Source organism: Silurus aristotelis (assembly GCF_946808225.1).
Source record: "Silurus aristotelis genome assembly, chromosome: 10".
NCBI classification, from domain to species: Eukaryota; Metazoa; Chordata; class Actinopteri; order Siluriformes; family Siluridae; genus Silurus; species Silurus aristotelis.
This window is the reverse complement of record NC_139583.1, coordinates 17,509,958-17,654,136: the sequence shown is the minus strand read 5'-3', so window position 1 is coordinate 17,654,136 and position 144,179 is coordinate 17,509,958. Positions and strand designations below refer to the sequence as shown.

Here is a 144,179-nt window from a genome sequence, read left to right as displayed (position 1 = left end):
CCTTTCAAGCATTATGGTAAAATACTTGCAGTTATATCACTATTTACCTTAAATTTTATCTAAAAAACAAAGAAAAATAGGCTTAATTGACATATCTTAAGTTGCAGTATCCATGATGTTGGTGTTCACAACTTGACAGCCATTATGTCAAGGAACCACTTCTGCAAATGAGCTGAGCATTCCGTTAGACATTTGGTTAAAAATCTTTGATAATTATATGCTAGCAATACAAGCTACCGGAGATGCATGGCCAGATATATATATATATATATATATATATATATATATATATATATATATATATATATATATATATATTCTGCTCTAAATGAATTGCTTTCCTTTTCTTTTTTTCACTACAAGCAGGAGACATACTTGGGCACTTGGAAGACATGCTTTTATCACTAAAATTACTGTTTGAAACCGTTTAAAACTGAAAGAAAAAAAAACACACTGAGAGAACTTTACTCCGTCCTCCGCTAGCGAGAGCGGGGCATCTCACAGAGTGAGAGATATGCTCATCCCAGCTGCGAGTCCAACGTATCATACGTATCGTATTGACTTTCTGTGATGTAGCTTCCTGTGGTTAACTTGTTTGCCACAAGTTCTGTGTTTGTATCTCTTTTGGCATTTTCAAACTAAACATTACAAATAACCTATCTTTTTTCCTCCTTAAATAATCCTAATAATCCTTTGTCTTCCTGACTTGTGCCTGTAGCTCGTTAACAGAGGTGGGAACTTAAGTAGTACTGTACTTAAGAAGATTTTTTTGGTATCAGTATTTTACTTCACTATTTGTTTTTTAGACAACTTTTAACTTTTACTCATTACATTTTTACACAAATATCTGTACTTTTTACTTCTTACATTTTAAAAACCGGCTCTTTACTTTAGTTCAAATCCGTTAATTTGGTGAAATGTAAATTGTATTTTTTTTCACTGCGCCGATTTCAGCCTACCAACCGATTTCCTGTCATTGCGTGTCTTTTTCAATCCACTGGTGTATAATGTCCTGCTCTCACTCACCACAGACGTAGACTAGTTTACGGACCTAAGAATCAGCAGGCAGAAAGCAACAAGAAGTAAAGTTAACGTGGATGAGATAGAGGAAGTCAGCGATGTAAACATGACTGAGAACAGAATAATTCATCATCATCATCATCATCATCATCATCTTTTCTCTGCTTGTGTTCTATAAGTGGATGTTTAGCCTGGACACATTCATTAGGTAACAAAATGTTGTATTTGTTTTGTATTATATATATACAGTGAGGAAAATAAGTATTTGAACACCCTGCTATTTTGCAAGTTCCCCCACTTAGAAATCATGGAGGGGTCTGAAATTGTCATCGTAGGTGCATGTCCACTGTGAGAGACATAATCTAAAAAAAAAAATCCAGAAATCACAATTTATGATTTTTTTAACTATTTATTTGTATGATACAGCTGCAAATAAGTATTTAAACACCTGAGAAAGTCAATGTTAATATTGGTACAGTAGCCTTTGTTTGCAATTACAGAGGTCAAACATTTTCTGTAGTTTTTCACCAGGTTTGCACACACTGCAGGAGGGATTTTGGCCCACTCCTCCACACAGATATTCTCTAGATCAGTCAGGTTTCTGGCCTGTCGCTGAGAAACACGGAGTTTGAGCTCCCTCCAAAGATTATCTATTTGGTTTAGGTCTGGAGACTGGCTAGGCCACGCTAGAACCTTGATATGCTTCTTACAGAGCCACTCCTCGGTTATCCTGGCTGTGTGCTTCGGGTCATTGTCATGTTGGAAGACCCAGCCTCGACCCATCTTCAATGCTCCAACAGAGGGAAGGAGGTTGTTCCCCAAAATCTCGCAATACATGGCCCCGGTCATCCTCTCCTTAATACAGTGCAGTCGCCCTGTCCCATGTGCAGAAAAACACCCCCAAAGCATGATGCTACCACCCCCATGCTTCACAGTAGGGATGGTGTTCTTGGGATGGTACTCATCATTCTTCTTCCTCCAAACACGTTTAGTGGAATTATGACCCAAAAGTTCTATTTTGGTCTCATCTGACCACATGACTTTCTCCCATGACTCCTCTGGATCATCCAAATAGTCATTGCAAACTTAAGACGTGCCTGGACATGTGCTGGTTTAAGGAGGGGAACCTTCCGTGCCATGCATGATTTCAAACCATGACGTCTTAGTGTATTACCAACAGTAACCTTGAAAACGGTGGTCCCAGCTCTTTTCAGGTCATTGACCAGCTCCTCCCGTGTAGTTCTGGGCTAATTTCTCACCTTCCTTAGGATCATTGGGACCCCACGAGGTGAGATCTTGCATGGAGCCCCAGTCTGAGGTTGATTGACAGTCATGTTTAGCTTCTTCCATTTTCTAATGATTGCTCCAACAGTGGACCTTTTTTCACCAAGCTGCTTGGCAATTTCCCTGTAGCCCTTTCCAGCCTTGTGGAGGTGTACAATTTTGTCTCTAGTGTCTTTGGACAGCTCTTTGGTCTTGGCCATGTTAGTAGTTGGATTCTTACTGATTGTATGGGGTGGACAGGTGTCTTTATGCAGCTAACGACCTCAAACAGGTGCATCTAATTTAGGATAATAAATGTAGTGCAGGTGGACATTTTAAAGGCAGACTAACAGGTCTTTGAGGGTCAGAATTCTAGCTGATAGACAGGTGTTCAAATACTTATTTGCAGCTGTATCATACAAATAAATAGTTTAAAAATCATATATTGTGATTTCTGGATTTTTTTTTTTAGATTATGTCTCTCACAGTGGACATGCACCTACGATGACAATTTCAGACCCCTCCATGATTTCTAAGTGGGAGAACTTGCAAAATAGCAGGGTGTTCAAATACTTATTTTCATCACTGTATATATATATATATATATATATATATATATATATATATATATATATATATATATATATATATAAATAAAAGGCTGTAAAAATTCAAACGCAAATTCTTTTAAACGGCACTAAATCAATTCAGCACACATTTCCGTTTTTACCATTTTTATTACAAATATAAATACATAAATAAAAAACTACATATAAAAGAGGCGAAATTAAAACCTTCAGCACAACATAGATTTATTCACAACGTCCTTCCGTTATTTAGATATAAAATAAATAAATAAACTCTACAGAAAAATATTTTTAATTAGTAAACTTTTGTTTTATTTATGCGCCAAGTCTCAAATCAAACACCAAATCCGCCATGATTCACACAATTAACCCTCTGAGTGGCGTTTTGTGGGGTTTTCCCTCATAATGGCGAAACGAACTTAAATTACTGTCTTTATTGATCGTACAGATAAGAACAATACATCATTCTAATCTGTAAAATGTTAAATTTTATTTGTATTTATTGCCTTACACTTTATCTTAACTCTCCCACTTTATCTTAACTCTATTTGCTATTATAGGCACTATGTCAGTTTTTGTGTCTGCCTTTAAACACAGTTGAGGACTCGTTTCAGTTGGATCTGGAGGCTTTGGAGAAACAAATTCGCCACCTACATGCAAAGCATGCCCAGCTGCGACTCGGAAAGCATGCTGGAAACATCCCGGGTGGACGCTCACTCGTCCCAGGTAAATTCTCAGGTTGAACATAATGCATCACCTCAACTCCACATGTATCCCTGCCCAGGCCCAGCACACCTACGATGCGGCCCGCCCACAGACCCTGTATGCTGCAGCAGCAGAAGACGTAAGCCAAGCCCTGGTGGAGGACGTCTCCCCCGCCCCCTCCACCTACCTTTGAGGTCTCAACCGAGAACCGCTTCACCCCTCTCCACGAGACAGCATGCGATAACGTGATCTGGAAATTCCATTGTCCGGCATGTCCGTGCTATCGGAGCCAAAGGTAAGGTGCCCACTCACTGTGTTCCTGGTGCTTGTGTTCTTGATGTCCCTGCGCAGGTACCTGCGATCCTGAATGAGAATTTCGGAGCTGTTGTTCTCCCTGCCGGAGCGAGCGACACCAGGCTGAGGCAAACAGAGATCTTAAAGAGGGATTTCAGGATTTCTGGTGAAGATGGTACGCAGCACATCACCCACAACAAGGATCATAGTGTCAGGACCTCTTCCCACTTACCAGCAAGGGATTGAGTAGTTTAGTAGACTTTTGCACTAAATGAATGGTTACAGTCATGGTGTCGAGACCCCAAACTACTCTTTATTGATGATTGGAATTTTTTCTGGGAGCATCCTAGGTTCTTCTGTCCTGATGGCCTGCACCCCAGCAGAGTTGGAGCAGCAGTGCTATCAGACAACATTTCTAAAATACTGCACACCATCTGACTGAAAGTAAGACATCATACAATTTACAACTATGACAATATTTATACAACAAACAAAACGTACGTGTTTGATGTGTTCAGGAAGGTTTCGGGAGAAGATCAGAATGTCGTCGATGTATACAATGACGCTTCTGTGGAGGATGGGGCGGAGCACCTCGTTCATGAACCCCTGGAACACCGCCGGCGAGATGGATAGGCCATACAGCATGACCCTGTACTCATAGTGCCCAGACGGAGTGATAAAGGCGGTCTTCCATGGGCATGTGGCCGAGCACCGATTTGTGAACAAACACAGAGCTGAAGGAAACAAGCAGTAAGATTCACACAGAGCAGAGGATAAAGAGGGGAGAGAAAATTTTTTTGAGAAAGAACAAGATACTGTGCTGAGAGTGTGTGTATGTGTGTTTAGGTTCAAAATGTAAAAAAAAGTGAAAGTACTATCAGGGAAAGTGTTCATGTTCAGGATTGTTATATAAGAAGGCATAATCCATTTCATAAAACCTTTCAAACTTCCCTTTGGAATTTCTGGAGAAGCTCATTTAAAATAGCAAAACTTGCTTTGACATGTCACCCTCAGTAAATATTAGTAGTAAAAAAAAATCACATTCTTAGTAGAAACACAATGTAAAAATGGTACAATATTGTAAAGCATCCATGTCAAACATCACAATGAAGACATTTAATAGCTAAACTCCTCTGTCCTTTCATGTGCTAAATAATATTTTTAGTCATATTAATGTGAATAACCTTAAATGGCTCCACAATTACAATGCTTTACAAATATAGGACAGGAAAAACTTTGTAAGCTTATCACCACGGATAAAACATGTCTGTTAGATTCCATTCCAACTAAATTACTGAAAGAAGTGTTACATAAAGCTTGAGACCCTCTTGGCAATATAATCTACTCCTTAATATATTTATGTCACATCCCTAAAATTAACTTGGTGGTTATTAAGCCCTTTAAACCTAATTTAGATCCAAGCAAACTATCAAATTACAGACCCATTTCAAACCTTGCGTTTATGCATAAGATGTTAAAAAAAAACTGTCTGCTCAGATTTGCCCAGATATGCACCTTCTTACAATATCTTTGAAGAGTTTCAGGCACCATCAAAGCAAAGAATGTGTTAAAATCACAAATTACTTGTTTTTAGCTTTGGACCATGGCTGCATCTCTCTGTTAGTTTTACTAGATCTTACTGCTGCATTCAACTCTTACTTTCTCCTATATTTCTTACAGAATTACATCTGCATTCAGGGACAGGCATTTAGATGTTTTAGATCCCACCTGTCTGATTTATACCATATTGTAGATTTAAATGAAGAACTATCCAGGTTACTGCAAGTAAAATATGGGGTGCCATGAGGATCAGTTCTTGGACCTCTGCTTTTTACAATATACATGCTTCCCTTGGGGGAAAAAGGCATGGGGTTAGTTTCAATTGCTATACTGATAACACCCAGCTATGTATCTCGTCAGCATCTCAAGTGACTATTGTAACTGAGCTGAAGAAATAAAAGATTGGATGACTAATAACTTTCTATTATTAAATTCTGACAAGACAGATATATTGCTTATTTTCCAAAAACTAGTACACAGAAGCTCCAGCAATTCAACTTGCATTTAAAAATATTTACTGTAAATACTAGTTCAGTATATAACAGTGTAAGACCTGGTTGTTATATTAGATAACAATTTGTCTTTTGGAAATCATATTGCCCATATTACAAAAACAGCCTTCTTCTACCTTAAATCGTTAATTTGGAGTGGACGAATAGTGTTTAGAATTAGACCTGCCAGCAAAGAGTTGCAGTAGTCTCGTCTAGAAATGACAAGAGACTGAACAAGCACCTGAGCAGCCTGTGTGTATAGAAATGGTTGAATCCTCCTGATATTGTAGAGAAAACTCTTCATTGAGTAGTGAAGAGAAGACGTTGTGCAGCTTGTGAGGATTTAGTGAAGAGGCCTTAAGCTTAGAAAATATGAGGATTGTCAGGGTCTGGGTTTGTTTTTGCTTTGTCCACCAGATGGGCCACTGGGCCCTTAGCCCCTAACTGCTTAATGTCTCCCACCTGCTCCTTGTTAATGTGGTGTATTTAAGTTACCCCTTTTGCATTGGTTTTTGTCGGTTCATTATATTTGTCTTTACTTTTGTTGCGGTACAGTGGTATACCGGCTAAAATTGGTCTTTGTATTTGTCTGTCTCAATATTTGTGTTTGCATCTGGATATGTGTGGGTTTGTTTGTTGTTCTGTTTGGTGAGTGTCTTTCTATTTTGTTTGATTTCTTTGTCTGCTGCTTTTCTCGAGTTTTCCCTAGTCTCCTGTCTCCTAGCTTCCCGAGTCTCCTGGATTTTCTGTTCTCCTGAGTTCTCCCAAGCCTCCGGTCTTCCTGAATATCTTCGTCCTGTTTTGTCATTTACTTAATTTGAATTAGTCTTGTGTTTTTGTTTTGTTAATCCCACTCTGCATGTGTTCTTTTTTTTGTTTGTTTGTTTTTATATTTTTCGTGGCAGACTGCTAGTGTCTGCCACTCGCTCTAGCGACCCAAACCTGACAAGGATAAAACCTGTTTTATCATCCTTACACTACACCTGTTTTGAACAGTAATAGTTTTGACAAACAATTGCTACATACTTACAAGGCCCTAAATGGGTTAGCTCCCATGTAACTACAGTGCAATAGGAAAGTATTCACAGCGCTTTACTTTTTCCACATTTTGTTAAATTAAAGCCTTATTCTAAAATGGATTACATAAACAAACAATACCCTATAATGAGAGCATAAAATGAGTTTGTTTGAAATCTTTACAAATAAATTTGTGAAAAACAAAAATAAATCACATGTTCATAAATATTCAGGTGCATCCTGTTATCATTGATCATGCTTGAGATGTTTGGAGTCGACCTGTGGTAAATTCAGTTGATTGGACATCCTTTAGAAAGGAACACACTTGTCTATATAAGGTCCCACAGTTAACAGTGCATGTCAAAGCACAAACCAAGCCATGCAGTCCAAGAAATTGTCTGTAGACCTCTGAGACAGATTGTATCTAGGCACAGATCCTCAAAGGGAACATAAGTTCTGCAGCATTGAAGGTCCAAATGAGCACAATGGCCTCAATCATCTGTAACTGGAAGAAGTTTGGAACCACCATGACTTGACATGACATTGGCCAAACTGAGCCAATAATCACTTTGAAGGCACCTGAAGAACTCTCAGATCATGAGGAACATAGATTAAACTCTTTGGCCTAAATGCCAAGCATCATGTCTGGAGAAAACCAGGCACTGCTCATCACTTGGCCAATACCATCCCTACAGTGAAGCATGGTGGTTTGAACATCTATGGAGAGGTCTAAAAATGGCTGTGCATTGATGCTCGCCATCCAACCTTGATGGGTTCTGCCAAAAAGAATTGGAGAAACTACATCTGAACCAATGCAATTTATCATATTGTGCTTGTTAATATCATGAACAGCAGCTACACTAATTCCTCTCTCCTGCTTCTCTTTCTCTACCCATCCCAAGGCATCCAGAGATTCGACCAGCTCCAGATGTGACATGTCATGAAGTTAGAAAATGCTGAACTTGCAAGGATCCCGAGGCATCAAGAAGGTTGCGCTATGCTTCAGTTGTGTCCCACCTCATTAAGATTTCAGACTTTCAAAGAGAAGATAATGACTACCCTTTTAAGTCTAAGAGTCTCAGTGTTCAAGTCGAGGCTGTAAACATATCTACTGATAAAAGACTTGAAGTAAAGGAGCAGATCTGGAGGGATCATGGATATAGAGTGTTTGGTGAACTGGGATATTTGCATGCTGTCGTCCCCTCACTCTTACATGTTCACTCAGGTTTGTTGACGGTGGTGTGGTGGGTCATCTCTTATCCCAGAGATCCCTCATGTCTGTGTTACCTTCTGGTTCTCCCTTTTAGCTATGCTGCCATAGCGAGTCTTTGCAGAGTCCCAACTGCACAGTGACAGTAACTTTCATACAACAATAAGGACACACAAGTCCTTCTCTTCCTGTCACCCCTCCTCTCTCTCTCTCTCTCTCTCTCTCTCTCTCTCTCTCAGTCAAGATAAACATGCTCCTGAGGTTCCAGTGACCACCGTTCCTGCCCCTCCCCCCTCTTCGGATCTGCCCACTTCATCTTTCTGAAAGGTGTCCTCTTCGATTGAAGGACACTCTGAGCAGCTGGGGACGGTTTCTCATCAACACCTTGAAGTTTCATGAAATTCCAGATTAAGAACTGGAGATTTGAGGATGGATTTGGACTGTAGTTAATGTCAACGGTCTGCTACACTGACTCAGGACTACAGTTTGCTTCTGATCACCATGACTGCAACCCGCTACATTGTTTATACTACATTGTCTTTTTCTTCCTCATACCATCTAAGGGATTTTGTCCTTGCCACAGTCACCCCAGGCTTGCTCATCTGGGATAAATACACAATTTATATTAATACTTTTTTTTAATTTTCTATAATTCATTCTGTAAAGCTGCTTTGAGACAATTGTGAAAAGTGCTATAGAAATAAACCTGAACTGAAATGAATTCACTACTAGCAAACAATGCCTTCTGGATGTAAATTGCAACACTTTCTCTGTTGCTGCAACCCCCTTTTCAAGATTGGGCAAAACTAAAGTACAAAATGATTGTAGAGTTTCATGGAAGACCTTTGTTAATGTAAAGCAAAAATGTAATTCATGATCCAAGCAAAATTAGCTTTATGAATGAAGAGAAAGTTCATAGTGACAGTGGGCAAAGCCTTATTTTGTTTCAAAAGATCTAAAAATGGTAATGTCAAAAAGTAACATGAACAAGTATAAGCTGTTTTTATTAATTTCTTTATTAACTTTAATTCATTAGAAAAGTCTGAGCTGTAAAAACAGGGGACATGAACATATGATGAAAGCAAAAACAAAAAAACATTACCAGTGGTGTTATTTTAATTTTTAACAGCAATTTTTGATAGTTACAACTTTTTTCCATAAACCAATTTAACACACTTGCGAAAATGGCTTGGGAAGGATGGAACCGCTGTTCTTCATCATGTGCTCGTCGGTGGAGGATTATTCCCTATGTACCAAAACAAAGAGTCCCAGCATACACAGCACAGCATACTGTATAAGAACAAAATGCAAATTTAGAAAGTAATGTCAAATTAAAACATAGCAAAAAGCACCCTTAGATGCATCTAAGATATACCTTAAATTTTGGGTAGTCATTCATCAAAATGGTAACAATTCCTATGTAAGGAACAAACCTACGGAAGGAAAAGTATTAATAAAAGGTTGAATAAAACATATAAGAATTTTTTTAAATAAATACCAAGCTTACCCTCTTGCTCTGCCCACTACATCCTTTTTCTCTAACCAATGCTGTCCCCGCTTGTATAGACCTCGGTCATCTACAGAGTTATTATCACCTTTGGTTAGAAACTTGATGTCCCCATTTTCCCTAAAGAAAGCAAGATTTAATAAATAAATTACTTCCAACAATAAAAATATAGTATTGTACATTTTAATCTCATAGAAGCCAATTATAAATGTTTGCATAAAAAAATAGAAATTCATTAGAAAGTTACAAAATAAAGGGGGAAAAAAAACATACATATATACACACACACACACACACACACACACACACACACACACACACACACACACACACACACACACACACACACACACACACACAGGAGATCAAAATTAGAGAACAATTTATAAACAATTGAACAATTCTGAAATAATGTCATCTTCACTGCTCAACAGTTGAAGGAGTTTTTGTCCTGTCTATACCATGCTACCAGAACACCTTTTCCACAAAATAACTAAAGGCATTTCCAAAAAAACATTATTTTGCAGAAAACACACTGATCAAAATTTAAGAACAACAATGACTATAGCATGGAAAAAGATTACACACTGCTCTGGTGTGATTTTGGTCCACTCTTCTTCCAGTCTCCTCCACAGTTCGGTGACTGTAGTGCGTTTCTTGGCCATAACTTTGTTGCCAAGGATCTTCCAGAGGTTCTCTATTGGGTTGAGATCAGGACTCTGGGCAGGCCATGTCATTATTTTAATGTTTGCAGTTTCAAGGAACTGCTTTACCCATTTTGCTGTGTGACATGGAGCGTTGTCCTGCATGAACACTAAGGGCTGATTGGGTGATGAACGCAGGGGAGGAACCATATGTTGTTGAAGAAGGTTCTGATAAACATTTGCATTCACTCTGCCATGTAGCTGTATAAGAGGCCCAACACCTACTGCAGAAAACATGCCCCAAACGATGACATTTCCTCCTTCTTTACACACTTTGGGTTCAGTCTTTCTACATTTTGTCGCTAAACATAATGTTTCCCATCGGACCCAAATAAATTAAACTTGCTTTCATCACTAAAGTGAACTTTGGAACAGTTCTTCTCTGTTCACACAACATGCTCCTCAGCAAAGCTTAGTCTAGCCTTTTGATTTTTTCTGCTAATGAGAGGTTTGGTCACTGCAGAGTGGGCTTTCAGTGCAAATGCTCTTAAACGTCGAGACACTGTATTACGAGACAGATCATTACCCTGTTCAGCGCTGAACTGGTGAGCAATTCCAGCTGCAGTGTGGAAACGATTGCCCATTGAGATCCTCTGCAGTATCCTGTCATCTCTTGTATTTGTCTTCCGTGGACGACCAGCCTTCTTGGTCGCCCTGTCCCATGCGCAGAAAAACACCCCAAAAGCATGATGCTACCACTCCCATGCTTCACAGTAGGGATGGTGTTCTTGGGATGGTACTCATCATTCTTCTTACTTCAAACACGTTTAGTGAAATTATGACCCAAAAGTTATATTTTGGTCTCATCTGACCACATGACTTTCTCCCATGACTCCTCTGGATCATCCAAATGGTCATTGGCAAACTTAAGACGTGGCTGGACATGTGCTGGTTTAAGGAGGGGAACCTTCTGTGCCATGCATGATTTCAAACCATGACGTCTTACTGTATTACCAACAGTAACCTTGGAAACGGTGGTCCCAGCTCTTTTCAGGTCATTGACCAGCTCCTCACGCGTAGTTCTGGGCTGATTTCTCACCTTCCTTAGGATCATTGAGACCCCACGAGGTGAGATCTTGCATGGAGCCCTAGTCCGAGGGAGATTGACAGTCATGTTTAGCTTCTTCCATTTTCTAATAATTGCTCCAACAGTGGACCTTTTTTCACCAAGCTGCTTGGCCATTTCCCCGTAGCCCTTTCCAGCCTTGTGAAAGTGTACAATTTTGTCTCTAGTGTCTTTGGACAGCTCTTTGGTCTTGGCCATGTTAGTAGTTGGATTCTTACTTATTGTATGGGGTGGACAGGTGTCTTTATGCAGCTAACGACCTCAAACAGGTGCATCTAATTTAGGACAATAAATGTAGTGGAGGTGGGCATTTTAAAGGCAGACTAACAGGTCTTTGAGGGTCAGAATTCTAGCTGATAGACAGGTGGTCAAATACTTATTTGCAGCTGTATCATACAAATAAATAGTTTTGTATGTACTGGATTTTTTTTTTTTTTTTTTTTTAGATTATGTCTCTCACAGTGGACATGCACCTACGATGACAATTTCAGACCCCTCCATAATTTCTACGTGGGAGAACTTGCAAAATAGCAGGGTGTTCAAACACTTATTTTCCTCATTGTATGTATTAAATATATAAATATATAAATATATATATATAAATAAATAAATAAAATATGGGGTGTATTCGTGTATTCCTCTTAACCGTACAAAAATTTAATGGAATTGTGACTTAAAAACCGAGGTACATATCGAACCGTGAATTTTGTGTACTGTTACATCCCTAATATATAAAAATAGTTTTCCCCCCGGTACAGAGCTTATGCAATCTTTTCTATGTGTGGAACATAGTTAACCTCTTAGCCTTCAGCATCACGCCTGCACGACCGATATCGCAGTGTTCTCAGGTGTTAATGTTTAGCAATAGATTCAATAAAAAGGGACAAGAGTAACCATGACTAACTATACATCATTCTAAAGCTCTAAGCCTCGAACAGCGATTTCAGATCTCTGTTTTTCAATGGAAAACGTATAACAAATGTATTTGCTGAATTTGTGTAAGCACACAACAACAACATGCATAAAAAATACACTACTTACATTGTTATTGTAATAAGTCACAAACACATCCACTGCTGCTAATCCCGGTTTATTGGGAAAGATAAGGGGCCAGTGAACAACATGCTGTAAAGCATTTTTGCTCCAACCAAACAATACTGTTGTAATTTAGATGGTTATTTTTTTTGTTTTACCTAACTTCGGATGGTTTTTGTGTATATGTTTCCGAATAACTTTCGTATAAAAAAAAAACGACATCTTGCTGGTAAAAACAAATATGGCTGGTAGAATATAGTGTTACAAAAACCCAGCCATTATGGATGCACAAGCCAGTGCACTCTTAGTGCCGGTCCCAAGCCCGGGTAAATGGGGAGGGTCGCGTTAGGAAGGGCATCCAGCATAAAACGTGCCAAATCAAATATGCGGATCACAAATGAGAATTTCATACCGGATCGTTCGAGGCCCGGGTTAACAACGACCGCCACAGGTATCGTTAGTCGACAGGGTACCGGTGGAAATTGGGCTACTGTTGGCCGTAGGAGGAGAAGAAGACATCTACAGAGACGGCAAGGAAAGGAGCAGTGCAGGAGAGTGGAGGTTCGGGTTGGTACTTTAAATGTTGGTACTATGACGGGTAAAGGGATAGAGATAGCTGATATGATGGAGAGGAGAAAGGTAGATATGCTGTGTGTTCAGGAGACCAAGTGGAAAGGGAGTAAGGCCAGGAGCATTGGAGGTGGGTTTAAACTGTTTTATCATGGTGTGGATGGAAAGAGAAATGGCATAGGGGTGATTCTGAAGGAAGAATACAGTAAGAGTGTAGTGGAGGTGAAGAGAGTTTCTGATAGGGTGATGATTGTGAAGGTGGAAGTTGAAGGGATGATGATAAATGTCATCAGTGCCTATGCTCCACAAGTTGGCTGTGAGATGGAGGAGAAGGAAAGATTCTGGAGTGAATTAGATGAAGTGGTAGATGGTGTACCTAGGAAAGAACGATTGGTGATTGGGGCAGACTTTAATGGGCATGTAGGTGTAGGGAACAGAGGTGATGAGGAGGTGATGGGTAGGTATGGTTTTAAGGAGAGGAATGTGGAAGGGCAGATGGTGGTAGATTTTGCTAAAAGGATGGAAATGGCAGTGGTGAACACTTATTTTAAGAAGAAGGAGGATCATAGGGTGACGTATAAGAGTGGAGGAAGGTGCACACAGGTGGACTATGTGCTATGCAGGAGATGCAACCTGAAGGAGATTGGAGACTGTAAGGTGATGGCAGGGGACAGTGTAGCTAGACAGCATCGGATGGTGGTCTGTAGGATGGTTTTGGAGGAGAAGAAGAGGAGGAGAGTGAGGACTGAAAGAAGAATAAGATGGTGGAAACTGAAGGAGGAAGAGTATAGTGTGAGGTTCAGGGAAGAGGTCAGACAGAGGCTCAGTGGTGTTAAGAAGGTGTTGGATGATTGGGCAACTACTGCAGGAGTGTTGAGGGAGGCAGCTAGAAAAGTACTTGGTGTGACATCTGGAAATAGAAAGCAAGACAAGGAGACGTGGTGGTGGAATGAGGAAGTGCAGGAGAGCATAAGGAGAAAGAGGTTGGCAAAACAGAAGTGGGATAGACAGAGTGATGAGAAAAGTAGGCAGGAGTACAAGGAGATGCGGCAGCAGGTTAAGAGGGATGTGGCGAAAGCCAAGGAAAAGGCATATGAGGAGCTGTATGAGAGGTTGGACACTAAGGAAGGAGAAAAGGATTTATACTGATTGGCCAGGCAGAGGGACCTAGCTGGGAAAGATGTACTGCAAGTTAGAGCAGTAAAGGATGGAGAGGGAAATGTGTTGACTAGTGAGGAGAGTGTGTTGAGAAGGTGGAGGGAGTATTTTGAGCAGCTGATGAATGAGAAAAATCAGAGGGAGAGAAGGTTGGATGATGTGGAGTTGGTGAAGCAGGATGTAGATAGGATTATTAAGGAGGAAGTGAGAGCAGCGATTAAGAGGATGAAGAGTGGAAAGTCGGTTGGACCAGATGACATACCGGTAGAAGCATGGAGATGTTTAGGAGAGATGGCAGTGGAGTTTTTGACCAGATTGTTTAACAGGATTTTGGAAGGTGAGAAGATGCCTGAGGAATGGAGAAGAAGTGTGCTGGTACCGATCTTTAAGCATAAAGGACCTGCAGTAACTACAGGGGAATTAAGTTGATCAGTCACACCATGAAGTTATGGGAAAGAAGTGGAAGCCAGGCTGAGAGAAGAGGTGACCATCTGTGAGCAACAGTATGGTTTCATGCCAAGGAACAGCACCACAGATGCCTTATTTGCTTTGAGAATGTTGATGGAGAAGTATAGAGAAGGACAGAAGGAATTGCATTGTGTATTTGTGGATTTAGAGAAGGCGTACGACAGGGTACCAAGAGAGGAGTTGTGGTATTGTATGAGGAAGTCAGGTGTGTCAGAGAAGTATGTGAGGGTGGTGCAGGACATGTATGAGGACAGTGTGACGGCAGTGAAGTGTGCAGTAGGTACGACAGACTGGTTCAGGGTGAAGGTTGGACTGCATCAAAGATCGGCCCTGAGCCCTTTCCTGTTTGCAGTGGTGATGGACAGGGTGACGGACGAGGTCAGACAGGAGTCTCCATGGACTATGATGTTTGCGGATGATATTGTCATTTGTGGTGAGAGTAGGGAGCAGGTTGAGAAGAGCCTGGAGAGGTGGAGATATGCGTTGGAGAGAAGGGGAATGAGAGTCAGTAGGAGTAAGACAGAGTACATGTGTGTGAATGAGAGGGAGGGCAGTGGAGTGGTGCGGTTGCAGGGAGAAGAGCTGGAGAAGGTGGAGGAATTCAGGTACCTAGGGTAAACAGTGCAAAGTAATGGAGAGTGTGTTAGAGAAGTGAAGAAAAGAGTGCAGGCAGGGTGGAGTGGGTGGAGAAGAGTGACAGGAGTGATTTGTGATAGTAGGGTATCTGCAAAAATGAAAGGGAAAGTTAGGATAGCGATGTTGTATAGATTAGAGACAGTGGCATTAAGTAAAAGACAGGAGGTGGAGCTGGAGGTAGCAGAGCTGAAAATGTTGAGGTTTTCGTTGGGAGTGACGAGGATGGATAAGATTAGAAATTAGTTTATAAGAGGGACAGCGCATGTAGGATGTTTTGGTGACAAGGTGAGGGAGGCGAGATTGAGATGGTTTGGACATGTGCAGAGGAGGGACATGAATTATATTGGTAGGAGAATGCTGAGGATGGAGCCACCATGTAGGAGGAAAAGAGGAAGGCCAAGGAGGAGGTTCATGGATGTGGTGAGGGAAGACATGCTGGTAGTTGGTGTAAAAGAGGCAGATGTAGAGGACAGGGTGGTATGGAGACGGATGATCCGCTGTGGCGACCCCTAATGGGAGCAGCCGAAAGAAAAAGAAGAATATAGTGTTACAAAACAATTGAGACCACACACTTATAAATAAATAAATAAATAAATAAATAAATAAATAAATAAATAAATGAATGAATGAAAAGAAAAGAAATAGAAAAAGAAAAAGAAAAAAAGGTGGAATCTCAGGCTTGAGTCTACAATCCATAGGCCGGTGTCCAGGTGACGTTTATCATCACCACCCATTATTTCAAACCTTTTATTTCCAGCCAGCAGCGTTATGGAAACAAAATGATTGATGAAAAATGTAGCCAATAAGTGCAGGATTCTAACGATATATTGGAAGATTTTATTCACCACGTGTGCGAGTCTTAGTTTTATTACTCTTTACAAACTCTTACTGGTCAAAGCAGCACGTGCTGTGACATACCAGGAAGTGATGCAGCCTAATACGATGTTATATATACGTTTTTTGGCCCGTTTGTTTTTATAAGAGAAATGCTTGAAAAGTAAGTGTGTGTGTGTGTGTTGTTGGGATTGAGTGGTCATGACTGTAAAGCAGGGGTGTCAAACTCAGGCCCAAAAGATCATATCAAATGTGTTTTAGAGCTGGCCCCCCAGTGTATAGCGCATACACCGCTAATACTACAAATCCCAGAATGCTTTGTTAGTGCGTTGGCGTTGTCAGTCGAGACCGCTGAGAAAGTCAGCGTACTCAGCGCTGAGTTTACCTGGCGATTTGCTGACTTTGTAGCCCAGAAATGCAAATTTTAACTGCTCAGTAATCTGTTTGTGGTTGACGTGGAAAGCGCACCAACCAACCTTCAAATGGAGCTGATTGAACTCCAGTGTAATGAAACGCTCAAGTCAAAGTACGACTCTGTGTGTGCTGCACAGTTTCCTTGTTTCCTCCCCGACACACTGCTTAAATGCTCTCTATGTTTGGCAGCACATATCTATGTGAGCAACTGTTCTCTTTGATGAAGTTTTTCTGCCAAATGTGGCAAAAAAACAATTGTGCATTCTGAATCAAAAAGTGTATTGGAAAAGCTAAAGCTCCAGGATCAGTGGCTGACAGTTTTTCATTTGCTTTTACATGATTAGGAGAGACATGTCATGATATGCAAGTACTAGTACTAGAAGCACAGCCGACAATCCACTACATCTCTGTCAAGCTTCTGAACCTCAACAGAAGATTAGATACTGCAAGTCATCCAATCTTGCAATCCCACCACCTGTCCTCTGGATCCAATCCCTTCAACTATGCTTCAGACCATCACACAAGATCTCCTGCCCTTCATCTCCACATTAGTCAACGGGTCAGTAACATCTGGCTACGTACCAACTACCTTCAAGCAAGCAAGGGCCATTCCTATCTTTAAGAAACCTGCTCTGGATCCATCAGACATCAACAACTACAGACCGGTATCACTTCTCTCCTTTCTTTCTAAATCTCTGGAACGCACTGTTTTTAACCAACTGTCTGTCTATCTCTCACAGAACAACCTTCATGATCCGAAACAGTCTGGGTTCAAAGCGGCACATTCCACAGAGACGGCCCTTTTGGCTGTTTCTGAGAAACTGCATGCTGCTCGGTCAGCCAAGAGGTCATCTTCCTGGACCTTTCAGCAGAATTTGACACAGTCAACCACAAGACTCTTTAGTCAACCCTCAAGAGCCTCGGTATCCAGGGAACAGCATGGGAATGGTTTGCCTCCTACCTGGAAGGTCGCTCATACCAGATAACATGGAGGGGATCCACATCTGCCCCGTGCAGACTCACCACTGGTGTCCCACAAGGCTCGGTACTTGGTCCCCTCCTTTTCTCCATTTATACCCACTCCATTGGTGAAGTCATATCCTCACATGGGTTTTCTTATCACTGCTATGCAGATGACACTCAACTAATCTTTTATTTCCCTCCATCAGATACCACAGCTTCCACTCGGATCTCGGCATGTTTGACAGACATACCTTCATGGATGAGTGCTCACCAACTAAAACTCAACCCCAGCAAAACAGGACTGCTGGTCATCCCAGTTGATTCATCTCCAGGTCAAGATCTCCAAATAACACTTCATGACTCTCTGCTCTCCCCTTCAGCCACTGCTCGTAACCTTGGGGTATCTATGGACAATGAACGGTCCTTCTTCCCACATGTCGCTAATGTGGCTCGTTCTTGTTGATTTCTTCTCTACAACATCCGAAGGATTCGACCATTTCTGTCCACACAGGCTGCTCAGGTGCTTGTTCAGTCTCTTGTCATTTCAAGATGCGACTACTGCAACTCTCTGCTGGCAGGTCTTTTCCTGAACGCTATTCGTCCACTGCAAATGATTTAAAACGCTGCTGTATGACTTGTGTTCAATCTGCCCAAGTTCTTCCACACCACCCCACTGCTGCACTCCCTTCACTGGCTTCCAGTAGCTGCAGGTATCAGATTCAAAACACTGATGCTTGCCTACAAGGCCAAAAATGGACCAGCACCATCTTACCTCAGTGACCTCATTACATCTGTTTATATGTATATTTGTTTCATACATTATCCTTTTATATATCTTTATACCTTATATTATTTTATTTTATCTATTTATTTTATTTTATTTTAATAGTTTTTCTTATACCTTATACTTATTTATCTGCCTCCTTTTCTTTCCCCCATCCTATTCCCTCATGCCAGACCATCGTATAAAACATTTCACTACATGTCGTACCCTGTATGTATGTGTATGTGATGAATAAAATTTAATTTGATTTGATTTGACATCTCGCACTGCACCACGCTGTCTGAGATCCTCCAGCACTGCTCGACTGGTACCACCTTCTCTCAGAATGAGAGGTAAATACACGTCAAGGCTCTTCTCTGTTCTGGCACCAAGGTGGTGGAATAAACTTCCCCTAGATGTCCGTACAGCAGAGTGCCTGACTATTTTCAAGCGACGACTGAAGACCTACCTCTTCCTGAAATACTTAAATTAGCACTTTCCAAGTTTGTAGAATTCAAGGGTTATAATTATATTAAGTTTGTAATCTGATATACAAGTGTAGATATATTCATTACTAGAGACTCGAAGCTGGATAAGGGCGTCTGCTAAATGCCACAAATGTAATGTAAATGAATTTGAGTTTGACACCCCTGCTGTAAAACAATAGCTTGTCTGGCTACTTGGCCATCAATATGAATGCCAACTCAATATCAAGAGCCAAACATATATAACAAAAGCCTTTAATGATCAGTCATTCATTTCCATGCAGACTGTATGAAAAGAGTATGAATAGCTACCTGAGTTTAGCAGGTGGCTCTCAAACAGGGGGAGGGAGAAAATGATTAGACATAGTCTCCTATGAATGTTTGTAGGAATCTCATTTGTCATGAAAATCTTCATAAAATGTGAAATACAAACTAATGAGCCACATGACTTTCTCCTGATTTCATGTATTTATATATGAAATAAAAATAAAGTTAAATGCAGTAAATGTATATCCATGGCACTTATAACAATATCTTTTTGAGCAATATCGACTTTAAATAATAGACAGTAAAGCATTTTTCTCACAAACTTAACATTTAAAGTTAGGGAGGGCATTTCTGCTGCGAGTCCTAAAATTTGGGCTGGGTGAGATGGGGAGGGGCAAACCAGACATTGTACAGATAAATGTTTGAATGAAGATATCATGAAAAATGAGATTCCTACAATTTGAAATATAAACTCATGAGACATGTGGCTTTTACCTCATACTTTTCTGGATTGCTACATTACTGATTTAATTACTGACTACATTACTGATTTCAATATGCCCTCTATCCTGGTTTAGTTAAGGAGCTGCTACACTGTGATTTCTCCGCAACACTTAAATGTGTGCATACGTTTTCAGTGGGTTTAGGGGTCCCTCTGTTTCTTTGAGTGACAGGGGGTGGGGTTTACCTTAATCTTTTCTTGGTCACATTGGAAGGGGGACTATTGTTATACTGTCAGATTCTTAACTGTTTCGACTGGATCTTGGTTCTTCTTCTTCTGGCTGCTCCCATTAGGGGTTGCCACAGTGGATCATACTACTCTGTTCTCTACATCTGCCTCTTTCAAACCAACTACCTGCATGTCTTCCCTCACCACATCCACGAACCTCCTTTTTGGCCTTCCTCTTTCTCTCTAATAAACTTGTTTCTAATCTTGTCCATCCTCGTCACTCCCAAAGAAAATAACATTAACTCATAACATAACACACATCCTCTCCACTACTTTCAGCTCCACCTCCAGTTTTAGTCAATGCCACTGTCTCTAAACCATACAACATAGAAGGGTGTCTGCGAGAGTGAAAGGGAAAGTTTATAGGACTGTGGTGAGCCCTGCTACCACAAAATGACCTCGTCAGTCAACCTGTCCATCACTACAGCAAACAGGAAAGGGCTAAGAGCCGATCCTTGATGCAATCCCACCTCCACCTTAAACCAGTCTGTCGTTCCTACTGCACACTTCACTGCTGTCACACTGTCCTGATAAATGTCCTGCACCACACTCACATACTTCTCTGACACACCAGACTTCCTCATACAACACCACAACTCCTCTCTCCACCCTGTTGTACGCGTTCTCTAAATCCACAAACATACAATGCAACTCCTTCTGACCTTCTCTATACTTCTTCAACATTCTCAAAGCAAATAATGCACCAGTGCTGCTCTTCCTCGGCTTGAAACCATATTGTTTCTCACAGATGGTCACCTTTATCCTTAGCCTGGCTTCCACTACTCTTTCATATAACTTCATGGTGTGTCTGATCAACTTTATTCAACCGTAGTTACTGCAGGTCTGCAGATCTTGATTATTCTTAAAAATTGGCACAGCACACTTATTTTCCATTCCTCAAGCATCCTCTCACCTTCTAAAATCTAACAATCTTGTTAAAAACTCCACTGCATCTCCCCTAAACATCTCCATGCTTCTACTGGTATGTCATCTGGTCCTACCAACTTTCCACTCTAACCCTATAGGTTTAATGTAGATTAAATTGTGAAATGTAGGATACATGTAGGTTAAATGGTCAAAGGAATACTGCGGAATAACAGTGGTTAATTAGAACCAACTTTACCATACATCAAAACAATGACCCCAAGTATGTGTCAAAAGTCTCTAAGCATTATTTAGTGTGCAAACAGTTCAGTTAGACTGTTATCTATTATGGAATGGCCTTCCCAGTCACCAGACCTAAATCCTATTTAACTTCTCTGGGATGAACTGGATCCCAAGATCATAAAGAAATATCCAACTCGCAAAGAACTCTTTGGGAAGATTAGCAAGAGGCATGGCAAAGTGTTCCAGCTGAATGAAAGTATATTTTTAATTGAATTAATTATCATAAAAAATTTACTTACTTTTCGTGAATTTTGAGCACTCTGTGCACAATGGGGATCTCTCTTCCCTCGATCCTAAACACCACAATTTCTCCAACCCGGATTGGATCTTCAACTCTATTTGTAAGAAATAGGAGGTCTCCTCTGTAAAATGCAGGCTCCATACTGCCACTGAATAACAAAAAGAATACAGCATTTTTTCCATAGCAATATTAAATTTGGTCCATTTTTTGTCATCCTATTACAGCCTTTATAGGAATTTTATTAGTTATGCTAATTCCCTACTGTACTGTACATTTAAGTATTTATCAAATTTTAATGCGTAATATCTTTTAACTAACTACATATCAGGAAAAAAAACTGCAGTTCAATGGTACTTTGAAGTGAATATTAAACTGTAGAAAAGCATACCCCATGACATCACAACCATAACCCCAAAGTTCTCAAAAGAATTTCTATAAAATAAAGGTAATGGTATTGTTTGCCTGTACAGTGGAGAACTAAATAGTATAATATACAGGAGAATGACATTGAATAAATAATTTTTTGGTACTTAAAAACCTTCAAAATCAAGTTGTTTTTTTTTATACCCAAGTATGAGTATAAACAGAGCATCCTTAATTTTACTGTAGAAATTATTTAAGCATGGTGTTCATACAGGTGTGGCTAAAAGTTTTGAGAATGACACAAATGTTAATGTTAAAAGTCTGCTGCTTCAGTGTTTTTAGACCTTTTTGTCAAATGTTACTATACTGGTACACTGAAGTATAATTGCAAGCATTTTATAAGTGTCAAAGCCTTTAATTGACAATTACATAAATTTAATGCAAAAAAAACCAACTTTTGGGCCACATCCTGACTAATGGCAAATTTTGCATAACCAATTTGAAATATGTCAGAATTTGTACACCTCCAAACAAAAACGATTGATCAAAAGTTCTCAATGGGATCAAAGTCTGCAATGTTTTGTTCCCCAAGCCACTTGGTTATCGCTTTTGCCTTATGGCAAAGTGCTCCATCATGCTGGAAAAGGCATTGTTTTTTTTCACCAAATGGTTCTCATATGGGAGAACTCTTGGAGGGTGTTTTTGTACCATTCCTCATTCATGTCTGTGTGGCTGGGCAAAATTTTGAGTGAGTTCACTTCCTTGTCTGAGAAACAAGCCAACACATGAATGGCCTCAGGATGCTTTACTGTTGGCATGACACAGGACTAATGGTAGCGCACACCTTTTCTTCTCTGGACAAGCTTTTTTTTTTTTTTGGCTCACCCAAACATTCAGTAAAGGGGATTAATTAGAGAAAATGATGTTACCCCAGTCCTCAGCAGTCCTATCCCTGAACCTTTTACAGAATATCAGTCTTTCTCCTGGAGAGAAGTGGCTTCTTTTCTGCAGTTCTTGACATCAGGCCATCCTCCAAAAAGATTCTTCAACTTACTTAGATGCACTCACACCTGCCTGCTGCCATTCCTAAGCAAACTCTGCACTGGGGGTGCCCTTATCCTGCAGCTGAATTAACTTTAGGAGACAGTCCAGGTGATTGTTCAACTTTTTTGGGCACCCTGAATGTTTTCTTTTGGGATTAAGTTCATTTTCATAGCAAAGATGGACTTTTCAATTAATCTGAACACTCTTTATAACATTCTGGAGTATATTTAAATTACCATTATAAAAACAGACAGCAGACTTGGTGAAAATTTTTTTTTTTTTTTTAAAGGTTTTTTGGCAACAGATATACAATATATACCATAAGCATATAAATGTATAGGAATGGTGTACTTCATCTGCAATTGATTTTTAAACCGTTACATTATTTGTGTTATCGTGGGGCTTGCAATTTGAAAGAATTCTTCAGATCAAGTATTCTAAAATTAAACTAAACAAAATTATAAACACAACACTTTTTGTTTTTGCCCCCATTTTTCATGAGCTAAACTCAAAGATCTAAGGCTTTTTCTATGTACATAAAAAGGGCTATTTCTCTCGAATATTGTTCACAAATCGGTCTAAATCTGTATTAGTGAGCACACCAAAATAATCATTCACCTCACAGGTGTGGCAGATCAAGATGCTGATTAGACAGCATGATTACTGCCTTTGGCTGACCACAATAAAGGTCCACTCTAAAATGTGCAGTTTTATTACACAGCACAATGCCACAGATCGCAAGTTTTGAGAAAGTGTGCAATTAGCATGCTGACTGCAGGAATTTCCACCAAAGCTGTTGCCCGTGAATTGAATGTTCATTGAATTGAGTACCATAAGCCGTCTCCAAAGGTGTTTTAAAGAATTTGGCAGTACATCCAACCACACCAGCCCAGGACCTCCACATCCAGCATCTTCACCTCCAAGATTGTCTGAGACCAGCCACAATCAGGTTGCATAACCAAAGAATTTTTGCCCAAAATGTCAGAAACCGTCTCATGAAAGCTCATCTGCATGCTCGTCGTCCTCATCAGGGTCTTGGCCTGACTGCAGTTCGTCGTTGTAACCGACTTGAGTGGGCAAATTCTCACATTCGATGGCATCTGGCACTTTGGAGAGGTCTTCTCTTCATAGATGAATCCCGGTTTTCATGGTACAGGGCAAAATGTGTGAGGCAAATGGTGGTCACACCAGATACTGACTCCTTTTTGGACCCCTGGCCCACCCAATACAGTAAAATTGCACATTTTAGAGTGGCCTTTTATTGTGGTCAACCTAAGGCACACCTGTGCAATATTCATGCTGTCTAATCAGCATCTTGATAAGACACACCTGTGAGGTTGGATGGATTATCTCAGCAAAGGAGAAGTGCTCACTAACACAGATTTAGACAGATTTGTGAACAATATTTGAGAGAAATAGGCTTTTGTGTACACAGAAAAAGTCTTAGATCTTTGAGCTCAGCTCATGAAAAAAGGGGGCAAAAACAAAAGTGTTGCGTTTATAATTTTGTTCAGTAAATGTATACAATAAGGTACATAAGCATTTCGACAATGACAATTCTTCTAATTTTGCCACTGTACACACCACAATGATGTGACTGGTATAGACTGGAAGTACAACTGAATGGTCTTATGAAGAAAAACAACATCTAGGTCAAGTCGGGACACTATAATAAATGTGGACGTCTACTGTCAAACTCTACAACCAAAAGGAGACAGTTAATGTAATATGTTTGTTATACCTTCAATCAAGGCTAAAAGTCTACAATTAAACCAGTACTTCATTGCTTTATTACACATCCATTTTATTTGTACACAGAAGCAAAATAGTAAAATAATAATAATTTGAACAAGTACTTGTACAAATGGATCTCAATCTTTTTTGTTTCACTTGTCGATTTTAAGACATTTTCATAATGAAGAGATAATGGTATAGGAAATTTTACTTTAGCTGGTGAAATAGAAACCAGCTTTAGCATTTAGAAATGTGTGTGAATGCATCTACAAATAATTCAGTAGGTACCCATAGGTTTTGTCAGCTTTTTAACTACAACAGCCTGCTGAGAACTCTAAGGTATGTAAGTCTTAACTGTAAGGTTAACATCTTTAAAAAGTAGTTTGAAATGATGAATGATTTCAAAATTCAAAATGAGTATCAAGCTTAAGTAAAGTTTTCTGGAAAGTTTATTTAGATTTTTTTAAATTTTTTGTACATTTTATTTGGATGTGGATTTATGACAAAATTCAATCGTATGTGGTCAAGCCAGTGGTGAAGTGTGATGCTCTGGAAATTGTTTTTCCAGTTATAATTCTGCTCAGCCCTTGCATGTGCCTGTTGTTGACGACACTTACCAAAATACTGTGGAAAACTATAGTCCTTCATGGCAACACTATTCCTTAATTACAGTGGCTTCTTTCAGTAGAATATCATATCATATACTTTTATTTAACGCCATGCCAGCTACTGAGGCTATCTTCATGGCAAGAACAGTTTATAAGAACAAAATACCATAAAATCACAAATTACAGCACAAGACAGTTTAAAAAAAAACTGTTTACGTTAATATATGATATAAATTCTAAAACTTTTCCTGATGGAACTTTGTTAAACAGCTCATCAAATGAATTGACTTCATAAAACAACCTTCTGTGGTCATTATAAGCAGGGCAGTCCAACAAAATATGTTTGACAGTGAGAGGAATGCTGCAGTACAAACACTGAATGGGGTCTTCACCTTTTAGCAAGTAATCATGTGTCAGTCTTGTATGCCCGATTCGACATCTGGTTAAGATCACTTGATCAAATCTTGTCTTCAAGGGTATTAAAAACCTGTTAGTAATTTCAGGATGTATTTCATACAGTTTGTTATTCGTCCATGTATTCCATTCTTCTTGCCACTTATTTAGTATATAACACAAAAAAAACTTTCTTTTGGCGTCTCCCATTAGGGGTCGCCACAGCGGATCATCCGTATTCATGATCCGCATGTTTGATTTGGCACGTTTTTACGCTGGATGCCCTTCCTAACGCAACCCTCCCCATTTATCTGGGCTTGGGACCGGCACTAAGAGTGCACTGGCTTGTGCAACCCTAATGGCTGGGGTTGGTTCCCTGACCGGGGATCGAACCCGGGCTGCAGTGGTGAGAGCGCCGCATCCTAACCACTAGACCACCAAGGAACCCCACTTATTTAGTATATAACCATTGATAATAGGTCCACACTTTAAGGGACGAATTTGGCATCTAGCTCCAGCCTGCTCAACCTTAACCGAAGTTGAGATACTGCAAGTCATCCAATCTTGCAATCCCACCACCTGTCCTCTGGATCCAATCCCTTCAACTATGCTTCAGACCATCACACAAGATCTCCGGCAACTTCATCTCCACAATCATCAATGGGTCATTTACATCTGGCTACCTTCAAGCAAGCAAGCGTCATTCCCATCTTGAAGAAACCTGCCCTGGATCCATCAGACATCAACAACTACAAACCGGTATCACCTCTCTCCTTTCTTTCTAAATCTCTAACACACTGTTTTTAACCAACTGTCTGTCTCTCTCTCACAGAACAACCCCCATGATCCGAACCAGCCTGGGTTCAAAGCGGCACATTCCACAGAGATGGCCCTTTTGGCTGTTTCTGAGAAACCGCATGCTGCTTGGTCAGCCAAGCTGTAATCTTTACTTATCTTCCTGGACCTTTCAGCAGCATTTGACACAGTCAACCACAAGACACTTTTGTCAATCCTCAGGAGCCTCGGTATCCGCTGGACAGCATGGGAATGGTTTGCTTTCTACCTGGAAGGTCGCTCATACCAGGTAACATGGAGGGGAGCCACACTAGCCCCGTGCAGACTCACCAGTGGTGTCCCACAAGGCTTGGTACTCTGTCACCTCCTTTTCTTCCTCTATACCCACTCCATTGGTAAAGTCATATCCTCACATTGGTTTTCTTATCACTGCTATGCAGACGACACTCAACTAATCTTTTCTTTCCCTCCATCAGATACCACAGCTTCCGTTTAGATCTAGTCATGCTTGAAAGACATATCTTCATGGATGAGTGCTCACCAACTAAAACTCAACCCCAGCAAAACAGAACTGCTGGTCATCCCAGTTGACTCATCTCCAGGTCAAGATCTCCAAATAACACTTCATGACTCTCTGCTCTCCCCTTTAGCCACTGCTCGTAACCTTGGGGTAACTATGGACTAATGAACTGTCCTTTCCACATGTCTCTAATGTGGCTCGTTCTTCTTTTTTCGATTTCTTCTCTACAACATCCGAAGGATTCGACCAATTCTGTCCACACAGGCTGTCCAGGTGCTTGTTCAGTCTCTTGTCATTTCAAGACTCGACTACTGCAACTCTCTGCTGGCAGGTCTTCCCCTGAACGCTATTTGTCCACTGCAAAAGATCCAAAATGCAGCTACACGGCTTGTGTTCAATCAGCCCAAGTTCTCCCACACCACCCCATTGCTGCGCTCCCTTCACTGGCTTCCAGTAGCTGCACGTATCAGATTCAAAACACTGATGCTTGCCTACAAGGCCAAAAATGGACCAGCGCCATCTTACCTCAGTGACCTCATCACATCTCGCACTGCACCACGCTGTCTGAGATCCTCCAGCACTACTCGACTGGTACCACCTTCTCTCAAAATGAGAGTAAGTATACTTCAAGGCTCTTCTCTGTTCTGGCACCAAGGTGGTGAAATTAACTTTTCCTAGATGTCCGTACAGCGGATTCCCTGACTATATTTAAGCGACGACTGAAGACCTACCTCTTCCTGAAACACTTAAATTAGCACTTTCCAAGTTTGTAGATTTCAAAAGTTATTTTTATATTAAGTTTGTAATCTGACGTACCAGTGTAGATCTAATCATTACTAGAGACTCAAAGTACTTTTGTACGTCACTCTGGATAAGGGCGTCTGCTAAATGCCGCAAATGTAATGTAAATGTAGTAGTAAAAAACTTAGCCATTAAAATGGACTATATATAGGGGTCGCGCAGTTTTAAAACGTAAAAAAATCTCACAGCGCAATCAAACATTTAACAACATTTATTTTGTCATTACGGTGTGATAGCTTCAAGCCAAGACCCTGAGGAAACTGGGATCACGAAGGTGTCTCAAACTCCATATAAAAATGATATTATCGCAAAGAAGAAATTAAATCATTAAGTTTTACTCAGATTAAGCCAGATTAGGCACAAAATCGTACCACTTCTATTCAAACACTAGTGATATGAATTAATTACTATTTTATGTACAGTGTCAATCACAGGGTCAATCGTTTCTCTTAAAAGTAGAAAATTCTGACAATTCCGCATATCGAAGAAGTGAATGAATAAAGAGTGAAAGGAATGAAGACATTTTTTTAAAGCATGCTGAAATAAGTAGAACAGTTAAGTAGAACTAGGGCTGCACTATTTTGAAAAATGGCATGTTGCTAATATTGTGGGCAATATTGCGATATAATAAATAGTATCATGAGTCCAATTAATTGGATATCAAGGAAATTGCAAACAAATTAGTGACAAGGCTGAAATGTGTATTTGTAAAAAGGTTTTCAAAATGAATAATTTTTCACAAAATGAAAACATTTGCATTAATGTAAAAAAAAAAATTCTCCAAGGTACAGCTGAATAAATAAAACAATAAATAAAAACAAAAAGAAGATATTTAAAACTCGACATTATTTACCTGTTTTTCTGCTGAAGTTTAAGATACGGTATGTTTACATACTTGAATTCAGACAATTTTAAAATCATTATTATTAAATGTGTAGCCTTTTATTATTATTATTATTATAGTAGATTGCTAATGATTTGAATTATGTGGGAGTGGAGCTTTGCGGTGGGAGGGCAGAGTCATGGTGGGTTCCAAAAGCCTATAAACAGCCTTGTTTACACAGGATGTAACAGACACCTGGGGGGGTGGAAGAAAGAGAGGGGGGGGGGGGGGGTACCAGGCAGAGCTGACAGCATGTATGGGGATGTGTGTGGACTTTTTTCAGGAAGTGTGTGTCTCCCCACACACACACACACACACACACACACACACACACACACACACACACACACACACACACACACACACACACACACACACACACACTTATTTCATTAAATCGCAACGTTTGCCATCATATAATAGCACATGTGGACATCGCGATTGTGATACAATTGATCAAGCATGCAATTTATTTAAAATTATGTAAATATAAACTGTTGTTCACAACTGTGTTATATGTTTTACAAAAAACTGCAAAAACTATTTGCATACCAAAATTGAACCGGACCGTAAAAAATTTGTTACATACTGAACTGTGAATTTTGTGTACTGTTACACCCCTAAGTGCTATACAAATACATTTGGAATAAACTGCATATTTCATGTCCAGCTGTGGCTTGGACATTAAGAAGGAAATATGCACAAAATAGTTCAAAAAATATAGCTATATAACATGGTGAACACTTCAATTATTTTTTCAATGAACTGTTTGCATTCATTTGAACATAATACCATTGTACCAGCCATTCACAGCATTGCTGACCACTGCCTAAAACAAAAAAACAAAAACTTAAACTACCTGGAGACTGCAGTGATAAAACTACCTGTCTAAAAACACCTCCTTATTCAATGTTTTCTTTATTTGTATTGTTTTTAATATTATATATTAATACTGAAGACATTAAAATGATGACAGAACAAATCTGTAGTCAACATGTTAAATAACCCAGAATATGTTTTATATTTTCGATTCTTCAAAATTGATTAGTTGACAGCTTTGCAAAAACTTGGCTTTCTCACAGTCACTGCAAAATGCTGTGGTAGCCATGCTAGTTTAGTGTGCCCCCAATTTTGACCAAGTCACTAACAGAGTCATCAGCAAAGGGTCCCCCCCACACACACACACCATCACACCTCCTCCTGCATGCTTCACAGTGGGAACCACACAAGAAGAACCCAGAGGTAGAAAGTAACAAATTACTTACTTCTCAAGCCCTTTGCTGCCTCTATCACAACTGTTTGAGATGTGTTAAAGCCATTACATTTAGATTACTTTTTTCCGTTAAAATGGTACATTACATTTTTTTTTATTGTTTATTTTCTACCATGAATAAAATACAGCTTTATGAGATTTGCAAAATACTGCATTGTGTGTATCTGTCTGTCTGTGTGTGTATATTGTATATATATATATATATATATATATATATATATATATATATATATATACACACACACACACACACACACACACACACACACATACACAATTATTATTGTTAATATATATATATATATATATATATATATATATATAGTTTTAAATAAATCAAGTTAGTTACAAATGAATGTATGACCCACCCCCGGGTGTATTAAAAAAAAAATAATTATTATTTCAGTTATTAACTGCTATTTTAAGGGTGTCTTGACTCTTTAACGTCATTATCATTTTTTTTTTATAAAAGCATTCGGTTATAATCAAGGCTACTTTCGTTGAGGGACAGATATGGTCAATAGTCATCAATGTACTCAAAGAAGTTCAAATGCCCTCACCTGAGAACAACTACAATTGGGCTTTCGCTTCCAGTCACAACCATCAGGCCTTTCCAAATCATCAAGGCCGAAGACACGATCATGCCAAAATTCAGCACCTGGTAGTACAACTGAAAGGCACATACATTTGTTATACCACTCGAACATTAAGGTGGCGGCTGACGAAAAAGCATTGGCTAACAAATAGATGCTCCACATATGGCACATGACTACATGTTAAGCTCCGTATATTATTATTAATAATATTATTATTATATATTTTTTAATCAGGCATAATTATCCACTGGTAAAGTAACTGGTCAGTGGGCGAAAAAAAGACTACGAGCGAGATTTGCGGTAGTCATATTTTTTTCAACCTTAACCACCAATCGATTAACTAAATTCAAATAGTCGACTAACAATATTTCTTTAAAAACAAACAAAAAAAACAAACGCGTCCATTATACAAAGCAGTTTAGATGTAGGCGCCGATCTGTAGAGATGACGTGTTCCAAGTCATTCAGTGTATAAATAAACTGCTCTGCTAGTGAATGCTTTAAGAACCTACCTGGCGCTTATTCATTCGTCGAACATCGTCGAGAAAATCTAAAGACATCATTTTGTCAAACAAATATATTAAACAAAGCTTACTAATTAAAACGAGTAACGGTCTCTCCAGAAAATAGCACAATTATACTGCTATTGTCGCTGCTTTCGAATCGCAGGCGTGTGTAATTCCACTTAACTACTTGTAATTCTCAACCTTTAACCAGTAAGAGCAAGAGAAACGCCCCATTAACTTGAAATTCCCACTTGTCGACTCGGGGTAGTCAGTTCCTGTTGTTGTTTCCCTACTTCGTACGTCGAATTCGCTGAGGTCGAAAATTACGTCATTCCAAGTAGCGAATTACCAGCTGCAAGGCAGCGTAGTTCCTAGAAACGGATGACAACTTCCTGTTTTGCAGCGCCTAGAAAAGATAGTTGAAAAAAAGAATCCGAAATTTATTTTACGTAAATCTTCTAAATTAATAACGCGAAACCTCAGGAGCAATACGACAATGCCGTGTTTGTATTAATGTCGTGTTCATGATAGTCCTAGCTGTATCGTATACTAGGCAGGAAATGGGCGTGGTCTTGATGGGTGTGGGGTGCCAGCGGATTTCTCGCTCACTTATTACAAAAATAAAAATAATGTGTATTTAATTCCTGGGTTTCTACGGTACTCAGCCGGTTCCTCTCGAAGACTTGACAACTGCCTTTCCTAAATGTTATTTATAGCAATTTTGTAAATATTTAATTAGCTTTTATTAAGTTGCTCTATGATTTTAAACACCAAAAATGTTTGTGGCTGCAATTTGTTGTATTTAGAACTTTAGAACGTGTTTTTAGAGTTTTTTTTTTTTTTTTTTTTTAAACTACGAAATAAATCGTATGAGTTGGTATCTGCTGCCTTATATTCAGGTGCATTTCTGCCATCTTACCTTGCAGTGTAGCAATGATATATTGTGTAAATCTTAATGAGATCTGACCAGTTTTGTTTCTAACTTTAAGCCTACAACACTACATATTATGGCACAGTTTCCTGGACAAAGATTAAGTCTAGTCCTAGACTAAAATGACCCTTTAAACAAGACTAACAGAGATCAGCTTTTTTCTGTCATGGTTTTAAATCATCTTAGACTAACTTCAGATTTATTTCATTTGGAAGACACACTGATTACTTGGACTATGTCAATGAAGATCAACGTTTACTAGAGAAACTGGGGATTGATATGGCTTCAGTGAACCAACAGCATGTAAAGTTATTCCCAATGTATGCAGGGCATTTGTGAATTAAAAGCACATTATCGTATATAAACTTCCCTGATGCTACAACACATGCTAACTATATTGTGCAATTCTATGAAAATGGAAATTTCCTAGGAGTCATAGATTGGTTATATGATATTTATATTCCTTTAAAAGCTTCTTTCTAATTCAGATGCTGAGGAATACAAGAACCAGAAGAATTGGCTTTCTGTAAATCTCCAAGGTGCAACTCAAATTTCCTGAATTTTCTAATCTCTGTATATTCATTTTGAAAGAGGAGATCATAATGGAATATTGTTCGGTGTCCGTGGGTATGCACAGAATTTTTTTTTAAATACACCATACTTAAGGAACCAGACTCAACAGAGGAGCTCAGCTATGGAAAAAAAAATACAAAACACCAGCGAGTGAGAACTACAATGAGCAGAGTGTGTGATTATGAGTAATGTCCTTTCTACAGTTTTATACAGTCAGTTGACATTGTGGAACCGGGAACTACTTAAAAAAATAACATCAGAAATCATCATAGATCCAACATCTACTCCTGTATGCTAGAGCCTTTAAATCAGGGGTCATCAACATGGTGCCCGCAAGGACCACATGAGTTGCCCGTGGGCCTTTTCTTTCCACTTACCAGTGAGCTGCATAAAAAATGTTTGTTGTTATTCTTTTATAAAAATGTCACAACATCAGAGATCATCATAGATCCAACATCAACTCCTCTATGCTAGAGCCTTTAAATCAGGGATCACCAACATGGTGCCCGTGGGCACCAGGTCGCCTGCAAGGACCACATGAGTCGCTTTTTTCTATAAATAGCTCACCATAGCACCACTTACCAGTGAGCTGAATCTAATTTTTTTTGTTGCCAATTTTTTTTTAAATCTGTCACGGATAGACCAAGAGTCGGAAACCGGAGAATGGTTAAACAACTTGTCTTCATTTAGTCTGAACATATACAAGGCAGAGGCTTGAGGAGAAGAACGAACTCTCATGGCAACAAGTAGATCCGACCTTGAATAAGGTGGAATCGGGACCTTATAAAGGGGAAAGGTAATGGGGAACAGGTGTAGGTGATTAGAGCAGGGAGCAGCTGAGTGAGAGTTAGAGCCTTAGAGAAAGGCGTGGCTGGTGGTTACCTAAAAAAATCACTGTGGGGCATCCCAGCAGGTTGTTGCTGGGATCCCAGCAACAACCTGTGCAGCTCTGGTGAATTCCATGCCCAGGAGGACTCACAAAGCTGCTGGATGTTAGACAGATGGCGCTTCTCCACTTTCCACTTGAGGATGCCCCACAGTTGCTTAATGGAGACATACTTAGCCACTCAATCACCTTCAGTTTCCTCAACATTTACATTTGTGGCATTTAGCAGACGCCCTTATACAGAGCGACGTACAAAAGTGCTTTGAGTCTCTAGCAATGAATAAATCTACACTGGTATGCAAGATTACAAACTTAATATAAATATACCTCTTGAATTCTACAAAGCAAACTTGGAAAGTGCTAATTTAAGTGTTTCAGGAAGATGAAGGTCTTCAACCTTCGCTTGAAGATAGCCATGGACTCCGCTGTACGAACATCTAGGGAAAGTTCATTCCACCACCTCGGTGCCAGAACAGAGAAGAGCCTTGAAGTATACTTACCTCTCATTCTGAGAGAAGGTGGTACCAGTCGAGCAGTGCTAGAGGATCTCAGACAGCGTGGTGCAGTGCGAGATGTGATGAGGTCTCTGAGGTGAGATGGTGCTGGTCCATGTTTGGCCTTGTAGGCAAGCATCAGTGTTTTGAATCTGATACGTGCAGCTACTGGAAGCCAGTGAAGGGAGCGCAGCAGTGGGGTGGTGTGGGAGAACTTGGGCAGATTGAACACAAGCCGTGCAGCTGCGTTTTGGATCATTGGCAGTGGACGAATAGCTTTCTCAGCAAAGTCAGTTGTCATCTTGGCGGTGTGTTTGGGGTCGTTATTATGTTGGAAAACTGTCATTCGGTCCAGTTTGGACAGGTTGCATTCAACAAATTGTTTATGGGCTTTCTCGTGAGTCATCTTCAGAAGCCTCCTTCTGGAATGACAGCCATGCAAACCAATGTGTTGCAGTGTGTGGCATACACACTGACTGAGTCTGAATCTGAGCACTGACAAGCGGACTATCCGTTTCTGAAACCTCTAAAGCAGTGGTCGGGAACCTGTGGCTCTTTGACAAAAATTGTCTCTCCAGCTGTTTCACTTCACTAACATTTTATAGTTAGAAATATATATAACCGTCACTAGAAATCATATCCATACAGAAAATACAATTACAATTCCTTTGTTTTACAGCGAACCAAAATTAATGAAAAGTCAGTTTACAATTTAAAAAATTAAGTTGTTCTGACCAATGCGCGTATGTGGCACTGTGTTTAAGCTTCACAACACCAATAAACGGCAAACCACTTACATTAATTTTGTAACCTTCATGTGCCATGAGTGGTGATGGCGAAAAGAAAAAAATCAGATGAACATCGAATGTTTCGAAATGAGTGGACATGTGCTTTTATTGAAAGCAATGGTGCTCTGCTCTGTCTGGTTTGCACAGAACGTATTTCCTCTTTTTAAAAAATCTAACGTTAAGAGACATTTTCAAACCCACCATGCAGCTTTTGCAGCGAAGTACCCAGTGGGCGAAAGCCGAAAGAAGGCGTATGCAGAGCTCCAACGTAAACTGCAAACCAGACGGCAACAGCTGCAAGACTGGACAGGAGCATTCGGAAGCTTGAATGCTGTCAGCTTTGTTTGCTCACTGGAGATCGCAAGGCAAGGGAAACCTTTTACTGATGGCAAATATGTAAAGTCATGCATGCTGCGTACAACAGTGCGTACCAGCTTCCGGCATCATTTCACAGTACTGTATGTAGCAGCCCGGTTAAAACAAAGTTGACTCTTGCACTGATGTTGGCGTTTGACTCTTTTTCCTGTTTTATTTCCCTTATAATGCACCGTATTAGACTTCAAAACACCTTATTTGCATCCACAATTCCCTTTTTTTTTTTTGAGTCCACAACACCGTAAGAGCTTTGTGCCTCCTTCAACCAGGTACTAAAATAAAAGAAGGCCAAAAAACACCAAATATCAGCCGTATGCTACACTAATCAGGCAAATATAACTACTCTAAATTACTTTTTGCTGCTTTAACTTTATATTTAAACGTTTTGACTGAGCATGAGCGATCCCCACATGTGCCCGATTTCCGTGTATGCGCGATCTTTGCGGCAGTCCGTCTAGCCGTCATTTCAAAATAAAAGTCTCTATAGGCTTAATAACTTTAATTGCCAATATAAAATTTTCAAAACAGAATAAACGCATAAGTAATATTTAGAAAACTTAAACTTATGTTCAGTATAGTGCATGTAGAGAATATAGAGCGTATTTAAAACTACTCAAATAACTGTGGGTTATTTACACTGTACATATAGAGGTCCCCTGGTGGTCTAGTGGTTAAGATGCAGCGCTTCCACCGCTGCGACCCGGGTTCGATTCCCGGTCAGGGAACCATCCCCAGCCACTCTTAGTGCCGGTCCCAAGCCCGGATAAATTGGGGAGGGTTGCGTTAGGAAGGGCATCCAGCGTAAAACATGTGCCAAATCAAACGTGCGGAGGATCCGCTGTGGCGACCCCTAACGGGAGAAGCCGAAAAGAAAGTTTATTTACACTGTACATATAGCCTTTTAGGGTTACTGATCTTTTAATAGCCCAAGCCATCTTTGTGAAATTTAACAATTTAAATTCTCAAATTGTACTTAAAGCACCACATTTTAACTGCTCTAAACCAAGATAGACAAATTTGTATGGTCCTGTGAAGCAGACAAAAACATGAACATGATGAATATAACGTGGCTTTGCATGGTTAAGTGACATACAGCTGTTGTCAATTAGCGTGTACTCACTTTTGTTGCCAGCTATGTTGACAATAATGGTTGTATGTGTTCAAGATCCACCTATTGGAGATATAGACAACTCCCCGGTTGCCCAATACACTCACAGCGAGGCCCTGTAAGTCGAAGGACAGCCCTTAAGGTGGTGTTCAGCATGTCACAGAGTTGTAGACCTCACACACTGTGAGGGTGAAAAACCCAGCCATGAAAAACATGACATGTGGTATCATGCATGCTAAAACTCTGATGACACCCAACATGCAGGCCGCATGAAGAAAAATACATGTTGATATACATGTAATTGGACCAATCCGGGTGTCAGGAAAGAGTACAAACTAACATGCTTGAAAACATGCATAAACCGGGCTGAGCAGTCAGGGTTAAAAGGAGTGCGGGCCTAGTAGCACAAAGCTATAAAGAGCCCACACCTAAGACCGCATGAGCCACAGAGGTCTGGGTAACATTAAGCTGGTAGTACCTGACAAAGGTATGTGAAAAGGACCAGCTTCCAGCAGCACAAATGTCCTGCAAGGGAACCCCTCTAAACAGAGCCCAAGAAGCAGCCAAGCCTCAAGTAGAGTAAGCTCTGAGGCCACCTGGAGGCTGCACTCCTTTAAATTCATATGCCAAGGAGATAGCTTCCAAAAGCTAATGAGAAAGGCGTTGCTTAGAGATGGGTTTCCCCGTGTCAGGGGGTGCCCGAAAAACTAAGAGCTGGTCGCTCCTTCTAAAGGGGCTAGTCCTGTCAATGTAACCCAGCAGACCACGCACAGGGCATACAGCATTTCCCCTCTGGTCCTCCACAAAAGAAAAAAGAGGAGGGTGAAAAGCAGAGAGCTCGGTCACACCACCAGTGAAAGCTGGGAAGCCTTTAGGCATCAAGGCCGGGTTAGGCCTGAGCAAAAACTTATCCCTATTGAGCGGAAGTTTGGTGCATGAGGAATTTCTTCCATAGCAGGTTCTTCCGAACCTCTTCCATAGCAGCCACTCCGTATGGAGAGTGGAGGCACCACTCTCCGTAAAGTGGGTTCCCCCTCGAAAAAAGGTCTGTGGCCCTGTTCAGAATGCCCGGAACGTGAGTCGCTCGTAACGACAGGAAATGCCATCTGCTCCATACCAACAGCATGTGAGCTAGAGCATGAAGCTTGGAGAAGCGCATCTTCCCTTGATGGTTGATGTGTGCTACAGCTGTCGTATTGTCGCAGTGCACCAGCACATGATGCCCCTGCAAGCGCTCAGAGCCTTCCACACAGTAAGAAGCTCCAAATAGTTTATATGGGCTGAGTGAAGTGTGTTTGGCCACACACCATTCACTGATCTCCCTTCCTGTGTGGCTTCCCACCCTGTTAAGGAGGCATCTGTCGTTACCACTTTCCGCAGCATGATCGCCCCGAGAGGGGTCCCATGAGCGTTACACTGTTTGCGCACTTTTTCTCACATCCTTCCCCTCTGGAACGTGGAAACGCACCCTGGACGACACGTGGAACAGTGAAGCCTCTGTAAAATAGAGATCGGCACTCACTGGCAGGGGTTCCCACTGAAAGAGAGCCTCCGTCTTTTGAATGGGTAAACATGAAGGGCAGAACAGGTGTCAAGCACCAGGCCGGCCGTTTATGTTTAGGATTAAAAGGAGCAGGGTAAGGGGGCTTCTTAGCCACGGCAAAGGACATTTTACCCCAGGGCCTAGCAGGGGTGCGGCTACTCTGCTAAACCAGTGGTTTCCCGTGGGGTTTGTTGGTTCTGCCAGTATGTTGGGAATGGCATCCCACAGCAGGTGCGTTAGGCGGCCGCACAGAAGGCGTCCAGCGCGGCGTCGGCTTCATCGGAAGACACCGCTTGAAAGCCTAGTCCTTCTTCTTCTTATCTTTGCAACGCTGCTGCATTAGCATGACTTCTCCAGTTGTTGTCTTACATCGAGCAGGACTTCGGCCTGATATGCGGACAACAATCAGAGTCGCCTTTTCCCCCTCTGAGTCGGAAAACTCGAAGTCGCTGCACTGCAAAGCAGCTACCTTGAGCCTGTGACGCAGGAGCTTTTCGGGAGCGCTAAACAATGCAGTTCACAGGAAGGTTGATAGCTTCTTGAGCATGTTTAAGAGCCAGGCAGACAACGCAGAAGGGATGGAAATCCCTAGCGGCAATGAGAGCGGCACACACAGCCGTGCAGGCTCACGACAGGTTGTCCACTGGTGTAGCCGGTGCCGACTTAGAAAGCGCCATGAGTAAAGTTATGAAGAAGATGGGCAGCCTATAGAAAAGGTGCGAGCATGGGCGGCTTGCGAAAGCTAACATGGCTAAGGATTAGCACGTCTAGCAGAGGCTGATCTGAAGATATGTCCTTCTGAAGACAAAAAGTGCAGTCTCCTAACCAGGGAGCTGTAAGGTAGGATTTACAGAAGTCGCATGAAGCGAATGTCAACTGAGGAAAGGTAATGCGTGCACTCGGGTAAGGGGCGTTGCCTTACCTGCCATTGTCTGTCTGTCAAGCCAGATTTGGTGCAATTGGATGCATCTGCAGAGGTCAGGTATGGATGCCTTTCCCATAGGTGAATCTTGAACACAAGATGATGAAAGAGAACTATCTTAGGGAACCTATGCTTTTCTAGAAACCTAAGCTGACCTGCTATGTCCAGCACCTTGACTCCCGGTATGCACCTAACCTGTGCTGTTGGTGCCCGTAAAGGCCTAGCTAATTTCACGTGCCTCAAAATAGAGACTTCTAACCAGAGCTCTTTCAGGTTTCTCAGTGGGTGCTTCACTTGTGTAAAGTTCTTTGAATTCACTCACTTTTTGGCTGCCATTGCTATTTGCTTCTCAGTTCATACAATATTAAATACTTATTGATTATATCCATGTTTTATAGGCAACCTCTAAACAGCTATTTCAGATTTGCACAGGCGGTTTTCATTGAATCTAGTTTATTTTAGTTCAGGACTCCATAGTCCAGGTGTTATCAATCTGTACCTAATCTGCCATGATTAAATATTTTTAATTCAGCTCACCCCTTGCTTAATTATATTTTAATTTAAATTAAATGTACAATTAATTAAATTACAATTTAGTTCAATTAAAATGTAATTTAATTTAATTTAAACCCTGTCTAAGAAACCACCCTTACAGGGTGGTATCAGAAAGGCTTGAGACAAGTTTTCTAACACTCCAACAGATGGGTCATTGAGCTCTCCTCATGTGAGTTTCTCTGCGGTAACAACGTCACTCTCACCAGATTTAAGTCCTGCAGGCTTTGTCCTCTTCATAAAGATAAAGATCCAACTCAAAGTTGTCATTTTGTCACCATTGCTAAGATCCAGCATGAACCGCAGAAGGTGCTTGACACGCTTCAAAAAGACTTTCAGGATATATTTCCAAAGTGGCAAGAACCCCAAAAATGCTGTATTGCTGTGCAAGGTGATTATTTTAAAGGTTAGTGTGTAAATGTAGATCAAAAAAGTACTTTCTTGTAAACAAAGCTAGTTTCAAAACTTTTGATACCACCTCACATATGTATTACCTTCTTTCCTTTCCTCAATCAACTACTTTTGTTACTATTTGTTTTTTGGAATTATTATTATTTTTTTTTTACTCAGGTTTTACAAATTGTATATAAAAATATAGCCTGTGTTTTAGAAGTATAATTGTTTTTTAAGCTTCATTTTCAAGCTGTTAGTTTGCACTCTTCTGTCAACCAAAATACTGCTTTGCTTTAGAAGCAGGTTGGCAAAAGTCCAAACATGAAAGGGACTGAACAAGCACCTGAGTGCTCCTATGTGGATAGAAGTTGATAAATGCTTTTGATACTGTAAAGTAGAATGGAAAAAAAGACATTTGATGGTCCATGGTTATTCCATCCAGAAGGTGAGTTCTGAGAGAGATGTCGAAGGAGATTACAATATCCTAAAGTGTGGATAAATCACCTGGGATAAACAGCAGTTCAGTTTTAAAAAGTCACGGGGAATGAGAACTTATCTAGTGACATGGAGTGTCCCTCTGATACCCACAAGGGCAGTTTCTGTGGAATTTGTTACCTGAAATGTATACTGAAGGCTGTTCTTTGAGAGTTGGAGAAACAATTAATTGTAGACAGTGTATTAAATTACAGATAGTGCCCGAGTTACAATGGTTAGAGTTACAAAATTTAAATTAAAATTTAATTGTGCTTAGTGCCGGTGTTCAGTGAATTTAGTGTAACATTTTAAAGATTTTTTTAAACTAATTTTTTAAAGATTTTGATTTAAAAGCATGTCTGCTAAATACCCCATGATGTCTGCTGCTGGTAGTGAGAAGAAGAAGAAGAAGAGGAAGGCCATCACCTTGCTGCAAAAACTGAAAATTATTTCTCAGAATGAGGCAGGCAAGGCCGTGACTGTGATAGCATGCGAGATGCAGCTATCTTAGTCTACAATATCTACAATCCTTAAGGACAAGACCAGGATATTAGACGCTGTGAAATCTTCTGCTTCTGTCCATTCGACGATTATTTCTAAGAAGACAGGGCCTTTGGAAGAGATGGAAGCGTTACTAGTTATGTGGATGGAGGACCAGATAAAAAAGTGTGTTCCACTCAACCTTCTTAGCATCCAGGCAAAAGTGTGCACACTTTTCAATGAGCTGAAGAAGCGCAGTGATGATGCTTCCTACAATCAGGAGTTTGTAGCAAGCCACAGCTGGTTTCTGTGTTTCAAAAACCGGCATAATTTTTTATAGCATGCAGATTAGCGGTGAAGCAGCAAGCACTGATGCAGAAGGAGCTGCAATTTAGGGAACAGCTGCATAAGATCATATTTGACGAGCATTACTTGGCGGAGCAAATTTTTAATGTTTACGAGACAGGGCTGTATTGAAAGTGTATGCCTTAATGCTCTTACATACACAAAGAAGCCAAGTCAATACCCGAATTTAAGGCATTTAAAGATTTCCTGACTCTTCTGCTTGGGGGAAATGTGGCTGGCTATAAGCTAAATCTATTCATGATTTATCACTCTGCTAATCCGAGGGCATTGGCAAGAATTAGTAAATGTATGCTGCCTGTTCTCTACTGGCCTTTTTAAAGACTGCTTCATCCCAGAAGTCAAGGTACTGTATTAAGTATTGTGCCGAAAATAATATACTATTAAAATTTAGCTTATCCTTGACAATGCTCCTGGCCACCCTCAGTCCATTAGTGATTTCGATCCCAATGTGAAGGCTGTGTTTATGCCCTCCCAACACAACTTCCCTGATATAGCCTATGGATCAGGGCACCGTGGCTACGTTGAAGGCGTATTATCTGCGCAACACTTTTGCTCAGGCTGTTGAAAGATGTCAGAACTTTCTGGAAGGAATCCTAAAGAAGGGTGAAACATCTATGACACTCTGGCATGTTACAGGCTGATATATGAAGAAAGGAAGAAACAAACTGTCCAATCTACAATGGATATTTTCCTAAAGAACGCGGCTCCCACCAGTAGTACAGAACATTGCCACCTCCTTTGCCTTCCAGCAATACTGAGCCTCAACCCTCTACATCTCATGATGATGGCTCTGTCATGGAAGAGACAGTTGAAGAGGAGCGAATTGATAACCCTGCTGCCATGTCATCGGCTTTGCCACCCTCCTTTTCCAATAATTAACTCCAAGTATGCAGACGATGGACTGAATCTTGGTGAGTACCCTCAGTAAAAATGTACATTTACATTTAACTTTGCAAATTAGTCTTCTTCTTCTTTTGGCTGCTCCCATTAGGGGTCGCCACAGCGGATAATCCGTCTCTATACCACTCTGTCCTCTACATCTGCCTCTTTCACACCACATACATGAACCTCCTCCTTGGTTTTCCTCTTTTCCTCCTTCCTGGTGGATCCATCCTTAGCATTCTCCTACCAATATAACTCATGTCCCTCATCTGCACATGTCTAAACCATCTCAATCTCGCCTTCCTCACCTTGTCACCAAAACGTCCAACATGCGCTGTCCCTCTAATAAACTCATTTCTAATCCTGTCCATCCTCGTCACTCCCAACGAAAACGTCAACATCTTCAGCTCTGCTACCTCCAGCTCCGCCTCCTGCCTTTTACTCAATGCCACTGTCTCTAATCCATACAACATTGCAGGTCTCACCACAGTCCTATAAACCTTCGCTTTCATTCTTGCAGATACCCTACTATCACAAATCACTCCTGTCACTCTTCTCCACCCACTCCACACTGCCTGCACTCTTTTCTTCACTTCCCTAACACACTCTCCATTACTTTGCACTGTTGACCCCAGGTACCTGAACTCCTCCACCTTCTCCACCTCTTCTCCCTGCAACCGCACCACTCCACTGGCCTCCCTTTCATTTACACACATGTACTCTGTCTTACTCCTACTGACTTTCATTCGACTTCTCTTCAGCGTGTACCTCCACCTCTCCAGGCTCTTCTCAACCTGCTCACTACTCTCACCACAAATCACAATATCATCCGCAAACATCATAGTCCAGGGAGACTCCTGTCTGACCTCGTCAGTCAACCTGTCCATCACCACTGCAAACAGAAAAGGGCTCAGGGCCAATCCTTGATTCCTGTTATTGACCCTAGTCTTTCCTTTGAGGCTCACATGAATAATATTATCAGGATAGCCTTCTTTCACCTTGGAAATATTGCAAAAATTGGAAATATGATGTCGTTACAGAATGCAGAAAAACTAGTTCATGCTTTTGTAACATCTAGATTAGACTACTGTAATGCTTTACTGTCTGGGTGTTCGAGTAAGTGCATAAATAAGCTTCAGTTAGTTTAGAATGCAGCAGCAAGAGTCCTCACTAGATCTAGAAAATATGACCACATCACCCCTGTTTTAATCAGTCTACACTGCTCCCAATTAAATCTCGCATTGATTATAAAATACTACTACTGACGTATAAAGCACTTAACGGTCTCGCACCACAGTATCTAAGTAAACTTCTGTATCAATATGATCCCCCACGCCTACTCAGATCAAAAGGTGCAGGCAGTTAAGGAATCAGTGTTCGGGACTTAGACAGAGTCTCAGTGTTAAAGTCAAGGCTGAAAACATTTATTAAGTCAAGCTTTTTATCAGTAGGTTTTTCTTAGATAAAGGAGCAGATGTGGAAAGATCATGGATATAGTGTTCAGTGAACTGGGATATTTGTATGCTGTCAGTCAATTCAAGAAGCTTTTATTGTCATTTCAACCATATATAGCTGATGCAGTACACAGTGAAATGAAACAACGTTCCTCCTAAACACTGTTGCTACATTTAACAACAATCACAGACAACACAGGGCTAAGGACTATTAAGTGTCCTCGCCACATAAAGTGCATCGTGTGCAACCTGGTGCAAACAGTGCAAAGACAACACAAGACAGTGCAAGACAATACAGGATAGTGCAAGACAAAACACAAAATAGCTCCACCAGTAAACCAGTTGTATATTACACACTGTGGTGTGTGAAAGAGTACAGGAGTGAACATTCTAATTTAACAAAAATGTAAAACAAAATGTTGTGCAAAAGAGCAATAGCAACAGTCAAGTAAACAGTTTGTAGTAATAAGTTGATGTAATATGGGTGGAGCTGAAGACATGAATGTTTGAAGTGAGTGTGTGTTTGAGTCCGGGTTGTACAGATCAGTCACACAATTGTGTGTGTGTGTGTGTGTGTGTGTGTGTGTGTGTGTGTGTGTGTGCATGAGTTTCAGTTCAGTTCTTTGTTGAGAAGCATGATGGCTTGAGGAAAGAAAGCTGTTACACAGTCTGGATGTGGCGGCCCGAATGCATCTGAACAGCTTCCCTGATGGCAGGAGGGTGAAGAGTGTGTGTGACGGGTGTGTGTGGTCGTCCACAATGCAGTTGGCTTTGCAGATGCAGCATGTGGTGTAAATGGCCGCTTTGTGCTCTCCTGAATCAACAACCATATCTTTCATTTTGTCGACATTTAGAGACTGGTTGTTCACTCCACACTAGGCTGTTAACCATTGCACCTCTCTGTTTGCTGACTCATCGTTCTTGCTGATGAGACCCACCACGGTTGTGTCATCTGCGAACTTGATGATGCTATTTGATCTGTGCATTGCTACACAGTCGTAAGTCAGCAGAGTGAACAGTAGTGGACTGAGTACACAGCTGTGAGGTGCCCCAGTGCTCAGTGTGGAAGTCAGGAAATCCAGGATCCAGTTACAGAGAGAGGTGTTCAGGCTCCGTAGGCTCAGTTTATCGATCAGATGCTGAGGGATGATTGTGTTGAATGCTGAGCTGAAGTCTATGAACAGCATTTGTACATACACTGTATAAAATCTAACTTGCAAAAAGTTGTAACAACTATCAATTAGTTAACTGGACAATTAAACCAAAAAATGTTGACTTAATAAGTGGAAATAAGTTGGTTCAAAAATTGTCTGACCAACTTGATTTGAATTGTTGACTGGATATGGACATGCAAGTTTACAAGCACACGTTCTTTTGGTGGTTGGAGCATGCGCGCTGTATATTTACACATGGAATAATAGCACCATTTTGATTGTCAGTCAAACATGCAGCATGATATCATGACGAACTTCATAATTTAAAGTAAGTATCTTTTATTGTGTTACCTGGTTTTGGAACTGAAATCATACTTAAGTAATGTAATGTCACTGGGCAAGCTTATTTTAAAGCAAGTTTGCATGAAAGATCTAATCAAGGAGAAAATATGTCGCAATCCCGGTTTTATATCTTGCAAATCTAACTTAACATTTTTAAATCCTGGTTATATTCAACACAGTTATTGAAGATATTGTGCGATTTGTCATATAGACTTAACTCAAAATATAAGCGTGTTATTACATCATAGAAAATGCCATTGGAGCTCACATGGAATGATGGGCACAAGATCCCAACAAAATTAATCTTCTTAAACTTCATCATTTAAAGTAAGTATCTTTATGAATCCATTATAATGAGTGAATATAGCGCAAAATTCCAATGTCTTGTTCTTAATGGTTTTAATGGTTTTTGTCGTGTCCAGTGTAGACATGGTGTTAGTTCACTCAAAAATGAAATTTCTGTCATTAATTACTCACCCTCACGTCGTCCTAAACCTGTAAGACCTTCGTTTGTTCTCCAAACACAAATTAAGATTTTTTTTTTATGAAATCGAAGGGTATCTGATCCACAAATAAGCAGCAATGACACTGCATTTTTTGAGGTCCAGAAGGGTATTAAAAGATATTGATGAAATGGTCAGCGTGACTACAGTGGTTCAACATTATTATAAAATGATGAGAATAGTTTTTGAGCACAAAAATGAAACAAAATAAAGACTTTATTTAACAATATCTAGTTATGGGTGATTTCAGAATAACTGATTTATGAAGCTTCGATGCTTTATAAATCTTTTTTTTCGGATTAGCGGTCTTCACTAGATATTGTGGAAAAAGTCAGGAATTTTGGACACAGTAAAGTAGTAAATATTTTCATTGTGAGCAAATAGATTTTTATTTGATTTTAGGATGATTGAATGTGGCATTAATTCAATACACAGTTCTTTATAATTATTATGATTAATGACAGCCTCACTGATAGTCATCTGTTTAGAGCACAGTTCGCTTTGGTTTAATGAAACACAGAGGGTTAAACACAAAAGCACATACACTCTCACGGCAGTCCTTGAAAACCCGGAGAGAGAGATATCCGTGGTACGCCCTGGAGGGGCAAAGGCCACAAAGTCCAGGAGCGCACAAACGGGAGGAAAAAGGATAATCCGGGGTGCGCTTAGGGAGAAAGCCATTGAGAGAGAGTGGAGTCCGGCACGGAAGGAACGCATAGGAACTACGCAAAACAACAAACATACCAACATGCACCAACAATAACGGACGGTAGGAATGTGGAAGTGAGGGGTTTATATAGGAGCTGGGGATGAGTGCCAAACGAGTCCCAGGTGTGCACAATTGAAGCCGGGCGCTTCAGGGAGAGCGGGGCTTTGACAGCCGCCGAAGGGGGCGTGGCAGGTGGATTTCTGACAGTCATCATTCCCTTGCATTCTGTAAATTATAAATTATGCAATTAAATGTAACTAGCATTATTAAAAGAATATGCAAACTTTTATTGTATATATTTCTAAAACTAAATGTTACAGTCCAACCACTATAGAATATAAATATATGAAGTATGTTAGGTGTTTTTTTTTCCTACAATGTAGGTCAATTGGATTTGTTAAATGGATATATATATTATATAATTATATATATATTTATTTAATTAGTAGTTTTTTCTCAGAAAAAAAAAGGTACAAAACTGAGATGAGCTGATAATAAGGTATTCGTTTATTCATTGTTTCATTAGGACACATCTCCAGCAGACAGACAGACCAGAGGGGTAAAAATGGGTATTCTTGCTATAACTGAGGATGATGTCACCCCCTAGTGCACTGCCTATCTTTACAAACTTGTTTTGGAGGAGGCAATTGTTCTGTTTTTCCTTGTATTTGCCTTGGAATTTAAATACCCCAAAGAACTCAAATACTTTTGAGGTGATTGAGAAGGTGTTTATAATGTTTATGGAAATGAGCACTCGCTGCTCTGCGAGAGTACAGTCCCTGAAAACTAAACTCTTGCTGTGAAAGTTGAAATCGTGTGAGCATCTTTATAGTTGAACAGATATTAACATCTTAATGTTAAAATCTAAAACAGAATGTTGAACTGTGAATTGTTAAACTTTGTTTGGAGATGTTTTAAGACTGTCATTATTTTTATAAAATGTATAAAAAAACGTCTCAGTGAACACAAAGACGCAGCAGTGTCTGTACTCACGCCGAGTAGCTTGTTGAAAGCTGATGTAATCCAATTTATTGTCCAGGAAACAGACATTTGCCAGCAGGAGAGATGGTAGAGCAGGCCGGCTAGGTTTAGCTTTTAGCTAAAATCTAGCCCCCTCGCGAACTAGCCCCCGCTCGCTTTCCGCGCTTGCGCTTCAGTTTCCTTGCACAGTGCTTTCGATTCCCCCTTCTCTATCCATCCGCCGCAGGCAACGCCAAAGTCTGTAGGCCTGGTTCTCGAAGCACGCCGAGGTTGCGTAGCTTCTGCCACAGATCATCGTTTATTGTGTTGTTGGGGCTGTTTCTGAGTTCCTAGAGAGATCAGCAGTGGTACACAGGGACACTGGTTGCTCCGATGTCCATATGTTGCATAAGGCAGGCTACAAAGTCAAAGTAGCAGCATTTTGGGTCCGGAGCGCCCGCTGCGAGCTACTGCCGTGTCGCCGGCATTCGCTCGGGTTTGTTGATGGTCGTGTGATCTCTTATCCCAGAGATCCCTCATGTCTGTGTTACCTTCTGGCTCTCCCTTTTAGTTATGCAGCAATAGCGAATCTTGCCTAAATGCACATTGTCCTTAACTTTCATACAACAATAAGGATACTTAATAATCCATATCTTTCTCTCCCTGTCACCCCTCTTCTCTCTCTCTCTCTCTCAGTTGAGTTAAACATGCTCCTGAGGTTCCAGTGACCACTGTTCCTGCCCCTTTCCTCTCCTCGGATCTGCCCACATTGTCCTGGCCTGCCTCTGGATGGTGTTCTCTTCAATCAGACGCCACTCTGTGCAGCAGGGAATAGTTTCTCATTAACGCCCTGGGGATCCATGAAATTTTGGAGTAAGAACAGGAACTATGAGGGTTTGGATTTTGACTGGATTGGACAGTTTACTTCAAATCATAAGCAATCCTTAACCAAATCTGTAATATTTGATGATTACAATGAAATGTCATCAGGGTAGAGTGAAACTTTATGAAAAGTAGTCATACAACTTATTTGAGCTATTGCAGGGCATAATCTGATTGCTTGGGCCAAAGGCTCTAATGAAACATTAAAAAGCAAGAGTGATAGATGACAACCTTGACGAGTCAGGGAATCCAGAGCAGATTTAAATCCCTCGATTGTCAAAGGGCTATCCAGTATATCGTGCATAAAGTCATTTAATTTGAGAAGATTTAGATGTCTAAGGAACAAATCAAAATTTGTTGGGTCAGAGTTGGATACTGAAGTATATAAATGTTGATAGTAGTTTTCAAATACTCTATTTGCATCCTTGGGTTGAGTATATACCATGCCCTTATGTCTATTAGTCGATATACTGGCCTTAGATTTACCATCTTTCAAACTTAAAGCCAACAGCTTGGAAGAGAGTTCTTCATTTAAGTAATATCAATGTACAGTGTCTAGCACAGTGTTTGATAAATTCTAACTAAATATATAGATTTTTAATTCTGATTCAAGAACATTTACTATTTTGTCTTTGGTCTCACAAAATTTTATATTTGAATTCCTTCTCTAACTGTCAGGGATCCACCTGCTACGCCCCCTTTGGTGGCTGTCTATGCTTTTCTCCCTAGAGCTCCAGGTTTAATCACGCACACCTGGAGCTCATCATCACTCCACCCCGCTCCTACATAAACCCCTCACTCACATTCACTTCCCGATTGTTTATGTTGGACTTCCCTTACTGCATGTTTTTGCGGTCCGGTTTTTATACAGGACTCCTCTCATCTGTTCCATTCGGACTCCAGAATCCCGTACCGGCTGCGCTTCCCCTCCCTGTACATCTCGGGTCAGCTACGCTTCTCCCAATGCGCAACTCGGACACTCTCTCTCTCTCTCTCTCTCTCTCTCTCAACTGAAGGACTGCCGTGTGCGTATGTGCGCGCGTGTGTGTATCTCTCTCTCACGCATGCCATTAAAACCCAAGTGAGCTGTACTCCGGCTTCTGCCTTTTGTTTGGCTCACACCCTGACACTAACAGATCAATTTGTTTTTCTAATTAAAATTTACAGCTCTCCATATGCTTTTTATTAAAGGTTGAAAAGCTTATACATTTACCCCCTTATCTCCAAGACGGAGCTGCTACAAAATATAATGAGGGAGGGGCTCTTAATACATGTACCTTAAACAATATTGAAACTTTGAAGGAATATGCACAAAGTCCACATAAACAAAGATGCAGTCCATAACATTAAACATTTTAAAAATGGCATGTACAATTAACAGCAAGTAATCCAGCAGGTTAAGGAACTTGTATGAATGTAAGTATAACAGCAGGCAAAATTCTCATTGTCCAATAAAAACCCCCACAAAATGTCCTTTAATTAATGTCTAATATACTTATCGCTAATGATGACACTGATGAATAAGATGATACACAATCCACCAAACACTATATGGTTGGCCCAACCAACACCCTCCACTGTGTGCTCCCAAAACGATTCAATTCTCAAGTGTTCATTCCCAAAGTGTTCACAATAGGATGTGTAACTAAAGTCTCTTAGTAAAGCATACTGTTGATACAGTGGGTGTATTAGTAGCAAGAAACTAGTAATATAAAGTCTTTCTAAAATAAAATATACAAACTCAATGTTAGCATGCTAACAAACACATACAAGAAAGCCAACATATGAAACTAAATAAAATTTTTGCATAAAGTCAATTGAAACAAAAACAAACTAAACAGTGAAAATGATTTACATTAATTGAGTAAGAAACAAATGTTTCTCAATCCAGACTCTAAAGTGTTGGAGGAGATAAAAGAAGAAGTCTATTACCTGGCTTAAATTAGAGAAAGTTTACAATTTAGAGCCTAGAGGATGGAGGTGGAACTATGCCCTAGCAAAATCATAGTATCAGAGCTATGGGCTGTTACAAAGTGGTAGAATATTAAATTTAATGGGAATGAGAGAAGGGCACATAAGTAAATAATCAATGATTGAATAACACTTATGACGAGCTGAAAAGAATGTTTAATCTCTAGCATAGTCAATTTGTAAATGACAGATATTGCATATATTTGAGTTTTGCAAAACTGAATTAAAATATCTAGAAATAATTAAATCAGCCATAGAGGCATGAGATCTATCTAACTAAGGATCCAACACAACATTAAAAATGCTCCCTACCACCATAAGACAGTCCTCTTGTCAGGGATCCACCTGCCATGCCCCTTTTGTGGCTCTCATGCCTCCGCTCTCTCTGGAGCTCCAGGCTTAACTATGCACACCTGGGACTCATCATCACTCCACCCCGCTCCTACATAAGCTCCTCACTCTCACTCACTTCCTTGTTCGTTATTGAAAGTTTTGGACGCTACGTACTGTATGAATGGGTTCTTTGTTTCATGCAGGATTCTATGTTTCCCATTCTGTTCAGACTCCACTATCCGGTACCGGCTGCGGTTCTCCTCCCCGTGCATCTCGGATCAGCTACACTTCTCCCCAAGCGCACATCGGACTCTCTCTCAAGGACTGGTCGAGTGTGCGTGTGTGTGTGTGCGCGCTTGTGTATATCTCGCTCCCTCACTTTTGTCAATAAAACCTGAGCGAGCTGTACTCCGGCTTCCGCCTCCCGTTTCACTCGCACCCTGACACTTCTAAACTCACAACTAAAGATAATCATTAATTAAAAAATAAGGAGTCACCCACATTGGGTGCATATACAGATAGTCCCCAAGTTACGATGGTTAGAGTAAAGATATTTTGACGAGACTGATACGTAAAGAAATTTCAAATCGTGTGCAAGAGGAACAGGAAGCAGCGTACAGCAGCATACAGTACTGTGTACAATACATTAGTATATTGTTTTTGGCACAATATACCTTGACTTTTGGGATGACTGCAGTTATTTTTGAGTACTGGTTCATCCAGAAATAAATAAAACAATATACCATTTATAATTTTGTCCTTGAAAATTCTCCTGACCACACTCAGTCCATTGGTGATTTCGATCCTAATGTGAAAGTTATGTTTATGCCCCCTACACAACTTCCCTGATACAGCCTATGGATTAGAGAGCCGTGGCTACGTTGAAGGCATATTATCTGCGCAACATGTTTGATGAGACTGTTGATGCTACAGAGCAGAAAGATGTCAGAACATTCTGGAAGGAATTCAACATGCTGCATGACATATTAAACATTGGAAGGGCATGGAAGGAGAGTGCATAAACGGGATTTGGAATAATCTATTGAAAATACATTTCAACTCATTTAAAGGGTTTAAGAAAAAAGATGCACTTGGGGACATCAGTAAGAAGATTGTGTCACTTGGCAAAAGTTTGGAATTTGAAGTCGAAGAGGAAGACATACAAGAACTGATAGATATGGAAGATGAAGAGCTATCAGTGGAAGATTAACTTGCAGAAGAGAGAAAAATCAGCAGAAGAAGCAGTATAAATTAAAGTGCAGAGTGAAAAAGTTTACCAACAAAAATATGACAGATGCATTTCCGTTAATTGAGAAAGAATTTAAAATGTTTGAGGAGATGGATGTAAAATACGAGCGTTACACTAATGTAGAGTGAAACATCTATGACACTCTGGCATGTTACAGGCTAATATACAAAGAAAGGAAGAAACAAACTGTCCAATCTACAATGGATATTTTCCTAAAGAATGCGCCTTCCACCAGCAGTACATTGCCACCCCTTTGCCTTCCAGCAATACTGAGCCTCAACCCTCTACATCTCATGATGACGACTCTGTCATGAAAGAGACAGTTAAAGAGGAGCAAATTGATGATGAAGATACCGGACCTTATGATTTGAAAAAGCTATTTTACACTTTCAGCACTATCAGCAACCCTTAAGTTTTGTTGACATCCGAAGATAAAGAGATCACTTTAATGTATCTATTTTGGATGCAAAGCATGTCAGCTGATTTCAAATGAGACTCTTGTATAAGGGCGATAGAGACCTTTTTGCATCTTAGGTAATCTAAACATTTAGTTTACTTAATAAGGCTATTTAACTCATTGACTTTTCATGATAGAACATTTATAGCCATATATTAATGATATGAAAATTAACCAGACCAACCAGAACTAAGGCAAGAGTTCCACAGTAATCTTCTGGAACGATAACAATGTCATATGCATATACACAAGCATCTAGGCATACAAATATGCATAAAAATATATAGGTCTACATTAGATAGATTAAACTTAGTTGGGCAGTCCTGGGCATAGAACATAAAAAACAAAAACAAGAACAGTAACAAAATGGACAGTAAGCAAAAAGATAGAACACACTACCGGCCTTCAAAGTAAAAGGCTTTGGATATACAGCCAACCTTGCAGACCGGCTTGTCCATCAACACCTGACCTGTTAAATTTTTGGATGAAGTCAGGGTACAATCAAACAACACCACCACTGCCATCGGTGGGTCACGCGGTCTCTCAATCCATTTTCAGGTTGATGTGTTATATTTGTTTGTTCTCTTACCCAGCTGTTGCAGGTGGTAGTTCACTGGCAGATTTTCTCCAGGACTGTGAATGGGCCTTGTCGGCAGGCTAGGAATTTGCAGGTTGTACTTGGCTGTGCTGGGCGGTTATATGTATGCTGCTGTTCAACTTCTGCTTCTTCCATGTTTTGTTTCACGATCTGTGCTACTTCATCTATTCAGTCCTGCATCTCCTGTACATATTTAATCAAAGACCAATGTAGGTATGGCTGTTCCTCCCACACTTCTTTGGCCATATCGAGTCAAGTCAAGGATCTTTTATTGTCATTTCAACCATGTATAGCTGACGCAGTACACAGTGAAATATGACAACGTTCCTCCAGAACCCTGGTGCTACATTAAACAACATAAAGCTACATAACAGAAAACACAGAGCTAAGGACTAGTAAGTGTCCTTGCCACGTAAAGTGCATTGTGTGCAACCTGGTGCAAACAGACAACACAAGACAATGTAGGACAAATACACAAAACATAAAATTTTGCCAGTAAACCTACTACTGCCAGTAAACCTAGTGTATATTATAGAGTGCAGTGTGCGGAGAGAACTGAGTACAAGCGTGTACTTGTAATTAAACAAAATGTAAACAAAAGGGTTTGTGCAAAACAGCAATAGCAGCAGTCAAAAGGATGTGCAAAAACAGTTTGTAATAATTAAGTAATATTATATGGGTGGTGCTGAGACATGGATGTGTGAAGTGAGTATGAGTGTGTGTGCGTGAGTTTCAGTTCAGTTCTGTGTTGAAAAGCCTGATGGCTTAAGGAAAAAGACTGTTGCAGTCTGGATGTGGCAGCCTGAATGCTTCTGAACCGCGTCCCTGATGGCAGGAGGGCGAAGAGTGTGTGTGACGGGTGTGTGGGGCCGTCCGCAATGCTGTTGGCTTTGCAGATGCAGCGTGTGGTGTAAATGTCCATTAATGAGGAGAGAGAGATTCCGATGATCTTCTCAGCTGTCCTCACTATCCTCTGTAGGGTCTTGCGATCTGAGACAGTGCAGTTCCCAAACCAGGCAGTGATGCAGCTGCTCAGGATGCTCTTAATAGTACCTCTGTAGAACGTGGTCAGGATGGGGGGAGGGAGATGGGCTTTCCTCAGCCTTCTCAGGAAGTAGAGATGCTGCTGGGCTTTGTTGGTGATGGAGCTTGTGTTGAGCATCCAAGTGAAGATTTCCGCCAGATGAACACCAAGGAATTTGGTGCTCTTGACAATCTCCACGGAGGTTCCATCGATGATCAGTGGAAAATGGTCGCTCTATGTTCCCCTGAAGTAAACAACCATCTCTTTAGTTTTGTCAATGTTCAGAGACAGGTTGTTGGCTCCTCACCAGGCTATTAACTGTTTCACCTCCTATGTATGCTGACTTATCGTTCTTGCTGATGAGACCCACCACAGTCGTGTCTTCAGCGAACTTAATAATGTGATTTGAGCTGAGCTTTGCTACACAGTCGTAAGTCAGCAGAGTGAGCAGTAGTGGACTGAGCACACAGCCATGAGGGGCCCCAGTGTTCAGTGTGGTGGTGCTGGAGATGCTGTTCCCGATCCGGACTGACTGAGGTCTTCCAGTGAGGAAGTCCAGGATCCAGTTACAGAGGGAGGAGTTCAGGACCAGTAGGCTTAAACAGGTGCTGGGGGACGATCGTGTTAAATGCTGAGCTGAAGTCTATGAACAGCATTCGTAGGTTCATGAAGATGGCATCGTTTTTGAGACAATGTCCAATGGTAAAAGTGATATACAATTCAATTATTTTTTATTTGTATTAATGCTGGTCGGATCTATCTAGGACTCCAGCAGAGTTGCTTTCATTGTCCCCTTTTCCTGGTGCTCTTCTGAGTGGTGGATGGGTGGCAGAGGTGGCAAATACTTTGTTAGTAGATTTTTCTGATATCAAGTAGATTTTTCTGATATCCGTAATTTACTTCAAAGAGACGTGGTGGTTGAATGAGGAAGTGCAGGAGAGCATAAGGAGAAAGAGGCCAAACAGAATTGGGATCGACAAAGTGATAAGAATAGTAGGCAGGAGAACAAGGAGATGCGGCAGCAGGTGAAGAGGAAGGAAAAGGCATATGAGGAGTTGTAGGAGAAGTTAGACACTAAGGAAGGAGAAAATTATTTATACCAATTGGCCAGGCAGAGGGACCGAGCTGGAAAGGATGGAGATGGAAATGTGTTGACTAGTAAGAAGAGTGTGTTTAGAAGATGGAGGGAGTATTTTGAGCAGCTGATGAATGAGGAAAATTAGCGAGAGAGAGAGAGAGAGAGAGAGAGAAGGTTGGATGGTGTGGAGATGGTGAAGCAGGAAGTGGATAGGAATAGTAAGGAGGAAGTGAGAGCAGCGATTAAGATGATGAAGAGTGGAAAGTCGGATGGACCAAATGACATACGTGCATGAATCATGGAGAAGTTTAGGAGAGATCGCAGTGGAGTTTTTAACAAGATTCTTTAACAATATCTTGTAAGGTGAGGCCTGAGGAATATAGAAGGAGTGTGCTGGCACCAATTTTTGATTTGCAGATGTGTCCCCTAATAGAAAAAGCCGAAAGAAGAAAAAGAATTATCTGAAAATTAGTGTAGAACTTTAGTTTGGTTTGATTAAACCATTTTAGCCCATGACATAATCAAACATTTACTCAAAGTAAAATTAAACTTATACTAACACCAAGTAGAATAGGGCTTGACTGAGGTTATGAGTGTGCGGATAAAAGTAAAACAACCATGCAGGAGATATATTTAGGCATGTTTATTGGGATAAAAGAGCATGTAGACCTTGGAAGTTAGAAAGGATATGAAAGAATAATTAGAGTTAGAATCAGGTGAAGGCATGGGAGAAAAATAATGGTTGGAAGAAAGAACAGGGAAGGTAGGAGAGTACTTATTAGGAGACCAGTAGGAAGGATAAGGGGAGGATGAAAGAACTGGTGCAGGTGGGCAAGTGTGTAGATCGCCATAGTCTTCATTGTCAGTCTGCGTCTCCTGATGAGAAATAACAGGGAGGTCAGGTAATGTCTGTGTGCTCATGTCATGCCAAAGATTACCTTGCACAATGCTAGGGGGCGGAAAGAGAGTTTCTGAAACAGCTGAGGAAGAGAGATGCTCAATAAATTGTGCAAGCTCGTTTTCGGAGAATGCTCCTAACAGCTGTCCCGAAACATCTGCAAGATGAAGCTAAATAAAGAAGAACCAACAAAGAGAAGTTAGTAGAGGTCAATATTAAAAGGATTAGACATAAGACGTGACTGAACACATAACAACATGACATAAGATTACTGTGTGCACCTGGCAGAACCAAAGAAGAAACAAGACAATAAGTGTTATGCTGAGAGAAACGGAGGTGGAAGCCAAAGTGCAATAATGGTTTAATAAAATGACAGTAATCTAAGAGCTTAGAGAGCTAGAGCTAGAAGGACACAATATACACATAATGGACCTCTGGAATGTGGGGGGGGGGGGGGGTAGTTATTACAATCCCAGTTAATTACAATCCTTTCTACTAATTTGTCATTCTTTATGATATGTGTCCAATAAACATTCATTTATCCCTTATACTTTGCAGTGTTCCTATTCTACTCTGTTGTTACTTTATCATCTGTTATGTTCTTATTTTTGACATATTTGTTTCCTGCATAGCCTATGCTTAATTTTGCCAAATTTTTGGCAATTGAAGCTTCATGAGGACAGTACCACATACTGCATGTTTGGCATAATTTCAGCCTCAGAAATCTTTCACCATGCCATGGATCATATCATAGATGGACTGGAGGGAGTATGTGCCGATGACATAGTGGTTTGGGGATCATCAACACAAGGGTGCAATCAGATACTTTTCCAGCTACTTCAAAGAATTCAGAAGTATGGACTCAAGTTAAAAAGAGCTAAATGTCTATTTAGTCTCATTTAAATTACCTTTCAAGATAAGTTGTCTGGGCGTTGTGCTAAACCTAACAAAAGCAAAATTTAGGCAATTCTGGATATTCTGGAGTTCAGTGGACAAAAAAATGTGAACAATAATGGAAAATGCTCAGGTCAACACGCAACAGAACCAGTTCCTCACCTAGTTTGATACCTTTAAAAGGTTTAAAATCTCCACAGATGAATCAAGGTATAGATTAAATTGACCATAAGCCGTTTAGTCTAATGATGAGGTTACAGTGGCATGGCTTTGATTTAGTCTACACTCCAGGCACAATTCTACAATTTTAGAGCTGAGCTTAGATAGTAGATGGTATTCTTTCAAAGATGAGATAGAATAGTCATTCTACAGTTGCTGAGAAATTAGAAATTAGAAAATGGTCAGTACTTCTGAAGTCTTTTTAAAAGATCAAAACAAGCAAACAAGAAAAACTATGATCACAAGAGACCTATTTCATTTCCATGGAATAAAAGTACTTGCTGGTAGTGGATTACTTTTCTAGTTTTCCAGAATTTTTTTCTGCTGTCTATCTCTACAAGAGCATCTATGATTAAGAAGATATAGTAAATTTTTGCCAAGCATGGCGTTCCACTGGTTGTGGTGAGTGACAACGGCCCATGCTACAATTGAAAAGAATTTCAGTATTTTGCTGTTACTATGATTTCACACATTTCACACTTGTCCAACAAGAAAGCAGAAAAAGAGTGCATATTGAGAAGCAATTGCCCAAAAATGCATCAAAAGGTAAGTCAGGTCCATATCTTGCACTTCTGAGCTATTGAACAACACCTTTTGAACATGGTGCCTCTCCTACACTCTTAATGAATTGTAAAATAAGAAGAATGCTTCCCTTCAGGATTAATGCAAAAAAAATGAAAACATGATGAGTGGTGCAACTGTAACAGAAACAGAAAGCTCTCCAAAAGAGACCAAAGATAAACTATGACAAAGAAACTAAATGCCAAAAGTGTTTTCAAAGAATGTTGTTGTGAAAATGGAAGATGCCCACTGCTGGGACAAGAAAGATGTTCTAAACAAATGCATTGTTTATCATTGTTTATGCATTACAGTTTATATTTTATTTCTAAGGAAAGGGGATCCAAGTGATTAGGTGTTGTTTCAGTTATTGTCCTCTAGATGGCAGTGGTATTTATTTTGTCACTGGGGAAGCTTTTAGAGTTCGCCTGTCCCTGTCAATGTTCGCCCTGAGCTTATAGAATAACTACGGATCACATGAGGCGAAACGTGCGTCCTTCAGTGTGAAACAAGGGGAGGGGGGAGAAGACTGCAAATTAGACTGTAGGGACTTTCAAAGATGTGCACTATGATAATATCTCCAGTGACAAAATAAGTTCGAAACCATAGTCACGATAAAAGAATAACGCAACGGAGGTGATACATTTCATTGAGCTTACTGACTGAATGACCAGTCACAGAGTGAGATCAGAGAGACCTCTTTCCAATGCACACACATTCATTCTGTTATGTATATTTCCTTATTTAGAATGAGCTTCATAGTAAATAGACAGTTTTTTTTTTTTTTTTTATGTAGTCCAATAAATGCTATATAACTGAACAATTTTTTTGTTGTCTTTGTGGTTGTATTGCAAGAAGCAAGAAGTATTCAAAACTATTCCACATATCAATCATCCCACATAGCAAATTGGTTCTGGGCCAGATCTGGCTGAGTTTCGGCAATGAGTTTGGCCCACATACCGCGTGGAATTACGGCCTAATATTGTCTCTAATGTTGTTTGCTGAGCGTTAACCAGACAAGAGGCCAACTGCCACCACCTTTACCCCAGAACAACTTGTAAAGAAGCACCTTCTTCTTCTTCTTCTTCTTCTTTCGGCTGCTCCCATTAGGGGTCGCCACAGTGGATCATCCGTCTCCATACCACCCTGTCCTCTACATCTGCCTCTTTCACACCAACTACCTGCATGTCTTTCCTCACGACATCTATGAACCTCCTCCTTGGCCTTCCTCTTTTCCTCCTACCTGGTGGCTCCATCCTCAGCATTCTTCTACCAATATAATTCATGTCCCTCCTTTGCACATCTCCAAACCATCTCAATCTCGCCTCCCTCACCTTGTCACCAAAACATCCTACATGCGCTGTCCCTCTAATAAACTCATTTGTAATCTTGTCCATCCTCGTCACTCCCAACGAAAACCTTAACATCTTTAGCTCTGCTACCTCCAGCTCCATCTCCTGTCTTTTACTCAATGCCACTGTCTCTAATCCATACAACATCTCAGGTCTCACCACAGTCTTATAAACTTTCCTTTTCATTCTTGCAGATACCCTACTATCACAAATCACTCCTGTCATTCTTCTCCACCCACTCCACCCTGCCTGCACTCTTTTCTTTACTTCTCTAACACACTCTCCATTACTTTGCACTGTTGACCCCAGGTACCTGAACTCCTCCACCTTTTCCAGCTCTTCTCCCTGCAACTGCATCACTCCACTGCCCTCCCTCTTATTCACACACATGTACTCTGTCTTACTCCTACTGACTCTCATTCCCCTTCTCTCCAACGCATATCTCCACCTCTCCAGGCTCTTCTCAACCTGCTCCCTACTCTCACCACAAATGACAATATCATCCGCAAACATCATAGTCCAGGGAGACTCCTGTCTGACCTCGTCCGTCAACCTGTCCATCACCACTGCAAACAGGAAAGGGCTCAGGGCCGATCCTTGATGCAGTCCAACCTTCACCCTGAACCAGTCTGTCGTACCTACTGCACACTTCACTGCCGTCACACTGTCCTCATACATGTCCTGCACCACCCTCACATACTTCTCTGACACACCTGACTTCCTCATACAATACCACAACTCCTCTCTTGGCACTCTGTCGTATGCTTTCTCTAAATCCACAAATACACAATGCAATTCCTTCTGTCCTTCTCTATACTTCTCCATCAACATCCTCAAAGCAAATAAGGCATCTGTGGTGCTCTTCCTTGGCATGAAACCATACTGTTGCTCACAGATTGTCACCTCTTCTCTCAGCCTGGCTTCCACTACTCTTTCCCATAACTTCATGGTGTGACTGATCAACTTAATTCCCCTGTAGTTACTGCAAGACTGCACATCTCCTTTATGCTTAAAGATCGGTACCAGCACACTTCTTCTTCATTCCTCAGGCATCTTCTCACCTTCCAAAATGCTGTTAAACAACCTGGTCAAAAACTTCACTGCCATCTCTCCTAAACATCTCCACGCTTCTACCGGTATGTCATCTGGTCCAACCGACTTTCCACTCTTCATCCTCTTAATCGCTTCTCTCACTTCCTCCTTACTAATCCTATCTACATCCTGCTTCACCAACTCCACATCGTCCAACCTTCTCTCTCTCTGATTTTCCTCATTCATCAGCTGCTCAAAATACTCCCTCCACCTTCTCAACACACTCTCCTCACTAGTCAAAACATTTCCCTCTCCATCCTTTACTGCTCTAACTTGCAGTACATCCTTCCCAGCTCGGTCCCTCTGCCTGGCCAATCGGTATAAATCCTTTTCTCCTTCCTTAGTGTCCAACCTCTCATACAGCTCCTCATATGCCTTTTCCTTGGCTTTCGCCACATCCCTCTTTACCTGCTGCCGCATCTCCTTGTACTCCTGCCTACTTTGCTCATCACTCTGTCTATCCCACTTCTGTTTTGCCAACCTCTTCTCCTTATGCTCTCCTGCACTTCCTCATTCCACCACCACGTCTCCTTGTCTTGCTTTTTATTTCCAGATGTCACACCAAGTACTTTTCTAGCTGCCTCCCTCATCACTCCTGCAGTAGTTGCCCAATCATCCAACACCTCTTCAACACCACCGAGCCTCTGTCTGACCTCTTCCCTGAACCTCACACTACACTCTTCCTCCTTAAGTTTCCACCATCTTATTCTTCTTTCAGTCCTCACTCTCCTCCTCTTCTTCTCCGCCTCCAAAACCATCCTACAGACCACCATCTGATGCTGTCTAGCTACACTGTCCCCTGCCAACACCTTACAGTCTCCAATCTCCTTCAGGTTGCATCTCCTGCATAGCACATAGTCCACCTGTGTGCACCTTCCTCCACTCTTATACGTCACCCTATGATCCTCCTTCTTCTTAAAATAAGTGTTCACCACTGCCATTTCCATCCTTTTAGCAAAATCTACCACCATTTGCCCTTCTATATTCCTCTCCTTAAAAACAATACCTACCCATCACCTCCTCATCACCTCTGTTCCCTTCACCTACATGCCCATTAAAGTCTGCCCCAATCACCAATCGTTCTTTTCTAGGTACACCATCTACCACTTCATCTAACTTACTCCAGAATCTTTCCTTCTCCTCCATCTCACAGCCCACTTGTGAAGCATAGGCACTGATGACATTTATCATCATTCCTTCAACTTCCACCTTTACGATCATCACCCTATCAGAAACTCTCTTCACCTCCACTACACTCTTACTGTACTCTTCCTTCAGAATCACCCCTACACCATTTCTCTTTCCATCCACACCATGATAAAACAGTTTAAACCCACCTCCAATGTTCCTGGCCTTACTCCCTTTCCACTTGGTCTCCTGAACACACAACATATCTACCTTTCTCCTCTCCATCATGTCAGCTACCTCTCTCCCTTTACCCAACATTTAAAGTACCAACCTGAACCTCCACTCTCCTACACTGCTCCTTTCCCTGCCGTCTCCGTAGATGTCTTCCTCCTCTCCTTCTCCTCCTTCGGCCAACAGTAGCCCAATTTCCACCGGTACCCTGTTGGCTAACGATACCTGTGGCGGTCGTTGTTAACCCGGGCCTCGACCGATCCGGTATGAAATTCTCATTTGTGATCCGCATATTTGATTTGGCACGTTTTACGCTGGATGCCCTTCCTAACGCAACCCTCCCCATTTACCTGGGCTTGGGACTGGCACTAAGAGTGCACTGGCTTGTGCATCCATAATGGCGGGGTTTTGTAAAGAAGCACCAAAAAAAAAAAAAAAAAAAAAAACTATTTTAACCAGAAATTCCCCTAATATTATATTGGGTAATTTATATACTGTTCAATTCACATTTATATACCGTAATTTCCGGACTATAAAGCGCACCCATATATAAGCCGCATCCATTGAATTTTACAAATATTTTTATTTTTAACATAAATAAGCCGCACCTGTCTATAAACCGTGTCTACACTAATGTACTTTACACAGGCTTTAACAAAAGACACGTTACACATGGTGTAACGGGTGAAATATGTTGCGCTTCTATTAGGAGCATAGCGGTATTTTGGGAAAAGACTGGCACAGCATTTTTCCGGTATTACTGCATGTGTTCAGGACGAGGATTATGTCCTTATTATTTTCTGATGCTCATTTCTAAGTTGCTTTGACTAACCCTTAACGCTGTTGCCAAAAAAAATAAAAAAAGCACGAGTTTTGGAAACCTGTATGTGCTTATATGATTTCTGTTGCAACTGGAGTTAGCGCGCTATCCCTTCACCCTGACTCAACGCGCTACAACGGCTTGTATCTAAACAGCAGCCTACCAAGAAAGTCATTGTTCACTGTCTTCCTCCTTCCTTTCACAACTATTTCTCTCGGGAGTTTATCTTTTGTCATCGTCGTGCGTTTAAAAAAGAAGTTTTTTCTCCCGATGCCGTGCAGCTCAGAACACAGGTGAGGTGCGTTTTTTCGTTTCCGTTCGGAAATTTCATTGGTCTAATGTTATGTCGCTCAGTTTTTTGGCTTGAAGTTTGTTTAAGCCGTGGGGTTCAAAACTTAGGAAAAAAGCGGAACTAGGAACTATAGTGGATTATAGTCCGAAAAATACGGTAGTTATATTTATATATTGTTTAAAATTTTTCTCAAATGCTAAAACACATTTCACAAACGTTTCCTCCATGTTCCCCAATGTCTAAACACAACACCCTTTTCTAAAGCTACTTAAACACAACCACACCTTCTCACTTCAAAACTCAAACTTTCACACCAAAAGAGCAGCTCGAAGCTTTCAAAAATGTAAACACTATACACATCATTACACACTACAGCAAAACAATTGAAAACACAATGCACAATTTGTAAAAAGGTTCTTTGTTTCATAACTGCCAATGCATATTTTTAAACTTTACAGTAATGGATGTTCTTAGATCTCTGCAGAGGATTAGGCATTTAGATTTGAGAGTTTCATATGAAGAATATAAATCTATAGTAAATTCTGCATGTACACTACTGTAACACAACTAAATGCAAAAACAGAATCTATTGCACACAACAGCACTCTTAAAAACATGATCAGGTTGTGAAGTTTTTTAATTTAATATATTCACACCACACACACACCACAATCACTGTGCGGCATCATGTCGCTGAGCTGCATCGGGCCACATCACCTCATCCACATCGCAGGCTATATTGTCTCTTGCCAGGCACCGCGGGAAAAACGCCCTGGAATGGCAAATCCATCCTTGGAAGGCCTCCACTGGGATGTCAACACAGGCCAGCTCCATTGCCCTTAGGAGGTTCTCTTTAGTGTATGGTTGTCTGTCATAACCTTCCATCTCCATGATGAGAAGAACTCCTCTATAGGGTTCAGGAAAGGGGAGTAGGGTGGCAAACAGACGTTTAAAAAGTGGTTACTGTTGGTGGTGAACCACTCTCTGATTTGGTTTGTTTTGTGGAAGCGTACATTGTCCCAAATGATCACATAAATTTGATGTGCGGGCCCAGGATGGCAGGTTGAAGCCAGCCTCATCCAGTAAGAGGTACTCATGAGGTCTGGCCATCATGTCCAACTGTAATATTCTCTGTGAAAATGTGAAAGTGCACAGGTGTTCAGAAACAACAGTCAATCAGGTAGCACAGTATTGTCCAGAAGTAATGTAGGCCACTGAGCAACACAGTATGTCCACTAACTGTACTGTAAACATGGATGTATACTTACTTGCACATACTCGTAACGTAGGTCTTTGTGTTGCGCAGAGTTGCGCTCAAAGGGAAACCTATAGACCTGTTTCATCCGCATCTTTTGGCGCCGGAGAACTCGGTCTATTGTGGCCAAGCTGACATCATCAATGCTCTCAAAGTTGACATTATTGGCAATGACTTTGTCTCTGATCTCCCGGAGTCTGATGAGGTTGTTCTCACGAACCATATCCACAATGAGGGTTTCTTGTGCCGCTGTAAATATGGCAACCCTCCCACCTCTATGTGGCATTCTTTCAACTCTAAAGAAAGAAACATGTGTTGTCAGTTTTACAATACAGTAACAACTGATTTGAAACCAATAGACTACTTTCACAAGCTTGTAAAATTGTATTGTGACAAAGAAAGCAATAGAATACAATACCTGTTGTGTTGTCTGAATGCCCTGATAATGGTGGCCACGGTGAACCTACTCAGGTTTGGATGGACTCGTAGTCCTGCTTCAGCCATTGTCATGCCATGGACAATGACATGGTCAATGACTGTTGCTCGCATCTCGTCCATAATGATGGTGCGAGGTTGTCTTGCTCTCCCTCCTGGTCCTTCTCCTCTCCCTTGTTGGCCTGCTCCTCTTCCTCCTCTGATTTGAACTCCTCTTCCTCGTTGGCCTGCTCCTCTTCCTCCTCTGATTTGAACTCCTCTTCCTCGTTGGCCTGCTCCTCTTCCTCCTCTGATTTGAACTCCTCTTCCTCCTTGGCCTGCTCCTCTTCCTCCACTGATTTGAACTCCTCTTCCTCGTTGGCCTGCTCCTCTTCTTCCCTGGCCAGCTCTTCTCCCTCCTCTGACTTCAATTCCTCTTCCCCTGACTCTGCCTTCATCCAAGTCAAGTCAAGTCAAGTCAAGTTTATTTGTATAGGGCTTTTCACAACAGACATTGTCTCAAAGCAGCTTTACAGAAAACAACAGTGAAGGTGAATGGTGTGTGTTTGTCCCTGATGAGCAAGGGAGAAATATCATCTAAGGGAGTGGCAAGGAAAAACTCCCTTAGATGATATGAGGAAGAAACCTTGAGAGGAACCAGACTCAAAGGGGAACCCATCCTCATATGGGTATCCATTGTGTTTGTTTGGAATCTTCAGCAAACTGTGCACTCTGAACTTGCTTTTGTACATCACAGCATTAGCAACAAGTGTCTTCAATTTCGAGTCGTTGTGTGTAATGAATGACACCAGGTGTGTTCATTGGGTTCAAATATTGCTGACTGTGGCAAGCATTTTGCATCACATGAGCTTTCATTTGAGAATATGAGCAGAGTTCTTTTGCAACTTGTGTTTTAGCAAAAAAAAAATGTGTTAAGATTTATGAGAACAAAGGATTGTGTTTTGTAAATTGTGTCTTCATGTGAAATGTGTTAATGATATTGGAAAATGATGGCTAGATTTAGTAAATGTCTTTAGACAACTGGTCATTTGGTTTAGAGGATTGGCTTTTGTGTTTTATCATTTGAGAAAAACTGTAATAAAAGAATGAAACTATGTAAATGCAATGTACAGAAAAAATCTCAGCCAGAAAACATAAGGGCCATAAAAGATAAACGAGTAATATGAGCAAGTCAAAACAAAAGCAATAAATGGTTACAATAAAAAAAACAAATTACAAGTAAAATATTAATACAGAAACAAAGTTACAAAAGCTGGTTATGAAACATACATTTGAAATAGTGTTGTACAAGAATACACTACAGTAAAGAAAACAAAAGCAAACAATACAATGTTAAAAAAACAATAGAAACAAATCAACAAATTAAATTACAAACAATAAAGATTTTTATAAAAATAAACTAAATTCTATCTACAGATGTGCCAAAAAAGTGTTGCAAAATTTAAAAACAAACTTAAAATGTTTGAATTACATTAACATTAACATCTTCATCTGGTCACTGGCCAGATGAAACCACCATTTAATAGCTTTTTCTATATCTAGATTTGGTGGTCTGTGCAACAACAGGATTTACAAAGGAGCAGAATAAATACAGAGATAAAAATACATATAAATAGAATGAACAATCAATCAAGAAATAAATAAATAAACCAAATTATATAAATGCGTATAGTATTTGCTATTTAGTTATGTAAAAGCAATTTCCTGTAAATGATACAAGTAAACACACTGTTACCTACCACTTTTCATATTGTTTCTGAACAGGATCCATGATCACTTTCCAGGGAAGTTAGCAGCCAGTGTAGCGAATGGGAGAGAAGAGGAAAAAACCATTGACAAAGATAAAATGAGTATATAGTTTGAATAACAGTTTGCCTGCATTCTCCACCTTTATATGTAGCGAATTACGCCACAAAGAAAAGGAAATATTTATAAGTAATTATAACAGGATATATTTACTCCTAAATATTTAAATAAAGTTGAATTGACGTTAATGGAATTAACGTTACACTTTTTTGGTCTGTTCATACGCCGAACAGACAGTATAATCTTTTATTAATTCTATAAAAGAGGTATCTCCCCGGCCGAGAAAGACGCAACCCCCCTTTACTTTATACCATACAATTAATAGAGCATGTAGTTCAGATCGAATGTTGCAGGAACCTAAAAATGTGAGCGGCACTCAGAGACAATCACTTATGAAAAATACGCCGTTTATAAATGAGACAAACACAACATAAAACTAGCTACACAAACAAACAAAAAGAAAGAAAGAAAATAAAAATGAAAAATAAAAACAAAAAAAACTTAAAAATAGGAAAAGGAGAGAAAGAAAGGAAAGGAATAGCAAGCCTAATCTTCAAAATTTAAATACGGCCTAAAACAAGACTCATCAAGTATTCAAATTCACCTTAAATCAAGGGGCTCAAACTTAAACACGCATCTAAATTGGTTGGTAAAACGGTTACTTGCATTGGCTTGTTGCACAAGAGTCCGGATGCGACAAAGAGATCTTTAAAGAGTCAGTTAGGATGGAGTCAGATGTTCTTCCAGGTTCTCCTGAAGATCAGAGCAGTTGTCGTTCTTGAAGATAAAGCTTGCTGGAAGATCTCAAAAAGGATTTGAGATCTCGCCCCGAAGAGTCACTGCTGGGCTGTTGTAAGCGTCCGACTCTCCGGGCCTTCGGGCCCCCCAGGCCTTTGGGCCCCAGGCGTCCGAACCTTTCCGGTTGAGCCGAGTGAGCGAGCTTGCTTTACTTGACTGACTGCTAGTTGGGTTCAAGATGTTTTAAAGGTCCTGAAGCCCACCCATCTTTTGGGGGAATGGCCAATGCTATGGCCTGAAATTTTGGAGGGAGAAACTCCCTTTGTTCGTGTGTTTGTGGGCATGGTTTCCGGGTTATACCTGCTTTGGAGAACTTAAAGTTTTATCCAAAGTGTATTAAGACAGTATGGTACATTCATGATAAAATAAAATGCACCATTGTTTGCAAAATAAGGAACAGATAATTTTGGTGATCATTTTGATATTAGACATGGAAAGCAAAGACAGCATTAAAACAGAGGTACATTACATACTAGTTAACATTTAACATACTATTAACATACCAGTATTTAAGGTATAACTTTGTTAATACAATGTTATATTCAGGTATATAAAATGCACCCTTGTTAGGAAAATAAAGAATAAAGAGAAGATCATTTTAAATCAACTTTGAAATCAAAAAGAAGAAACAACATTAAAACAGAGGTATATTACTAAACCTTTTAGTGTGTAACTATTATTGACGTAGAGTTAAACACTTGCTTTATTTATAGGAGAAGATTTAAACAAAATGTATGTTTATGTCATGTGAAGTGGGACATTCTATTTATTATTCAATTAATAAAAGAATGCTCCCTTTTGGTGTGTGTGTCTGTATATGTGTGTGTGTCACAAACAGACGTACTGGGGACAAGTTCCGAGAGTAAATTGTTTTATGGTTTGAGGGTCCCTGTGAATTCAACCAGAGAGGCCAGGGGGTTATCTGGCTTTCTGTGTCTTCCGGAGGGGGGGTGTACGACACTGTGGTATACAAGCTCTCAATAAAAGTGTAAGCCGTGGTGCGCATCCTTTGATTGAAAAGCAGATGTCAAGGGTTAAAAGGAAACTCCTAAAACATGAAGTGTAAATGACACGTGTCAGACGCTACACCAGAGCTGTCACAAGAGCTGTCACAAGCTGTCGAGAAAATATCACCATTTAACCCAAATCTTCTCATTACTACTATAATTTTCGAATCGACTACAAACTACTGCTACTGACCTACAAAACACTAAATGGTTTATCTCCCATATATCTTTCCAGTCTTCTAACACGCTACAATCTGTCATGCTTCTTGGAATTTTAGAACTCCGGACTTCTAGTAGGTGCTAGAATAGCAAAGTCCACCAAAGGTGGTAGGTCCACCAGTGTTCTGTATTGTTTAAAGAATATAATCACACTCTTGATGTTACCCAAATGTGGATGTGTTCCCCTTTTGAGTCTGGTTTCTTCCTTATATCATCTTAAGGTGTTTTTCTTTGCCACAGTCGCCATGGCTGCTCATCAGGGATAGATACACATTGTTTACCTTAACTGTTAAATTCGGTAATGCTGCTTTAAATCAATGTCTATTGTGAAAAGCGCTATAGAAATAAACTTAAAAAAGCAGACCTTCTACTTTTTTGCCTGATACACAGCACAACTACCCAACTTCTTAGATCAACCCTTGTGAGGCCTGTTCCAAGTGGAACCTATCTTGGAAAACCTCTGTATGGCCCTGGCCACAATACCATAACTCTGTTTCAGGGTACTACTGATCTTATCGGTAAAAGAAATATCTTTGCCATAAGGGTGCCATGTTAATCATCCAGTGGTCAGTATGAGAGAATTGTACTCAAAGCGCCAAATTTTAACTGCTCTAATACAAGATACACAAATTGATATAATACTGTCAAGCAAACGAAAACATAAACATGATGAATAGGATATGTGGCTTTGCATGGTTAAGTGACATACAGCTGTTCACTGCATGTATGTGTATTAATAAGGGTGTATTACTTTTGTTGCAAGCTATTTTGACAATAATGGCTGTATGTTTAGTTATTTTCAGAGGACAGTAATCTAAACTGCTATACAAGCTGCAAATTGACTACTCTGCAATTTAAAAGTTTTATTATATTTTCTCTTCAGAATATATCCTAAAACACTGAAATGTGAGGGGTCTCTCTCTCTCTCTCTCTCTCTCTCTCTCTCTCTCTCTCTCTCATATATATATATATATATATATATATATATATATATATATATATATATATATATATATATATATATATATATATATATATATATATACATTTGTTGGGGTTTTTTTTTTTGGGCATTTATTAATTGGTCATTTTAAGATCATTGTATTTTATCCAGATTAGTTTTATATATAGTATTATATATATTTCATTTACTATAGTAGTATATTGTATATTAATATATAGTATATACGTTTTTTAAGTGGGCATGAATCCTATTATAGTTGTTACACTGATACAATAAAAAAACTAAACTGCACTGACTAAAGAATACAAGATGTTGCTCAGTGAATGGGTAGTTGAGTCAAGCAGAAAATACAATACAGAACAGAGGTCTGAATATAATCAGTGTGTTAAAGTTTAAATATTGTGAAACTAAATGTAAAATGGACACACCTTAATTGGTTTATGTTGGTTTTATCTGTTATATAAAATGTTAATTTTGTGTAATCCATGGTTGACTAGGCTTGCTGCAATTTTACATTGTATATTTGCACTGGTTTTACATATTATTTTCAATCATAGTAAATAATCATGGAATTTCACTGTCAATCAGAACGATTGTGTGTGTGTGTGTGTGTGTGTGTGTGTGTGTGTGTGTGTGTGTGTGTGTGTGTGTGTGTGTGTGTGTGTGTGTGTGTGTGTGTGTGAGTTAAGGGAGAAATGAGCGACATGTTCCTTGGCAAAACTGTGTTTCTGAGGGAGTCTGTAACCAGAGCCATTTTATGTTTGGAAAATGAAGCAACAGGACTAGAGCAGTAGCCAAGTATGTTGACACTGGAAAGGAGCTGAGGGTAGTGAGTGGCAGTATCATCTGAAAGAGGCTGCCCTAATTAAGGTTGAATGCTGCTTTTAGACAGTCCAATCCCCTGGTGAAACAGATCCCTTCCACCACCAATGTATGAACTTTTTAATTCACCTAGTAGGTACTATCTAAAGCAGTTTATCCAACTGTGCCTCAGTCATAAAAACAATATTTTGACCTGCATCTTTATGACAGTGATCAATGGCTGTGTATGATATTGATTTTAACTCTTCCTTGCAGTGTCCTAGCATGTGGCTTTGGGGTGGTGCCCAGTTTAGAAAATGTGATGTGCTCTTGAACCTATTTGTAGGCCTGCTATAAATAGTGCCCGTCTGGCACCACATGCTCAGGCATGATTGACAGTTGCAGAGCTTTGGTCCAGCAAAAGCAACCTCTAAACAACGAGAAAAACACACAAATGGTGAGTATTAATAGTTAAGAATTGGCAAGAAATGTAAAGTTAGAGTGAGCATTTCCTTTTCACACATCTATAACTGCACACATTCTTAAAATGTAGCTTTACAACTAACTGCTTCTATTTATAAATTTTCAAAAGGCTCTGTCTAAGTAGATGCCTATATTGTTTTATAACCAGTTATATCTGTTGTATTCATCATCTTATGTTCATGTAATCACCATAATAATGTTTAAAGGTTAGCATCAAGTCTAAATTTGATTCAGTTTGTTAAAACTTTGTTCATTGTTGTTAAACTTTTTAAAAATTCTATGAAGTGCTCTTTCCCTGTCAGCAGCACCAGACTCAGTAGAGTGGAGTATTTTTTTACAAGGAATTGGGGTTCAATTCCAAAAAACAAAGATACAGCAAGCCACCATTTTTATTTGGATTATATAAACCAGAGTATTTTCTGGAAAATGACATCACGGAGGACAATGACCCATTCATATTCTGGCAATGGGAGATATGGCAGTCAAAATGGGGATGATGTCCCTTCACCACGTTTAGACAGCCGCAACTACATCTCCAGTGTCCGGCCTGAAAACAGGTAGGAGAGCATTTTTCTTCCCAAGTGTGGTAGAACATTTACTTGATTAGTTGCTGTTTAGGAGCCAATTACTATTCTATCCTCTAATTATCATTTGATCATATCATCACATCGGTTTGTGTGGTGAGTTATCACTGATTACCAGTAGAAAGCTATGTATAATAATTACTGCAACCTACTTGTACTAATTATTAAGCATTTTCTAATATTTTCCTACACACAGAACGGCATTAGTTAATATTTTAAAATGAAAATATGTTGATTTTGTTTTAGTCATTGCCCCCTTAAATAAGTTATTGTTTTAACAATAAAAAGCAGGATAAATATATTTAATAATATGATACTGCTGCTGTTATACTGATATGCTGAAAAAATATTATAAGAGGAATATCAATGTAAAATATGTAAAATAAATACAAACAGCTGACATTTCAAAATGATATGTCAAAAGAGATATAGATTGTATAGATAGGATTTCTTAAGTAGAATAATGACTTATGGTGATAACCATGTCTTATAAGTTGTTTTATATGTTTTTAACTAAATAGCATTCTAAACAATTCACAGGTATTCAAACTACAAAACAATGAGGTAAACCAATCCTTAAAAAAAAAAAATTTGTCCTAACTGTCTCTAACAAACTACTCCAACATCCAATCTTTGTATTTGCTAAAAGCAGACAATTTAATTTGAGTTTCCTATATTGTACTTTGGTTGTAATACAAATATTTAAGTTCCACAAAGAATGCTGTGAAGGTATTTAATAATGCAACTTGAAATCACTACTCATTCTCCCCAAAGCAATTGCAATTTAAAAATGATTGATCCCTCCATATAACACCCCTACCCCCATTTTAAACCTATATATCCAGCCATAATTAGTTGTATCTCCGATGGTTTGAAAAAGCCTATACATTGAAATTGCAAATACCTTGTGAGTTAAAGATCAATTTATATGGTTTTCCATGTTCAGGAGTACATTTTGTACTGTCATGTCTCAGCTGACAGAAGAGACTCAACCATGTTTTGAGACTACAATCAAGTCTAAGGCAGTATCAGAGGCTTGCAACGTGAAATTCACCTGTGTGGTCACAGGTAGGCCTTCATTGCTGTTGTACTACCGGAAGTGTATGTACACAAATAGATGAAAAACTCAAATATCAAAACGTTTTTTCATTTAAATTTGTATTTGAATTTGTACCTTTGCAAACTTTCACATTCTTTCTAACAAAAAAATTACATTTGTAGGAAAAAGATCAAAAGCAAAATATAAACTGTAATTGTAAACCACTGTTCATTTAACCAAGCACAAAATTAGCTGCTGGGGGCAGTAGCACTTATGGGCTGATTTTCAGTAGGTTCAAATCATTGAACGGTTTACCCAGTGGTCTGACTCTAGCTTCTCCCTGAGCTAGCATACAGTGTCTGCAGGAAGTATTACCCCCAACTGATTACAGTGCCCTTTATACAGTAATATTGGCACTCAGTAAATATAAGCAGAAAGGCTGTAGAACAGTTTTCTCTTATGTTAAAAAAATTACATACATATTATGCTTAATGGATGTCCAACAATTGCAAGCACACTACAGTTTAATAAAAAGAAAATGTGTGGCAGAATTATTGCCACCCTTTTAGTAAATTCTTTATGCTTCCCTCGCTTTGCCAAGATTACAGTTCTAAATGTTCTTCTATAATTCATGATAAAGTTGGAAACTACATAACAATTGATCTGAGACCATACCCTCATACATGATCTCTCCAAATCCTAAAATCCATGTTTCACACTGAAGATCCAACCATCATAATCCTTCTAGCGGAGGCAGTCAATTGCCATTGCTATGATGCCATGTATAATAACAAAATGTCCAGGTCCTATGGCATATAAACAGCTCAATATATTTAAAAAGCCACCACTATATTTAACCATAGGCATGGGGAACATTTCAATTTGTCTAACTCTCTGTGTGGGCCAAAAAGCTTTATTTTGTTTCATCTGACCACATACACCCATATAATTTTAAGTTCCAGTAGTGCTTGGCAGATTAATGATGCGTTATTTTAATTTAGTTTTTGGCTGAAAGTAGAACCTTTTTCATTAAAACCCTCCAAAATAACAGCTGTAAGCCTTGGAGATTTTGGCTAATGAAACCATCCTCTTAATAATGTTTTGAGACAGTGTAGACACATGTTCTACAGGACACCTCTTTTTGGTTGATTCATTAAACTTTTATTTGACTGGAAATTTGTAATGACCTTTTGCTGCTTCCTTGGTCTTATTAATTGTGACAAATGACAAAGGGTAGCAAAATTAGTAAAGGGCACCGTGAATCTTAAATCAAAAAAGCTTTTTTTGATATTTTTTATCACATTCTCTGTGCTTTTGTAAAAAAATTATATTGAAGATTCAGGGGCAGTTTATTGGCCCCCATGATGGCAGGATTAACGTGTTTATACAATAAATATAAAGTGTTTATACAATAAACATCAAATATAATACAAAAAGTTGAATTGTTGCTGGAGGCACAGTACAAAAGAAAAAAAAAATGTCCTGTACATCTGTAACTCTAATATCAATTAATATTATAAATTTCATTAGTGATACAGTGTAGTAGTAGTAATGTTTTGCCCAAATTCTGAAGTTAAATAATTACTAATTTGAATATGCTTTAAGATTTGTTTAAATTATTTGCTGTATTTAAGACAATAAACTTAAGAATAAGGACTAAACATTAACAAACATGACATTTCCTTTTCATTGTTACACACATTTTAGTTTCACGAGATTTGCTAAATTATTTTTGTTAAAATTTTAAAGATTCACTCAGCTAAACAAATACTCACTACACTGTTGTTTTATTATTGACTGCTATTGGTGAAAACAGATGCAACTTGCTTTTCAAAATGTAAGTATTTGTGAAAAGATTTCCTGGTTTTTCTTTCTATTCTTAGGCTACCCAGTTCCCGAGCTGACTTGGTATAAAGATGACATGGAATTAGACAGATATTGTGGTCTTCCCAAATATGAAATTTTTCGCAATGGCAAAATCCATATGCTCCATATTTACAAGTATGTTGCTCAGAACTGACTTTTACAAATTTCCTAGCAGATTGCAATACTTATATAACCGTATTTTAAAAGAATAATAAAAAACCTTTACATTATTTGACTTTAACATAGTATAATCTGAATTTTGTTTAGTGTTATGACAACTTCAAATCTTGTACATCAGTATTGCTTAATGTGTTTATACTGATTGTTAATTTTTTCTAGTTGCACAGTGGATGATGCAGCCATCTATCAGGCATCAGCCAGGAACAGCAAGGGCATTGTCTCATGCTCTGGTGTATTAGAGGTGGGCACTATGAGTGAATACAAAATCCACCAGAAGTTCTTTGCCAAACTCAAACAGAAGGCTGAGCTAAAACGAAAAGAGTTAGAGCACAGTTACCGCCATGAAAAGGACAACATTCAACCAGAACAACTGAGCAGCAGACAGAACATTGTTAAGTGGATTGATGGTTTAGTACCCAGTTTATCATCTATCCAGGATGGAGAGAACAATGAAGTTAAAGACATGGAAATAACCGATGAACAGCCAAAAGAGACTAATGAAGAGTTATATGGGCTTTCAGTAAAAGTCCAGAAAAATCCAATGAGATCTGAAGATCCAAGTGAGGAAAATGACGGTCACATACATATGAGCTCAGATTTAAGTCAGAAAAATGGCAATCAACAGCTTATCCAAAGTTCTGAGATGGCAGAATTTATTGGCATCACCCCATCCACCAAAGAGAAAGTAGAAAGAAATATAATCACAATCTCTAATGGATTTGATAAGACTTTTACTACTAAATCTAGTCAAGATACAGGAGATGGGATGAACACACATGAGGGAATAAGTCTGCCAAAAATGTTGGCAGACTCTTTGCAATTACAATTTGATGGACATCAACAGACTACATTTCAGTCACAGGAGATAAAAAACACAAATATTAGCACCATTCAAGAAAGGAAAAGAGAGAAAGAGGTAATCAAAGAGGGGGAAACAATGAAATGTGAATCAGTTAAGAATAAAGAGTGGGAACGGTGGTGTGAAGGAGACCATGAAAGTTCATTGGAAAATGTACAAGATAATGTTAAACAGCTCAAGCCTGAGCACAAAGGTGATGCTGTTTTAGAAGCAAAGACATCAGTATACAAAGAAACAGAGTATCAGCCCAAGTCTGCACTCAGCTCTGTGTTTCATTCCCTGAAGGATATATTCTTTGGAAAGAGTAAAAAATCACCTGAGATCAAAGACTCCTCAAAGAAAGTGAGTGACAAAGTCAGTGTTGCAAATGAAAGCATGGCTGTTAATAAAGAAACTGGTAATCTCCTACAAACACAGCCACAAAATTACAATACAACATCTGCTGTTTGTGGTACCATGCCAGATCAGCTTGCACCTACAGCAATAATTCAGCCAAAGCAGAGTGAAAAGGTTTATGCAAATGCAGATTTTCTCATGGAAACACCTTCATTAGATATTACGACTGAAATGGAAAGTTTGAATTTTGATAATCACGTTCATAGGTTTACTAAAACTTATATCAAAGCCTCTCAATTGATCTCCCAAAAAGAAGAAAAGGCAGCTGGTCCAGAAGCACTTCGAAAGAACATCATGCTGACAGTTTGCGAGGTGAGATCATTCCTACTCATTCGCTTTTTAATATTTCTATCAATGTTCTATGTATATAAAATTTACACACACTATAATATATATATATATATATATATATATATATATATATATATATATATATATATATATATATATATATATATATATATATATATATATATATATATATATATATATATGATGGGAGAGTCGGACCGCTGTGCAAAATCTTCTTCAGCACATCTCAAAGATTCTCAATAGGTTTTAGGTCTAAACTCTGGTATGGCCAATCCATGTGTGGAAATGATATTTACTGCTTCCTGGACGAATCTTTCACAATTTGAGCCAGATCAATCAATCATTATTTATATAGCACCTAACATCTACCAGGTAGAACCTAGGTGCTGAATAAAAGTGCAAGAGGCAATGTGCATAATAGGAATAAAATTAGAATTACAATAAAAGTGATCAAATATACATAGATAGATGAATATAGACAAATCCTGGCATTGTTATCTTGGAATATGCCCATGCCATCAGGGAAGAAAAAATCCACTGATGGAATAACCTGGTCATTCAGTATATTCAGCTTCAGCTGAATATTCAGCTGACCTCATTCTTTGGGCCGAGGCATACTATATCGGGTCCTTCCATTTGGTCTTGCCATCTTACCCCGCACCTTTACGAAGTGTGGGGATGCGGCTCTGGTTTCCCTGAGGCTTTAGGGCATCCGCTTTCTAAACAATATTGATGATTGGTTAATATTAGCTCAATCAGAGCAGTTAGCGGTCCGCATTGAGATGTCATTCTCGCTTACATAAAGGAGCTGGGGTTTCAGCCGAATAGCAAAAAGAGTGTGCTTTCTCCATTGCAGAGAACCACTTATTTAGGCATTGTATAGAATCCGACCCTTATGCGCATGCAGCTATCTCCTGCCCACATTGCGTCCATCCTTACGGCCGTAAGGTGGATCGGAGAAGGGCAGTCACTCACTGTCAAGCAGTTCCAGAAACTGGTCCGGCTTATGGCAGCAGCGTCCAATGTGATTCCATTTGGCCTTCTGCACATAAGACCGCTTCAGTAGTGGCTCGGACCAAGGGTTCTTAAGGAGGGGCAATATCCCGGTACTATCAAGGTCATGCAGCGAACCCCAACCTGCCCTAGATGTTTGGAGAGATCCCAGGTTCCTATCTCAGGACCTCATGGTATGAGTTCCCGGTCATCGCGTAATGTTAATGACGGATGCATCCTTCACGGGGAGCAGTCATGAGTGGTCACTCCACCCAAGGTCTATGGAAAGGGCCCCATCTCCTGCGGCACATAAATTGCCTAGAGATGCTGGCCGTGCTTCTAGCGTTGAAGCATTTTCTTTGAAGCATTTGAAGCATCCTCAGAGGTCACCATGTGTTGATCCGTTTAGGTGGTCTCGTACATCAACCACCAGGGGGTCTGTGCTCATGCCCTTCTGTACAGGCTGGCATGCCAGATCCTTCTGTGGGCCCAAGGGAAGCTGTGCACCTTGAGGGCAATGTATATGCCAGGCCACCTAAATGAAGCAGCAGATGCCCCTGTCGAGACCCCAGGTTGAGATCCTGGGAATGGTGGCTCAACCATTCCTATCAGGAGGGATCTCCTCTCTCAAGTAGGGGGTGCAGTAGTTTACCATTGAGTTGTGGAGGCTGTGGTTATGGCACCTGAGGGGGCACAGCTCTGAGATTCCGGTCTCTCCACAGAGGTGGTAGAGACCATTCCCCAATCCAGAGCTCCCTTCACAAGGACGTTGTATGCCACGAGATGGCGCCTCCTGGTGACACCCCACAGTCCAGACTGTGTCCCTCCTGGCCATTTGCTCTCTTAAGAGAGTAGGAGATTTACAGGCCCTCTCTGTGGCCCCCTCTTTTCTAGAGCTCACTCCAGGCATGGCTTGTGCCTTTTTGTACCCTAGAACGGGATCCATCTCTAAGGTGCCCTCTATTGTCCCACGACCTATCAGGTTCCAAGGATTATATCCTCCTCTTTTTTAGGCCCCAGACCAGGAAAAGCTCAACCGGCTGTGCCTGGTGCAAGCACTGGACATTAACATCCACAGGATGAACAACAGAGTTCCTGAAAGGGAACATCTCCAGGTTATGTATGTAACCCTGGTTCCCTGAGGGAACGCGGCGCTGCATCTCCACACTTCCACCATCCCTGAGCGCTTCCTTCTCTCTTATAGAAGCCAGCGTCACTCCATGCACTTTTTATAGCTTCCCGTTCATGACTTCACCCTGATGTGATGATATAATATTAAGTGATGCTGCGCTTTCCATTGGATGGATTACACACATGATTTAGAGCATGGACAACGTGGATGCATTCCCAAAGCATTGTTGATGCAGCTTCTCGTTTCCTCAGGGACCCGTTACATATGTAACATGCAGATGTTCTTGCTTACCTCTCCTACTAAGGCCCCGCTACCCTATTTGCTCAATTTGTCTGGGTGACAAGCTCTTGGAAGTGCTGTTTGTGCCACACTTCTTCCATTTGTGACTTATAGAGCCCACTCGATTTTTGGGAATCTTCATTACAGCAGTAATATTTTTGTAGCCTTACCCAGGTCTGTGACTTGAACCAATCCTGTATCTGAACTTCAGGCAGGTGCTTTGACCTCATGGCTTGGTTTTTGCTCTGATATTTTACTTTAGAGTGGTGTGTGCATTTCCAAATCATGTCCAATCAACTAAGTTTTTCACAGGTAGATTTTAGTGAAAGATAACTATGTTCAGTATGTACAGTACTATATAGACACAACATTCTTGATGTTCAATTTCAGACTCTGGATTCAATTCTGGATCAAATATACAGTATATGGCTCGAACTGATTGTTAGCCATAGTTAAACTAAGATTATAAAATTTTTGTTCCTGTTTTATTTATAGCAATGACACAGCTTGCAGATGATCGCAAAAGCCGTGTGCTTGCGACTCTTTTGCTTCCTCTATGGCACGCTTCCTAGAGTTTGGCTGTTTTTAGAGAGAAGTGTAAAGGTGTATATTTCCGTTTTAAATCTGATTTCTAAATCTAAAACTAAAGACTCTTCTGACATAAAGGATGCAATACTCTATAGGTACTTAAGATTGACATGAGACTGGCAAAAAATGTGTGTATGTCCCCTAAATATGTTGAGCATAATTATTAACACCCTTATAAATTAATATGACTAACCAATGTTTGAAGTATATTCCTATTACCATATATTATAATTTTATGTTCTGGGTGACTAGAAACAGAATCTTCAATGATCAAAATTTAATTATTGTAAAGGTTGTTTTATTTATTTATTTATTTATTTATTTATATTTATTTATATTGATTGATTTATTTAGTATTTGTTTTTTTTGTTTTTTGTTTTTTGTTTTTTTTGGGGGGGAGTTGCGAGATTTGATTGGAAGCCAGTGCTTATTTTTGCACTTACTCGAACACCCAGACAGTAAAGCATTACAGTAGTCTAAACTAGATGTAACAAAAGCATGAACTAGTTTTTCTGCATAAGTAATGCAAAAGTCAATAATCACACCAAGGCTTTTGACTGCTGTACATGCTGAAACAAAAAACACCATCCAGAGATGCTATGTAATCAGGAAAGTTTACTTCTAGCTGCATGTGGTCATAGTAAAAGTACTTCTGTCTTATCTCAGTTGAGCAGAAGAAAGTTATCAAGCATCCACTGTCTAATGTCCTTTACACACTCCTCAACATTGTTAAGCTGACCTCTCTCATCTGGCTTTGCTGAAATATACAGGTGTGTATCATTAGCATAGCAATGGAAGCGAATACCATGTTAATGTATAATTTCACCCAGAGGTAGCATATATAAAGAGAAAAGCAGTGGGCCTAATACAGATCCTTGCAGAACACCAAACTTAACCTCAGAGAGTGTAGAGAACTCACCTTTTACATCCACAAACTGATAGCAATCAGTCAAATAAGACCTAAGCCAGGAGAGGGCTGTTCCCTTTTGTAGTCCTGAGATTTGCATGATTGAAATCTCTGGCCATCAATAAACAATCCATCAGGGTGTGTTCTGCTATTGGTTCCCTAGAGTACACAGAGTGCCTCCTTAGTATTAGCACTAGGTAAGATGTACAATCTGATCATAATAGCGGTGGTGAATTCCCAGAGTAAATAAAAAGGTCTATACCTCACAACCATAATCTCCTCTAGCGGTGAGCAGTAGGTGGACACAAGTACAGAGTTCTTACACCATTCTGTGTTGATGTAAACCCACAGATCGCCACCGCAAGCCTTACCGTACAGACCTGTCTTTCTTTTGGCATGAAATGCAGCTAGCTTATCCTGCTGAAGGGCGGGGTCCAGAACCCTGTTGCTCAGCCACATCTCTTAAAAACAAGATGCAGCAGTGTCTATACTGACGTCGTGTAGTTTGCTGTTGTCTGATGTAGTCCAATTTTTTGTTCAGAGAGCAGACATTTGCCAGGGTTAGCCTTTAGTCTAGCATCAGCCCATGCTTGCTTTCCGTGCTTCTGCTACCTCATGCAACAATTTAAATTCCCCATCCTCTGTCCACCGAGGTCTGGAGGCCTAGTCCTTGAAGCAAGCAGAAATTGCGTTGCTTATCTTGCAGATCATCATTAATGATGTTGTTTAGATTATTTCTGTATTTCTATAGAGTCTGGGGATGGTACACAAAGACACTATTTGCTCTGATGTCCATATGTTGAAGGAGATGGGTTATAAACCAACAACTGATAAAGATCTTCTCCGGGACAAATCTTACATCAGTAGGACAGAATTTTCCCCAAACCTGGGCTCTTTATTTTTGCTCTGTTCTACTGATATGGGACTGCGATTAAATATCCAATCACACTGAGACCGTAAACATAGAGTTAATAAAAATATTTTTCTATAAATTAATAAATTCCTAAGACATAATAATTACAGTGTGCAAGTATAATAGCTTGAATTCCGGGATCAATATTTGTCTAATAACATGACAAAAACATGAAAAAATTTAAATAAAATACAACCTAGTCACCAGAGATGCAGACTCATAATTTGCACCGCTCCTCAGCGGCTGTAAGCCAGTGGTACAGCTTGTATTTACTGGTCTGGAAGTGGCGAACGAACCCTTGCTGAGACAAGTTAGCTAGCTTTGGGGTTGGCCGACCTCCTCACGATGTCTAGCTTTTCTTGAAAATGGATTTTTAAGTATGTCTGAGACCAAATAAATTCCTCTTTCTCCATAGGCATAAAAAAAGTCTAACTCAGATTTATTAATGTTTGCAGAACACTACAGATGTGTTTTTATAGTCGAACCCAGCTGTAACAGTTTCCCTCCGACCAACCAACCAGAGGATGTAAAAATGCTGACGCTATTCTGGGCCAGCTAGCTGGGCCCACCACTGTAATCTTAAGTGTCAAACACAGCACGTAAAAAATCTGGGCAGATACAATTGTTACCAAAATCTTAGAGATAAACGGAAGGTTTGAAATGGGTCTGTAATTTGATAGTTTGTTTGGATCCAAATTAGGGTAATAAAAGCCTTAATAACTGCCAGCTTGAGGGGTTTAAGGATATGACCTAAAGATAGTGGGGAGTTAGTAATGTATGTAACACTTCTTTCAGTAATTAAGTTGAAATGGTATTTATCAAACATGTAGTTGGTTTAGCTGTTAAGATTATGTGGAGCTTTAGGTGAGACTGAATCACGAGATGCTGTCAGAGGTTGGACTTCGACAATTTTGTTCCTGATAAGTCCTCACTACTAAACTGTGTTGGAATATTATTTTCAGATGTCTGATTTTTTTTGTTCATCTAGTCACTGTACTAAAAAGGAACCTTGAATTGTTAGGCCTGTTTTCTACGCGTTTGGTCAGGTGCTCGGCCCTAGCAGCTTTAAGCGCCTGTCTGTAGCTAAACATACTGTATTTGTAGGCAATTCTAAAAACTCTAATTTAGTTTTTCTCCATTTTCTCTCGAGATTACAGGTTGCTCTCTTAGAGGCATTAGTATTTTGAAAGCAAGTAATTGGAGTTGTGTGGTTTCAGATTCCACATTTTTATTGACTGTGCCAACTGCCTTCAGACATTCCCAGTGAACTGTTGAAAAAACTGTTTAATTTGCATTTACCTATGTTTCTACACTGCTGTAAGCACTTAAAATATCTCTTGTATTTTTTAAGGTACAGTGTAAAAGATAGAAGGTAAAAGTGTCATAAAATTTTTATTTAAAAGAGCTGTGTTACAATGCAAGATACACACTCTTCGGTTAAAAGTTGAATATTAATATGCTTGAAACCAAAGTCTGGTCTGAAAGGCCAACACTGCTAATAAAACAATTATTGATAATGATAAACTGATATTCAAAAAACATAAAGCATGTTAAACCTTGTAAGAGATTTAAAATTCTTCCATTCATGAGCCCATGTTTGAGAATTACAAAAAGATTGGCATGTGCTACTTGCTACTCATGTTTAAGTATTTGAATGAGCCATGTGTCAGAAGCATGTTGGGTTATATTGTTATTCTCAATGTTGTCTGTTGTGCAGTAAAAATCAAATCACAAGCAAAAATCCTTTATTTTAAAGAAACTCTTTATTATTACAGTTTTACATTGTCAACAGATTCTAATCTTTCTACTGGTGAGATTAATACATATACAAAAAAACAACAACTTTTTTTTTAAACTGAGCGCTTAACTTTGTAATTTTTCTTTTTGACAATAAAATGCTACTCCTTCACTAGTGCAGGTCTAGTGGCTCAGGCAGTAAATGCCACCCCATTCCTGTATCTAGTCAAAAAGATTTTCATTATGGGTCTCTTGTAAAAACAATAAATAAATTATTTCCTGATACATTATTTTGTCCCTGTTATCTCTCACTACATTGATATTCAAAGATGTCATGGGAATGACTAAAGGATGGCAAAAGAAAAGGCTTACAGACAACAATGTCAGGATTTGGAGCCCCGTCAGGACTTTGCCTTGTGCATTTTGTTCACTAAAAGCATCAATTTCCACATTTATTTACCCATATGTTTGTTAAAGCTAACTATTGCCACTTGTGTGAATTTAAGTTCTTTTAGTTTGTGGATTGGTCCTTAAGGGAGTGTGGTCAAACCTTGTGCTTTGTTTCTATGAGTATGTAAAGGTGTCTAGTATAAGTTTGCCCTCTTCCTCGTGTAGCCTTTTTTTGTACTAACAAAGGTTTTGGTAAAGATTGTATTGTTTAAGACTTTTAAAATATTTTTGTTGTTTCCTTTAGGAACTGTAGAACTTAATTTTTCATATATGATCTTTGGCCTGCTTTTTTTATCTTTTGATTTTACCCTTTGTTCTCTTTTACCTTTTTGGGCGAATAAATAAAAAAAATTAATGGACCTTTAATCCCTTTTGAGTCTATTTCTCAAAAATGTTGTGCTTGGGTTAACAAGGCCCGCTGTGGCATGTCCCTAACAAGTCTGAATGAGCCCTGTGATAAATGAGAACTGAAGGAACTCAAACATTTTAATGCAGTCATTGTTCAGCAATTTATTAAACTTTGTTTAGCTTTGTGAAGCACTTTTTTATACAGTAGTTGACGCAGCCTTTACTCACTATTTTTAATTGCTTCAGATTTTTTTTTTCTGCACTGGGATCACAAAGCATCATTTTTGCTTTAGAAGTGTTCTGGCTGCTTAATGTTCAGTTTTATTTCTGCACTACAGTATTTTTTTTTAAGTTGTTTTGAAACTTGAACTTTGGACTGTTATATTTTTATCATTACACTAACACTTTCTTCTGATAGTAAAATCAAATCACTAGTAGTGCATTCCTGTGTTAATCAGTGTCATGCTCTGTATTATTGTGAACTGTGCTCAGCCTGTAAAGTTATCTCAGCACTGTCTGTTCTATTCACTCGCTTTCTGGGTATTAGTTTGGTTTCAACACTTACTGTAACACTTCAGCAGCTTTGTCCAAAGGTTTCTCAGTGTTGGCTTGCCCAGTCACTGCACAAGTTAATCCTGCTCTATATGAGGCTTAAGAATTTTCCCTGGCCACATGATCCACCGGTCTTGAATCGAAGCAATGCCTTCACCCACTGTACTGTCTTTTCTCCCTGCTACCTGGGGACATGTGCAGACTAGGTGTCCATTTTTTTCTGCAGTTGAAGCACTTTATTAATTAAAGTTTCGTTTTTCAATAAAAGGGGAAGGTTAGACAGTGTAACTTTCTTGGAAGGGGATGAAAAGGGGAAGCACAGTGGTAAGTGAACCCCCTGATTACAATTCCCTTTTAAGTTAACTCTGTCTGTTCAAGATCAATGTGCAATGCAATGTTCATTCAGGATGCTGCTGCAACATTCACATTTTCATGCCCATCCACCTATCTAGTAGCTAGGCAGCATTCCTTTCACTTTTAATCAATGTTTGAAACAACAAAAATAAGTGTTTATAACAATGCTAGAAAATATAGACAAGCATTCTCACACTCCCTATGCTCTATGCTCACATTCACTGCCAGCATGTACTCAGAGAAAGAATTTCTTATTACTAATATTTCGGACATGAATTATACCCCACTAATATCTACATCAGTATCAAATGAAAGGCTGGAGTCAATCACATCAAGGTATTTAGGACGAGTGTTTCACAATTTACATCTACAAACTGAAAACAGTCATATAATACCTAAGTGAACAGCCCTCTTCTGGCTTCATTCCAAATCCATTGTATTATTAGTGGTATCAAAAGTTACACTTGGGTCAAGAAACACAAATCTGGATCAGAGACCAATAGATTATCATTCACATTTATAACCAGGGGTGTCTCTGTGCTTTAACAAGGTTTAAATCTTGACTGATACATTTCAGGAATCTTATTTCTATTTTTATAGGATGTTTGTGATAAAAGACAGGTTTAATATTGGCCTAAGTTGGACTGAGAGGGATCAAGGGCAAGCTTTTTTTTTATACAGCGTTGAATAGTTTAAAACATTTTTGGTGTATAACCAATCCTGTGAACATGGGAAGAAACAAGGACTCTTGTACACAAGTACTCTTATCCATACAAGTAGTCTTAATTGAAACAGCTATATTGTTATCTTAAAGCTTGCCAAATTGTCTGTCTTAAATTAACTGTCTGTCATAATATTTAATATATTTACAAACCATTGAGATCAATTATAATCCAGACCATTTGTTTGGCTTACTTTTATAGGCATTTTTGAGTAAGTGCAGTTTTTTTTATGATTAACCATGTCTTTATGTCTTAAGGCTTCAGATGAAAATACAGAGCCCACCAGCGATGAGCACATGGTTCAAGTGTGTCATGAGACTGCTGGGCAGGAATGCACTGCTCCCACTGATCAAAGGATGCAAGATGGTGAAGAAACACAAGTTGTGAAAGAACAAGTTGATACTACAGACTTTTCAGTGATAGCAACAGCCTCCATGCCACATTTCAACAGTTCAGACTTAGAAAGCTGCAATAGTTGTTCTGAAGCCCAAATTACATCAGTCAACCAAGCAACTCTCCTGGTACCCAAAAAGTGTGTGCACAAGAATGGTATTAGATTGAATGAGAAAATACCAGAATGTAATCTCAATATAGGAAGTAAAAACAAGCTGGATATGGCAATAGCAGAGTCGAGAGATTCCTCAAAGAATTCAGAAACAGATACTGTTGGTGTTACTGAAAGTCCACAATGCAATGCCATTTCTGAAAATAAATCAACCCCAGTACTTGACACCAGTCATGGGGAATCTTTTATAATGCAGAGTAATACTACACAAAATAGAAATTCTGTTCTGGTTCTTAATAGGATTATGGAAAACGTGCAAGAGTCTTCAGCAGGCTCTGATAGACATAATACTAATAAATTAGAAACCATCATCAGAAATAAGGGTAATACATTTGACAGTTTAAAAAAAATTACACAGAAGCATGATGAAAATAGAGAAAAAAAGATGGTTAATGAAACTGAACAAAGAGGTGATAGCAAAGGAGGAAGCACAAAATTGATATCTGAGCAAGATATAGAAATTTGTAAATATAAAAAGGAAGCAGATATTGAGGGACTAGAGAGTTTAAAAGCAGTAGAAAAAACAAAGTTTTATACTAAATCACAACCAGAAAGGCACACAGTTGACCTTAGGGACCAATCTCTTGTCTCTCCAATCATAATACTTCCTGATACACGTGAAACAGTAATAAAAAATGTGGCAAAGATGAGAACTGTGCCATGTACTCAAGAAATCAAGGTTATAGTCCCAGAAAAGGTCAAACATGAGGAACCGTTCAGTGTGCCTAGAATAGACAAACTGTTAACAGAACCTCATAGAGTTACCTATTCACTGGTTCATGAGGATGCAAGAATGCATAGAGATGATGAACCTTTTTTTCCGGAGCCAACAGGCATTGCCTCAAGGGATTCAAACAAAAATATTGAAGATGATAAAGTGATGATAAATGTAGAGCCTGTAGATGTTGCACCTCCTCAGCATGAGTGGTTTCCATTTGACCAGAGAACACAAGTTAAACCAGATAATTTAGAGGCTCAAATTGTTGATAATAAAGAACCAACCAGGGTCAGTGTTGGTTGGAGGAGAGGAAATGACAGCACTAATATCCCTATAATCAGCATAGCATGTGCCGATGATATTATATCTGCCCAAGAAGAGGAGAAAGAATTTGTAAAATGTGTCATTAATGATACAGTTCATCCAGACAGTGCCGCTCATAAAATGCATGCCTATTCATCTTCATTAATTCTTACAACAGATTTAGAAAGTAGTACAGAAAGCAGTATGAAAAAAGAAATAGTACCAGAGTCTTTGGCTATTATATTTAGAGAGGTGGTGGGTCATTCTGACAGTGAAGGAATTAAGAAAGATACCTTAGTGGAGACTAAACTGAACTCCGATGTCTCTTTGGCATTGTCACCAAAAGCACAAAATGCCACTGCCGATGACACAGACAATCTAAACAAAGAATCAAAAGTGGAACCTGATGCTGACAGGTTCCAAAAGGATAAACCTGCTATGGAGAAACTTGGTTTAACAACTCCTGTTGGACCAACACTTCCCCCACTAAGCCCAGCCAGTTTGCATAGACTTATGGCAAAAAATAACCCTAACTTGGAAAACCAGGGTTCTACTGTTTCCATATTAGGGAATGGAAGTCAGAGGAAAGGAGAAGAGAGTGGAGGCAGCACCCCCACATCCACTCTATCCTGTGAGAGCAGCCCCAAGATGAAACGTAGAGACAGCCTTACTCTTATCCCCTCTGCCACCCCAGAGGAACTGGCATCTGGAGCACGCAGAAAAATCTACCTTGCCAAAACAAAGTCTGAAGATGAAGGCTCAGATACCCAAAGCAAAAAAGATGGCCCATACTTGTCACCCAGCCAGGCACGAAGGGCTGCTTTTTTGCAACTTCAAAGTGGGCAACAAGCACAGCAGATGGAAAAACGTTCACCTTTGTTAGGTCGCCGTAAAACCATGCTGGAGTTGCACAAACCTAAAGAGGAGCCTTCAGAGGAGATCAACATGTCAAACACAGAGAGCAAACCTTCAGAAAAAGAAAGGCTAGACCCCTACAAAGGTAAATTTATTAAGCTTTATAACAGAGCAAAGACAATATCTCAGATTTTAAGTCATTATTAAGTAAAGGGGTGCAATCTATTGAAGTTTCTTACCAGAAATAACTTAGTTGACAATCTGCACTTTTAAAAAATCGTATTAACTTCAAATAAGAGAGGCTGTAAGGGAATAACTTCATGTTGGCTAAATTTTTTTTTTAATGCAAATTAACTGATTTGAGAAGAATCAAATGTGACACTACCAGGAACCCATTATCCTCTAGTGCTGTCATATTCCAGAACTACAACCTACCTGGAGTACCCATAAGGTGTTCAGTGCTCAGAGACATGTCCAAGATGAGGAAGGCTGAAACCCGACCACCACAGAATAAGACACATAAATTCAAACTTCAAGACTGGGCCTAAACGTCTATTGACTGATGATATGAGAATCACTCTTGACGGGCTAAAAGGATGGGCACGTGGCTGAATTAGTAACTGGCACATAGCTAGACTTCAAAGCAGACACCAGCAAGGTAGAGGTGGGGTACCGGTATGGGCTGGCAATATTAAAGATGAGCTAGTTGGACTTTTTCTGGTTGAAGATGGACTTAAAATCAACATCCAAATCTACTGCCAGTCTTTCAAAGACATTTTCTTTAAGTGTGGTACAGGAAAAAGTCTGCATCTTTCAAGAAGATCATATCATGATTATGCAGGACAATGTTTCATCACATGCGTTGAAGTACTCCACTGCATGCTTAGCCTGTAAAGGCCTTAAAGATGAAAGAGTAATTACATGGTTCCCTTCCTCACCTGACCTTAACCCTATTAAGAACTTGTGTGCCCTTCTTAAAAGTACATTTTATGGTGAAGTAAAAAACAGTGCCTCTGAACAGTGTCTGGGAGGCTGTGGTTGAAGAAACTGACAGACTCCATGAATGGAAGACTTATGATTGTTATTGAAATGAAAGTTGGCTATACTCTTCAATATTTATTTATTTATTTTTTGGAATGTCAGAAATGTTTATTTGTAAATTTTGAGTTGTTTGTTTATTATTATCACTTTAACAGATGAGAATTAGACAATTTTGAAATTCATTTAGTTGCATAATAATTATGCACACCAATATGTGCACAATAATTGTGCACACATAGATATTCTCCTAAGAAAGCCAAAGTCTGACTTTAATTTTTTTTAGATATTTAGGTTTGAGTTGTATTAACATTTTGGATTGACCAGGAACACTGTAGTTGTTTAATAATTAAATTAATTCTCAAAAATACAACTTGCCTAATAATTGTGCACATAGTGTATAGCCATGGCAACATAATGATGGTATTAAAAGATGGAGATTTTTTCCACATAATTATTTCTTAATTATACAACTCATCATACTTAATTCTGACCAGACTGACTAAACTTGCATGTTATGACATACTTAAATTGACTAAGATTAAAATCTAAGGATTAATAGGGGAAAGTGGATACTCTAGATAGTGTTTATATTTACCCAGTTTTCCTCTAATTGCAGCTCCTCAGGTAATCCGCAAGATCAGAGGAGAACCTTTCTCTGATGCCCTGGGCCACTTAAAGCTGTGGTGTCAATTCTTTAATGTGCTTAGTGACTCCACAATCAAATGGTTCAAAGATGATGTAGAGATTGCAGAAATAAAAAGAAGGTAACTTGTTTTTTTTCCTATCTAATCTGATTACACATATGTTCCCTCTATAAATAAAGTGTAGGTGTTTGATTAAAGATTCATTTTAATGATACATTATGAATATTAAATACAGTAAAGATTTAAAAAATTTACACTTTTTTGTGACATGTTTCTCAGCGCAGGAGATGAGAATCAAGCGCCACTGGCCATTGTCCAGGCATCCAGCAGAGACTGTGGAGTCTATAGCTGCACAATCAAGAATGAATATGGCACTGACACAACTGACTACTTACTCAGCTCAGACAGTAAATTTGCATTTGGTATTTAATTCATCAGAAAAATTAAAACCAAACTGGAAAAACATTCATAAATCTACACTCTCTCCTTACTATTTCACAGTACTGGCTGAGTTCTTTTTACGGGATGATTCAGAAGGTAGGAGTATTTTTAAGTAGACATACAGTAACAATTTAATTTTTTAGCAGTATAGCTTATCTACTGGTCTTGTTCTGCAATCTCCTTAGTGGGAGAAGAGATTGAGATGACACCCTTGCTGTTTACAAAAGGCCTGGTGGACCCTGGCTACTGGGGTAATAAGTTTTTTGGTCGCATTATGATTGAGGAGCTGCAAATTGGGGAAGGATGTGCACACAAAAACAGCAGAGCCAAGGTCATCTATGGTTTGGATCCTGTTTTTGAGTCAGGAAGCACCTGCATTGTCAAAGTGAGAAACCACATTGTATATGGGACCAATGAAGAAAACTGCTTGGCAGAGATAAATTTAGAGATCACAAGACAGGTAATTATATCAATTTCATTGAAAGCATGATTAAGTCTAAAGCGCATTGATAATATGTCAGGTAATTCAAGTACACCTTTTATTGATCAAAATTATTATTTAATCAATATTAATTATTTATGAGCTAATGTACTTATAACCACATTCATGTTTTAAAAAAGTATTAATATATCAACTAGCTAAGAAATATAAAAAAAACCTTTGATTATTTCTGCTTCCTTAGGAATGTAAAATCCATAACACAGTCCGGGAATACTGCAAAATCTTTGCTGCTGAGACGAGAGTGATCGATCAGTTTGGTTTTGCATTAGAGTAAGTCCCTTTCTCTCTGTCTTTTCACAGTATTAAATACAACCACAATAAAAAAAAAGTTGGGACGATATGCAAAATGTAAATAAAATCCCAGAATGCAATGATTTTCAAATCTCATAAATTCATATTGTATTCACAATAAAAAAATATATACAGTATCTCACAAAAGCGAGTACACTCCTCACATTTCAGCACCCATTTTATTATATCTTCTCAGGGAACAGTACTATAAAAATAAAACTTAATATTTCAGAGTAGTCAATGTGCAGCTTGTATAGCAGTATTGATTTACTGTCCTCAACATTCAGCCATAATTTTCAAAAAAGCTGGCAAAAAATTGGGTACACCCTAAGTGATAACTCCTGTACGTTGTTTAACCATGCAAAGCATGTCTTATTCATCATGTTCATGTTTTTGTCTGCTTGGCAGAATTTGTGTATCTAGTATTAAAGCAGTACAATTCTCTTATACTGACCACTGGATGGCACCTCATGGTAAAGAAGTCTCTGAGGATTTGAGTTTTAGAATTGTTGCTCTCCACAAAGATGCCTAGGCTATAAAATGATCGGTAAGACCCTTAAACTAAGTTACAGTGCAGCGGGCCAGGGCCATACAGAGGTTTTCCAGGTGGGTTCCATTTAGAACAGGCTTCACCAAGGTCAATCAAAGAAGTTGAATCCTTGAGCTGTGTGGTCAGGTTCAGAAGCTGGCCCCTAAAAACATGTGTGCTGCTAACATTGTTTAGAGGCTGCAGAAGGAGAAAGTCCGCTTGTCAGTGCCCAGACCAAACGCTGCACAGTACAACAAGTGGGTTTGCATTGCTATCATCCCTGAATGAAGCATCTTCTAAAGCTGGCTCACAAGAAAGCTCACAAATGTTTCGGGTTTCCTGAAAAAGCGGGAATTAGATGCTGGGTTTCATAGCACTATGGAAACATTCTTTGTTAAACCGGTTGTGAAGCATGTGTCAAACACGCTAAGAATTTGGTTAAAATAATCTTGGCAGGTGATGTGCCTGTGAGGCTATAAATAGATGCGACACAGACACACCTTCAGGTTATTCCTTTGTCTGAAGAGACGTCCGAACACGCCCACAGTGTGGCAGTGAGGTGTAGAATCTCAGTATTGCTTTTTCAGGAAACATAGTAACACTCATATAACCCATCCTGATAGAGACATTCTCTATCAAAAGCTACACTCAATTAAACTTTCTTACAGCTTCTCCCATTAGGGGTCACCACAGCGGATCATCCGAATTCATGATCTGCATGTTCGATTTGGCACATGTTTTTACATTGAATGCCCTTCCTAATGCAACCCTCCCCATTTAAACGGGCTTGGGACCAGCACTAAGAGTGCACTGGCTTGTGCAACCCTAATGGCTGGGGTTGGTTCCCTGACCAGGGATCGAACCCGGGCCGCAGCGGTGAGAGCGCCGCATCCTAACCACTACACTCAATATGCTTTTGAAAATTTTAATTTTCTCAAAGCAGCTTTACACAGAAAATGCATAATAAAAAATTAATAAGATGTTCTATATAAGTGTAAATTTGTCCCTAATAAGCCGGTGGTGACTGTGGCAAGGAAAACTATATAATGGTATAAGGGAGAAACCTTGAGAGGAACCAGACTTGAGGGGGAATCCAGCCTCATCTGGGTGGCACCGAATGTTCATTTATTACAGCTAAACGATGTTGAAGTGTGCAGTGATGGTGATCAGATTCAAACTGTAGTCCTGAGTTGCAGACTCTTAACATTAACTACAGTCCAAATCCATCCTTAAAGCTATTGTCTTACTCTGAAATTTGATGAATCCCCAGGCTATTGATAAGAAACCATCCCCAGCTGCACAGAATGGCCTCTAATAGTAGAGAACACCATCCAGAGGCAGGCCAGGACAAAGCGGGCAGATCCGTGGAGAGGGGGACAGGAACAGTGGTCACTGGTGCCTCATGTTTAACTCAAAAGATAATGTAGAGGGGTGACAGGGAGAGAAATATATGGAAATCTTCTTTTTCTTCATCTTCTTCTTCTTTCAGCTTCTTCCATTAGGGGTTGCCACAGCGGATCATCTGTCTCCATACCCCCCTGTCCTCTACATCTGCCTCTTTCAACCCAACTACCTGCATGTCATCCATAAACCTCCTCTTTGGTCTTCCTCTTTTCCTCCTTCCTGGGGGCTCCATTCTCAGCATTCTTCAACCAATATTCCCCATGTCCCTTCTCTGAACATGTCCAAACCATCTTAATCTCACCTCCCTCGCTTTGTCTCCAAAACGTCCTACTTGCGCTTTCCCTCTAATAAACTCATTTCTAATCCTGTCCATCCTCGTCACTCCCAACGTAAACTTCAACATTTTCAGCTCTGCTCCCTCCAGCTCCACTTCCTGTCTTTTACTCAATGCCACTGTCTCTAAACCATGCAACATCGCAGGTCTCACCACAGTCTTATAAACTTTCCCTTTCACTCTTGCAGATACTCTTCTATCACAAATCACTCCTGCCACTCTTCTCCACCCACTCCAACCCTGCCTGCACTCTTTTCTTCACTTCTCTAATACACTCTTCATTACTTTACACTGTTGACCCCAGGTACCTGAACTCCTCCACCTTCTCCACCTCTTCTCCCTGCAACCGCACCACTCCACTGCCCTCCCTCTCATTCAAACATAAGTACTATGTCTAACTCCTACTGACTGTCATTCCCCTTCTTTTAAGCACGTACCTCCACCTCTCCAGGCTCTTCTCAACCTGCTCCCTACTCCAACCACAAATAACAATATCATCCGCAAACATCATAGTCCACTGAGACTCCTGTCTAACCTCGTCCGTCAACCTGTCCATCACCACTGCAAACAGGAAAGGGCTCAGAGCCGATCCTTGATGCAGTCCAACCTCCACCTTGAACCAGTCTGTCGTTCCTACTGCACACTTCACTGCTGTCACACTGTCCCCATACATGTCCTGCACCACCCTCACATATTTCTCTGACACACCTGACTTCCTCATACAATACCACAACTCCTCTCTTGGGACCCTGTCGACGCTTTCTCTAAATCCACAGACACACAATGCAACTCCTTCTGACTTTCTCTATACTTCTTCATCAACATTCTTCAAGCAAATAATGCGTCTGTGTTGCTCTTCCAACTGACTTTCCACTCTTCATCCTCTTAATTGCTGCTCTCACTTCCTCCTTACTAATCCTATCCACTTCCTGCTTCACCAACTCCACACCACCCAACCTTCTCTCTCTCTCATTTTCCTTGTTCATCAGCTGCTCAAAATACTCCCTCTATCTTCTCAACACACTCTCCTCACTAGTCAACACATTTCCCTCTCCATCCTTTACTGCTCCAACTTGCAGCACATCCTTCCCAGCTCGGTCTCTCTGCCTGGACAATCGGTACTAATCCTTTTCTCCTTCCATAGTGTCCAACTTCTCATACAGCTCCTCATATGCCTTTTCCTTGGCTTTCGCCACATCCCTCTTCACCTGCTGCCGCATTTCCTTGTACTCCTGCCTACTTTTCTCATCACTCTGTTGATCCCAATTCTGTTTTGCCAACCTCTTTACTCCTTATGCTTTCCTGCACTTCCTCATTTCACTACCACATCTCTTTGTCTTCCTTTCTATTTCCAGATGTCACACCAAGTACCTTTCTAGCTGTCTCCCTTATCACTTCTGCAGTAGTTGCCCAATTATCAAATCAAATCATATCAAATAAAAAAATTTTTATAGAGCACCTTACAGCAACCAAAAGGAGCACAAGGCACTTTCCAGTAAAACAACAATAGACAATAAAATATAAGAACACAATGTACATAAAATAGCAGTTGAATCAGGGGCTATGTATTAAAAGCTTGTAAGAATAAATGAGTTTTTAACTGTGATTTAAAAACACTCAGCACAGTGATGCATCGTTTGTGTGCTGGAAGTGTGTTCCACAGTTTTGGTCCCTGGACAGCATCCTCGTCTTTCAGATGAAGGAAGTTCTGGGAATGCCACTGTTTGATATCCTGAAGGCAATTATGGAGAGGGTCCAATGCAGAATGATTACTTAGAATCACAGGAAGATAGATCTGGAGGTCGTCAGCATAGAAATGAAATTGAACTTTGTGATTGGAGATGAGTTGACCAAGTGGCAGCATATAGAGTGAAAACAGAATAGGACCAAGAATAGATCCTTGAGGCACATCAGATGGCAGAGGAGCAACCAAGGAAGAAGAATAATTAAGCATTACTGAAAAAGTTCTGTTAGTGAGGTATGATGAGAACCAATTGAGCATCCCGCACCATGCAGACCAACAACATATTGAAGACGAGAGATGAGGATGGCATGATTCACAGTGTCAAATGCAGCAGTTAGGTCCAGTAACACCAAAACCACAGAACTTTTACCATCCAGGGCTTCAAGAATGTCATTATGGACCCTCAATAATGCTGATTCAGTGCTATGTCTTGACCTGAAACCGGACTGAAATGTATCACCAATGCTGTGCAGTTGAAGGTGAGACTGAAGCTGGGCAAAAACAAGCTTCTCCATCAACTTAGACAGAAATGACAGGTTAGATATAGGGCAGAAGTTGGATAGTATGAAGGGATCAAGGTTGGGTTCCTTGAGCAGCGGTCTAACAATAGCGTGTTTGAGAGCAGCGGGAACAGTACCCACCCTAAAACAGCTGTTTATGAAGGAGACAAGGATGGGACAGCCTCCTTCAAAATCCTGGCAGGAACAGCGTCTAGAGGGCAGGTGGTGGGCTTCAACTCGTGGACAGCTTTTTTGAGGTCCACAAGAGTAACTGCATCAGTCCTCTAGCACACATTGCGCCGCACGAGTAGACATGGCAACAGCGGGGAAAAAAAAAAAAAAACAGAAGGAAACACAGAAATTAGGGATCTCTGGGATAAGAGACGGCCCACCACACCACCGTCAACAAACCTGAGTGAATGGGTAAGAGTGAGGGGACGACAGCATACAAATATCACATTTCACGGAACACTCTATATTCATGATACCTCCAGATCTGCTCCTTTATCTAGGAAAAAAAAAAAAAAACGCTTCATAATGCTATGGGAACGAGAATACAAATGCTGCCACACTTGAAGTGTCTGACCCCCTTAAATTTGTGTATTGTGTGTGCACAAACATTGAAGAGGTCTCAAACATGGCTTTTATCATGGACATTTAAACTATAAAACCTGAAAAATGTGTTCGGGGAGGACCAGCCTGCCGCATCACACACTTGCTTCAAGGGGACACCTTTTGCCTTGGAAGATGCAACCCCCCTGGTTGAATGCTAGAGCTGCTACAGTTTGAGCTTTGACTCTTTAATGTGACATTGTTTGCCTAGGGGCAGCTGCCCCCTGGTTGCAGCCCTGTAGCATATGAAAAGCTGCTCTGACTTCTGCCACTGGCTAGTGCAGTGGATGTAAGTCTGAAGAGCATGTGCTGGACATATTTGGTAAAAAGTTTTTTTCACTGGGGATAATAGAAGGCTTTAAAAAAATACGTCATGCATCATCGAGAATGGAACTCCAGAACTGAACCGACCGGGCAGTTAACTGGGTCCAAGTCATGGTGCTTACACCGTGACGCGAACAGTCCTCGTGGGGGGAGCTCTGGCATGGAGAAGGGCCTCTACTACCTCGGAAGAGAGAACAGTCGCTATGAACTATGCCCCCTCAGGGCCACAGCTCCCACAACTCCGGGCGGGAGTGAACCAGGGTCCCGCCCGCCATCGAGGTGCTACCAGCAGGAGACAGACTCCATCCCGGCGAACTCTTTTCAGAACTCCCGAGTGCAGCGCGATCGGGGGAAAGGCGTACAGGCATAGCCTCGGCCAAGACCATCCCACGGCAGCCACTGTCTCGACAGGGCGTCTGCTCAGACATCCAACCGTCCCGGGATGTAAACGGCTCTAAATGAGAGAAGTTCGCCCCGGGACCACAAGAGGACCTCTCGCGCCAGTTGTTTGCAAGGGGCGAGACCGGAGGCCCCCCTGGCGGTCGATGTACGAGACCACCGCAGTATTGTCCGTGCGGACCAACACATGGCGATCTCTCATGACTGGGAGAAAGTGTTTCAACCCCAACAACACCGCCAGCATCCCCCGGCAACATATGTGCCACGAGAGACGTGGCACATATGTTGCCACGTATGTGCCACGAGAGACGTGGGCCGCTCCACAGACCCTGGGCAGTGTGGCCACTCATGACCACTCCCCACCCCGTGAGGGAAGCGTCCGTCGTAAGCGTTACGTGATGACAAGGAGTCCCTAAAACGGGGCCTCGGGACAGAACGTAGGGTCCTTCCATGCATCCAAGGCTCAAACGGCACACCGCGAGACCTTGATGGTATGATACGGCAGGAGGAACCCACCTGCCCCGGAGCCACCACTGGAGGGGCCACATGCGGAGGAGGCCGAGTGGAAATACACTGGACGCTGCCGCCATGAGACCCAGCAGCCTCTGGAACTGCCTCACAGTGACTGGCTGGCCTGCTCCTACCCTCCTGACTGCGGTGGGGATGACTACAACAGGGCGGGAGACAACCGTGCCCGCAACCCGGCCGAGTCCCACACCACGCCGAGAAAGTGGTTCTCCGCGCTGGAGAAAGTACACTCCACCCGGCGTTTCAGTCTGAACCCCAGTACCTTCATGCAGGCGGGAACAGCATCTCAATGCCGAACTGCCTGGAGATCTAACGAGCCAACATCAACCAATCGTCGATATAATACAAAATGCGGATGCCTTGAAGCCGCAGCGGGGTCAGTGCCCCTTTACGCGCTCTGTGAAGGTAAAGGGTGAGAGCGCTAGGCCGAACGGAAGGACCAATATTGGTAAGCTTCGCCCCGAAAGCAACCTCAGGAACCTCCCGTGAGTGGTGAAAGATGGCTGCGTGGGAGCATGTGACCTCCAGATCTAACGTATGACAAATCAGTGCTCGGACTCGACCTGAGACACGACCTCTCTAAACGAGAAACCTGAACCCAAACCTCAAAAGTAAGTGGTTCAAGGAGTGGAGATCCAGAATGGGATGCAACACGCCGTCCTTCGGAACAATGAAGCACGGGCTGTAGCAGCCTAACTCTCTGAACAAGGAGAAGGGAACCACCTCGATGGCCTGTTTTCTCAGGAGAGCACGCACCTCCTGTCCCAGGACCAGAGCCTGCACGAGTCCCACCAGGGTGGGACACACCCCATTGAACCGGCGAGGAGAAGACGCGAACTGAATCGCACAGCCCTTCTCCACAGTACGCAGGACCCCCGAGAGACTCCAGGCAGCCCTCCAGACTGACAGAAAGTCTCCACAGGGAGAACCAACCCCTCAGGGCTGGCCCCTGACCCACTCAGAGCGGCTGGAGCGGTGCTCTGCAGCCGACTACACCTCCTGAGAGGCGGCAGATCCCCCAATCCGCAGCGATCATACGGGCGGAATACGGGGAGCAAACCGCTTGAGAAAGCTGCGCCCTGAACACGACCTGTGGCAGGGCTGGCAGACAGTCCTCCTGAACCCGGACGGCAGGAGCAGCGTACTGCGGCCGTTGAAGCCTCCTGAGAGGCGGCGGATGACCCCCATCCGCAACAAACTACGGCTGGAATAAGGAAGTTAACCGCTGGTGCCGGGGAGGGACGAGCACCGTAGCATTAGGTGCACACCGCCCTCCAAGATGCAAGCCATCAGGCCTACACACCACAGCCCGTTCACTGAAGGCGAGGACGATCCTCAGGTCGTCCAGCCCCTCCTCGGGCTTAGAGTGTCGCCAGGGGCCCCTAGGACCTCCCCGCGGTAATTGGGAGGCTACGCACTCTTACCAGGCTACTACGCTGTGCCCGGACATACCAGGGCGAGGCTGCCGCCGAGCAGCCCCATTGGAGCGCCGAGGAACTACCACCGAAATCGCCCTCACCTACAGCGCTACCAGGTCAGGCCAGGAAGCTTGCATCGTCCCCCATAGCAGGCCAGCCTGGTATGCCTGCAACACACTTATTGTGTGGAAGCAACCTGCAGCCTGACCTGCCACGTAGCCCTACCTACCAGAGCCAAGCGGCTCTTCGTAGGCAAACCGATAGCCTTCACAGACGCATCACTCGGGGAGAGATAGCTAGCTAGCGTCTCTACCACAAGCGGGATCGTCCCGTAGCCGCGCTACTTAGCTCCAACAACATTCGCACACATCATCCCATCCTCCTCGGAGAGAGAGACATGCAACACTGCGCCACCCGCACAGGGAGAAGTTCCCCGAATTTTTCAACATTTCTTCCACCTCGGAGGAAAGACACACACACACACACACCGGGAAAAGAACTGTTTCCAAACGAGCGCTCTCGCCGGGGAACGGGAGCTCGGCTAGCAGCCGGGAGCGCATAGCCACACAGCTAAAATGCTAACAGCCGATACCTTCAAAAGAGCCGAGGCCGCGAGGGAGAGCGCTCACCTCGGAGAGCGCTCTCCGAAAATTCTCCCACCTTGGAGGAAGAAATACGGAGCACCGCGTCACACGCACCGGAGAAGGACCCACCAAATGAGCGCAATCCCCGGGGAACGGGAGCTCGGCTCGCCTCACAACCGGGAATACATAGCCACACGGCTAAAATGCTAACAACCGATTCCCTCGAGAACCGACTAAGCACGCTCCTAAGCTAAGCAAACAACACATCGGCTGCGTGTCACCCCCCCCCCCCCCCCCAAACTGAATATATCACAAGGATTTCTGAAATAAACAACAAAACAAGCTGAATAATATATTCACAATCAAAAACTAAAGTGGCTTCTGCTGTTGTGTTGAGCTCTTAAAAATGTTCCTTTCACAGCTGAAGTATAAAAACAGAACACCAGGTTAGCTTCTAGCTTTTTCGAGGCATGTAGATTCTGAAGGAGCTTCGGCAGATTGGAGTTGCTGTTTATCGCAGTAGATACGAGCTTCGAACCAGAAAGACACAGCTTACATTTGACAGTTTTTGTCTTTATACTCAACTAAAGTGAAATAATGAGCATATTTCCACTTTGAGAAACTTGTCTTGCACTCGCCTCGACTCGCCATTACTGCCGCACAGACCTGAATAAATGGAGACATGCCCACAGTGCGTCTTCTTCGTGTTTACAGTGGTTCATCCACCAATCCTACAATGCGTCTTCTTCCTGTTTACAGTGGTTTATCCATTAATCCTACAATGCGACGCTGCTGTAAGCAGGTTAGGCTGAAGTCTACACTTCAGCCGAAATTAATTCATTTAGAAAAGTAACGTGTAACGCACCATTTGGTAACGGTAACGAAGTTACTCTATTTTTAAAAGTAACGTGTTACAGTTTTGGTTACTGTCAAAAGTTACTAGCCCAACACTGAGACACACAAAGCGCTTACCTGGACGAGCAGAAGCTAAGTCGCTACCACCGCACAGCCATCTTGTAGCTTCCTGGTTTACGCGACGTCGCCTGTCTATGACGTCACGGCTTGCCTATTGGCTAGATTTTACACGTGGTTCAGAGCGTGGACAACGCAGGGGCGTTCCTATAGCGTTTCGACGCAGATCGAGTTCCGGAAGGGGAACCACAGTCACTACCTCGAGTACATCCTAAATGCTTTCTCATCATGGGCGGAGCACTCAGAAGTGGAGCTTAAAATGTTTGTAATGCAGGATGGAAGAAAAAATATGTCATCGGCTCGTTCCGAGGAAGTGCCAGAGCATTCGCAATTTGGCAAGAAAAGGGCATGCCTGCATCTTGCCTCTCAGCCAGCATGACACGTGAGCCCCATGATATTTACATTATATTAATATATATATAAAAAAATAAAATAAAAAAAGGCCACCTTCGAGAGCGGAGCAAGCATCTCTTGGGAGACCCGCTAGAGTTTTTTTTATATTTTTTTATGTGTATATTTTTTTTTAACAGCGCCCTCTAAAACACAAAAAAAGCAGTCTCTGAAGACAAAGAAACCATCTGTGTCACGTCTATTTAAAGCATTGCAGGTGCATGCATTTAGTTGACAAACTGTTGACAAGGTTATTGAAGCCAAATTCTTAGTGTGTTTGACATACATGCTTCAAAACTGATAAAAAAACAATTTTCCCATAGCATTATTAAATGCATTATTGAGTGTAGCTTCTGATAGGGAACGCCCTGGTGAAAAGTACCAAGAAGATTGTGTCTTGCCTACAGTCAATCATGGTGGTGGTAGCATCATGGTCTGGGGCTGCATGAGTGCTGCTGGGAAACTGCGGTTTATTGAGGGAAATGGATTCCAACATGTACTTTCTGAAGCAGAACATGATGCCCTCTTTTCAGAAACTGGGCCGAACGGCAGTTTTCCAACATTTCAAAACCTTTATGATTAATGTTGAGTATGGTTTCACTAATAATAAACATACATTTACATAAAGCATTTATTAAAGTATTAATGTAAGGTATATCTAGAACAGATAAAAATGTGCGTTTAAGTTGTGATTGACAGCAGTAATATTAATATGACATGATGTATAGTTCCAGTATGACACTAAAACAGTTAGTAGTAATAGATAATTTCTACTCAAGTACATGTCAGAGCCCAAACGTCTTTACTTTTAAAACATTAGAATCTGTACTTCTGCTTAAGTGAAGAATGTGTGTACTTTTACCACCTCTGCTATAAAACATATCAAAGTTTAATTTCTATAGTTTTGTTACTTGGGAAGATATAATAAAATGGTTACTGAAATATGACTGGTGTACTTACCTTTGACCACCCTTTGACTGCAAATCAGCAAACATTTTTCAAATACACTAACAAACAGTCTTTGATGAAACTCAGCAAGCATTAAGTTGTTTCAAACATCTTGGAGAACTATCCAGATTTTCTGTGGATGTAGGCTGCCTTGAATTATTTACTCCTGTAATCCCAGAAAGAATTAATATTTAGATAATGGCTCTGTGGAGGCTAGACCATCACTTCCAGAGGTCCTTGTTTTTCTATACCGCAAAGATGTTTGGGGTTGTTTTACTGCTACAGAATAAATTATGGATATCTATCAGTCTATATTTCTCAGCAAAGGGGACAATGTTAATCCTAACTAAATATTGAACTCCATTTGCAGAAATGTAGCCCCAAACTTGCAAGGAAACTCAACCATGCTTAATTTTTGCCTACAAAAACACTCATTATTTTCTTCATTATCTCTAGCCTTTTTTTGACAGATTAGTTCAATACGCTTACTATGATTTTTCCGCATCCAAGTTCCTGTGTTTTCATGCATTGTTGAGTTGCTTAGCTTTGTGTACACATCAATGTGTGGATTTTTGCCTGCATTTCTTCAATAAAGACCAGTTCTGGCCAGACTTCTCCAGACTGCAGATGGGTGTACAGTGTACAGTGAGGGAAAAAATTTTTTTTTATCCCCTGCTGATTTTGTATGTTTGTACACTGACAATGTTTTAAATGGTTTTTTTTTGTTGTTTTTTTGTTAATCTGTTTCTCACTATTCAAATAGACCTACCATTAAAATGATATAATGATCATTTGTTTGTCAGTGGGCAAATGTACAAAATCACCAGTTCCATGCTGGTGCCACTGCTGGATATCTTCTGATGTCAAATCCAGTCAAGTAGGCTTTTATTGGCATTCCAACCATATACAGTGGAGTACAAAATAAAACAAAACAACATTCCCTCAACTGTCAACACAGTAAACACAATGACACTGTAGCACCAACAAGCACAATAGGCTTGGGCAAATTGGTTAACTTCTGTTCTGGTGCCCAGGAAAGGGGGTGAAGAGTGGCTGCAATGGGATAAGGAACGGGGCATTCTCGCCGCACTCCAATGCCTCTGGTCCTGACAGGCGGACTGGCTCTGCCCAGGTTTTCATTGCCGCATAGGGACTTCCTGCTGTAAGGCTGAGGATTATCCCACCTTTACAAGACATTGTGAGAGTCTGGTGGGAATTCCTCTTCTGCATCTGCCATCCTGTAGTGAGAGAGGATAGGGGAGAGAGCCACCATTAGTCAGGAACCTTTTATAGGCACTGCTGGCCTTGAAGACAGTTAGGAGCCGCTACTCAATTAAACTCTAGCCGTGTCTCTTCAGGACGCCATGCATCCTTGTACTTCTTGTCTTCTGCAACCTGCTGGCGGTTAAGTTCAGAGTGCTTGCCCCTTACACTACATGAGACTCACCAGGTGAATAACAAGGACTTTTTTGTTTTCCACAATCTTCACAGAGGAGATGTTAATATTCAGGGGGTAGAGGTCACTATGTGTCCTCCTGAAGTCAACATTCATCCCTTTAGTTTAATCCACATTGTGTAAATGTGGTTTAACTTGTGCCATTCTATACAGTCATGAGTAAGCAGTGTTAATAGTGTTCAATGTGATAGTGTTGGTGTTGTTTGTGATCCTGGCTTTTGGTCTTTGTCAAAATGTCCAGGATTCAGTTGCAGAGAGAGAGAGTTGTTCAGGCCCAAAAGACTCAGCTTGTCAAATAGATGCTGAGGAATGATGGTGTTGAATGCTAAGCTAAAGTCTTTTAACATTCATACATAGGAGTATTTATTTTCCAGGTAAGTGAGGGTTAGGTGGAGTGTTGATGGAGATGGCATAATTTTTAGAGCAGTTAGGATTATACGCAAACTGCAGTGGGTACACTGAGGGAGTAGCAGGTTCATGAAGTGCCTCACGATGAAGCAACTCTGTATTATAAAAGTGACTGCAACGGGATGGTAGTCATTAAGGAATGCCCCAGATGACTTCTTCGGCAAAGTGACAATGATAGTGACCTTAGATTACTTTTTGGAACAACAGTGCCGCTGAGACAGATGTTGAAGAGGTCAGTGACAACATCTGTCAGCTGATATGCACATCCTCTGTGCACTCTGCCAAAAGCTTTTCTCACACAACCTGTGAGAAAAGCACCAGGTTGTTGGAAGTCACGTTGTTCTGTGCTTTAAATTCAGCGTAGAAGCTGTGCAGCATGTCTGGAGAAAAGACATCACTATCGCAGATAGGTGATTATATCCTGTAGTTGGTGATGGCTTAAATCGGCAGTGTGTCACCGATGTCTACAAAGTGGTTGTGGATTCCCCAGTATTAGAAATAAAGTGGATGTGTTTGTGTCCCTTTTTATTTAATCTATCGTTAAACATTAACACCTCCAAACAATGGGATATCCGTAGCGCGGCGCTGAAGGCTTAGAGGTTAAAATCTCAGTCTGCTTTAAAACTTAGTACCAGAGTTTGGCTGTTCCCATTCCGGTCCCTTCCCGGTCTTAAGCCTCCTACACAGTTACTTATTTTTCCGTTAATCACTGTGTTTCAACATACATATAAGATAGATCTTCATTGTAGAACTTCATTGTGCAACCTCGATACTCATGCGGGTTACGTTCTATGACCGGCCACGAGTAACAAAAAAAATCGCAGGGTTCCTGACTCTCTCCTTTTGATTGTTCCTTTTTCAAGGGGAATTGTACTGTTCAGTAAACTCAACAAAATTGTAAATTACTTGTCAAATGTTTTTATTCGCTACTTTAAATAAATAAGACAATAATAAAATAGTTTTTCAAACATTTTTATGTAATTTATTAGTACAAACTTTCGAGCCACACGCAGCTTCTTGCGAAGATCAGATTTTTTGCAAGTTCCAAATGAAAAGTTGCGAACTATATATATTCACACGGATATATATATATCAAATTTCATTATTTTATCCAGAATACAATATAAATGACATCAAATGTTTAAACTGAAAAAATTTATAATTTTAAGGGAAAAATAAGTTGATTTTAATTTCATGGCATCAAAAAAGTTGGGACAAGGCCATGTTTACCACTGTGTGTCATCCCCTCTTCTTTTTATAACAGTCTGCAAACATCTGGGGACTGAGGTTTAGTTTAGTTTTGGCATGACATTGCTCAAGTTTAGGAATAGGAATGTTGTCCCATTCTTGTCTAATACAGGCTTCTTGTTTGCTGAACTGTCTCAGGTCTTCTTTGTCGCATCTTCCTCTTTATGATGCGCCAAGATCTGGACTGCAGGCTGACCATTTCATTACCCTGATCCTTCTTCTACGCAGCCATGATGTTGTAATTGATGCAGTATGTGGTCTGGTATTGTCATGTTGGAAAATGCAAGGTCTTCCCTGAAAGAGACGACATCTGGATGGGAGCATATGTTGTTCTAGAACTTGGATATACCTTTCAGCATTGATGGTTCCTTTCCAGATGTGTAAGCTGCCCATGCCACACACACTCATGCAGCCCCATATTATCAGAGATGCAGGCTTCTGAAGTAAGCGCTGATAACAACTTGGGTTGTCCTTATACTTTTTAGTCCGGATGACATGGCGTCCCAGTTTTCCAAAAAGAACTTCAAATTTTGATTTGTCTGACCACAGAACAGTTTTCCACTTTGCTACAGTACATTTTAAATGAGCCTTGACCCAGAGAAAATGGCTGCGCTTATGGATCATGTTTAGATATGGCTTCTTTTTCGACCTATATAGTTTTATCCGGCAACAGCGAATGGCACGGTGGATTGTGTTCACCGACAATGTTTTCTGGAAGTATTCCTGAGCCCATGTTGTGATTTCCATTAGAGTAGCATTCCTGTATGTGATGCAGTGCCATCTAAGGGCCCGAAGATCACTGACATCCAGTATGGTTTTCCTGGCCTTGACCCTTACGCACAGTGATTGTTCCAGATTCTCTGAATCTTTGGATGATATTATGCACTGTAGATGATGATTACCTCAAACTCTTTGCAATGTTTTTTGCAACTCCTTTCTGAAATTGCTCCACTATTTTTTTGCCACAGCATTGGGGGAATTGCTAATCCTCTGCCCAACTAATAATTTGCAAATTAGTCCTCCAGCTGTTACTTATTTGTACATTTAACATTTCCGGCCTCTAATTGCTATCTGTCCCAACTTTTTTGGAATGTGTAGCTCTCATAAAATCCAGAATCAGCCAATATTTGGCATGACATTTCAAAATGTCTCACTTTCAGCATTTGATATGTTATCTATATTCTATTGTGAATCAAATATAATTTTATGAGATATATAAATTATTGCATTCCTTTTTTATTCACAATTTGTACAGTTTCCCAACTTTTTTGGAATCGGGTTTGTATACAGAATACAGGATATACAGTATGTAATGTGTATATATACACAAACATTAATAAATAATATTGCAGATGTAAGTAAGGCACAATATGTGTAGAGAATGAGGGGTATATAAATGTACAATATGCAATATACACATTGTATGTACAACTGTACAAAATAAACACAGTGTTATACAGTGTTCTAAAGGTGTAGTGTAGAGTGGATGAAAAAAAGCTGGCCTTGAACCTGCTCATTCTGGTGTGTATGTTCCTGTATCTCCTTTTTGATGGTTTTGAGGTTAAACAGTTTGCGACTGTAATGTGAGGAGTCCTCGATGATGTTGTGAGCTTTGTGCAGACATCTGCTGTGGTAAAGGTGCTCAATGCCAGGTAGTTGGGTCCTAGTGATGCGTTTGGCAGTTTTGACCACCCTTTGCAGGGCTTTACATTTACACAGTGGAGCCTCCATAGCATACAGTGATGGTCAGGATGCTCTTGATGATGCAGCTGCAAAAACTCGTTAGAATCCCCAGGGATAGGGGAGCTCTCTTAAGACTACTCAAGAAGTACAGGCACTGTTGTGAGAGCAGAAGTGTTCTGTTGCCAGGACAGATGCACAGAGATGTAAACACCCAAGAACTTAAAGCTGGAGACCCTCTCTACCTTATTTCAATTGATGTCCACTGATGTGTAACAGCAGTGTCCCCTGCTTTTAGATTTCTGAAAGTCCACAATGAGCTCTGTAGTCTTCAGGGTCAGGTTGGTCAGGCTTCGGATTTCTTGCCTGTAGGCTGATTCATCATTGTTCCTGATCTGGCCGACCACAGTGGTGTCATCTGCATACTTGATGAAGATGTTGCAGTTATGCAGAGGCGCACAGTCATGGGTGAACAGGGAGTAGGGTGAGGGGCTAAGAACACAGACCTTTGGGATGCTGGTGTTTAAAATGAGGGTTGAGGATACCTGTTTGCCCAACCTAATAGAGTGAGGTCTCTCGGTGCGAAAGTTCAGAATCCATCTGCAAGTGAAGTTGCAGATACCCAGGTCACTGAGCTTAGCGAACAGTACAGTGGGGAGGACTGTATTGAACACAGAACTAAAGTCAATGAACAGGTGAGGTCTGATGGAAGAGCTGTGGAAACTACATCTTAATATAATAGCCTTTATTTGTCATATATACATTACAGCACAGTGAAATTTGTTCTTCGCATATCCCTTGCTCGGAAGCTGGGGTCAGAGCACAGGGTTTGGCCATGATACGGCGCCTTGCTCAAGGCCTCAAGAGTGCCAGCTTTGGCAATACCGGGGCTTGAACCCCCGACCTTCCGATCAGTAATCCAGCGCCTTAACCACTGAGCTACCACTCCTCTCAATCTTCTGTCAACCTGTTCAGGCGATGAGCAAATTGGTGTGGGTCCATTGTTGGTAGTAGGCACGCAGTGAGGTGGCCGAGAAGTGCAAAACACATTAACAAATCCGAAAACAAATTAACATATGCAAAAACAAATTAACTAATTAAAAAACAAATTAACAAATCCGAAAACACAACGACAAATCCGAAAACACGACGATTCAGACAAACCTGGAAAAGGTAGATAAAGTTTGTGAATGGAACATTTACTGATCATTGGACAAGACACCTGTCATTCAAGATATACAGGAAGTACAACAGTCTTTATTTGATTTGATTTTTTAATTTTTTAATTAAGCAATTAGCCATATACAAACAACATGGCAATAACAAGTACAATTTACATTACAATACACAGAACAGGTGCATAAAAATACAAATATATACACATATATTTAGAGGAAAGAGGGTAAAAATAGATAAATAAATACAATTATTAATAATAATAATAATAATAATAATAATAATAATAATAATATTAATAGCGTTAATTATAATAAAAAAAGCATTTCACTGCATGTCATACTCTGTATGTTTGTGTATGTGACAATAAAATTTGATTTGATTCGATTAATAATAATAAAAATAAAATGTAATTTAAAAAAAGGGGCTAAAAATAAATAGGGCTATGTTTTATTCTGTAAATCATATTTTTCTATAAAGGACAAAAGATTCATTACATTTTTCTTTTTAATCACTTTAAGGGCTTTTGTATAAAACGCATTATAAAATGCAAAAAACTTTTTTTCTGTTCTCTTTATATGTTTTGCTTCCCAAGCAAATCAACAGCAAGCCAAAGAGCTCTGTTCAAGAGCCAGGATATGAGCACCTTGCTCCTTTATTAGTCCCATGTGTGGTTTACTTAATCAAACTCAGTGGCCATTGAACCGAGTAAAACTGTAAATGAAATGAAATAAATATATAGAAAATCAATAATTGAAATTATAAACTTATTATCAGTTTAACAAGTGATTTATATACAGATAAATAGCTAGCTCAGAAGAAAGTTAGAAACATTCTCAATGCAGCGCACTAATGCTGATCAGCAATAATAAGCATATTTAGTCCTATCACATTTAACTAAATACACTCTATTGCAATATAATTGTCAGGGATCCACCAGCCACGCCTTCTCCTAACCCTCATATCCACCCTAGCAGCTCACCTAATTATTAATCATCATCACCTGGGTAACATCAGTCACCACCATATATAAACCCCAGTCGTTCACAGTCTCACCGTCCGTTTTACAGCTTAGGCCTACGAACATTGTGGGCTCTTTCACCGATTGCGTTTATATCACGCTTCATGTGTTTTGGACGTTTCTTTAGTTTTCTGTATTTCTTTTGTGTTTTAGTTCATGCCTGCCCGTTTTCTGCTTTGCTCTTTTATTTATTGAGTGAATTAAGTAAACACATTTTTTATTCATTCAACCTCCGGTTTCCTGCGAGTTCTTGTGCCTGACAATAATCTAAACAGAATAATTATTAAAATAAACCTACAGACAATGCTTTGGACAGGGTTCAGAAGAAGGATCTATTTAAATGCAACATGCCAAGCGCTTGCTGCGCCATGAGTTCTCTGCTTCCTATTCCCTATTACCTGGCTCGCAGTAACAAAATTAAGAGTCCCCACATAAGACTTACACAGTAGTGGCAGGCAAAATTAAACGTATAAAGAACGTTAAAGGTCGACGAGAAATATAATACTGATAGATGCAAATATCCCTCACAAAATGTACACAGCACTAATCAAAATAAAAAATAGTTTAAACAGAGGCAGAACAGTTTCCTCTAACAGAGGCAGAACAGTTTCACTTTCAAGTATTTTGATTTGTGTATATAAAATTTTCCCATCAGAAGTATATTATTAACAAGAAAGTTGTCTTTATTATTGTTCATTACAAGTCTAAAGATAATGTCCTTCACAGTGAAATTTCTTAGATGGGAAACCTTTGGGTAAAGCCAGTTATGGATATCAGACCATAAAGTGGCTGAAGTAACAGTCTGCAGCAGGAGAAAGTTGAAATGTATGTGTAAAAGTGTACAAACTAATCTTTATGTCATGATATACTGCAGCATCTCCAAAATCACTGCATATGAATGTCCTTCCTCAAAGTAGATTTGAATTAATTCCTTTTTCTCCTTGCTTGCCAATGTTTACTTCTCCGTTTACTTTAAACTATTTTTTATTTTGATTAGTGCACCTTTAAATATAAGAAAATAACAGAATTTTACACATGTACAAGAAACAAAGTTATAATATTTCATACTTCCTGTATATCTTGAATGACAGGTGTTTTGTCTAATGATTGGTAATTGTTCCATTCACAAACTATACCTACCTTTTCCGGTTTGTCTGAATTGTTGTTGTGTTTTTGGATTTGTTAGTGTTTGCGGATTTGTTATTTTGTTTTTGGATTTGTTAATTTGATTTTGCATTTGTTATTTTGTTTCTGGATTTTTTTATTTTGTTTTTGCATTTGTTTTTTATTTTCGGATTTGTCAGTGTTTTCTAATTTGTTAATTTGTTTTCGGATTTGTTGATGTGTTTTGCACTTCTCAGCCATAGTACGACTGTAAGTAGAAGAAAAATCAGCGATTATGGTGAAATGTCTTATGCCTTGGTTGAAATTAGCAAAAAAGTGATTAAGTTCATCCGGTAGGAAGGCATTGCTGGTTGGTGGAGATCGAGGTGTTGGTTTGTAGTCTGTGATGGTCTGGATGCCTTTCCACATGCGTCTGGGATCAGAGTTGTGGGAGTGCTCTTCTCTATGGGGTTTGTATGTGTGTTTGGTTAATACCACTTTTCAGGTTGGCCCTGGCTCTGTTGTAGTCCTTTGCGTTGCCATATTTAAAAGCAGCATCTCTTGCTTTCAACAGGAGATGGACCTCAGAGTTCATACACGGCTTCTGAATAAGATAGCATTTGACGTGTTTGACAGTAGTGGCATTGTTAACACACGTGTTGATATGGTCCAAAACAGATTATATGTGTAGATGTCCATGTCTGTGTACAGTATGGCCTGGTTTCACCCTTTTGATCAGTGGTGTTTATTTGTGTAGCATAAACAAAGTTAGGTGATCAAACTGACCCAAAAGGGGGAGGTCCGTGTATGCCTCAGGTATGTTTTTGTATTCCTGATCCAGTGTGGTGTCACCTGTGGTAGAGCAGGAGACATTATGGTGAAATTATGATTATGATGTGTGATAGTACAAATTTCAGGTTGGAGTGGTTGAAGTCTCCAGCAACAATGAAAGCTCCTTCAGGATGTGCAGATTGTTGTTTGCTGATAGCTGTGAGCAGTTCCTTCATAGCTTGTTTGGATCATATCAAGATCATTAGTACCTGCTTGATATAATTAATTAGCCACACCTAAATCCTTCAAAATCCCTCCTCACACAAATGTACAAAGTGTGCAAGTGTAAGCCAACACATGGTCACACAAAATTTGTATAAATAGACAGAAATTTAACTTTGAGGACAGGTTGGTTCATATCTATGAAACTTCTTAAAGTGAAAGTTCGTAAAGTGGGGAGCGTCTGTATTTATATTATTATAATTATTCTTTAGTCAGACAGACAGACAGACAGACAGACAGACAGACAGACAGACAGACAGACAGACAGACAGACAGATAGATAGATAGATAGATAGATAGATAGATAGATAGATAGATAGATAGATAGATAGATAGATAGATAGATAGATAGATAGAATTATTCAATTTCAATTTTGCTATGTTGCAGACAGTCAGTAACAAAGATGGGAAGTAAAGTACAAATACATAATTACTGTACCTAAGTAGATTTTTCTGGTATCAGTATTTTACTTCACTATTTATTTTTCTGAGAACTTTTTACTTTTTTATATTTTTTACACAAATATTTGTATTTTCTACTTCTTACATTTTCAAACCAGGCACATTACTTTAGTTTTAATGTATTTGCTTACATAATCAATATTTTTTTTCCTTTTATCTTGCACCGTTTCAGCCCATCAACCTACTTCTTGTAATTGCGTGGCTTTTTTTTTTTTATTTTTTTTTTTTATCTACCACTGTTGTACCATTTCCTGGCTATTACACAACACAGATGTCTCTTCTGTCTCTTCTGCCTTCTGTTCCCAGGTTTAAGGTTTAGTTTTTGCTTTTTCCTGCTCTCTGTCTATTGGTGCTTCTATTTAAGGAGGGTTTATAAGTTTTCAGACAGTTTGTATTATTTCCCATATTTCTGTTTTTTTTTTTTCTCATTAAAAGAATGCCTTTTGAAATTTATCCAGCATTCTGCATTTGGGTCCTTCCTCTCACGCTTCCTGACAGAATAATCTGGTCAAATATGGACCCCGCAGACACACAGGAATTAAGGGAGAGTGTAAGGGAGACTCCCTGAAGCAGATCTGCCTCACCCACGACCAGCAGCTGTGTGAAATTGGTTCGGCACGTCAAAGCCCCAATACCTCCACTGTGGCCACACCCTTCATCTCACCTGCACCACCGACCATTAATGGAACCCGCTCCGGTCATGGTTATCCCCGTGAACCTCACCTGATGCCGCCGGCAAGTTTCTCCGGGGAACCAGGACACTGCTTTTCTCACTCAATGCGGGATTATCTTTCAACTTCAACCCTTTGCCTTTCCCACCAAAGTAGCCAAGGTGGCCTATGTGATTTCTCTGCTATCAGGTCCCGCTCTCCAGTGGGCCATGGCGGAGTAGATTTTCGACTCTGCCTCTCACCGTCACAATGCTGCTCGCTTGCTGTTGCTGTTTCTGCTGTTGAGACCGAACCATTGCCAGCCATCCTTCAAGTTCAAGCTCTCGATGGCCATCCCCTTTATCAAGCAACCTGTTGCACATAGCCCCTCTGAGTCACCATTCTCGATCAATCGATCAACATCAGGAGTGGCTATCCTTTTTGGTTATTTTGTCCTCTCACACCCTGGTCATGCTCGGCTTTCCCTGGCTGCAGAAACACAACCCCTGGCTGGACTGGTCCACGGGTAAAGTCTTAGAGTGGGAAACCTTCTGCCATTCCCACTATTTAGCTCAGCCATCTGCCTCCATTTGCCTTGAGACCCTGGACTTCGACTCCATTCCCTCGGTTTATCACAACCTAGGACAAGTTATTAGCAAGGCCCAAGCTTTCTCCTTACCTGCTCATCGGCCATATGACTGCGCCATCAACCTCCTACCCAGGTCCTTACCCCCCCGGGAACGTTTGTACCACCTGTCAGGCCCCGAGCAAAGACCCATGACGCAGTACATTCAGGAATCTCTTGCCGCTGGCCTTATTCACCCTTCCTCCTCCCCTGACGGTGCGGGGTTCTTTCATCCGACTCAAAGAGCTCTTCACCTCGGCCCCAGTCCTGTTTTTTCCCGATCCCTCTCGCCAGTTCATCGTGGAAGTCGATGCCTCCGACCTAGGGGTAGGCGCCATACTGTCCCAGAGGGGCGCTATGGATAGTGAGTTGCACCCTTGCGCCTTCTTCTCCCACCGTCTTAACCAAGCAGAACATATTTACCCTATTGGAGAGCGTGAGCTCCTGGCCGTCAAGCTTGCCCTGGAGGAATGGCGTCACTGGTTAGAGGGGGCAGAGACCCCTTTCTTGGTCTGGACAGATCACCGCAACCTGAAGTATCTGTGCACTGCCAAACGCCTCAACCCTCGCCAGAATCTTTTTTTTTGGCAGGTTCAATTTCTCCCTCTCCTACCGCCCGGGATCTAAAAACAGTAAGCCTGGCACTCTTTCAAGGTTACACTTCCCTGTGGAGGAAGGAGACCCCACCTTCACATCCATACTCCTCCTTCCGTTACTGTGTGTGCCCTGGACCCAGACCTCAAGGCTAGGGTTAAACTTACCACTGTGGACCAGCCAGTTCCTGAGGGTTGCCCTGCTAAGAGATTTTTTGTTCCCGAGCAGCTATGGTCCTGAGTTCTCTAGTGGTTTCACGGCTCACCTCTGTTTTGGCATCCCTGTACTCTTTCCCTCTTCTGGCAGCGGTTCTGGTGGCCCACTGGTCAGAGAGATGTCCGTAAATTTGTGGCCACCTGTCCTACCTGCACGCAACACAAGAACCCTAAGGGCCATTCAGCGGGTTACTATGGACACTCCCTGTGCCTAAACACCCCTGGTCTCACATTGCCCTAGATTTTGTTACCGGACTCCCTCCTCTGCTGGATTCTTATCGTGGTGGACCAGTTCTCCAATATGGTACATTTAACTCCCCTAGCCAAATTGCCTTTAGCTAAGGAGACCACTGCACTCCTTCTCCTGCACGTTTTTCATCTGCACGACCCCCCCTCATAACATCCTCTCTGATTAGGGCCCCCAATTCACGGCCAACTTTTGGAAGGAGTTATTTCGCCTTCTAGGGGTCTTGATCAGCCTCTCCTCTGGGTTCCACCCGCAAACCAATGGCCAGACTGAGAGGTTTAATCAGGAGCTAGAGACCGGCCTCCATATCCTTTGTGCCCAAGATGCCTCCTTATGGTCCTCCAAGATGTTGTGGGTTGAGTTGAGTGCACCCATAACTCGCTGCCTACTGCCGCCACTGGACTATCGCCCTTTCAGGCGGTTTATGGTTACCAGGAGGCTGAGGCTACCGTCCCTTCCCGACTCAGCTGGAGGAGGGCCTGCACAGCTCTTCTTAGAGCTTCTCAGAGCTATGCTTGCTGGGCCAACAGGAGGCGCCGTCCTGCACCCCATTATCGGATTGGTCAAAAGGCATGGCTTTCCACTCGAGACCTTCCTCTCAAGGCCGCATGTCGTAAGCTCGCCCCACGATTTCTGGGACCCTTCCCCATCTCCAAGGTCATTAACCCGGTTGCTGTGCGCCTTAAACTACCCAAGGCTCTTCGGATCCACCCTACATTTCATGTTTCTCGACTCAGACCTGTCCAAGCATGTTCCTTCGGTGCTCCTATTTAAGGTGGGTTCATAAGGTTTCGGACAGTTTGTATCTGTTTGTATTTCTGTTTTTTCTCATTAAAAGAATGCCTTTTGAAATTCATCAGTAGTCAGTACTTCAACTTTTACCAGAGTCTTTTAAAACAAGTATCTGTACTTTTACTTGAGTGAAGGATGTGTGTATTTTTGCCATTGCTGCTCTACTGAGCAAAAGTGCACACATTAATATTAATATAATATAATATAATATAATATAATATAATATAATATAATATAATATAATATAATATAATATAATATAATATAATATAATATAATATAATATAATATAATATACAACCCCAAATCAGAAAAAGTTGGGACAGTATGGAAAACGCAAATAAAAAAAGAAAGTAGTGATTTCTAAATTTACTTTGACTTGAATTTTATTGCAGACAATATGAACACAAAATATTGTATGTTTTGTTTGGTCAACTTCATGTCATTTGTAAATATACATCCTTTCCTGTCATTCAGACCTGCAACACATTCCAAAAAAAGTTGGGACAGAAGCAATTTAGGGCTAGTAACGAGGTAAATTGGTTAAATAATGATGTGATTTGAAACAGGTGATGTCAACAGGTGATTGTTATTATGATTTGGTACAAAAGCAACATCCAAGAAAGGTCTAGTCCTTTAGGAGCAAAGATGGGCAGAGGATCACCAGTTTGCCAACAAAATTATTGAAATGTTTAAAAACAATGTTCCTCAAAGAAAGATAGGAAGAGATTTGGATATTTCACCTTCAACAGTGCATAACATAATTAAAAGATTCAAGAAATCTGGAGGAATTTCAGTGCATAAAGGACAAGGGCGCAAGCCTAAGCTGAACAACCGTGATCCCTGATCCCTCAGGCGGCACTGCATCAAGAATTGTCATTCATCCATTAGCGATATCACCACATGGGTTCAGGACTACTTTGGCAAACCTTTGTCAAGTACCACAATACGTAGTTACATCCACAAGTGCCAGTTAAAACTGTACTGTGCCAAAAGGAAGCCCTATGTTAACAGTGTCCAGAAGCGCCGTCGACTTCTTTGGGCTCGGAGGCATCTGGGATGGACCATTACACAGTGGAAACGTATACTGTGGTCAGATGAATCAGTATTTCAGGTATTTTTTTGGGAGGAATGGACGCCGTGTGCTCCGGACCAAAGAAGAAAAGGATCATCCAGACTGTTACCAGCAACAAGTCTAAAACCCAGGGTCTGTCATGGTATGGGGTTGTGTCAGTGCCCTTGGCAAAGGTAACTTGCACTTCTGTGATGGCACCAATAATGCTGAAAAGTACATTGAGATTTTGAAGCACAATATGTTGCCTTCAAGAGGACATCTTTTCCAGGGACATCCATGCATATTTCAACAAGACAATGCAAAACCAAATTCTGCACACATTACAAAGTCCTGGCTGTGGAGGAAGAGGGTACGGGTACTTGACTGGCCTGCCTGCAGTCCCAACCTGTCTCTAATAGAGAATGTGTGGCGCATTTTGAAGCGCAAAATGCAACAACGAAGACCCCGTACTGTTGCCCACATTAAGACTTGTTTGAAGGAAGAATGGGACAAAATTACATCTGAAACACTTCATCACTTGGTGTCTTTAGTCCCCAAATGTCTTTTAAGTGTTGTGAAAAGGAATGGCAACATTACAAAGTGGTAAATTCTTTACTGTCCCAACTTTTTTTGGAATGTGTTGCAGGTCTGAATATCAAGAAAGGGTATATATTTACAAATGACATGAAGTTGACCAAACAAAACATGAAATAGTTTGTGTTCATATTGTCAATCAAATACAAGTCAATGTAAATTTAGAAATCACTACTTTCTATTTTTATTTGCGTTTTCCATACTGTCCCAACTTTTTCTGATTTGGGGTTATATTATATTATATTATATTATATTATATTATATTATATTATATTATATTATATATTATATTATATTATATTATATTATATTATATTATATTATAATATAATAATCTCAGAGAATGGATTGTTGCAAGGCACATATCTGGGGGAGACAATCAACAAAAAATCAACGGGAATCTTCCAAGAGCTGGTTGCTTGGCCAATCTGAGTAATCGGGGGGAACGGCCTTAGTAGGAGAGCTGACAAAGAACCTGATGGTTACTCTTACTGAGCACCAGAGATCCTGTCTGGATCCCTCCACCAATCTGGGTATGCAACTTTTCATGTAAAAGTTCTCTTCTTCTTCTTTTGGCTGCTCCCATTAGGAATCGCCACAGCGGATCATCCGTCTTCATACTACTCTGTCCTCTACATCTGCCTCTTTTAACCCAACTACAAACATGTCTTTACTCACCACATCCATAAACCTCCTCCTTGGCCTTCCTCTTTTCCTCTCTCCTGGCAGCTCCATCTTCAGCATTCTTCTACCGATATACCCATGTCCCTCCTCTGCACGTGTCCAAACCATCTCAATTGGGCCTCTCTCACTTTGTCCCTAAAACATCCTACATGCCCTGTCCCTCTAATAAACTTGTTTATAATCCTGTCCATCCATATCACTTTCAATGAAAATCTCAGCACCTTTAGCTCTGCCATCTCCAGCTCTGCCTCCTGTCTTTTAGTCAATGCCACTGTCTCTAAACCAAACAATGTAGCAGGTCTCACCACAGTCCTATAAACTTTACTAACATTTCCGTTCACTCTGGCAGATATCCTTCTATCAAAAATAACTCCTGCCACTCTTTTCCACCCACTTCACCCTTCCTACACACTTTTCTTTACTTCTCTAACACACTCTCTATTATTTTGCACAGTTGACCCCAGGTACCTAAACTCCTCCACCTTCTCCACCCCTTCTCCCTGCAATCGCACCATTCCACTGCCCTCCCTCACATTCACACACATGTTCTCTGTCTTACTCCTACTGACTTTCATTCCCCTTCTCTCCAGCATGTACCTCCACCTCTCCAAGCTCTTCTCAAACTGCTCCCTACCCTCACCACAAATAACAATTTCATCCACAAACATCATAGTCCAGGGAGACTCCTGTCTGACCTCATCTGTCAACCTGTCAATCAACACTGCAATCAGGAAAGTGCTCAGAGCCGATCCTTACATTCCTACTGCACACTTTACTGCTGTCACAATGTCCTGCACCACCCTTACATACTTCTCTGCCACACCTGACTTCCTCATACAATACCACAACTTATCTCTCCCTGCCCTGTTCTCTATCAACATTCTCAAAGCAAATATTGTGTCTGTAGTACTCTTCCTCAGCATTAAACCATACTGTTGCTCACAGATGGTCACCTCTTCTCTCAGACAGGCTTCCACTACTCTTTCTCATAACCTTATGGTGTGACTGATCAACTTCTTCCTCTGTAATTACTGCAGGTCTGCCATCTCTCTTTAACCCTTCTCACTCTTTAATGCCATCTGGTCCAACCAACTTTCCACTCTTCATCCTCTTAATTGCTGCTCTCACTTCCCCCTTACTAATCCTATCCACTTCCTGAACCCTACTCTCTCATTTTCCTCAATCAGCTGCTCAAAATACTCCCTCCATCTTCTCAACACCCTCTCCACACTAGTCAACACATTTCCATCTGAATCCTTTATTACTCTAACTTGCAGCACATCCTTCCCAGTCTAGTCCCTTTGCCTGGCCAATTGGTACAAATCCTTTTCTGCTTCTTTAGTGTCCAACTTCTGATACAGTTATTCATATGCCTTTTTCTTATCATTTGCCACATCCCCCTTTACCTGCTGCTGCATCTCCTCGTATTACTGCCTACTTTCCTCATCTTTCTGCCGATCCCAATACTGTTACCAACTGTAACCAATACCAATCTTTTTCTCTTTATGTTTTCCTGCACTTGCTCATTCCACCACCACATCTCTTTGTCTTCCTTTCTTTTTCCAGATGTCACACCATGTACCAATCACTAACCTTTCTTTCCTAAGTACACTCTCCACTACTTCATCTAACTCACTCTAGAATTTTTCCTTCTCCTCCATCTCACAACCCACTTGTGGAGTATAGGCACTGATGACATTAAGCAATAACCCCTTAAACTTCCAGCTACACATTCATCACCCTATCAGAAACTCTTTTCACCTCCACTACACTCTTACTGTACTCTTCCTTCGGTATCACACCTATACCATTTTGCTTACCATCCAGTGATAAAACACTTTAAAGCCCCCTCCAATGTTACTCCCTTTCCACTTGGTCTCCTAAACACACATGTCCTTTCTCCATGTAGCTTTCTCTGCTTCATCATATCGGCTAACTCAATCTCTTTACCAGTCATAGTAACAACATTTAACATACCAACCTTAACCACCATTTTCCTCCACTTCTTCTTTCCCTGCTGTCTTTGTAGATGTCTTCCCCCTCTCCTTCTCCTCCTTTGGCCAAAAGTAGCCCAATTGTCACTGGTACCCTGTTGGGTAACAATACCTGTGGCAGTTGTTGGTAACCCGGGCCTCGACTGATTTGGTATGACATTCTGATTCATGATCATCATATTTGATTTGGCATGTTTTATGCTGGATGCCCTTCCTAATGCAACCCTCCCCTTTATAAAGGCTTGGGACTGGAACTAAGAATGCACTTGCTTGTGCAACCCTAATGGCTGCATTTCCCATGCAAAGGTTGTGATCTATTTAAAACAAACTAGACAAGAGAATTCGCATAAACTCCAAACCATGCTTACAAACATTATGGAGATTTCATCTCATTTCATCTCTATATGCATTTAAGCCTTTCATATTTCCACTCCAATCAAGACCTTTATTCTATCAATTCAACATACAACAATCAATCCTAAAACAAAAGTGTTTTTTTAAAATACATTTTAATCTTTTTAAAAAACTTCGAAATGCATTTATTTCACATGCGAAAAGATTCAGTCATGTTTCTCAGTGCTTGTTTTATAACATATTTATAAGCATTATTATCAGGTACACACATTACAGTTTTCCCTCTCTGAATAAGCTGTTTAAAGAGAATAAGTAAAATTAGTAGTGTAATTACTATTACAACTATGCACAACTGGGTACCCGAGGTGGGGGCGGGGCTTCGCCCGGTATGCGCCCTGGATGTTTGTGTAAACAACATCCAGCATGTTTTCCCCTCTGGTTGCAAAGTCCACATTCTGATGAACTTTAGGAATCACAGTCTTTAGATTTGCATGGTTGAAATATCCGGCGACAATAAACAATTCGTCAGGGTGTGTGTTTTGTAGATTGCTAATGGTCCCGTAGAGTACGCTGAGCGCTTACTTAGCAGTAGCACTAGGTGGTATGCACACTTCGAGCACAATAGTGGTGGTGAATTCCCGTGGTAAATAAAAAGGTCTACACAACTATAAACTCCAACAGCAATGAGCAGTAGGTGGAAACGAGGGCAGAGTTCTTAAACTTTCTTGCTAAAACCTTCTTTGAATATAATATAAATGTATTAAATCTTATCCTAAAGGTCTTGTATATCACAGCCATTCCTGAGTGCCATAATGCCCACTTTTTTTGTATGGTATTATTAATATGGGTAGTCGAAACATATATCAGGTTTACCTACACTGTGCATGAACAGGATGAAATTAAAATGCACTGTAAAGCAAGGTCTGGCTTCCCAAATGTAATCAGCAGAATTAACTCCAGTCATATTGCTATAAGAGCATATGAAAAAGATTTTATTTATGTTAAAATAACGAAGAAGAAAGGTAGTATAGCTTCAGATCGGACCACATTTTTTTTTGCAACTGTCCGTTCTGTCTCATTGACACATTTGACAGAACCAGTAAGACATTGCCACATGCACTGCATTTTTTATTAGTGATCCGGTTGCTGTGTCCACCAAATAACATTGTTTTCCGAGCCTTCACCTACCCTACAAGTGTGTGGATCTCAATTGTCTGAGAAGTTACTTTGCTCTTTTCTCACCTGTTGCCATTATTCACCGTAACAAATGATCAAATGTGTGCCAGGCTCATTAATATGGATCAGTATTCATGAGGTGCTTTGCATTGACTATTTTGGGTAAAAATGGGCATGTATAGTGTGGGATATGAGGCTGATTCACTTATGCACACTTGCAGGTGATCTGTGATTTATAAAGGGAAGCTTGCTAATAGGTGTAGGCTTATAGGCTTACATCTTAATTTATAATACAAAATGGAAAATCTATGTGGTAAAATCTAAGTACACTTTTACAGCTTCCATAGGATTTAAAAGGTTAAGCAGCAGCCAGATTCTGCTAAATAAATGCCTTAAATAATTGATCATTACCAAGTGTGACCATCTCAATAAAGGTTTTACTAGTTTGCTTGACTGAACAATTCAAGCATGTGTTAATACAATGCCAAAGATAAAAGACATCAGCAATCAGCAATTTCTATTTTTGTGTTCTATATTTCTATGGACACTTTAAAGTCTATCATTCAACAGTGAGGAAAATAATTAAAAGTAAAAAACATTCAAGACAGTTGCCAATCTGCCCAGGAGTAGATGTCCCAGAAAATTCCCCCCAATATCAGACTGTGTAATCGAAGTTGCAAAAAAAAGTTACATTCTTGAAGGGCCTTAGTTAGCAACGTAAACGCTTTTGACAGTACAATTAGAGAAAGACTGAACATGTATGGTATGTTTGGAGGGGTTGCCAGATAAAAGCCTTTTCTCTCTTTAAAGAACATGGCAGCATGGCTTATAGTTTTGGAAAGTTGCATATGAAAAAAACACATTAAGCCACATGCTTGCTGACTAACAGAGGATAAACTGAAAATAATAGTCTCTATTTTAGAATGTATAGAAGAGCTTAGTGAGTTCAGAAGTAATGGATGTCATATGAGTAGCTATATTCAGGTCATGCCACTAAACTGTATAGTAGACCAGTAGAATTTTTTATTGCCAAAAACATGTACTGTTTATCTAATTAAGTTATCTAATCAACTATGGAAGACCTTTTTTTCTGAGTGGATAGTGAAGAGTCAACTCAATGTCCTACTATGCCCAATGGCACATAACTATATACAGCCAGGCTACTTAATTTACACTTGATTAAATCATGAGCAAACAGCTAATCATTAAAGACTGAAGGTCTCTTACGGACACAATAGTGATAGACATGGGAAATCTTTTTACATAGAGTTTGACTGTATTCTGTGCAAATTTTTTTTTAAATGGCCACAAATAATGTGTCTTTGGTGTTTAATTTTATTATATGGAAATGCTAGATCAGCTGTCCTTGAAGTGTCATGTACAGCTACTGCACATTTTATAGCTTTGTTATTTTTTATTTTTATGTTTATAGTCACACCGGTGCCATTATATGCTTGATTATTTTTCAAAAATGATAACAGTTGATCAGCGTATTTCATCAACCAATATATATTTTGTGTACGCTCTTTGAAAACCTTTCAAAAACAAGCACAAGAAAATCTAGGTAAAATGTCATTATATGCATTATATAACATTTAAACCACACCTTTGAAAGCCAGAAAGGGTTAAAACCTACTGATAACCTAACCTATGATACCTATTTATTTGTGAGTCAAATAATCTATTAAAGTCACTCAGAAGTCAAGTCCTCTTCAATCAGCAGTTTCTGTGATAACATATAGTGTTTTCAATATACTTAGGATTTTATTCTTGGTTGCTAACAGAAATAAAATCCCTGTTAGTCCTATAAATATACATTCATTTCAACTTGTTACTGGTCAAGTATACAATTTCTAAGCTGATCCAATTAAAATTAAATTATAAACCCTATACTCTCTATAGTGGCACTGTAGAACATGTTATAGATAGGTTGGAGGATGATTTCCTTCTTCGGGTGTCATGGGAAATTGCAGGCTTCTTCTGGTTCTCTGTTACCTGGGATAATACATTGGCTGTATGCTGTGTTATTTATGCCAGTGCTCAATGTGAAATCAATGGGGGCTATTTTGGCCTGAACTGTCTGTAAGAAATAAGAAATTATAGAATCCAGTTAGTGAGAGAGTTGTTCAGTTAGTGGCTGTGGGATAATAGTGTTTAATGCTGAACTGAAGTATATAAACAGCATTCTGATGCACATATTTTCTTGTTTAGGTGGGTTAGGGCCATGTGATGAGCTTGAATTTGCAGTCTCTGAGCACTTGCCCAGGTATGTTTTTGGGTCCTGCAGGTTTACATAGATGCTTGAGAGTGTCTTTCTCATGTGCACAGGGTACAAACAGAGTATGACAAAATTTGAGCAAAGGCTGCAATTTCTTGCTATTATTCTTGCCATATTGTTTGAAACCATGCATAGTAGGAGTGAATCTGTTCATATGAAACATCAGAATGGATAACATCCATAGCATGGTTATTGATACTAATCTCGATAGTTTTTAGTATTTCAGTGTTTGACAATATTTAGAAACTTAAGAGAATGGGCTACAAATGCAAAGAAAAACAATATACGTTCCACTCCAATCAGCTAAACAATATTGAGAGTTACAAAGGTCACAATCACTGGACTCTTTTTTTAACAATTCTATGTAAACTTTGTAGATTATTGTGGATGAATGTCCCACCAGGTCAACAATGATGCCACTGTCAGAGCCAATGATATAAAAATTTCCCCCATTTTATTGTTTATCGTGAAAAATAAATGTCTGTGTCTTCATTCACTGCACTGTTGCAACATAATTAACCAATCTCATGATTGTACGAATGCTCAGGTGTACAGATGTGGTATCACAGTGGTCAGTGTGTGTAAAAGAATTATGTAAAAATTAAACCCACTGACTTTATGTCTTTGTCCTAAAAAAAACAACAAAAAAAACAGAGTGATTCCTTCATATTTGATCTACCGGCCTGCCAACAGCATCCCCTATGCAACAATGGAGGTTGATTTAAAGGGGATGTATGTGAAATACTGCACAATCGACATCGCTGGGAGACTGGTCACTCGCACCACATCTGAAGTAGAGCAAAAATGTTGTACATTTCAGCACTGGATCTACCAGTGGACAAGTGGCAATCTGCTGGTCACTCAGATAGAAGGTAAAGTATATTACTGTTTAATCACAGTTTTGTAATTGCTAAATTATTTGCAATTGCTAAATTACTCCTTTTTGGTCTGTTTCAGGTGTAGATACAAAGATCACAGGTGTTAAGATTGCCACCAAGTCCAAAGGGTTTGTAAATATATTGTACTGTTGTACAATATTCTTATATTCTACAGATATTTTTGATGTTTTATGTTTATTTTTAATTTAATAATTTGTGTACTACAGCTATCAGAGTCTCACCGATGAAGGCTCCCCAAAGATATTGGAACAATTTGTCATTCAACATCAGTGCAACTACTATTGTGGGTTGCTGGGTCTAAGGGCCCTGATGTCTATGGATTGTTCACAGCAGTCAAAGTTAAAGACATCCAGGAGTCCTTTGCTGGCTCGTAAGGTGGTCCACACTGATTCATCCAGCCCACAGTTATTGAAGAAATTCCAAAGCAGCCCGCAAACAGTCAAGAAAGTCAACTCAAGTCCCAAAGTAGTCAGAAAGCCTAATGAAGATGAGGAGAATAATTCTGCTACCAAACCTTAAACAAAGGAGGTTCCCAAAATCGGAATGTTGAAATTATTTAACATAAACTATTGGCAAAAAATTATGAAGCCATCAGGGAATTCTCTTTCTTATTTACATTATGCTCTAAATTAGACTTTGGATAAACAAAATTCCTTATTCATTGGTTGTTCAAGTTGGTTCAATCGGTAAAACAAAGCATGCATAAATTCCAATAACATTTTTCTAATCAATAATTTTGCCTTTGGTGTATCTGTACAATCAAACTAATATGTGATCAATATCAAAATAAACAATAATTATAGAAGTTTATAATGTTTTTATTTTTTGACAGTACATTAAGTCAAGTAGCACTAACAATAATTAAAAATATAAATAAAACAATGGTACACAGAATCTTCTTCCTAAAATATAGGTAATAGGATTTAATGTCAGCACGTTCTTTGTTAACATGATTCAGAGGGCATATGTGGATCTTTTTTTTTTATTTTTTATCTCAGTTGAGTTGACACAAGAGGCAACATTCACTACCTGAACACTTAATTACAAACACATGTACACATTCTTAGACAAAAAATCAAACAAATCAAACCTTTAAGTAAATAATCTAAAACAGTAGAAGATCATGTCAGATTCTAATTCTCTCAGCCACGGACCGAAAGCTGAGACTGCAGAGACAACAGGCTCACCAAAATGTTATATTAGAACTAGAAACAGTCTAGGCTGGTTGAGGTGGTCTAATAGTTTATAGAATGTTTTCTTAGTATAATTTGGGCCTATTTATACAAACAAATTATTGTATAAATTCCATAGCCTCTATGAGTATTATTGCTTACCATGTGCATTCTCTTATTGCCACAAATACCAATCTTCTAATGTCTAAAACGATGCACATGCCAAGGTAAATGTTTTCTAGAATTCATGAACATCACAATGGGTTCAGTGTCCTTCCCAGTCTGTGCCCTTTCCAATCATCATATCTGCTGTAGGATGCTGTACTGGTGTAGGGAAATGGTAGTTCAGTGCATAAGATGTTGGACTTCTGATTAGAATGTCATGAGTTCAAACACCAGCACCACCAAGCTGCCACTGCTGGGTCCACGAGAAAGCTGTATAACTAAAAAAAACTTTACTCAACTTTGCTCAACTTTCCAGTTGCTCTGGATAAGGGCATATGCCAATTACTGTAAATTGTTAAAACATAGAATTGCAGCACTAGAGTGCACTTGATCTGCAGGAATAGCATGATGTAATCATGCCACCATGAACCAGAATCTTGTAGCAATGTTTCCAACATCTTTTGAAATTCATGGAATTAATTTATTTATTTAAAAGCAAATTATGGCTTGGTTGTAATCCCTATTATTAATAGTGTTTAAATTAAAGTGTTTGGTGAGTACAGATATTAATAGGAAAATGTTAACAGGTGTTCAGACATTTCCATAACATAATATTTTTATATATTTTTTTATTATACCCTAATTTCATATAATTTAATTAAAATGGTCTGATTTATAATGATTTGATTTTTTTTATTTTAATTTAGTTTATATGATCTAAAGAACTATTCATTTGTTACAGATGGAATCTACACTCACATACAGTACACACAACACTTTTTAAACACCCAGCATACACATTTAAGGTAAATGTCTTCATGTGATATCTACTAGAAATTTTTAATCTGATAAGAAAAAGATGAATGGAAAATTTTAAATACTTTATAGATGTTTTTGTTAATTCAAAACTAATGTGTTTCCTATTAAATTATTTTCTTTTAATGGTTTACTGCTGCAGTTCCTGCATAAAATAATATAAGAAATGGCATGTTTGATATAAATTAGATGTATATGTAGTTAAACTGGAGGATGTCTTTTCCTGAGAATTTGCATTCAAATCAATATTCATGTTTGATTTTTCATGCATTAGACACAAATTTGTTAACACTCATTCCAATGAAATGTTGATGAATAATGCCTAATGTTTTTTTGTGAATATATCTAATTTGTGACATGATTCTGTTTATAGACTGTACCTTGTCATGGTGAAAGAGTGTAAGATGATAAGTATTACAGGTTATTATTATTTTTTTCCATAATCAACAATAAAATTGTTTGTTTTACAAAAATGCAAAAAATCTTAGCACATAGGCAGAATGTATTCTACTTGAATGAAATCTTGTTATGCTCAACAATAATGTAATTATAAATGTTAAAATTGATTATTTCTAAATGCAAAAAAAAAAATGCATCCAGTAATTGGATGATTCAAAATGTTTTTCTGAATGTTTAAATGTGGGAAAAGAATAAACATATAATCACACAGTGGATATAATCACAGTTTTTGTGGTAAGAAATTATAAATTTGTTACAGGTGGAATTTTGGTTAATCTAAATGTACCTAAACTTTACACTGTCATTAAATTTATCAAAAAATGATTGTATTTTGATATTATAGAAATGTTCTGTTTTTTAAAAGAAATTAGCTGTATTTTCACAGAGTAATTTGTTTGTTTTTTTTTTTACATAGAATGATATCTAATATTTACAGATTATTCTTGTAATCATTAAGTCAGTGTTTTTATTACCATTGAAGACAGTTAATCATATTAAGTTTAAGCTGTTATTTACCCTAAATTATTATAAATTAAAATGTGGTATTTGCCCATGTCCTAGTAAACAAAAAGTTAATAGTTTAGGTTTTTGTGGTTTATATTTTTTTCAGTAACAATTCCTACAATATCCAAAAATCTAATCAAATATAATACAATATAATGTTTAAAAAAGTACACAGAACTCAAATCTGAAATACTACAACATTTTATTTTTTTAAATAAGGCATTGGTCCAGTGTGGAATTTTAAACAGTAAAGAACAGTAAAGAACTGAAAATAATTAGCTTCTTTAAAAAATAATCAAATAAATAGAAGCAATAAAATAAAATAAAAAAACAACCTGCACTTAAAAACATCAATAGTGCCAACTAACAAAACATTCCTTGTGGATTCCTTGCACGGTTTCTCCTAGTCTCCTAACACCAACGCTCCGATCATTCCTGCTAGTTGGTTCCCAAACCGCCATTAAAAGAAAAATAAGAAGACGACTTCGGTTAGGCTCCGCGCATGCGCATACTGACAAATTCAAAATTGGCGCCGAATTAGCTCCGCCCACAACGGTTTGAATTAGTTTCAGGCTGTTCCTCTGGGAAATGTTTAAGATAATAACGCACTTTTTCCACTACAAGACTCTGAGGAAACTACAGAAGACATCAAGCTGACTAAGGTACGTGTTTCAAACATGTGAAGCACATTTTATAGTGACTGCGCATTTCTGTTGTTAAATGTAGTTTTGAAGTTAAAACGTGCAGTATTTTGTACAGTCACATGACGACAGCTGCAGGCCAAATGTGAATGTGAATAATTTTAACACAATTAGAGAGATCATACAACATGCATGTTAGTTTTTTTTTAGTACTGTCCTGGGTAATATATTTTACATAGATGTTTATATATAGTCCATGACACAAAAATGTGCAGAAATTTATAAAATAACCCCCTTCGAATGTTTGAACAATGAAAGGGTTAGTTCACCCCAAAAATGATAATTCTCTCAATAAGTACCCACCTTTTGTAGGATTTGTCTGAAAAAAAGTGCTCAAGTTTAACTATTCAGAACAGAAAAGGGACTTGTGAACAGCTGTCACAAAACAAAAGAACAATCGTAGATCATCTATATAACCATTTATAACCATTAAGACCTTTATAAACCATTTAGGTTCATAAAGGTAGTTATTTTAATAATTTTAGACATGTTTTGACTTGTGGACCATATGGGAACATCGTTGATGTCATATCTTAGTCAGGACAATAAAAAATATAAAATAACATGCATATTTTATGATCCCTCTTTTGTTAAAATTATTCACATTTTTGCAGGATCTGCCTGGTTCTGTCATTTAGAAACATGGCTTTTCATATTACCGCTGTTGAAATAACAACTCTCTCCCTCCCTCTCTCTCTCTCTCTCTCTCTCTCTCTCTCTCTCTCTCTCTCTCTCTCTCTCTCTCTCTCTCTTATTTCAGCTGGATGTCCTGACAGTTGCTGCTCTCATCTTTGCCTCCTGGACAGAAATATCTTGCTGTATGTTGAATGATCATCAATTCAACCCTGCCAAGACAGAACTGCTCATGTTTTCAGCTGACCTAACTTTGGTGTTATTGTTTTGACGCATATAAAAATAGCACTGGCCCGATCCTGCAGATTTGCCCTGTACAACATTATGAAGATCAGACTCTTTCTTTTGGGCCATGCTACAGAACTCCCTGTCCAAGCTCTTGTTCTCTCCAAACTGGACTGTTGTATTGCTCTTTTATCAGACTTTCCAGCATCTACTACCAAGCCTCTGCAGCTAATCCTATGGCACTGAGACTGATCTTCAACAAGCTGAAGAGTGCACGTCACTTTTTAAAAAAATTTTATATAAACTGCTGTGTCTACTGTGTTAGACTAACTTGGATTTGGTATGTTGCTTTGGATAAAATGTCATTGTAAATGTATAAAGGTATACAGCAATTGCCATTTAATGTAGGTAGTTTTGCATGCTCTAACCTATTTTCTATAATGGGATTGTTCATTTAACTTGACATACAGTGCTTCTGTTCAATTATTAATACTGTGAATGTGCAGGTTCTTTTTATAAGTACAGAATATACAGTAGAGCTCATTGCTCTACTGTCCAAAAATGTAAACTGTAATATGTCTTGAACATGAACTATTAAGATGTATCTACAGACATTTGTCTGTGTATTATGAATTGAGTATATTTTTATACAACATTTCTTGATTATTGTAATTAATGATATCTGTATTTATACAGTAAATGCCTTTTAATTTACAAAGATTAAATATACAAACCTTTTTCAAATATGTGCTTTCTGGATTTATTTCATCGTTATTGTACATGAGAAACTATACTTTTACAATAAATTAATGTAAATGGACAGATCAGTTTTATAAAATAACAAATTAAATCCTTAAATTTATGGTGATTAACCTGACAGTTGGTTGTTTTTCTATGTTATTTGACAGAATTTATCTGTTTTTCTATAGTTAAAAAAATATATCAACAGTAATATTCTGTAATTTAAGTACTTTTGACCATAAAGTCTATTCTGTATTTTTACAGTTTTTTGCTAATAATTTTGTGAAATGGTAATTTCTGTAATTTAACGGATTATCTCTGGAAGCCCTGCTGCCAGTCTTTTTACCGTTTTTTTTACAGATTTTTTTTTAACAGTGTACTACACTACTCTTTTTCAGTATCTGCGATTTTATTATTATTTTTAATATAACATTTTTAAGTAATGTACATTAGAATCTAAAAATCTGATAAGAAATTGATATTTGTGGGAACATTTTAAAGTTATTTTATTATTCATATTATTATTAATTCAATTAATTTTTATTTGTATAGCGCTTTTAACAATGAACATTGTCTCAAAGCAGCTTTACACAGATAATGTGGTGATTAAAAGTGAATATTATTATTTTATAACACAAACACAAGTTTATCCAGGCTTGGGACCGGCACTAAGAGTGGCTGGGGTTGGTTCCCTGACCGGGGATCGAACCCGGGCCGCAGCGGTGAGAGCGCCGCTTCCTAACCCTTAGACCACCAGTGGTTATTATTATTTTAGCACAAAGGAAATTTGTGCCTCCTCAGATACTAAATAATCTAGTAAATTATTTTAATATGTAATAGGGTTCTAAGTACAGTCTTTTCACAGGGCTTAGTATGTGCCTATTTACCTTCTTTACTCATGTCCACATACCAATCCATTCTTGCAACTCCATAGTAAATTAGCAAATATCGGCAACAGCCTATAGGGAGAAACAACATCTAATTCATTACTGTATGGACAATAAATTTGTTCTAAACACTATAAACACCAATGTGATCATTGTATAAATCAGGAGATCCAGGAGGACCACCCATTTATCTCTATACAGTATATAAATGGAGAGTGAACAGTGTGAACCACATCAGGTTCCTTGGAGACTCCAATGATCTTACATGACCTGTCAACACATCTCACTTGTTGAAAAAAGCACAACAAAGGCTATTCTTTCAGTGGAAACAGGCCAGACTACCTACACAGCTCCATCTAAATTTCTACTGCTGCACTATAAAGAGCATACTCACATACTGTATCACAGTATGGTAAGCTAGCTGCACTGGGAAAAACTGAAAAGATTTACAGTATGTCAGGTAGTTATAGAAAGTATGGTGCTTTCTTCACATATACCAGCAATGTAAGCAGGTTAGCGGGTGACCCTGTGCTCTGACCCCATATCCCATGAAGGGCCTTGCTTAGGGGCCCTGACAGTGGCAGCTTGGCAAACCGAGGCTTGAACCCCAATCTTCCAATTAGGAAGGCAGAGCCTTAAACACTGAGCAAAATTAACACAGTGCATCATAGCCACCCAGGACCTGGGCATGGTACATGTGAACCAACAGCAAATGTCATCATTAAAGACTATTCACCCAGGTCACAGAAATTTTGTCACAAATGTCATTTCAATTCAATTCAATTCATTTTTATTTGTATACCGCTTTTAACAATGAACATTGTTTTAAAGCAGCTTTACACAGATAATGTGGTGATAAAAGTAAATATGTTCTTTGTAAGTACGTTTGTCCCTGATGAGCAACTGTGGCAAGGAAAAACTCCCCGAGATGGCATAAGGAAGAAACCTTGAGAGGAACCAGACTCAAGAGGGAACCCACCCTCATCTGGGTTGCACCGAATGTCAATTTGAAGCAGATATACAATGTTGCGGGGTACAGTGATGATGATCAGAAGCGAACTGTATGCTGAGTCAGTGTGGCAGACTGTTGACATTAACTACAGTCCAATCCATCCTCAAAGCTCCTGTTCTTACTCCGGAATTTCATTTAACCACCCAAGGTGTTGATGAGAAACCATCCCAAGCTGCACAGAGAGGCCTCCAGTCAAAGTGAACACTATCCAGAGGCAGGCCTGGACGAAGTGGGAAAATCCATGGAGGGGAGAGGGGCAGGAACAGTGGTCACTGGAGCCTCAGGAGCATGTTTAACTCGACCAAGAGAGAGAGAGAGAGAGAGAGAGAGAGAGAGAGAGAGAGAGAGAGAGAGAGAGAGAGAGAGAGAGAGAGAGAGAGAGAGAGAGAGAGAGAGAGGGTGACAGGAAGAGAAGGATATGGATTATTAAGTGTCCTTATTGTTGTATGAAAGTTAATATCACTGTGCAGTTTGGACTCCTGCAAGACTTGCTATGGCAGCATAATTAAAAGGGAGAACCAGAAGGTAACACAGACATGAGGGATCTCTGGAATAAGAGACGACCCACCACACCACCGTCAACAAACCTGAGTGAACGTGTGAATGTGAGGGGATGACAGCATACAAATATACCAGTTCACCAAACACTCTATATCCATGTTCCCTCCAGATCTGAGCCTTTACCTAAGAAAAAAATCTACTAATTAAAGGTTTGACTAAATAAATACGTTTTAAACCGAGACTGTGTCTGAGTCCCGAACACTGGTTGGAAGGCTGTTCCATAACTGTGGGGCTTTATAAGAGAAAGATCTGCCCCCTGCTGTAGTCTTCATTATTTGAGGAACCAACAAATAGCCTGCACCTCTTGATCTAAGTAGGCGTGGAGGATCATAATGGTACAGAAGTTCACTCAGATACTTAAAGACCTTTAAGTGCTTTATATGTCAGTAGTAGTATTTTATAATCAATGCAAAATTTAATTGGGAGCCAGTGTAGATTGATTAAAACAGGGGTGATGTGGTCATATTTCCTAGATCTAGTGAGGACTCTTGCTGCTGCATTCTGAACTAACTGAAGCTTATTTATGCACTTACTCGCACACACAGACAGTAAAGCATTACAGTAGTCTAATCTAGAAGTAACAAAAGCATGAACTAGTTTTTCTACATCCTGTAACGCCATCATATTTCTAATTTTAGCAATATTTTTAAGGTGAAAGAAGGCAATCCTGGTGATATTATTCACGTGAGACTCAAAGGAAAGACTAGGGTCAATAATCACACCTAGGTCTTTGACAGCCGTACATGCTGAAACAGAAACACCATCCAGAGATGCTACGTAATCAGAAAGTTTACTTCTAGCTGCATGTGGTCCTAGTAAAAGTACTTCCGTTTAATCTGAGTTGAGCAAAAGAAAGTTATTGAGCATCCACTGTCTAATGTCCTTTACACACTTCTCAACATTGTTAAGCTGATCTCCCTCATCTGGCTTTGCTGAAATATACAGCTGTGTGTCATCAGCATAGCAATGGAAGCGAATCCCATGTTTATGAATAATTTCACCAAGAGGGAGCATATATAAAGAGAAAAGCAGTGGGCCACAGACAGATCCTTGAGGAACACCAAACTTTACCTCATAGAGTGTGGAGAACTCACCATTTACATCAACAAACTGATAGCGACCTGAGCCAAGAGATAGCTGTTCCCTTTATTCCAACAACGTTCCCAAGTCTAGCAAGTAGTATAGTGTGATCAATGGTGTCAAAAGCTGCACTAAGGTCAAGCAAAACAAGTAAGGAGACAAAACCCTGATCAGAGGCCAATAACAGGTCATTTACCACCTTAACTAGTGCCGTCTCTGTGCTATGATGAGGCCGAAATCCTGACTGATACATTTCAAAAATGTTATTCATAAGTAGGTGTGAGCATAATTGCTGTGCTACAACCTTTTCTAAAATTTTGGATATAAAGGAGAGATTTGATATTGGTCTGTAGTTGGACAACTGACAAGGGTCAAGGTCAGGTTTCTTAATAAGGGGGTGGATAACTGCCAGTTTGAAGGATTTTGGTACATAACCAGTGCTAATGGAAGAGTTTATTATTTTTAAAACAGGTTCAATTACCTTTGTAGTTATCTGTTTAAAGAAACTAGTAGGCAAGGGATCGAGAATGCAGGTTGATGATTTTGATGAGGAAATTAAAGAAATTAAGTCATTCTCATGAAAAGGGGTAAAGCTTTGTAGTTGATTGTCTGCTATAATTATGCTGCTGTCTACAGGGTTACTTGTAAAATAATTTGGATTTATATTAACTGTCTGGATTTCTTGCCTGATGTTCTCAATTTTATTATTAAAAAAGTTCATGAAATGATTACTACCTAATGATGGTGTGCATGTTAGTGCAGTGCTTTTATTCCCTGTCAATTTTGCTACCGTGCTGAATAAAAATCTAGGATTATGCTTGTTATTTTCCATGAGGATGGAGAAATATGCTGATCTAGCAGCAGTAAGAGATTTTCTATAATTTAGGAGGCTCTCCTTCCATGCTATTTGAAATACTGTTAATTTTGTTTGACGCCATTTACGTTCTAATTTTCGAGTGGTCTGTTTTAAGGTGCGTGTATGATCATTATACCACTGTGCTAATTTTTTCTCCCTGATCATTTTGGTCTTAAGGGGAGCTACATCATCTAGAGTGTAACGTAACGTTGATTCTAGGTGTTCAGTGGCCCAGTCGAGCTCTGCGGGGTCAGACAGAGATCTATCTAATATCGTAATTTCTGGAAGATTATTGATAAAACGCGCTGCTATAGCTGACGTGAAAGTACGCTTAACACGGTAACGTGGTGATGTAGAAATGCAATGACTGAGGCAGATTTTAAAAGAGATTAGATAATGGTCTGAAATATTTTCAGACTGTGGAATTATGACTAAATTATTTATTTTTAATCCAAATGTTAACAACAAATTGAGAGTGTGTCCACCACTATGAGTGGGTCCTATAACATTCTGATTAATTCCAACTGACTCTAGAATGGACACAACTGCTGCTCTTAAGGAGTCTTCTTGATTATCAAAATGAATATTAAAGTCACCAATAATTAATGCTTTGTCTAAAGGAGTAGCTAAATTTGTGATGAAATCTGCAAATTCTATGAGAATACGGTGTTATACAGACCTTATTATTTCACATGTACATTAAAATTACACTTAGTGACTAATCCTACATAAGTGTTTGAATGTGACATTACAAAGTGCAGATAAACTGAAGGCAGTTTATATATTACTACACAGAATGTGATTTTAATCCTAAAATAGTCCTTATCAGTACTAAATACAACATTAGATGAACAACAATATTCAATTCATTTTCAATTAATTTTTATTTGTATAGCGCTTTTAACAATGAATATCGTCTCAAACCAGCTTTACACAGAAAATGTGGTGATTAAAAGTGAATATGTTCTTTATAAGTAAGTTTGTCCCTGATAAGCAAGCCGGTGGCGACAGTGGCAAGGAAAAACTCCCCGAGATGGCATAAGGAAGAAACCTTGAGAGGGACCAGACTCAAGAGGGAACCCATTCTCATCTGGGTTGCACCAAATGTCCATTTATAGCAGATATACAATGTTGCGGGGTACAGTGTTCAGAAGCGAAAAGAAGTCCTGAGTCAATGTAGCAGACTGTTGACATTAGCTATACAGTCCAATCAATCCTCAAAGCACCCGTTTCTCCTCCGGAATTTCATGGTACCACCCAAGGTGTTGATGAGAAACCGTCCCAAGCTGCACAGAGTGGCCTCCAATCGAAGAGAACACTATCCAGAGGCAGGCCTGGATGAAGTGGGAAGATCCACGAAGAGGGGAGGGGCAGGAACAGTGGTCATTGGAACCTCACAAGCATGTTTAACTTGACCAAGAGAGAGAGAGAGAGAGAGAGAGAGAGAGAGAGAGAGAGAAAGAAGAAGGGTGACAGGAGGAGAAGGATATGGATTATTATGTGTCTTTATTGTTGTATGAAAGTTAATGTCACTGTGCAGTTTGGACTCCGGCAAGACTCGCTATGGCAGCATAGCTAAAAGGGAGAACCAGAAGGTAACCCTGACATGAGGATCTCTGGGATAAGAGACGACCCACCACACCACCGTCAACAAACCTGAGTGAACGTGTGAAAGTGAGGGGACGACAGCATACAAATATCCCAGTTCACCAAACACTTTATATTCATGTTCCCTCCAGATCTGCACCTTTACCTAAGAAAAAAAATCTACTGATAAAAGGATTGACTAAATAAATAAGTTTTCAAGCTCGACTTGAACACTGAGACTGTGTCTGAGTCCCGAACACTGATTGGAAGGCTGTTCCATAACTGTGGGGCTAACCAGTCTGGCTTTCAAGCAGAGCATTCCATAGAGACAGCTCTTTTGGCTGTCACTGAAAAACTACATGCTGCTAGATCCACCAAGCTGTCACCTGTCCAACCTTTCAAAAGCATTCCACACGGTCAACCATAAGACTTTCCTCAACGCTCAGAAGCCTTGAAATCCATCTAGCAGCATGGGAATGGTTTGCTTCCTACCTGGTAACCACTGCTATGCTGATGACCCTCACCTTATCTACTCCTTTCATTAGATACCACTGCTGTTGCTTGTATATCAGCTTGCCTGGTGGACATCTCATTGTGGATGAGCACCCATTAACTAAACTCAGCCCTAGAAAAACTGAACTGCTAGTCATCCCAGGTGATTCATCTCCATTTAAGGATTTCAGGATAACTTTTAAGAACTTACTGATCTCCCCTTCAGCTACTGCTTGCAACCTTGGGGAATCAACTGTTTTTTTTTCCTCACATGTTGCTAATGTGACCAATTTTTTTCAGTTTCTTCTCTACAACATAAGAACACTTGCCCAGTTCTCCTGCCTCACCTGCTCGGTCCAGCTCACTTTCTTCCCCCATGCTGCTCCGCCTTTCTTCCTCCAAAGAGGAGGGGGGGGGGGGGTTCCTTTTGAACCCAGAAGCAAGGAGCTCCTGAGCATAAAGCCCCTCCCTCGGGCAAGGTCGATAAGCGTTTTTTTTGCTCCAGGCATCACTGCCTGGGCTTGCCATTTTTCCCTGACCAGCACACCGAGTAACATACCGAATAACATACTCCATGTGCATAAGCAGAATCAGTATAGATGTTAGTTAGTTTTCCCTTTCAGAATCAGAATCAGAATCAGGTTTATTGCCCAAGTGTGTTGACACACACAAGGAATTTGGTTCCAGCTGTTAGTGACTCTCAAAAGTACAGACATAAATTAAACCTATACATGACAAAACAGACAAGACAAAAACAGACTATACAAGACAATACAAGACAATACAGACAATGTGAGACAGTATAGACAGTGTGGGTATCAAATAGGGATACAGATCAGTAATGTACATAAAGTACATGACAGTGCATGGTAGTGCAAATGACAGTATTGTGTGTCAGGTATGATAGAGAGTTTACTATAAAACTTTGTACAGTATATAGCAGCAATAGTGTGTGCAACATATACAGATAATGTGATGAGTGAGAGTTCTGTGCAGTACTTATAGATATGAGCAGGGAATATAATTATGGACAGTTGTTAGTGAGGCTGATTGCTTGGGGAAAGAAACTGTTCCTGTGTCTGGCAGTTTTGGTGAACAAAGTTCTGTAGCGCCTGCCAGAAGGGAGGAGCTGGAAGATGTTGTGACCAGGGTGTGAAGGGTCATTAATGATTTTTTCTGCCCGGTTTCTGGTTCTTGTTTGGTACAAGTCCTGGAGAGTGGGCAGAGGAACACCAATGATTTTTTCTGCTGTTTTAACAGTTTTCTGCAGTCTGTTTCTGTCCTGTTTTGTTGCTGCTCCAAACCAGATGGTGATTGATGAGCACAGGACAGATTCAATGACTGCAGTGTAGAACTGCATCAACAGCTCCTGTGGCAGACTGTACTTCCTTAACTGGCGTAGAAAGTACATCCTCTGCTGGGCCTTTTTCAGAATCGAGTTTATGTTGCATTCCCATTTCAGGTCTTGGGAAATGGTAGTGCCCAGAAACTTGAAGTTCTCCACAGATGACACAGGGATGTTGGATATTGTGAGGGGAAGTGGTGTTGAAGGGTGTTTCCTAAAGTCCACTATCATCTCCACAGTTTTGAGTGTGTTTAGCTCAAGGTTGTTCTGACTGCACCATAACACCAACTGCTTCACCTCCTGCTCATATGCAGACTCGTCACCATCTTGGATGAGTCCGATGAGCGTGGTGTCATCTGCAAATTTCAGGAGTTTGACAGTTGGGTCACTTGATATGCAGTCATTTGTATAAAGGGAAAATAGCAGTGGGGAAAGGACACATCCCTGAGGAGCACCAGTGCTGACTGTCCGAATACTGGAGGTAACATCTCCCAGTCTCACCTGTTGTTTTCTGCCTGTCAGGAAGCTTGTGATCCATTGACAGGTGGAAGGGTGTATAGTGAGGTTTAGGAGTTTGGACTGGAGAATTCCTGGAATTATTGTATTAAAAGCCGAACTGGTGTCCCTTACGAGGGAAATATCAAGGTCCGTGACGTCAGAGTGACGTGGGGCCGCCTTCCCGTGGGCTCACCACCTGCAGGAGGGACCGTAAGGGACGGTGCTGTGAGGATTGGGCAGCAGTCGAAGGCGGGGGCCTGCTTAGACTGCTGCCCCCGCGACCCGAATTACGGATAAGCGGGAGAAAATGAATGAATGAATGAAGCCGAACTAAAGTCAACAAACAGAATCCGGGCATATGTTCCTGGGCAGTCAAGGTGTTGTAGAATGTAGTTTAGCCCCATGTTGACTGCGTCATCCACCGATCTGTTTGCTCGGTATGCAAACTGTAGGGGATCCAGCAGCTGTTCTGTCACCTTCTTTAGATGGGCCAATACCAGCTTTTCAAAGGTCTTCATGACGATAGATGTCAGAGCGACAGGCCTGTAGTCATTCAATTTGCCAACTGACATGCTGTAGCAAGAGCTTTTAGTTATTTTTAGTTATTATGCTAAACAAGGTGGAGGACAATGTTGTAAAACAATGGTGTCAAACTGATCACCATCTTTTTTTTACAAGTGAATAGCCTGCATGCAAACAAAAATGATCTCTGATTGCTGCTTTTCGTCTTTCCATTCTCTTTTTTTATAGCATTTGTCTACAACAAATTACACACAAATAAATTGCGTTTTTAAACGTGATTTACTGTAGCTTTATTATGTTTGAATGCTAGTTTGCAATCCTTGTATATTTACAAAATGTGTTTAATTATATATTCTTGTCAGGGATTCCCCTGCCACGCCCCCCTCGCCGGCTTGATTTCCGACAGCTGTGGCTCGTTAGAGCCAAGACTATATAAACTCACGTTCTCGAGTCACAGGCTGTCGGTTCTTAAAGGTCATGCTGGTGATTCTCGGGGCTGCTCGGCCGCCAGTATTCCGCGCTGATTCTGTCTTCGAACGCCGTTCCTGTGAGGATTGTTCTTTGCCGCTGGAGTTTACGTTCGTTTCAGGTTTTTGCTTTTGTTGAATATTTCCTTCCGTTGAGGATTACTCGTCCCAAGCGGATATTTTTGGTTTGTGGATTTTGCATGATTTGTGTTTGTGTTTTGGGTAAATAAAGACAATGATTGAGTTACTTCCGCTTCTGCGTCATCGGCCTGACAATTTTATATTCTTTTTCTAAAAAAAAAAAAAAAAAAACAGCATTTGAGTATGCGAGGTAAAGCTATTTATATACACAAAATGCTTTACCTCGCATACTCAAATGCTGTTTTTTTTTTTTTTTTTTTTTTTTTACAGAAAGAAATAACCATGCATCAGTGAACTTGTTCAAGGTAAAAATCCCCCAAGCACTCCTCAACAAGCAGCTGCTATAAGCTTTAGAAAAAGTCAAAACTAAAGATAGTTCAAATCAATATGTGCAATTTAATTTTTTTTTAAGTACACTTGTTAGTGTTAAGATGGGCCTAATTCTCTAAACACATACCTATGTTGTCTGTTCAGTGTCTAAAGGCTCTTTACGATGTGAGCATGGAAGGTATACAGAATGTCTTTGTCTGGGCTCACAGATGGGCGTAAATCCCTGGGGGGACGAGGGTTGTCCACGCAAAAAAAGATTATTTAAAAAAAATCGCACCCACTGCCTGCTTTCCCAGTTCATCTCAGCTACTCTACACACACAAGTCTGGTGTGTCTGCGGCTCAATTAATGTTCACCTCCATTAACTAGGGTATTTTATTCACTTTAATTAAAGCGATTGTTATTGTTAAGAGGGTTTTCACACCGTTTCACACATTTCTTTGTCTGTTTAGCGTCTATAGAATATTTACGATGTTAGTCTGTAAGGTAAACAGGGAGTCTTATCTGGGCTCACACATCTCCGGCTAGTATATCCTCTTATCTAAACAGGAAACAACTTTCTGTCAGCCTTTTCTCTGTATGTGTATATATATACACGTTCTGTGTCTGTAATAAACCAGAAGAGGAAGAACATTTGCTGCATTCTGTGTGCTGTGTATTTCTTCTTCCCTGATATCAGAAAGGCCTACGGGCCTCGCAGGTCGTATGGAAAATCTCTCCAAGAATTAAGTTTCGTTTGGGCATAATAAAAATCAAACAGTTTTGGTGTCAGAAGCGAGATACTTTCGGCAATATCTTAAGGGAGATCACGCATCAAGGTAAGTTTTAGGATACTTCCTTGTTTGCGGGGATTGTCCCGTTTGCCAGCCCATAGGGCTGCATGTGTGTTCGTCTCTTGGTTATGTATTAATTGCTTAATTAATGATAATTTCCTTTGGTGGTATGATTTTGTCGTGACATTGTTTTCCTTACCTTAGATGTAAGATGCAAGATTAGAAGACGTTTTTTACGGTCTGTCTAATATAGGCGATATTGTCTGAAGTATCCAAAAAAATCCACGACAATTTTTATATGCCTAAAAAAAAAGGTAAATGAAAAATTAATTGTTTAAAACAAAATAAAAAAAAAAAAAAATGAGATAAAAGAGAAAAAAACTAAAGAAAAACGGACATTTTGAAAAGACTTTCAAATTTTTCAAAAGACTTTATTCTTGTTTTGGCTTTATAGTCTTTTTTTTTCTCCTAACTTACAAAATTTGTGATCCAATTGGAGAGACTGGATTACCTTTTTTGTTTAAAGACTGTGATCCCCCTGGTGCCTAGCGCAGCTGTATTGTCTGAGTGTTATGTGTTGTGTGTATCGTCTGAGTGTTAAGTGTTGTATGTCTGTTCTTTGTTCTATGTAAAGAAGATGGATCATGACATTTCTCGCTTATTGCCGGAAGAAAATCCCAAAGATTTTATGTATAGGAATTGTGCCGGTTATTGAACTAATCCTTTAGATCATTTGGCATTATGGAGTGAAATTGTCACATCTAGATACTTTTTCCTAGAGATTTAGATGCTGCTAGAGGTTTCTACTATGCTCCAGGTTTTGTTAACCCGTTATGCTCTTCACTGCAACAGGAAGTGGTGCATTTCAGCCTCAGCACAAAACTCAAGGAGGAGGTCCTAGGAGAAAGGGAAAGTTCATCTTTTAGGGAATAGATAGATTTCCAATTTAATGTCCTATAACTCACCTTTTGCCTGTGGTGACACCGACTGGTACAAATTTTTATCATAGCTTTACAATAATTCCAAACTCGCCTTTAAACCTTTTAGGAAGAGATATGATGCATAAAATGGGAATGGAAATTCTGTTTTTTGAAACCAATGTTTTACTGTCTTTTCCTTCTGTCCTCATGCTCTCAACTAAGCCATAGCCACATCCGGAAGATTCCTTCTATTATAGTACAGAGGTCCTGCCTGATGAACCAAATTTAGGTAAAAGTTAACCCTAAATTAAACCTAAAACAAAGTTAATCCAGGTAAAACATTATCATGCACTCATGAAAACACACCATCCAGTTTTTGTTAAACAATATCCATTGTCAAAAGAGAATAATGTTGGCATTGCTCCAGTTATTGACAATTTATTGTCACAAGGTGTTTTGATTGAGACACATTCACCTTATTTAAGTCTTGAAGGCAGATAAAAAAAAAATACTGAAGGCTAACACAAGATTTACGAGAGATTAATAAAATAGTAAGAAGAAGGATGACCATAGTGTGACCTATAAGAGTGGAGAAAGGTGCACACAGGTGGACAATGTTCTATGCAGGAGATGCAACCTGAAGGAGATTGGAGACTGTAAGGTGTTGGCAGGGGACAGTGTAGCAAGACAGCATCGGATGGTGGTCTGTAGGATGGTTTTGGAGGCGAAGAAGAAGAGGAGGAGAGTGAGGACTGAAAGAAGAATAAGAGTGGAAACCAAAGGAGGAAGAATGTAGTGTGATGTTCAGGGAAGAGGTCAGAGAGCGGCTCGTGGTGGTGAAGAGGTGTTGGATGATTGGGTAACTACTGCAAGAGTGATGAGGGTGGCAGCTAGAAAAGTACTTGGTGTGACATCTGGAAATAGAAAGGAAGACAAAGAGAGGTGCTGGTGGAATGAGGAAGTGCAGGAGAGCATAAGGAAAAAGAGGTTGGCAAAACAGTGGGGAAAAAAGGGATCGACAAAGTGATGAGAAAAGTAGGCAGGAGTACAAGGAGATGCAGCAGCAGGTAAAGAGGGATGTGGTGAAAAGGAAAAGGCATATGAGGAGCTGTATGAAAGGTTGGACACTAAGGGAGGAGAAAAGGATTTGTACCGATTGGCCAGGCAGAGGGACCGAGCTGGGAAGGATGTACTGCAAGTTAGAGCAGTAAAGGATGGAGAGGGAAATGTGTTGACTAGTGAGGAGAGTGTGTTGAGAAGTTGGAGGGAGTATTTTGAGCAGCTGATGAATGAGGAAAATCAGAGAGAGAGAAGGTTGGGTGATGTGGAGTTGGTGAAGCAGGATGTGGATAGGATTAGTAAGGAGGAAGTGAGAGCAGCGATTAAGAGGATGAAGAGTGGAAAGTCGGTTGGACCAGATGACATACCGGTAGAAGCGTGGAGATGTTTAGGAGAGATGGCAGTGAAGTTTTTGACCAGGTTGTTTAACAGCATTTTGGAAGGTGAGAAGATGCCTGAGGAATGGAGAAGGAGTGTGCTGGTACCGATCTTTGAACATAAGGGAGATGTGCAGACCTGCAGTAACTACAGGGGAATTAAGTTGATCAGTCACACCATGAAGTTATGGGAAAGAGTAGTGCAAGCCAGGCTGAGAGAAGAGGTGACCATCTGTGAGCAACAGTATAGTTTCATGCCGAGGAAGAGCACCACAGATGCCTTATTTGCTTTGAGAATGTTGATGGAGAAGTATAGAGAAGGACAGAAGGAATTGCATTGTGTATTTGTGGATTTAGAGAAAGCATATGACAGAGTGCCAAGAGAGGAGTTGTGGTATTGTATGAGGAAGTCAGGTGTGTCAGAGAAGTATGTGAGGGTGGTGCAGGACATGTATGAGGATATTGTGACAGCAGTGAAGTGTGCAGTAGGTACGACAGACTGGTTCAGGGTGAAGGTTGGACTGCATCAAGGATTGGCCCTGAGCCCTTTTCCTGTCTGCAGTGGTGATGGACAGGTTGACGGACGAGGTTAGACAGGAGTCTCCCTGGACTATGATGTTTGCGGATGATATTGTGATTTGTGGTGAGAGTAGTGAGCAGGTTGAGAAGAGCCTGGAGAGGTGGAGATATGCACTGGAGAGAAGGGGAATGAAAGTCAGTAGGAGTAAGACAGAGTATATGAGCGTAAATGAGAGGGAGGGCAGTGGAGTGGTGCAGTTACAGGGAGAAGAGGCGGAGAAGGTGGAGAAATTCAGGTACCTGGGGTCAACAGTGCAAAGTAATGGAGGGTGTGTTAGAGAAGTAAAGAAAAGAGTGCAGGCAGGGTGGAGTGGTTGGAGAAGTGTGACAGGCGTGCTTTGTGATAGTAGGGTATCTGTAAGAACGAAAGGGAAAGTTTATAGGACTGTGGTGAGACCTGCGATGTTGTATGGATTAGATACAGTGGCATTGAGTAAAAGACAGGAGGCGGAGCTGGAGGTAGCAGAATTGAAGTTGTTAAGGTTTTCGTTGGGAGTGACTAGGATGGACAGGAATAAAAAATTTGTTTATAAGAGGGACAGCCCATGTAGGATGTTTTGGTGACAAGGTGAGGGAGGCGAGATTGAGATGGTTTGGACATGTGCAGAGGAGGGACATGAGTTATATTGGTAGAAGAATGCTGAGGATGGAGCCACCAGGTAGGAGGAAAAGAGGAAGGCCAAGGAGGAGGTTTATGGATGTGGTGAAGGAAGACATGCAGGTAGTTGGTGTGAAAGAGGCAGATGTAGAGGACAGGGTGATATGGAGATGGATGAGCCGCTGTGGCGACCCCTAATGGGAGCAGCCAAAAGAAGTAGTAGAAGATACATACTCAATACACTAGAATATCGTGGAAAAGTTTATCTATTTCAGTAATTCAACTCAAATTGTGAAACTCGTGTATTACATAAATTCAATGCACACAGACTGAAGTAGTTTAAGTCTTTGGTTCTTTTAATTATGATGATTTTGGCTCGCATTTAACAAAAAACACCAATTCACTATATAAAAGAATTTGAATATGGTGACATGCCAATCAACTAATCTACTCAAAATACCTGCAAAGGTTTCCTGAGCCTTCAAAATTGTCACTCAGTTTGGTTCACTAGACTACACAATCAGAGAAAGACAGTTGTCCAGAAGACAATCATTGACACCCTTCACAAGGAGGGTAAGCCACAAACATTCATTGCCAAAGAAGCTGCTATTCACAAGCATGTTAACAAAGTTGAGTGGAAGGAAAAAGTGTGGAAGAAAAAGATGCACGACCAACTGAGAGACCCGCAGCCTTGAGAGGCTTGTCAAGCAAAATCAATTCATGAATTTTGTGAACTTCAGAAGAAATGGACTGAGGCTGTGGTCAAGGCATCAAGAGCCACTACACAGTCCTCTTGTTAAGCCACTACTGAACCACAGACAATGTCAGAGGTGTCTTACCTGGGCTAAAGAGATAAAGATGAGAGCAAGTTCAGTATTGCACTTGGAAACCAAGGTCCTAGAGTCTGGAATAAGGGTGGAGAAGCTCATAGCCCAAGTTGCTTGAAGTCCAGTATTAAGTTTCCACAGTCTGTGATGATTTAGGGTGCAATGTCGTCTGCTGGTGTTGGTCTACTGTGTTTTTTGAAAACCATAATCACTGTACCCGTTTACCAAGAAATTTTAGAGCACTTCATGCTTCCTTTTGATGACAAGCTTTTTAAAGATGCTTATTTCATTTTCCAGCAGGATTTGGCACCTGCTCACACTGCCAAAAGCATCAAAAGTTGGTTAAATGACCATGGTGTTGATGTGCTTGACTGGCCAGCAAACTCACCAGACCTGAACCCTATAGAGGGTATTGTGAAGAGGAAAATGAAAAACAAGAGACCAAAAAAACTGCAGATTAGCTGAAGGCCATTGTTAAAGAAACCTGGACTTCCATACCACCTCAGCAGTGCCACAGACTGATTAACCATACCATGCCAAATTCAGACAGTAATTTAAGCAGAAGGAGCCTTGACCAAGTACTAAGTACATATACAATAAATAAACATACTTTCCAGAAGGCTAACAATTCACTAAAAAATATTTTTATTGGTCTTTTTTGATATAGTGAATTGGTGGGTTTTTGTTAAATGTAAGCCAAAATCATCACAATTAAAGTAACCAAAGACTTCAACTATTCAGTTTGTGTGTATTGAATTTATTTAATAGATGAGTTTCACAATTTGAGTTACATTACTGAAATAAATTAACTTTTCCATGATATTTAAACGAGATGCACCTGTATATCATAGCCTTACCAACCTATACATATGTAAATATTTTTTACTGCTACCAATGCACTTCTGGTTAGATGTTAATTGCTTTTCATTGCCTTGTACCATAACTTTTGCACTGACAAAGTTGAATCTAATCTCAGCTATTAAAATTCAGTTTTGCATAAAATGGATTTTATAGGTTGGAAAATCTCTTTTAGAAGAATAGAACTAAGGAATAGAAGGAAGAATAGAACTAAGGAAAGGTAAAATAGATTACAGATGATATTATACAGTTAGTTATGGTATATTATAGTGTGTGTTTGATTTATAGTTGTAAAGAGTGATTATTTTAGTTACGCTATCCTTCCTGCCAGCTCAAATCATATTTTTTAAATAATTCAAATCAGTTTTGCTCTGACACCAATAATCAATATGGCTATTCAACCCACAGAACTGTTGCTCACATTTTAATGTGAACATTAACTGAAACTCCTGTCCTATATCTGCATGAACATATCATTAAGCTGCTGCCAGATGATTGGCATTGAATAAATAACTGCATGAATGTGCATGTATACAGGTGTTCCTGTATATATGCACAAGATATTTACATTAAGCATAAAATACTTATACTTTACCTGTAGAATGTGGGCAAAAATTATAATGTATTATACTCTAGCTATTTTGTTGTTTGTAATGTATTATTTCATACTTATTATCTAGGTCCTAGACCTAGATTCTAGGACACACTGTGCATATATGCATAAAGCGAACACAGGTATATATTTCATAGTTTTAATAATAACATGGTTAAAATTTTTAGCTAACTTGACCAATAATCAAATGTGACACACCGTATTTAAAATGCTTAACTTGCATGTCTGCAGTATTAGATTTTATTCTTAAAATTCCTGGTGAATTCTGTGACATTTTCCCTATATACAGTGGGTACGGAAAGTATTCAGACACCCTTAAATTTTTCACTCTTTTTTATCTTGCAGCCATTTGCTAAAATCATTTAGGTTCATTTCTTTTCCTCATGAATGTACACACAGCACCCTATATTGACAGAAAAACACAGAATTGTTGACACTGTTGCAGATTTATTAAAAAAGAAAAACTAAAATATCACATGGTCCTAAGTATTCAGACCCTTTGCTCAGTATTTAGTAGAAGCCCCCTTTTGATCTAATACAGCCATGAGTCTTTTTGGGAAGGATGCAACAAGTTTTTCACACCTGGATTCAGGGATCCTCTGCCATTCCTCCTTGCAGATCCTCTCCAGTTCTGTCAGGTTGGACGGTAAACGTTGGTGGACAGCTATTTTTAGGTCTCTCCAGGGATGCTCAATTGGGTTTAAGTCATTGCTCTGGCTGGGCCATTCAAGAACAGTCACAGACTTGTTGTGAAGCCACTCCATCGTTATTTTAGCTGTGTGCTTAGGGTCATTGTCTTGTTGGAAGGTAAACCTTCAGCCCAGTCTGAGGTCCAAAGCACTCTGGAGAAGGTTTTTGTCCAGGATATCCCTGTGCTTGGCCGCATTCATCTTTCCCTTGATTGCAACCAGTCGTCCTGTCCCTGCAGCTGAAAAACACCCCCACAGCATGATGCTG

The 144,179-nt window shown here is 40.0% G+C and overlaps 4 protein-coding genes and 1 long non-coding RNA gene across 8 annotated transcripts in view; 2 read left to right on the top strand and 3 right to left on the bottom strand.

Moving 5' to 3' along the window:
- Positions 1 to 4,062, top strand: part of LOC310732633 (uncharacterized protein) — a gene marked incomplete at its 5' end in the record, with an annotated part of 202,419 nt that extends 198,357 nt beyond the window's left edge. Inside the window, one exon of the mRNA XM_083553245.1 lies at positions 4,053 to 4,062. The remainder of the gene's footprint in view (positions 1 to 4,052) is intronic.
- A 5,083-nt stretch (positions 4,063 to 9,145) lies between these two features.
- On the bottom strand, positions 9,146 to 30,974 carry sec11a (SEC11 homolog A, signal peptidase complex subunit). The gene is made up of 6 exons (XM_083552741.1): positions 30,677 to 30,974; positions 30,130 to 30,239; positions 21,154 to 21,303; positions 9,655 to 9,774; positions 9,523 to 9,580; positions 9,146 to 9,437 (listed from the first exon to the last, which is right to left on the bottom strand). The coding sequence occupies exons 1-6, from the start codon at positions 30,725 to 30,727 to the stop codon at positions 9,387 to 9,389; spliced, it is 540 nt and encodes a 179-aa protein (XP_083408867.1). The 5' UTR covers positions 30,728 to 30,974; the 3' UTR covers positions 9,146 to 9,386.
- Positions 21,429 to 24,756, bottom strand: LOC310732351. Its single transcript, XR_014535450.1, has 2 exons — positions 23,996 to 24,756; positions 21,429 to 23,775 (listed from the first exon to the last, which is right to left on the bottom strand). It is a non-coding gene; the product is annotated as an uncharacterized lncRNA (long non-coding RNA).
- A 15,815-nt stretch (positions 30,975 to 46,789) lies between the features above and the next one.
- LOC310732694 (uncharacterized protein) lies at positions 46,790 to 63,716 on the bottom strand (the record flags this gene model as incomplete). Its single annotated transcript, XM_083553308.1, has 5 exons — positions 63,309 to 63,716; positions 62,904 to 63,186; positions 62,600 to 62,766; positions 62,353 to 62,542; positions 46,790 to 46,909 (listed from the first exon to the last, which is right to left on the bottom strand). Exons 1-5 carry the CDS (start codon positions 63,446 to 63,448, stop codon positions 46,790 to 46,792), a joined length of 900 nt encoding a protein of 299 aa, XP_083409434.1. The 5' UTR covers positions 63,449 to 63,716.
- A 5,400-nt stretch (positions 63,717 to 69,116) lies between these two features.
- alpk3a (alpha-kinase 3a) lies at positions 69,117 to 124,195 on the top strand. Of its 4 annotated transcripts, none has more exons than XM_083552583.1 (15): positions 69,198 to 69,377; positions 69,709 to 69,960; positions 70,528 to 70,551; positions 70,934 to 71,055; positions 72,910 to 73,027; positions 73,232 to 74,639; positions 83,872 to 86,200; positions 87,713 to 87,860; positions 88,020 to 88,147; positions 88,242 to 88,277; positions 88,367 to 88,641; positions 88,865 to 88,953; positions 121,180 to 121,397; positions 121,483 to 121,531; positions 121,631 to 124,195. In XM_083552583.1, exons 2-15 carry the CDS (start codon positions 69,830 to 69,832, stop codon positions 121,941 to 121,943), a joined length of 5,388 nt encoding a protein of 1,795 aa, XP_083408709.1. In that variant the 5' UTR covers positions 69,198 to 69,377; positions 69,709 to 69,829; the 3' UTR covers positions 121,944 to 124,195. The 4 variants fall into 4 exon arrangements, with proteins under 4 accessions (XP_083408711.1, XP_083408712.1, XP_083408709.1 ...); XM_083552584.1 differs by having other exon boundaries at positions 69,706 to 69,960; XM_083552585.1 differs by lacking the exon at positions 70,528 to 70,551 and having other exon boundaries at positions 69,117 to 69,377.
- The last annotated feature ends 19,984 nt before the right edge of the window (positions 124,196 to 144,179 follow it).

What these genes read in the sequence shown, in the direction of transcription:
- sec11a (XM_083552741.1), bottom strand. Translation starts at nt 30,727, where the DNA reads ATGATGTCTTTAGATTTTCTCGACGATGTTCGACGAATGAATAAGCGC. An exon ending in GACGAATGAATAAGCGCCAG is followed by an intron (nt 30,240 to 30,676) that starts GTAGGTTCTTAA and finishes TGTGCCTTTCAG; the next exon opens with TTGTACTACCAGGTGCTGAA. An exon ending in GTAGTGGGCAGAGCAAGAGG is followed by an intron (nt 9,581 to 9,654) that starts GTAAGCTTGGTA and finishes TTCCTTCCGTAG; the next exon opens with GTTTGTTCCTTACATAGGAA.
- alpk3a (XM_083552583.1), top strand. Translation starts at nt 69,830, where the DNA reads ATGACATCACGGAGGACAATGACCCATTCATATTCTGGCAATGGGAGA. An exon ending in TCAAACTACAAAACAATGAG is followed by an intron (nt 70,552 to 70,933) that starts GTAAACCAATCC and finishes TTCCATGTTCAG; the next exon opens with GAGTACATTTTGTACTGTCA. An exon ending in ATTGCCACCAAGTCCAAAGG is followed by an intron (nt 121,532 to 121,630) that starts GTTTGTAAATAT and finishes TGTGTACTACAG; the next exon opens with CTATCAGAGTCTCACCGATG.